This window comes from Saccostrea echinata, unplaced genomic scaffold (genome assembly GCF_033153115.1).
Source record: "Saccostrea echinata isolate AGI-Se365-2 ecotype Australia unplaced genomic scaffold, CSIRO_AGI_Sech_v1 ptg000027l, whole genome shotgun sequence".
In the NCBI taxonomy this organism is placed as follows: Eukaryota; Metazoa; Mollusca; class Bivalvia; order Ostreida; family Ostreidae; genus Saccostrea; species Saccostrea echinata.
This window is the reverse complement of record NW_026889776.1, coordinates 13,348,413-13,492,591: the sequence shown is the minus strand read 5'-3', so window position 1 is coordinate 13,492,591 and position 144,179 is coordinate 13,348,413. Positions and strand designations below refer to the sequence as shown.

The 144,179-nt window shown below is 33.5% G+C and overlaps 3 protein-coding genes and 1 long non-coding RNA gene across 4 annotated transcripts; 1 reads left to right on the top strand and 3 right to left on the bottom strand.

Annotated features, from left to right (window-relative positions):
• Positions 1 to 4,885: 4,885 nt before the first annotated feature.
• Positions 4,886 to 7,675, top strand: LOC133193076 (uncharacterized). The gene is made up of 3 exons (XR_009721881.1): positions 4,886 to 4,972; positions 6,714 to 6,796; positions 7,439 to 7,675. It is a non-coding gene; the product is annotated as an uncharacterized LOC133193076 (long non-coding RNA).
• A 22,065-nt stretch (positions 7,676 to 29,740) lies between these two features.
• On the bottom strand, positions 29,741 to 119,935 carry LOC133193273 (uncharacterized). Its single transcript, XM_061329231.1, has 15 exons — positions 119,711 to 119,935; positions 119,339 to 119,425; positions 118,720 to 119,115; positions 36,312 to 36,397; positions 35,565 to 35,628; positions 35,156 to 35,341; positions 34,459 to 34,682; positions 34,116 to 34,362; positions 33,736 to 33,891; positions 32,827 to 32,995; positions 32,383 to 32,597; positions 31,720 to 31,959; positions 30,954 to 31,068; positions 30,256 to 30,820; positions 29,741 to 29,957 (listed from the first exon to the last, which is right to left on the bottom strand). Exons 1-15 carry the CDS (start codon positions 119,933 to 119,935, stop codon positions 29,741 to 29,743), a joined length of 3,192 nt encoding a protein of 1,063 aa, XP_061185215.1.
• LOC133193084 (von Willebrand factor D and EGF domain-containing protein-like) lies at positions 110,953 to 117,286 on the bottom strand. Its single transcript, XM_061329060.1, has 10 exons — positions 117,191 to 117,286; positions 116,764 to 116,949; positions 113,886 to 114,109; positions 113,493 to 113,739; positions 113,123 to 113,278; positions 112,804 to 112,972; positions 112,357 to 112,547; positions 111,669 to 111,908; positions 111,260 to 111,378; positions 110,953 to 111,073 (listed from the first exon to the last, which is right to left on the bottom strand). The coding sequence occupies exons 1-10, from the start codon at positions 117,284 to 117,286 to the stop codon at positions 110,953 to 110,955; spliced, it is 1,749 nt and encodes a 582-aa protein (XP_061185044.1).
• A 10,785-nt stretch (positions 119,936 to 130,720) lies between the features above and the next one.
• Positions 130,721 to 131,621, bottom strand: LOC133193390 (uncharacterized). The gene is made up of 2 exons (XM_061329323.1): positions 131,534 to 131,621; positions 130,721 to 131,418 (listed from the first exon to the last, which is right to left on the bottom strand). The coding sequence occupies exons 1-2, from the start codon at positions 131,555 to 131,557 to the stop codon at positions 130,732 to 130,734; spliced, it is 711 nt and encodes a 236-aa protein (XP_061185307.1). The 5' UTR covers positions 131,558 to 131,621; the 3' UTR covers positions 130,721 to 130,731.
• Between the last annotated feature and the right edge of the window lie 12,558 nt (positions 131,622 to 144,179).

The following is a 144,179-nucleotide window of genomic DNA, read 5'->3' as shown; positions in this document are numbered from 1 at the left end:
GAGACTAAATTGATTTAAAAGTACGTGAATTAATCCTTTCAGCAGACTGCATCTTTCCCTGTTCTTGCATCACAGTTGCAACAATGCATTTACAGAATGTGTAATTTTACTACGAATACAAAGCGCAGTGGAGATCTTGATCGGTATTGAGTGGATTCGTCGCGACTATTTGGATTCACTCCGGGCGTTTCGTTTCATTCTAGATAAAGTATTCAATTGTTCTATAACGACTATATTTTTCTACTTTAAATGAATGTTGAATTATTTTTAATCATGGTAGCGTTTTCACTCGGAGAGCGTTATCAAATAAAAATACTCAGCCAAGTGAATTTGCATGAAATAAAAGGAGAAAACTTGTAGTCCACTCAGGTTTCACAGATGAATTTAGGGGTCAAATAAATTCATATGTTATATGCATGCAGGTATCTGACTTTAAAAACTTAATTTCTATTTTTGAATAGTAATTATGACTGTATTTATAAGGCAGATAAAGCTCTCCCTTTTTAAATAATTTATTTAAATTTTAAAACCTGGTCTTGAGTAGAAAAAAAGTCTCCCATTGGTCATTTTCTTAATGTTTCAAAAAATATACACAAATTCATTTATTAGGTTTGATTTACTAAGTGAATGCTATGACAAAAAATCTATTCCAAACTGGCTAAATTTCATTGAAAAGTACAAAAAGTTATGGTAATTTAATTAAGTGAACACACCAATTCCTATCGATGGAGTATACCATGATGATGGATTCTCCCTATGAAAATTTCAGTCCTCTTACAATTTATCAATTGACATTTAGAAAGTACATGCTATTGCAAGCAAAATAATATCAAATTGGCAAAATTTCATTCAGAGATAAAAAAGTTATGGCCATTCAAGAGAACACACCAGTACGATTGACAGAGTATAATATGATGATGGATTCTCCCTATGAAAATTTCGGTCCTCTTACAATTTATCATTTGACATTTAGAAAGTACATGCTATTGCAAGCAAAATAATATCAAACTGGCAAATTTTCATTCAGAAATAAAAAAGTTATGGCCATTCAAGAGAACACACCAGTACGATTGACAGAGTATAATATGATGATGGATTCTCCCTATGAAAATTTCAGTCCTTTTACAATTTATCATTTTACATTTAGAAAGTACATGCTATTGCAAGCAAAATAATATCAAATTGGCAAAATTTCATTGAGAAATAAAAAAAGTTATATATAGCCATTTAAGAGAACACACCAGTATGATTAGGTGAGTTTAATTAACATGGCAAAAGTTCCCTATGAAAATTGAAGTCTTAATTTTTACAATATCAGAATTTCTACTCTTTTCTATATCAGTATAACTTTAAATTTTGGGTCATTTTTAAATTTAAAGGATTGTAATTATATTGATAATTTTTTCAAGGAATGAATCAAAGAGCTGAGATGTATACCTATATAGTTTTTCTTCATACAAAAACTTACGATGAAATATGGCACAGTTAGATATTCTTCATTTAATTTATACACTTATTATTATCATTAAATTTCCCAAACAATTAGTTATGAAATGAAAAATACAATTTCTGGTAAATTGAGTCTACATTCTGTAAGTGATTGTAATCTGCACCATAAAAGACAGTACTGAATGCATTGTAATAGGAAAGGTCATATTATATGTATGCATATATATAAATTGGTAAAATTAAATTGAAATGTTAGAAAAGTATATTTTATGAATATATATTTTTAATCTGTTAAATAAGAAAAAAATAAAATGTTGAATAAATGATGGTTTTTTAATTATGAAAATGAGTTGCAACAGATCTTTGAATGAGCAAACCATGAAGCCTCATGTGTACATTCAAATACATGTATTTTGATTTTTTTTTTTTTTTGAAACAGATACCAATAACTGTTTTCATGTGATAATAGCACTAACAACATAATTAGTCCAACATGTTGTTACCTAAACTTAATTAACAAGGTTAACTATATTTACTAATTATTAGCCATTGTCATCTTCATTGTTTTGCAGTAAAAAAAACTATAACTATACATATTTTTGTATGTCCATTAATCAACACTTTAAAATGTTGTTGTTTTTTCTTGGAAAATGTTTTAAAATAATTTTTAGAGTAGGTACTCCAAAACAAAGTATATACACAAATTGATAATAAACAGGAAATGGCTCGAGTCATCATCAGTCGGTGTGGAGATGAATTGTTGAATATATGTGTATATCACTGTTTACATTGAAGTTCTGGGGGGAAAAAAGTGTGAGAATATTCCCTTCAGACTAAATTTTACAATATATTTTCAAAGGTGTGAAATTGGAATCCATTCAATGATTTCAATCTGATCACTCTTTTACAACATTATTATAAGATTTTCCAGAATCAATAAATTACTCTAGATCTCTTGAAAATTCTTCAGCAAATCAAAGATACTGAAATACAATCAAGCCTTTGGAAGCAATTTCAGTACTCTTTTGAGATGGGGTGGGGTACATGTAAGGAGGTGGGCTCAACTGATGAAGAATTTATAGAAGCAACTTTTATAATTTTGTTGCATAATATTCGTAGCGTAAAAGAGACGTCTGCATATGGGGGCAACATTTCTTCTGCTCGATTTTTTAAAATTGTTTTAATTTTATTTTTTGTTTTACTGGATAAAATGTGTGAATCGTTAGCTTTCCACTCTTACTCTGTATTTGGTGTTGATGTGCAGTGCTAAGTTTGTACAATCTCGTAAGATTTCAATACATGTATATAAAAAAAACCCCTGAAATAGACTTGAAATTAAACAACAGTGGCCTTATCGGCAGACATATGGCTGCAATTAGCCCTTTGTTTTATTTCACAAGTCCTGCATCTAGTATCTGAAATGTACTGTTTGTACACTTTGAATACAAGATTATTGATAGGAAAGTTAAGTATATGTGTATACTTTTCACACGGAATTTACATTTGGTACATCATTAACTTTCAAATATCAAATTATATATTTTTATTCATTTTTACTATTTACAATTTAATCAGTTTGGTCTTCCACGAAAGATATTTTTAAATGCGAATGTGATCTACAGGATAACATTAAAACAAGGTGATTGAAGTTATATAGTAGAATAACATATTATCTTCTTTATATACCAACAGTCCTAAGGGGACCGCTTTGATTATTTACTATAATTTAAATCAAGGATCTATAAATTGTCATTTTTTTTCTACTAAACTTTAAAAAAAATTCCTTTTCGTCCAAAGTTTCTTAAAATAAAAGTTACATTGGCTATTATTGTTTAGATGAAAAAAATAAATCACGTAAACGTAAAGACCATAAGTATTTAAAATCTATAACTTACATTCTAGAAAGGGACATAACTCTGTAAAGAGTATCGTATTATGCTATAGTGTCCTAGATCGGACATAGATATTCTTTAAGCTAGAGTTAAAGCTATAATTTTATAAATGATTTATTTTTATTTTATCGATAAAAAACAATAATAGGACATATTCATAAATGCGTCACAAGACCCACTTCGAGATATTGACTCTGCTGACTTCTAAACGCTTTAGCTTTGGACGGGACTATATTTTTGGACGGGGGTGTCGATCCCAAGTTAAGCTCAATCTGATTTTTTTTTTTTTTTTTTTTTTTTTTTTTTTTTTTTTTTTTTGATATTTGTCATCTGAGTTTGATTTCACAGAAAAATAATCAACTTCTGTTGTATTACCTGTTTTTCTTAATCTTGCAGTAAATGTTTGAATACTAATAAAGCAACTTAAGTCTGCTGTTAAACCTACCCCCCCCCCCTTGCTAACTTCCAAGAAACCAATATCTTCACCCCAGATCTCCATAGGGTATGATACATGTATGTATATACCTAGAGGCATTTAAGAGTCTTTTGTTTTCCCCAGGTAGCAAAACTGTCACAATTTGCTTGGAACTAACAAAACATACACAAGGGATATTAACACACAGCAAGTCGATTTAACAAATGAATCTACAATAGAAATTCATGAAAAACAAACTCCATGCTTTTACTAAACCTTTGGATTAAGTCATAATTTTTTTTTTTCATTTTCAATTTAAAAATTAAATCCAAACAATTTTACATCGTTCATAATTGATAGCAAACAATTAATATAAAATTGCATCCCCCCCCCCCCCCTTAAGGACAGATGATACAAACAAACGTTTGTCAAAAAATTCGAAAATATAAACTTGAATCATGTTTTTGAAAGTAAAATGAATGCTCGTATAGCTTTTGATTTTTCATTCTACGTTTCACAAAAATGGGATTTGAAGTGACAAAAATTTATAGGTTACTATTGATTATCACATGAAGGATGGTTGGTGAATGATACAATTTTGAACATCATAGAAAGTTAACAATATATCAAAATGTCGTGAATTAAAAGAAGAAGAAGGGGCTTTATTGAGGCTATGTACTGACTGGACTTTTAAACTTGTACTGAATATCCCACTGACCATGCAAATAAAATTTTCTTGACTTTTCAAGGGAAACATTAATTTTTATTTTAGAGATACAGAGAGACTACCCACCCGTCCACTACCCCTCCTCCTTCTTATCATGTTCTCAATGATCATGATGATGTCCCATTTATATAAAATGTTAATATTTTTGGCATCGGGCATTTTAATTACCATTATTACCCATAGCAGTATTTACAACAACAACAAAAAAAATCTGAAAAAAATAGGCCTGATAATTTATTTCATTTCTTTGTTTTCTCGTGAACTATGCATTGTTTAAATTAAGAAAATATAAACCAATAAATAAAAAGAAGCAGTAATATTCTATCTATGGATTCACTTCTTAAAAATTCTGTGCAGACGGATGCATTATATTCCTAGAATTACCCAATACCAACCAAAGAAAAAAAAACGGCGACAAGATTATCAGGATATTGGAATTTCCACATGATGTTTGTAAACAAAATTATGACGAAGACCTGCTCTATTTTTGTAAGTAGATCTAGATTTATTGAATTTGTTATTTATTTCATTTAAAGCATGTTAATACATGGCTCATAGATTCTTTTTTTTTTTTTTTTGAAGTCTAAAGATCTATAGATCATCCTGATTCCTCGTTAACTGATGAAACAATCTTATGAATTTCTGTAACTGTAAAGTGTTTGCAGAGCTAGCAGTCGATGGGGTTATTCAGTAGTACATTATACAAGTTAACAAAGTAAATAATCGTCAGAAAATTATACACATCGGAATATTATTCTTTCGTTCGAATTTCCTCAATGACAACGTTGTAGGCTAGTATTCGTTCGTTCGAATATTCTCAATGTGTACACTAGCTGATGATTGTACTTAAAAAATTATACTGTCATGTCTAAATTTGTCTGTAATTTGCAAGTTACAATTTATAAGTATCTTGATCACAGTCATCAGCATTACTGATTAGAAAATTAATTATCTTCCCTCAGACATGGTTAAAAGTATCCTACTACTGTAGTGTACTAGGGATTAACAAACATTGCATGTGTTGCAAGTACTATTTTTTTTTTTTTTTTTTGGTGTCAAGATAAATTTTGAGATATGGGGGGTCAGTGCTTATAGTACATGTCATGATGGACATAATTAATAACCCCCAAAACTCCTACTTATATTGTTTGGAAGTATCCAAATATCAAATTACTAATTCTCTGTTAGAAAATTGGTTGATCCTCTGAAGTTTACATAGGACATGTACCCACATGATTATTGATATAATCAATGTTTTTTTTTTTTAATCTCTGAAAAACAGTCTTAAAACTTTGAGTGAAAAATCAATCTTTATACTGCTAAACTCATTTTTTATACCATGAATACATACTTAGGAATATCATTATTAAGTTATGTTCATGTTCTTTTGAGGGGAAAAAATATACATCATGTAGATGCTTATGTGTAAGTAAATTATAAAAGACAAAAATGCTAGGACTTTTTTTATTTTACATATTTATTTGTAAAAATATTTTTTCTATTAATTGGAAATGAAATAAAAAAAAAAGTTCTAGCTTTATTACTAATAATATGATTTTTTATTAGAATTGATAGGATATTGGATGTTTAAGAAATAAAGACCGCATTCTCGTGAATGTTGCAGGATAACCTGCAATGCTAATGTAGACATAGATTTAAATTACACAAGGACTCCCATGCCAATTTCAATAGTCCTCACCCACTGAAGTCAAACACAAAGGTAGTCGCACGAGATTTACATGCATATTTAGCCTCCTTAGCGTCAGACACAGAGACAGGTGCGCACGAGATTTTCATGCATATTAGGCCTTCTTAGCTCCTGACCTATCGACCTGCCTAATTTACATTCCGATAGAATTATCAAGAAATCAATTCCGCTAACTTTCAAAGAGTTACCACAGAGAAAAAAAAACAGACATGGAAATATTATGGCATGACATCATGAAAAATTCTCAAGGGCATAAAACTACTATATACAGATACCGGTAAATGAATGCAGAACATGCACAAAGTTTCATTTATGGTATATTGATAGATAAAAATAATTTATACTTTTATACTTCGACCTCAGTAGGGGTAAATTTTAGCGTCAGTCATTTTGGCTGGATCGAGAAATTTGAGTGATCGATATTCAATTCATTTTCTAATTTTAGTGAAAAATTTAATCCATGCTTTGTTATTATACATGTAATTGGTATTGTATGATTTATTCTATTTTTTTCTTTAACAGAAAATGAAGGTATAGTAGCTGACATATAGTGTACATGTACCACTTGAAGATTTGTCCCCCTTGTAGATACAAGAAATGCAAAGGTAATTCTTTGTGAAAATAGAGAGAATGAATAATAAAATTTTTCAAACCATACAACAAAAACTACTTTGAATAATTAGTACGCAACCAACCATTTACAATTTAATTTTGCAGTTTTATTTCTTTAACATTGAAAAAAAATCAAATTTGATATTTTTTTTAGCTCTACTGGTCAGAGACCAGAAGAGCTTATGGGATAGGAAGGTGTCCCTCGTCCATCCGTCTAGCTGTCCGTCTGTCTGTCTGTCCATGGCGTCTAGTTGTCTGTCTGTCTAGCTGTCCATCTGTTTGTAATTTTTCAAAACACTACTCCTCCTACAGTTTTATTCTGATTTCAATATAACTTAGACTGCACTAAGGTACATTTCAATGAATGGTGCTGCCATGGTTACTAAAAATAGAAATTTCTGTAAAATTCCTTTAAAACGCTACTCCACCTACAATTTTGGTATGATTTCAATATAATGTGGCACACAAGTAGACTACTTTTAGATACATAATTCTATTTATTGCTGTCTGTTGCAAAGTTTCAAATCCAAGTGTTACTTTTTCTTTGTTATACATATAGACCAGGAGAGCTACAGTCTCATCAGAGACTTCTGGTTTATCCTTTTCATCACACAGCGACTTTCCCTTTTTTTCAGTGTACACAGATACATACACATAAAAGGAGACATCACCTCATGATCTGTGGATCCATTGAAAACTTTAAGGACAAAACTTTTGATAATTCATTCATGTATAGAGTGTTGACTCGAATATTGAATATCTAATGAATGGAACCAAGAGAATTAATTTAAGAAGTATTATATTGTATATTACTCTTCTTATTCATCTGTCAAATTTCTTAATTAAAAATTAAACTTAAAGGCTTAAATAAGGATTTTTTTTTCATTATTTTAATTAGAACAAGTTCTTTAATTTATTTTTCTCTTATATAAACGGGCATTTAAGGTCATACGCAACGTAGTTTGCACTTTATTGGGTTCTTCCCTGGAGTTGAAGAGTTCCACTAAATGAAGGACCTGTGTGCAATATTTTTATTGTCTATATATGGATTTGTAAATCTCTTCTAAAACAATTTTGATAAAAAAAATCTGGAATTTATGTTTTGTAATTTTTGTACATTTTTCTTTGAATAATGCAAAATTTTTCAAACTTTAATATCTTTTCAAAATCCCTGGAAATGCATGCTGATTTTTTGTTTAAAAATATGTTATATGGTACATGTATTATAAGTTTAAATTTAGAATATCTTGAAAAATTATCAGTAGGTAAGGTATCTTGCGTATGTCCTTAAATGTAAAATGAAGGTATGTGTACCTTTATTCAATGAACTAGGGAACTCATGAAGTGTGCATATTTATATAATAGTGTTGTATTTTGCATGCACTATTCTTAAAAAGTAGTCAGGGTTTGACACATGGTGCACAAGCCGGAGGCTTTAGGTATAATGTACATATAGTTTTAGAGAATAGTAGTTGAGTGATGGGGTCAATTGCAAGAAACTATTTTAGAAGAATTATTTTGTTTATTTTTCATCTTAAGTGTTAGCTGCAGAACTGTAGCTCTCTGAAAAAATATATATTGACAGACGGGAGAGCTACAGTGCCACCCATAGAAAAAACTGTATATTTATTGTGCACTTTTTGTGCGCTGTTTCTCGATTTATTTCTCAGTGTTTTTAAAACTGTCATCTCAAAATATTACTAAACGTGTGTTTCTAACATATTCTTTCACTGTTTCCACAATAAAACATTCCTTATAATTGTTTTTAACAGCCCTCCTGGCCCTGAAATTGAAATCATTGAAAATTTTGCCTATTTATACTGCCATTTTGGTCTTCACGAGAATTCGGTCCAACGCACTTAGTACAAGTGTAAACTACGAAAGTTATAGAGGAGTAAGGACTTTTTTGAAATGTAGCTTTTTTTTCAATTGAGGTAAGAATTTCGAAGAATTAATTCAGAACCGAGCGCACTTTTTTGTGCGCAATAAATATACAGTTTTTTCAATGGGTGGCACTGTAGCTCTCTGGTCTGTCAACATATATTTTTTCTGAGAGCTACAGTTCTGCAGCTACTTAAGTGTAAAATATTTGAAACTAAGTTTATATATATTATAGTACATTGATATTTATAACGGCGTCTGTGTTGTAATCGGTAGCGCGTCGGAATGACAATCTCGGGGTTGTGAGTTCGCTCCCAGGCGTGGGCGCAGTCAGTTTTTCTTCAGAAAATGAAGTCGTGCACTATTTCGGCATAGTATGCTTATGCTATTTAAATCCTTAGAACACTATGCAAGAATAGTAGGGTATGGGTTATGTAGAGACAAACTGACAGGAAGCATAATAATTGACAATATGCATTTATGACAAGAAAATTGAAAATCTTCCTGAAAGAAGTTGAATAAATTTAAGCCACTTAAGTACCAATCTAGTTAAAATTAGATGTTAGATCCGCTCACATAGTCACTACAGTCAGTTTAGCGAGTATGCGTGCGGATCTAACATCTTATTTAAATTACACGTAGATTGCTGAGGTAAAGTTTAATACATGTACCCAATATCATTCTGCTATATTTGCATCCGCGTGGGTATTAACAGTGAGCATTAACTAACTGTGGCCTGGACCTCTTATTTTATGTGTTATGGGGTGTCCAAAACAAGGTGCATGCTGACGTTTAACAAAGAAGAAACTTGCAATGGCCTAAGGTGACTTGGCTATTATCAGTTGAATACATGTCAATGGTGCATGGTTATTATATGTACCAAAAAATAACAAGTAAAAGATCAGCAGAGTGCTTTTATTAAAGAAGTAACAGAACTAAGGAAAACTTGTTTTCTATTGGATGATATGAAACAATGAGTAGAGTACCACCGCAAATATTTCTGGATCCATGCCCTTTCATCATGTTTATTTTTGAACGGGTTCAATGAACTGTCAAAAATTCTTGATATGTTTAGTAGGTGTAGGTAGAAAGTTTTGAAATTAGTGAAAAGGTTGTTAAATATTTTTAATGTAAACTACCAGTAAATGTGCATAATGAAGATGGTTGAATTTTTTTCAACATTATTTTCTGTTCATTTGTCAGATCGGGTTCGTTATGTGTAAAATAATTTCCAGCTGTCATTGGAACAAAACAAGGCATGATCAGGATCATACAAAGAAAATTAAAAGTAAAAATTTGGTAAATTATTACAGTTTGTGCATCTAAATAAGTTTTAAAACTCTCTTAAGAATCTCAGAGTGACTGATACGACCCAATTTCATGTGATTTTTTAATTGGAAACCTATCAGTTTAGTGCAGCAAACAGGCAAAGATCTAACAACGTGCATGGATCTGATCATGTTGTAAAGCTTGACAAACATAGGGCTTTCCATAAGTTAATACTAAGTATTATAAATTTTGCGACTATTTTGTTTTGACAATACAGTGTACCAGTTTGTTTCAATACCAGTTTACTTCAATTTCTATATTCAAAATAATACTTAGTATTAAGGTGGCTCTATACACCTATAATTTCTCAATTCAACAGGAAATTACTTGATTTTGAAAAATAGCACGATAAAAGTGAAAAATGTGCAATTTTAGGATTTAAAAAATGTTTTGTTTTTTTTTTAAATTCTATTTAATAGTATTAATATGCAAACAAAGGCTTCAGTGGGATTCAAACTAAGCCTTGCTAGTATGCAACCTCCATAGGGCTTTCACAGCTGATGTTCATTCTTGTAAAGAGTTTACCATGCAAGGAGTGTTCTGGCGGTGTCACTGGGCTTCCACAGGTGAATTCAAAATCTGACAACAGGAGAGCAAACTGTACTTTTTGTCTGTCTGTCAATTTACTTTTGCCATAAATCAATCTTGGTTTTTCACACTCTGTACATGTTGTTGTATATCTGGCATTCTGCGCTGTAATCACACTAGCTTCACCCTGTAACGCTGGATCATCTGGTATAAGGTTAGTAATTGGATCAGTTCTGGTCTCTTTCTTCTGTTCCTTTTTTTGTTGTTAGTTGACTCACCTTCAACAGGTTTTTTCATCAATGTAGGTCTGTCTTCTTCTGTTGTCTCTATTCCATAGACCCTGTCAAAGCCTTTATAGTGATTTTTATCTATATCGAGAACTGGATCAGGAAGCCAATTCCGATTTGACAGAGATGGAGAACAACACTCGATGTCATTGCCCTTTCTGACCTGAAAACTGTACTGCCTCAGTCTACAGTGAATCTTTACCCACTTCATGTATTCTTCTACTTTACTTGTATGACTCTTCACTAGTCTGGTCTTGTCCATATTTGGAAACATAATATGAATGTGTCTAGACAAATAATCAATTTCATTGTCTTGCATTGGACTCAATATCTGAAAGGGTTCATCCTTCAAAGCGAGTTTTCTAAATCTATTTTCCATTGTCCTACGCACCGGCTCCAAAGAAGTTTCCCATTCTTCTCTATTTTCTTCCCCTTTGGATCTAATGTTATCCAATGATGTGCATTTGGACAGTGTTTGTTCAAATTTTTCTGACCCCTTCTCTCTTGATAAAGCACAGTTTTGAAGCCCTATATTCAATATAGTCATGATTCTTTCAGCTGGATTTATCCAGGACTGACCTGGAGCACATCTGGCTGCAACATATAAATCTAAATCCAGTTCTTTGAAAAGACAGAAAGCTGCTAGCTTCACATGCTCAAGATTGGTTCTATGGTCTGTCCCACCATCACTAAATTTCAAAACAATCTTTCTCTTGCAAATTCTGGATTTGTTTCAGAAGAGCTGTTGCATGCCTCATTGGATTTGATGACTGAAATACTGAGTCATTCAGAACCAGTGTAACTTTTCCTCTGTTGAAAGGTTTGTCAATGCTGTCTGGTACATCACATTGCATATACACTGATGGTGTTAAGCTGCCCATGTGGTGCAAATCATGGTCAGTTGCAGCAAGAGTTGTGCTTGTTAATGCTAGCACTTTCTTTCCCCTAACCCCAGTAGACAAAGGAACATTGGGTTCTCCTATCTGTACTTTGGCTTTGTCATCACAAAAAAAAATGCACAATCTGACATATGTGCAATATTGTTTCTCCTATCATCAGCTGCTGTGTACTCCTCAATCAATTCTCCCAGTTTTTCAAAGAACATGTCATACTGCCCTGATGGTCTTCCTGGGTTGAGTTGCCTGAGATCAGGTAATATTCCAGTTTCTCCCATGAAGATCATGCGAATTCTCTGTTGGGTAACTGAGTGTACTTCTTTGGATGCATCCAGTGTGAGTTCTTTGTATATAGTATCTAACAAACCAGACTGGACACGAGCAACATTGCTGACCTTTGACTTAAAACTTCTTTTCATTTCTCTTGTGTGGTATTCAGGAAATTTTGGCTTAATTTTCAGAAGATTAGATGCAATTTGCAAACATTTGTCACTATCAGTTCTGTTATCTTGAACTTTTATTAAACAATATACTGTCACAATGCTTCCACCAGGACTGTACTTGTACATGTCTACATTCACAGACAACTGCAAGTTTTCAAAAAATCTGTGTCTCTGCATTGAATTTTGAAAAGGATTCAATAAATGTTCTTTTTTATAAAAAAAAAAAAAAAATGGCTCATTAAAGTCTGCTAAAGCAATAAATTTGTCAATATGCTTATATTCTTCACGGATTCCAATCCAGTTTCTTTGAATACACCTGACACTAACATCTTCCGACAAATGGCGAACTGGATGGTCTAGATTTTGATTAAACTGTATTTTCTCATTGACTTTTCAAATATGTACTATAAGATGAAAGACATTCAGCTAAATGTTTTGTGTCTTGATAAGCCTGTTCCCATGCAGGTGTGCTTCTCATATAAGGCTTACTACACAAACTTAATAAAATGTCTGAGTGTGTCTTCATCTGTGTAGTGTCCAGGGTTCCACACTTCTGTTTTTTTTTCTTATGATCGTTATAGCTTTTAAACTTGTCAAACTCTGGTGGGATTCCCAATACTTCTTTCTCTATCCTGCTTCTCTCATTTATTGTGTTACGGTGGTTTGTTACATACCATAGAGCATTTGTCAAGACAAAAAATTATGTCAGAATTTACTTTCTTGTGTCTGCTGAAACATGTAACACTTTAAAAGGAAAAAAATATAAACACACTGGTTTACAAAATATTAATAAAAAAACTTATGTTTAAAGCACCATATTTAATCATATGCCAAACATATTTTACAGACAGTTTAAGGTATTATTAAAATAATGAAACTCAAACATGATATTTTAATAGAGACTAGTCTTCTTTTCTACACTTTAATATAATACATAAGACCACACATGCACATGACTACTAAGTCAGTAAGTGATACTACAATGAGTAAAATATAGAATGCTATACATAGTGTCAGATTCTAAATAAAAGTGTAAGCAGACCATTCATACATAGATGAGGGTTATATATTAAAGTGAAAGGAAAGAGTGTGTTCTAGTAGTAAAGCAGCAGATGAGAGTTTTATAAAGCTTATTTTGATTCATTCTTGCACCATTTACTTTAAAATTTCACTGTTCCTGACTTGTCTGAAATGTCACTGAAAAATTCAACAATAACAAATTCATATTGTCTTCCATATTTGTTTAATATTACAAAACTAGTTTAATACTCCATACACAAATAAATACCTGTGCAAAGTATTTTCCTTCATTGTCTGCAAAAAAAACAAAAAACAAAAAAAAAAACAAAACAAAAACAACTGGGTATTGTTTTTTTTTTTATACAAAAAACACATTTCTCCCCTTCTTTACCAACATTAACGAGTGCAAATATATGATCAGGGTCAAAAATAATAATGCAGTGCATCTCAACTCAAATTCTGTGTACAAAATTTCAAGTCTTCATGTCAAACGGATCTCAAGTAATGGTCTGGTCGTGTTTTTCTTAATTTGACCTTGAAGAAAGTGGTCAAGGTCAAATATTTTGATGCAGTGCATTTAGTCTCAATGTTGTCTTTCCTTGTTCGAAGTTGAAATCCTAATGTCAAAAGTTCTCAAGTTATGACCTAGACTATATTTTCAGGTAAACGATTGACCTTGACTTTATTAATAGGTCAAGGTGAAAAAAATGTTGCCATTCACCATTCCTCTATACCACCTCTTCATGTTCCAAGTTTGAAGTCTTAATGTCAGTGTTCTCAAGTTATGGTATAGTCATGTTTTCTCTATTTGACCTTGAAGAAAAGGGATCAAGGTCAAAATTTTGAAGCGTTGCATCTTGTAACAATGTCTTCTTTCTATGTTACAAGTCTGAAGTCCTAATATCAAAAGGTACTCAAGCTAAGGCCTGGACTCTATTTTGATGCAAAAGATTGACCTTGACATTATAATAATTGAATCAAGGTCAAAAATTTTGGTGGCATGTATCCCTCCTTCATACCACTTCTGCATGTTCCATGTCTGAAGTCTATATAACAAAGGATTCTTAAGTAATGGTCTAACCATTTTTTGTCCATATTTGACCTTGGGGAAGAAAAGAGGTCAAGGTCAAAAATTTTGGTGTGTTGCATCTTGTGTCAATGTCTTCTTTCTCTGTTACAAGTTTGAAGTCCTAATATCAAAGGGTACTCAAGCTATGGCTTGAACTCTATTTTGATGTAAAAGATTGACCTTGACCTTATAATAACTGTATCAAGGTCAAAAATTTTGGTGGCATGCATCCCTCCTTTATACCACCTCTGCATGTTCCAAGTTTGAAGTCTTAATGTCAAAAGGTTCTCAAGTTATGGTCAGATTGTGTTTTTTCCTTATTTGACCTTGAAAGCAGAAAGGGGTAAAGGTCAAAATTCTAATGCAGTGCATTTTGTCTCAAGGTCTTCTTCCTATGTCACAAGTTTGAAGTCTTAATATCAAAGGGATCTCTAGTTATGGGCTGAACTCTATTTTGATGTAAAAGATTGACCTTGACTTTATAAATAGGTCAAGGTCAAAAATGTTGGTGGCGTGCACTCCTTCTCAATGTCATCTATTTATGTTCTAAGTTTGAAGTCTTAATGTCAAAGGGTATTAAAGTTACACCCTGGACAAAATTTGGATGAAGAAGAAGAAGAATAAGAAAATCGACAAAAACAATATGTCTCCCCTGGAAGGGGAGACATAAAAAAAAACACCACGTTTCTCTCCTCCATCCACATGATGATATCATTATATAGCCCATCTTTGTTGGACGAACCATCTTGAACGCCAGCACTAAAAATTTTGGAAAATAAATTTCCTTCAACTTTATCAATCAAAAATGTTTCAATATCATGCAAATTACAATGGTTACACATAACTGTCAAACATATTATAATAAAATGTTCTAATTTTCTTACAATATCTAATATTATATACATGTAAGACTAATTGTATCAGCTTATTTTATGTACATACCTGGAACGTTTTTTGCTAGGTACGCGAGGTTTGTTGGACATTCCCGCACTTGACATCAATATTTGAAATGCATTTGGGGGGGGGGGGGGGGAGCAGCAACTGGCTGTGATTCTTCAACTTGATCCTCAATACACTGAAGCTTCATATATTTTGTGTTAGCAAATGTCCTGAATACGACACCCATAGGGGCCTGATATAAATCGGATAAAATGTCGTCGTCGAGGGCTGCCCATGGTCCATTTTCTGAAGTGCTTAGATATATAAGGAAAGAATTCGGGCACTTGAATCTCGCCTCGAACATATCAAATGTTTTTTTATGTTTTACAACACTTATAATTCGTTTTTCCTCTCTGTGATGACATGTTCACAACGGAGCACATGCTGTCGGATTGAGATTCTTCGTGAAAACGCTTGCATGTTGTTTTAAATATCATGTAAACTTAAGCGTTTTAAAGACGTTTGTTTTACGGACATCGAAAAAAAGATTAGGATTGACGCATTTTTGTAGGTTAGGTCGGGTTACCGGAAACGCACATTTTTTTTAAGCCTTACCTTAACAAAATATTAGGTAAGCCCGCATCCCGCCGTTACATTACCCATAATCATAAATGAGGTCATGCATCATATTTAATACATCACTATGCTCCTTTGTCCTTCAAGTTATGGGTTCTTTTAACTTAAGTGGGGATTATATATACATACTATTCATAACAGTTCATTAAAATCTATATGATAAAATATTAAATTAAAATTCCAGACCAGCTTTCTAACTAATGAAAAATATTGATATGCTAACATTATTTTAATTCAAATGTTTTAACCTTGGTTCCAGATGGGTTTTAATTTTACAGATCTCGACTGAATTTGCATAATGTTGAAATGCATACCAATTTCTCAAAAATACTTCGTTGATTAATAAGTTTTTGAAAAACTAAAATTTGAAATCAAATTGATTTTTTGCAGGATACTTACATTAAGTAGATAATGATTTGTGTTTTATTGCAGTGAAACCTGTCAAATGCGAGATGCACTTGGAGACAGGATGTCAGTTTTCAAAAACGATTTTAATTTTAGTATGATTTTTAAAAATTCTTATAAATAACTTGTATACTAATTGTTTTGGAACAAATCAAGGTCTTTCTCCCTTCTACAAATTTCAAATTTATATGTATTTTCTTGTATTTATCTTTAAAGGACAAATTTTGAGAAAAAGGAAACCAAAAAATGACAAAAAAAAAATTAAGGTCAAGGTCAAGGATCACATTGTAGTTGGTCCCATATTTCTCTAACGTTCCCTTAATAAGTTCTAGGGTTTAACGATAAACGAAATACATAAAAAGGACAATCACTCTCATAAGGGCTTGCAAGATCCTTTCACGCTACACGCATTGAAGTTTTGACATGAGAAACTGAAGACATCAGTGAGTATACGGTCTTGGATGAATAGAGATAGCCAGGTTTATTTTGAAAGGTTGAATAACTTTGAAACGGGTTATATACTTGGGGGTCAAGGGAATAAAGTTTAAATTGTTGTGAGAAGGACTTATTTACGATGCATTGATACATATATGTAAAAAGACAAGAGATATTAAGAGCTGAATTTCTTGTTCCTTGAATGACATGACCTTTGACCTTTCCCTAACTTTTAAGGTCAAGGGTTGATGACACCAATACAATTAGTCCCATGGTCGTAAATTTCAATCCAATACCCGCATATAAAGATCGTGAGTTTTGGCTCTATTAAAAAAAATCTTTGTTCTCCCAGATAAGATCAGGGTTCATTGAATAAAATAAGGTAAGTGTTTTATTAGATCCTTTATCATTATTTTTCAATATTTGCAATTTTTAATCATTTTTTCCTAGTCTACATCAACTTGTCTTTCTGTATTTCATAAAATTACATGACTATTTCGTCGGTCTTCTGATGATTCAGTCAAACACATCATTGAACACCATTGCTACTTTATAGGCTAATACAGTGGGAAAATAAGATCAAGATTATGACAACCCCTATAGATATAAATACCGCCTCTGTTGAAGATCTTGCGAGGATAAATAATATAGGAAAAGCAAGAGCACAGGCAATTGTAGATGCAAAACCAAATTAGGCAACCCTTGCATTAGGTAATCTCTAGTATTCCTAGTTCAATCTGGGACCCCCTTGTCCATCAGGGTAAAATAATTATTTTTTCACTTTGAAGGGAAACTTTGTCCACACAGATCGTTTGACAGCGGGAACCATCTCAAAACAGAATACAATTTCAAAGAGAATAAAAAAAAAACATTTACAAACACTACAGCCCGCGTGGCGCAGTGATTAGTGCGTCTGCTCTAGAGACGAGGAGTAAGGAGCTGATTCTTACGTCTCGGGTTCGAATCCAGTGCGGGACGTGGAGAGCGGTCCTTCGGATTAGACCGTATAAAGCTCCCGTACCGCAGCAGGTGTTGGCACGAAAGAGACCCCTAACTGCTCAATGGCCTTGAATGCCGAGAATAAGTTTAAATTTGCAGCTCTCTACCGGCAAGTGGTGGCGTCTCCATATGAGTGATAAATTCTCCATAGGGATGTCAAACAACAAACACTACAGTCACAAGAAAGTTTATATCAACGAATAGACATTTAAAAGAGAGTAAAGAGAAAAGAACATAAGATCAACAATCATAAGACTTTATGACATATATAGTTTTGCATGCAGATTTATTCCTATACATTTTATCTAAAATAATGAATAGGAACACTTATTCAAAGAATATATATGAATAAAATTATCCCTTGTTTACTCCTTTATACAGCGGATATAGCTCATAGGATATCGTTTTCAGATCCACAGTTGTGATGTCACAATGGTTTTTGCGTTAATTTGATCAACTCAGATGTTGTGGATTTACATAAGGCATGAAATAGCCGTCTAAAACATGTGATAAAAAGAAGGTTCGGGGATAAAAAATCTTACTTCCTATGTAGCTTGTAACACGAGCTTTGATTGGTTACAAAGTCGGGTGTAAATTTCCGTACACCCGACTTGAGCTTGGGGTAAATAATATGACCTCACAATGCACAGTTTCTCTATAATAAAAAGCAACAAGAAAACATTGATGTAACCATCAATTGTCGCCCGGGAAATAAATAAAGTAAACAATGGAAATGAGTCTTGATCATCAAATTGCTTCGATATATGTGAAAAAGGCATGCGTCCAAATGATGGATACGATAGTCGAGAATATTTTGAAAACCTATAGTCGGACGAAAATCGAACAAAAACGATACCCTTTTAAACTTTATCAATTCCTCAAGTAAATGTTGGCTGCATAAAATATAAATTGAAACCAGACACATGCATTACCTATTTTCAAAAATGTCTATCACTTTAAGAATATAAAAAACGAACTGTGTAAAGTACGTTTTTACGTTTTTATGCGATAAGTAAAATTCGATGTTCTAAAAAAAGGGACCTGTCGTTTTTTCGATAGTAAATGATAAGCAACTTTATATATTAAATATGAAAAACATATATATTATTACAGATTCACTTTATGGAAGAAAATATATTGTGTATCTCGTAATTTATAAAGGGAAAGAACATTCTGATTAACAATCTTTTTAATGTTTAGAAAACCTTTAATTCTGAATAACTTCTCCCACCTCAATCCCCATATACCAACACTTAAACTATGTATAGAGCAGCCCGGTCCTCCGGGCTGCAATAACATGACGTCACGATGCATTTTAGCTACGTAGTACATCTTTATCGATAGCTTTCAAGAAACACAGTTGATTGGACTTGTGTTTACAAAGAATTCATTTGGATACATAGGAAATAAATTCATTGTCCAGGTCCAATCGCAATAAACTAATTTTACAACAATTATATAACGAAAAATCAAAGTATTAGTTAAAATTTCAATTTAGTTAAAATTTTTAAATTAGTTTTTCCGCATTGATGATGATGATAAATAGTTGAATAGTCTGATTGTTTTCAATTTTCATTGTGTGTAATAAATAAGCAAATATTTTTACTTCGACATTACGTTTTTTAAAGTCGCCCGCGTGGCGCAGTGGTTAAAGCGTCTGCTCTAGAGTCGCGGAGTAAGGGGTTAATCCTTACGTCGCGGGTTGGGATCCCACTGCGGAACGTGGAAACCGGTCCTTCAGATGAGACCGTATAAACCGAGGTCCCGTGTCGCAGTAGGTGCTGGCACGAAAAAGATCCCTCGCTGCTCAATGGCCGTTAGTGCCGAGTATAGGACAAAATTTGCAGCTCTCCACCGGCAAATGGTGGCGTCTCCATATGAGTGAAAAATTCTCGAGAGGGACGTTAAACAACATACAAACAAACAAACAAACGTTTTTTAAAGACTATGTGAGTTCTATTTGTTAAGTTATTACGTTTCCTATCGTTGCTTTATACGTTTATTTATATGTAGTTTATATATTGACAAAACCATATATGGGGAAAAAAACCCGCATACAACATGCAAGACAAAACAAGAGTTGTCAGGAATAACTTCGTTGATGCATGTATTGCCTATTTTATGTTTTCCTGATATAATTGTTGTAAAATAAGTTTATGGCGAAACATTTCCACAATCCTCTTTCAACAATACGTTGTTAGATAAAGGAAACTGAAGCGTGTAATAGAATCTCTGTTATCTCAATATGTTCCATCCAAACAAATCATTTGAAAATATGAGGTTGAGGGGCGGGACCTTAATTTCATTATAAATTAATACTTCTATCTTGTAAATAAACTTATTTTATATTCCATACAGCTAAGCAACTAGTGTGAAATGCATGGGTACATTATCTGTGTGGTAAGTACAATATTTGCATTGTTTTTCGAAGTGTTATTTTAATATGAAGTATACATCTATTCTTCAATTTGACACCGATATTTAAGTTCATAGTTATACTTAAGTACGATTATGTTCACAAACTTGATATAACTATATTTATATACCCCCGCTCCGAAGGTGAGGGGGATATACTGTTATACCCTTGTGTGTCTGTCTGTCTGTCTGTTTGTCCGTAACAAATTTTGGTCGCAGTTTTCTCAGCAACTACTCATCGCTAATGCTTTAAATCTTAGCACACCCTTTGTTTAGGCATGCCATTTGGTGGGATTCATTTTTGTGAGAATCCGATTTCAACTTCCTGTTTATCCGTGCATCTGTCCGTACCATACATAACAAATTTTGGTCGCAGTTTTTTCAGCAATTACTCATCGCTGAATCTTGAAATTTTAACACACTCTTTGTGTTAAGCCATGCCATATGGTGGTATTCATTTTTGTGAGAATCCGATGTCAACTTCCTGTTTATCCCTGCATCTGTCCGTACAATACATAACAAATTTTGGTCGCAGTTTTCTCAACAAATATTCATCGTAGATGTTTGAAATTTTAGCACACTCTTTGTTTAAGCATGCCATATGGTGGGATTCATTTTTGTGAGAGTCCGATGTCAACTTCCTTTTTCTTTGCGTCTGTCCGTACCATACATAACAAATTTTGGTTGCAGTTTTCTCAGGAATTACTCATTTCAGATTCTTGAAATTTTAACAACCTCTTTGTTTAGGCATGTCATATGGTGGGATTCATTTTTGTACGAATCTGATGTCAACTTCCTGTTTATCCATGCGTCTGTCCGTACCATACATTACAAATTTCTGGTTGTAGATTTCTCAGCAACTACTTATTGCAGATGCTTTAAAGTTTAGCACTCTCATTGTTTAGGCATGTCATATGGTGGGATTCATTTTTGTGTGAATCTGATGTCAACTTCTTGTTTATTCCTTTGACTGTCCAAAAATGAACCTGTGTATTCACATGAGAGCGGGGGTATTATTAGTAAGCAATTGGCTCACAGACTTATTGTTTATCTAACTTTTAATACCTTTGTAATGCATGTCTAGCTCCTGTGTTCCCAGGCTCTTTTGTGCGTGGCAACAGATGTGATTCCATGTTTCGGTTTGCGAGGTTAGTTTCTATATAGGCTCAAATGATAAACGTCAATAAATGCAGAGAAAAATTTGTAAATATTAAACAGTTATCTAAATCTTTTAGAAATAGAGAGAAGAAGGGTGAAAACATCAAGAAAAAGAATGGATGGACTGACAGAAAGGTTGCGAGGTAAGTTGAATGATTTGATAAAAAATGAAACCTTAAGGGATAGGGAATTATTGGAGTGACCTGTCAGATTTTCATAGAGTAAATGAAGTTGATCATTGAGACAGTTGATTAGTCTTCAAAGAACACTTACGATTGTATTTTGAGAATTTCTCATTTGTATTATTTCTGTTCCAAATCAATCAAAAATACTTGTACATGTATGTATTAATCCATGCATTAAATATTTTGTTTCTGTCTGTTTTATATCCTTAATATCTTCAAAGTATCATTCAAATGATGAAATTTTTGGGAATAACATGTAAATATACAAGAAATGTTGTCTTTTGATATAAAGAACTGCCAAGGTGTTACTATCCTGCAGAATTTTTCTAAAATATGCTTCTAATCAAATGCAACTTCACAGAGCTTAGAAATTCCACATAGTACATGTATTAGAAATAGCTTAAAATATATTCCGAATCGAATTAAACTTCTCAGGGCAAAGAAATGAAGTGTCCAACTCCGTTTTTCGTCTATTTTAAAAGACGATAGCACAAGTTTGACATTTTAGGTTGTTCACTCTATCAAAGACGTATTTTGGGCGGGGTGGGGTGGGGGGTATTCCACATAGTACATGTATAAGAAATAGCTATTGAATAAACTCGTCAATAACATGACCATTATATCATGCCTAGGATAATTTAAATTCCCTTCGGATCAGGGATGGGGTAATCGTAATCGAGTAATCGTAATCGATTGTAATGATTACTTTTTTCCAAGTAATCGACAGTAATCTGTAATCGAAGAGATTTTTGATTACTTGTAATCGTAATTTAATCGATTACAGCTAAAATTTTCAATGTAATTATAATTACTTTTCGATTACTTTCGATTATTTTATACATAAATGGATGTTATTTTGGAGAATTATTTCCAGTCAGTCACACATAAATATCAAATATAAACCACCTAGTGTAATGTTTGGATTTCCTAACTTTTATTATCATAAGTTTAATAATGTTCTCGATAAATTTTGCATTATAGACCTACTGGTCTAGTATTAAATAATTCAGAAGTGTATTTAACCATTTATTAATAAAATATACAGATTTTTCGTGTGCATTTCACATTTGACCCACTGTCCTCTTGCTGCATGTCCTTTTTCATATTTCAGATGCTGAAAAACTTTGTCTTGTAATAGAAAATTATGAATAGCAAAAACAGATTCAAGTGCTGTATTAAATATAAATCATTTGGTAAATAAACTACATTATACTCGAAAAAAAAGACGATGGAAATACTTACTCCCATCTGAAAATGTTTAAACAACTTCAAACTTGTGTTTTAGTAACTTTAAAATTTGCAAAATCATTCTCATGTTTTCATTGAAAATTGTAAGGTTGCTTTTATATTAGTGAGAGGTTATAAGTGTCTGTAAGAGAGGGAGTGTGTCACTGTGTTTGCTTATCTTAATTGGCTAATTAATTGACTGAGACATCCCTGATTTACAGATAATGAGGTGTAAACCGTGAACTACCTAGTGTTTAACTTTTATTTCATTGAAGACAAACAATATTATTAAAATAATTAATAGCTCTCAAAACACTTATTTCAATACAGAATGAAATTGTGCTATTTGTTTCATTACTTAAGAACACATTTAATTAACATGTTTATTACTAAGATTTCTTATTTACTTATTTTTTTTTAAAAAAACACGCACAGGAATGTTTAATGTGCACTGTCAACATACGGGCAGTCCAGATACTTCTAATGAAGTAATTCACAATAAAATATTAAATAATTTTTGCAACAAGTCAATAAATATGGAGGTTCAGATCCAAGGTTGAAAGGAATAATTAATTCCTTCGCATATTTTATTGTAGGAATCATGTCTCCACTTTTCATGGTGAGAATCCCTCATTTGGGCATTTAGTGAGAATGTTAGCCAGCCCAGAATAAAACCTTAAAAAGGAACACATTCAAACTTCAGTGGATAACATTTACTATTTAAATACTGCTTTGATATTTGAAGGGATAAAAACTTGGAAGTAATCGATTATTAATCGATTACATCTTCCAATGTAATCGATTACAGTTTTTTTTTTACACCGAGTGTAATCGATTAATAATCGATTACACAAAATTCCGATTATTAATCGATTACATTTTTCAGTAATCGTGCCCATCCCTGCTTCGGATGCTTGGCACCTGATCCCACCTGTGAAAATTCTTTGGGTCTGTGTTTGATTGACTGATTGTATGTTGTTTAACGTCCAGTTCGAGAATTTTCCACTCGTATAGAGATGTCACTGTATGCCTGTGAAGGGCTTCAAATTTAGACCTATACTTGGCACTCAGAGCCAATGAGAATCGAATACCGTGACACGGAACCTCGGTTTTTAAGGTTTGATCCGAAAGACCCGTGACGTTCACTTCTAGTAGCGAAGGAACAGTTACTACCTATGTTTACGTTTTAGGTTTGACGCGGCGCGGGCCTCCTGATCACGTAGCGAGTGCACTACCACTAGGCTACGGTGACTGTGTTTGATGTACTGTTCAGAGATTTGTATGTTTTTTAATTATTTTTTTTGAGATCGAAGATCGTATTTTATCTTTGCTTTTTTATACTGGAAATGTTTGGAAAAAATTGATAGTGTCATAGATACTAAATGATTTTATGAATTCTGCAAAATGTCTTACAAACACACGGAAACAGAGGAGTGATAATGAATGAATAAAGAAGTAAACGAAACCGGCGTAATAACGAAGTAAAAAAAAATTCCCCTTCCATTGCCATCTCTTTAAGTTATCTCGGTAAAAATTTGATCAATATTTTAAACAAAAGCTATATTTTATAGAGTACCAGGTTAATGTTATACTAACATGCATTCTACATCGTTTATCTTAAACAGAGAGATTTTGTTGGTAAATTCTTAAGTTACGTACTGAATGATATTTTTTCGACTCAAATAAGTGTTTTGCTATTAAAAAAGTTTTTGACCCCCCCCCCCTTCGCGCCCTTCATATGCTAGCAACAAAGAGTATTTGTCTATTGTATAAATCATCTTCACCCATTTGTTTTACTCGGGTATTTAAGAATTTTATCTTTATGTAAAATGTAATATTTGATCGATTTTTTTTTCAATATAAAAAGAGCGTGTTCTTTAGTAGAATTTATTCTCTGAATTTAAAAAAAAAATATTTATCTATTTTTTTTTTGGTTCTGTAGGGCTTGGTCTTAATGCTCCTCTCCTTTTGTGGGATTTGCCACACTTGATTAGAGATAATTAATGGATTTTGTCTCCTCGTCTTCTATTTGAAAAAAAAAAAATATCGTGAACCAAGGTATCAATTTATTTTCAGCTTTACTAGTCAGAAACCAGAAGAGCTTAATTAAGTAAGGTGTCCGTTGGCCGTCAGTCTGTCTGTCTGCCTGTAAACAACTTTTCATATCGATATTTCTCCTACACGTTTTGTTCAGTTTCAATAAGACTCCTCCTACAGATATGGTTTAATTTCAAGAAGAAAGTGTAGAGTACATGACTAGGTGTTCACTATACTAAGATACGTAATTCTGTTTATCGGTTTATGAATTTCACAGGTTTTGTTATGGTTTATAAATTCAAATTTATGTGAATTTTTTTTTTCGAAACGCTACTCCTCCTTCAGTTTTTATATGATTTCTAAAAAGCTTATAAAACTATTAAAAATATAAAATGCAAAATTCTAAGTACCTGTTTTTAATTTTGACAAAGGGTGTTCATGGTTTCTAACAATTGTAAATTCTGTGCAATTCTGTCAAAATGCTACTCCTCCTACAGTTAAGGTCAGATTTCAATAAGACTTTTTAAACAGGAATAGTATACTAAGATATACCAAGTACATTCCGGTAAAGCTACAGTCTTGGCAGAGATTTCGAGTTTTCTTAAAAATAATACTGGGGTAAAAACAACAACAACAACAACAACAACAAAACAAAAACAAAAAAAAAAAAAAAAAACAACAACAAACAAACAAAAAACTCCAAAATTTTCATTATAATAAATAAATGTATCATAAATTTACTACTGTAACAGTTAATGAGGTATCGAAGTTCTTACTGCACTTAGTAAATTATAAAATATTTTACTCTTAGAAAACTGCAGTTCCACTGTACTCGTTGTAAGTATTTACTTGTTTACTCTGGTAAACTGAACAATGAACTAAAGCTAACCATGTTTCCTATATGAAATGTTACACAGAACAAAAAGAATTCTTTTTTTCAGGAGCTTTCGAGGAAAGAAAGTAATTTTTTGTTTTTTGATATATTTTTTTCCTTATCTTTTTTCATTATCTTTTTGTCGCCCGCGTGGCGCAGTGGTTAAAGCGTCTGCTCTAGAGTCGCGGCGTAAGGAGTTGATCCTTACGTCGCGGGTTCGAATCCCACTGTGGGACGTGGAGACCGGTCCTTCGGATGAGACCGTATAAACCGAGGTACCGTGTCGCAGTAGGTACTGGCACGAAAAAGATCCCTCACTGCTCAATGGCAGTAAGTGCCGAGTATAGGACAAAATTTGCAGCTCTCCACCGGCAAATGGTGGCGTCTCCATATGAGTGAAAAATTCTCGAGAGGGACGTTAAACAACATACAAACAAACAAACATTATCTTTTTTGGGGTGGGTGGGTGGTTTAAGTAAATAAAGAATATTTTGTTTTCTAAATTATACATGAGTACAATAAACAAATGCTTCTTATAAAGTCTTGGATTTCTAACATGAGGTATGTAAACTGTAACTACATGTAATTGAGATATGAATTTTATGGTTCACCTTGTTTTGTTTGTTGTGGATCAGGTGAAATATTCCGTCGTGTTTATATCAAAACATAATGTTTAATACGTTTTTTTTTTCTTTTTTTGTAGATGATGATGACAAGATACGAGACGATTTAATGGAATTTATAAAGTTGTGTCGCATGTATGTAATGCATAAAAACAAAAAGGATACTTAGTGACGGAAATGAAACCTATTCAACATCTATACTAAGTTCCTCTTAAAACAATAATTTCAGTTATGAAAACGCAATAAAAACAGTAAAACTCCTACCATATTCATGGCTATTTGCAATATTTATTTAATGATAAAGAGGAGTGTGGGGAAAGATAATATTGAATTCTTTTAGCTAACCTTTTTGGTGCGACCTGACAAAAGAATTAATTTTTTTTTAAATTAATGAAAAAAGTACAACCTCCTTACATTTATATAAACAAAATATTACAGATTTACAATGTTTACGACAATTATATTACATAATGTGTCAATAATGTAAAGATAATCATGTTTTAATAATTAAAAAAAATTTGAATTTTTACGATATGCCAACATATAAAACCTTGTATAAATTTTAAACACCGTCAGAGGATATCTGGTTTTGTCTAAGATTTTAAAGTATAAAGTAAAGTATATAAAAATTATCTAAAATTTCAATCACAATCTATTCCTCTTGTTGATAAAAAGTAACTAAACCTAATAAAAATATTACTCTAGTATTTAAGTTTTTATTATAGTAAATCAAAGGTTTTTTGTACTATGAGTTTCAAATCTCTATATTTCATTTTCTCCACATCTTACATTTGAATTTTTTTTATATATATTAAAAGGAAATTATTTGTAATTGTCTTTTTTCATTGATGTGTAACTAAAAAGCTATTTAGGCCCTAAACCTATAAAAAATGTTCTAAAGTAAAGTTCCGTAGTGAATAAAAGTATCAAAGTATTTACTAAAAGTTATCTATAGTAAACTTATAGTTAATATTTGTTAGTCTTTTCCTGTCTTTGAGTTACTTGCTGTAAAGACATTTTAACATTTATTTTATTTCAGTTTCTCAATACGATCAACAAAACTCTATCTTATTTTTCATATAATAACATACTAAAAAAATATAGGTTGAGAGTTTATATTGAAGCAAAAAAGATAAATATTGAAATAATCCTTACGATTATTTCTGGACTTTTTCACTTATAGAAATGCTGTTTTCTCTTGTAGATGAAGTACAGCAACGGCCTGTGAGAACGATGATAAAAGAGAATACTTTTCTAGTTACCTGTAGCCGTCTTCTAATAATTACAATAAACCAATATTTGCTAATTTTTTAATAATGAATTTCATAAGAATAAATATTTATTTGCAGGTCATGAATTCATAAAATGTATGGTAAATTGTAGAACCGTTTACTACATGTATATTTGAATTCAAAATCGTATATTGCCTATGCGATTTGTATAATTTGGGTTTATATTTAATGCCCTTCCCCCTTTTGAATAAAAGGCATATTATCTTGCACCTGTCGATCGATAGAGCAGTTATTGCCCGAACAATATCTTGAGACCCGTTGCCTGACAGATTTCAAACTTCTTATGCTGGTACCCCTAAGGAATACATGAATTTTTTTGATTTGGGGGTCTCAAGATCGAAAGTCAAGGTTTAGACATCCTGAGAAAATATATGCAAGGTAGATATAAAACTTCACCGTTAGGAATAAATGATCCTATTGATTTTGAGGTCACAAGGTCAAGGGTCAAACTTGACACAAGAACATATAGTTTGAGAATCCTTCGTTTGACAGATATCAAACTTGATACACTGATTGTCATTGAGGGGATTTTGAGGTCACAAGGTGAACTGGACATAGAGTTATACTCGAAGTGATTACTTTGAGAATCCTTTGCTTGACAAACATCAAACTTAGCACACTTGTTCTCCTTTATGGAATAGATGACCCCTATTGAACTTGAGGTAACAAAGGTAAAGGGTAAAGCTACTCTGAATCTAGGAAGATCATAAGATGTAAGATCAAAAGTAAAATGGGACATAGGAATATATTAATTGCTCAATATCTTAAAACCCTTTGCTTGAGAGACATCAAACTAGGTACGCTGGCTCCCCTTAAGAAGTAAATGTCTTTTTAGGTCAAGTGTGAAATTGGACATTGAAAGATATTAACCGCTCGATATCTAGAGAGCCTTTAATTGCTTGACAGACATCAAACATGGTACATTTGTACCCCCTGAGGATTACATCTCTTAACACTTCCTTCCCAAAAGTTCTGAAATTCTCAAATTTTAATGAATTAGGATCGGTATTTTTAACATTTTGACAGATGTTAATAAAGCGAATCAGATTTAAGTTGGTCTTTAATTGATTCATGCGCAAGCGATCATATTTCGATCATTTTTGAAGGAAATGAACCATCAGCAAATAATCGTTTACAAAACTGGAAACCGAACAAGGCTTATTTGATTCAATAGGAATATTTATCTCTACAAAATATTTCGGCTGAGCAATACCTCTTAAAAAATTTTCTGAAATCTTATATAAGGTAATGAAAGTATACTTAAAATCTCGACAAATTCTACTTAAAATAAGAACCATGGTTACATAAAAATGCAAAGAAGCTATTAAAGCTGGAAAAAGCAGACAGACTACATTGTAACAGTTACCAATTTCAACAAATTAGCCATTTTTTTTTCCCGCATATTCAGAGCAATGAAAAACACACAATTCTAGCCTGAAGATATTTTACTTGAAAGCTTCAAAAACAAGCACTACACACAAATAATGCACATTTCTTTATTTACATGTATAAAAATTATGTGTTCTATGTTAATTTAGCATTGAGGCCAAATTTATAATGTTTGTTTGTCCTCTTCCGACTCAGGATGTGAAAAATGGGTCGGTAGGTAGGTAGGCAATTTCAATGATGAATTTTCCGCAATGCATAAAAAATAATTGCTTCCTGGAGTTTAAATCAATTTTTAAATCTGGCTATTTTTAGCCAGTCGGGCGGGAGAGGGTAACCAACAATTTTCCAAAGTTCTGTTTTTCATTAAATTTAGAGCCTTGCTAATATACTAATACATGACGTTATCATTTTGTACACTTATATGTACGTAAAGGTCTCTGGTATCATATACAATATTTCTGCTGTTTGTTTGATTATATCCATTTTACAATCATCACTAGTACTATATTTAAATTCTCATCACAATAATGGGTACGTGCATGTAATTAATCAATACACTAAAATCAATGACTATTTGTAAAACAGCAGTGTATGAATTGACAAGAAGTAACATGTAGTAAACAAGGAGACCACTAAGTGGAGCATTCCCTCAAGAAAAAAAAGCACATCCATCCCGATATTAATTATTGCTTGCGTACGTAACGTCAGTGACTCAGGCACTCATTCGCTTACCCACACTTATACAAACGCTTTACTATATCCTCTCCAACTTCGTTACGAAAGGATGTGATACACAGAATATTCCTTTTATTAAATAAACACTATACATCACTGATTATACAAGTTGTGTGGACGAAGCTTACTAATATATGTTTGAAAGGATATATACAGCTATGTCGAAGAAAGAAAGGACAGAAAGAATTGTCAAACTCAATATCTTTGATATCTACTGGCGTTGATATTACGAGATCCTCCACTGGATTTGAAATGATGAAGAGGTGCGTGCGGAACGTAGGCTTTTCCAGTGTAGGGTAATGAAGAATTGGTATTGTACTGAGGGCTTGTGGTTGGTTTTCCCGCCCAGACGAGGTCTCTCCAGTTCCTAATTGGTTCATTGTTTTCTTGTTGATTTCCTTGATGTTTTCTCCTGTTTAATAATGAAAGAAAAACTGTGACTTATTATTCCTACCCGTGTCTGACAAGAATTTGCCGTTTTCACAATGGACACAACAGTCATTACGTAAACCGCCTTTGATTTGAATCGTTATTGTTGTTGTACGCCTCAGTTAAAAAGAACTATCAATGTGTAGCAAGGAATACATTAATCCCTAAGTAGGGAAAAATTGTGCACCAGACCTTTTATACGGTTCATTTCAAATGAGATGTCTAGCTCAATTTTAATCTGATTGTTCAATCTCTTAATTTTAAAAACAAAGAATACTTACGATTTACTACATTTTCGGGCTACCAGTCCAATGATTGTCATTATTAATACAATTCCAACAACAGAAGTAGAGGCTCCAACAATCAAATAGGTATTTTTTAGTTTTGCTGGAGTCGATCCTTCTTTGGCATCTTTTGTGTCAATTGATGTGGTAGTGTCGACACTTTCAAAGGAGATTTCTGTTCCATCCGTGTTGTATGTACTTGCAGTGGATTCAGCTTCGCTGATTGTAGTAGTCGAAGGTGCAGTTGATTTGCCATTGGTACTTGTTTCTTCCGTCAACTCGGAAGACTCAGTTGTTCTGACAGGCTGTATACTTTCCATTGTCATTGTCGACAATAATGTTGTTGAGTCAACAGAAGAAGAATCAGACACCAGAGATGTTTGTTCATTTTCTGCAGTCGTGAATGATGCGGTTGTTTTGAAGTATGTTGTTTCGTCTTGTTCAACAGTCGTGATAGAAGTTGTAATTTCTTCTATTTGTTCTGTGGAGCTCATCAATGCGGATACTGTGTCTGTGTAGATCATAGTTGTTGACATACTCTCTGTTGTTGTTTGTCCACAGGCTATGTAGAAGAAAAATATTTATATTTCTTATCTATACTGCTGTCAATAATCTATTAAAGAAATGCGAATCACATTAATCTCCATAAAGAACAGTAGGAAAATGAGAGTAAAGTATCCAAGTAAGAGACTTGCATTCATTTTCTGTCCAGTTGAATTTATCATTCGTTGCATTACAGTAAAGACACTCATTGATGGAACTATTCTGCATGGGACGAATGCATGTGCTATCTATGTAACAATAGTTGTCCTGTAAATAATACAAAAATTAGATTTTTCCTGTTAAAAGAATTCACAGCTTTAAAATTAATAACAAAAATGACTTTGAAATTACCTAAATTGCTTTTAAAGAAAAATAGGGATCAAATAAAACCGTGTTTTCGAAATTCAAACAACATTATTAACGAGAAGCAGACATGATATTTATGTATTTTCATAAAAAATACTTCGTAAATTTAAGAAATGAATTTAATTTTTGAAGATTCATGAGGACATGAACTTCAACGCTTCACGCCGGCATATTGCATGAAGCGCGTTAGCGCTTCATGATAAATATGCCGGCGTTAAGCGTTGTAGTTCATTTACCTCATGAATTTTCAAAAATTAAAGTCATTTCTTAAATTTACATCATATTTCTGATGAGTTAATTTGTCATTCAACTGTCACAACCACAAATTATGTCATTCAACAGTCAATTTTAAAACAAAACAGTTTGCACTATAGTTTTGACGTCAAGTACGGTATTATGACGTAGCAATGGAGATATTCATGCTCATCCAATGGTAGTTCATGAGAAAATGAAAAGTCTTCTAATTTGTAAAGAATCTTAAGGAAAAATATTTGGAAATGTAAATATATCAAAATGTACTCCAAACACGTTTAAAAAAAGAACAACACTTACCTTTAAGGTAAAATACACATTTCCGGATTCATTGTGGTACTCCTGACAATGAGACTGATATATAATAACTTGATACGTGTCTGTAAAACGTACTCCATCATTAGAAATGTTGAACTTGATTTCAGTCATCCAGATACCAGATGTGTCATACGGAAGCGGACAGAATCCCTCAAATAAGGTTCTCTCTTGTAAATTCATTTGTCTCTTATGCTCAATTTCTTCTGTTTGGTTAATATCATTCTGAAAGGATATTTTAAGAAAACTGAAATATTGCTGGAAAAATTAAGTATGCCATTAGCGTTGTCATAAGAAGCATTATATTAATGTTGATGGATTGATTGTATAACGTCCCATTTGAGAATTTTTTACTTGTAGAGAGACGTCACCATATACCGGTGAAGATCATTAAATTTAGACAATAACTCAGCACTCAGGGCTATTGAACAGTGCGGGATCATTATCTTGCCAACATCTACAGTGAGGCAGGGCCCTTTTCTTTAGGTCTTTCTTTTCAGAGTGTCGAGATCTTGGAGAAGGAACGGTTTCTACTTATCTTCTTAGATCTGACGCGGCCGGGGCTTGAACCCACGACCTTCCCACCAGGACGACAGCCATTTGCTATTGAGCTAACTTTATATTTACATAATCATTATTCAGACTGACCTGTTTCACGGTAAGATAATATATCGAGTCCATGTTTTCAAAGAAATATTTTCCCATGATGGTGGCCTCTTTACAGGTTGTTGTAGATAGATCACACAAACCAGCACCGGGGACACTTGTTATTGTAGGAGGGCCGAGCAAATCAAAAGAGCAGTCGCTCCCTCCATAGTTAGCGTCACATGTACAGTTTCCATAAAAAAAGGGAGAACCAAAAACTGTTCATTTTATCTACACGTATGACGAATCATGATAATAAAGACATATACAGTTTCGCGAAAATTCTTATAATATTTTTTTCGAAATTTTGTGAAATTACAAAGCTATCTGTTTGAGCTTTATCTCATTTTAACCCGTTCGATTTTCCTATGTTCAGCTTCTTTATTTTCAAGTGAAAACATTAGCAAATCAGTTCCTTAAAATTGTATGATCCAATGAATGCATTACCCCCATCACAAGTGCCATGTCCGGTACAGTTGCTTGGACATAGATTTTGTATTGTATAGGTAACTTCCGGTTCTGACTCTTGCAGTGTGGCATTCAAGAGAACAAATGTGGAACATTGCTGTAGAGCGGCTTCGACGTGAATCTGCGTTAGGTTATTATCACCAGTCATCTGAAAACAGACATAACCATTTAATTTGATCGACTTCGATAAATTCAAACTTTTTTATGCAAGGTTTGTTTGTTGTTTAACGTCCCTCTCGAGAATTTTTCCGCTCCGAGATCGGGAGGTAGTGAGTTCGAATCTCGGCCGCGACTGACATCAGTCGATAAAAAATGGGTAGCAACTGTTCCTTCGCCATGCACTCGACACTTTGAAGTGAAAGTTGCGGGTCCTTTGGATGAGACCTTAAAAACCGAGGCCCCGTGTCACGGCAAGCGTTGGCCCGATAAAGATCCCTCTCTGCTCATTGGCCCTGAGTGCCGAGTAAAGGTCAAAGTTTGAAGCCCTTCACTGGTATTTTGTGACGTCTTTATATGAGTGAAAAATTCTCAAACGGGACGTAAAACAACATACAATCAATCAATCGAAAATTTTTCACTCGTATGAAAACGCCATCACTTGCCGGTGGAGGGCTGCAAATTTAGACCTATATTCAGGTGAGGGATTTCTACCTATTGCGTTACGGGACTTCTGTTTATACGGTCTCATCCCAAGGATTGATCTCCACGTCCGGCAGTGGGATTTAAACCCGCGACGTAAAGATCAACTTTTTACACCGTGACTGTAGAGCAAACACTCTAACTGCTGCGTAAAAAGACCATAATTTCATTATTTCAGTTGAAACTAGAGCACGATATACTGCAGTATATGTCTTAAATGACATACATGTATTTTTGTATTTAACTTACTCTTATGTCCTCAATACAGTTGGATAAGGTTACATTACTAAGATCGGTCACATATTGTTGGCAGGTGTTGTATTCACGTGAATTTTCAAATGCTTGCAGGCAAACCGTCTCGGAGTATTCGGTCGACCGTACGTAGGACATAGTACGTTTCTTTCTCTGAAATAGTTAAATGAAAACATCTAATCAGGAGATAGCTATCATCGTGTTTTCAGAAGATATTGTTGCATTTGAATTTTAAAAAGGTACGTTAGCATTAATTTTAATTTCAAGATCAATAGTTTTTCCATCTATACAAAATGAATCTAGAGATTTTCAAGATGTAAAGAAGCTGATGTTCTTTTAAGATATAAATGAAATAGATTATATTAATAATAGCATACAATTAGAGGATCTCTTTGCATGTACATATCGGACACATCCCGTTTACGTCTTCTGTTTTGTACAAGGTCTACGTTACATGTATACTGTTTGCCTCGATTTGAGTTGCAGGGTGTGAACGTGTTGTAGGAGCATTGGGTTTTCCCGCTCTCGGTGCATGTACAGTGAGGAACAAGAATTGTTGACACAGACTGCAAACTGCTGTAAACTAAAGAGTCACCGCTGAAGAGATTTTCGTTGTCCAGAATCCTACGTAACAGAAAGTATCAGATGTTTATGTACAGTTAGAAAATGTGAAGCTAACGAACTGAAATAAATTGTTGTATACCAAATATTAATACTTACTTCCATGACTCAGAGAAGTCATTAGGATATAACAAACCGATGTCGTCTATAATAGTACTGTTTCGCCTTCTGAAGTCGTTTTCCCTAACACCATCAAAATATCCACACAATCCATCGGCATTTCCTACATCCATGGCAGAGGGTAGAATTTCAAGGTCAATGATATAATGTCTGTTCCATTCCATGATGTATATGGCGAGTGATGTACCCGTCGGGAAATATACCTGAAGATGCCGTCAAAATTGAATGATACAAAATAATCTCTTGTTGGTTACTACTTAATCAGTAGGTCTTTTTTCTTAATATTAATGTCAATCCTGTCGTATATAATCGAATGCTTGGATCTTATCAACCTAATTATACTAGATTTATATAATGAAAAAAAAATGTCACGATAGTTGAGCACTTGGAAACACAAACACGTACAAATCAGGATGAAGGTTACTTCATCTCATGAACATTTTGTAATAAAAAACCGAATTAATAAAAATTAGATTTTTAATTAGATTTTTTTTATGTATCCAAATGTATTTAGAAATAAGCTTATTTATAAACACTCCTTAAAAAATGGAATATACAGTAAATCTTCAAGAAATTCATGTGTTGAATAAAAAAAAAATGTAATACTAACCTGATTTTTTTTTTTTAAGTTTTGGATAATTGAAATGAGTATAAATCAACCACCTAAGTAACTGACCTTATAGTATTTGTCGTGAATTTTTGTGACTTTCAAAACATTGTCCTCGCAAAGCTCATAACCGATGATTTTATTTTCTCCACACAAATCTATGACGAAGACATCTCTTCCTGCTCTTGCTGCTACTGCGCAGACGCACCAAGGTCCATCATACGACGGGAAACATAAGTGGTGTTTGGATTGAATCTAAAATTTCAATGTTAAAATTCATATTTATACAATGCCTCCCCCCTTCTCTCTCTCTATATATATGTAAAACAAACTAAACATGTACGATAGGAACTCTTATGTACTTGTCTATTCTTTAAGTTTTATATCGATTTATTTTTTTCTGCATTAGCAATTCAAATTCGTTAAGGCACTTTCTTTAAAAAAATACATATCAGAGCATTAGTTTGATCCGCCTTACCCACTGTAGTTGATGTTGACTTCTGTAATTTATAAATTCTCCAGGTATCTGACACTCGTATGATCTGTAGGGAAAACACATTAATAACATGTACTTGTACAAACACGGTAAGCACATCTCTTGTTAAATGTATACAAGATTTATTGGGTTTTTTCCTTTGTAAACATTAATAATATTCTGAATGGCAAATTTGATTATAAATACATTAGATAAAGATTATCAAAGAATTCGAGATAATGTAAAGAATGTCATCTATAAAGTATGCAAAGTATTGTACCAAGCAACCCTTTAAGATTTCGGACTAACATGCATTAAAGATATCATGTAGCAGACTGCTTAGGGAATATGACATTTCAATCAAGATTAATATTATATCCCATTACTAAAAAAACATACATTTACCAATTAATAAGCTTTGTATGTAGCATCCAATACATGATACTTTCAACGCATCAATTTGATGCATGTAACTTAATTCCTTATGAGCTACATGGTAATTGCTACTTGGAAGCGGTCCATTCTCCAAAACTTATCCAGGATCACTCATAACCGTAATACAGTGAAACTTGTCTAATCCGGAATGCTATCTATTCGGCCAATTAATTTGAAACCAGTGGTGATCGGATTAGAAAGTTTTGCTGTGTATGTCATGTTGCTCTCGATAATTAGCCCATAAATGTTTTGTTTCTAAATATAGTTTTGGAAGATTGATGATTTTTTTTGCACAGGCTATTCCCATATTCTTACTTTCCGTCAAAAGTATACATATGTGGATCCGCTCTAACACTACAAGATCTGCCTTTCCATTGTTCATTTCCTTCTCGAACACTTATCTGTAACAAATTGTTTAACTTATTTGATATATAGTGGTATAAATCATTATAAAACAATTATTAGTATCGAGAAAAAGAAAAGATAGCAAATCAGAATACATGTACAGAAGCTTGATACTTCTTAATAGTAACAGGATTTCCATAGTATAGGTGAGATTAATGCTTATGAGCAACACAAACAAACTATTTTCATTCATGTATTTTAAGTTTTATTTTCCATTGACGTTTAAAAAAATGATATTTAAAACAATGCATAGATACAATTTTTTGTTCATATATGAAAAACATTCTTAACATTTTCTGTTAATATTATATTAATATATGTAACAACATACCGATATATCGGGCAAGGACACATGCTCAAATATTTTACTGCCAACTCCGTTAGTACCCCCCGTCTTCAATCTAAGGGTCATGCGACTATTGATGACGTAACCATCCGTATCCTGGCTATAAACCGGAAATGAAATGTTTTGCCTCCATTCGTCGTTCTCATACTTATGTTTCTCGTTGTAGCTATAGCTTTTTACTTTGACTTCGCACTGATTAGATGATCCCCCACCACTACATTTAGACGGATCGTCTGTTTTAAAGGTCATATGAATGTTCAGATCACTAACTGGTTGTGGAACACCACTAATAAAAAGCGATTCGGAGGCAAATGGTATTGTCATCTCCAATTCGACATTCTTAGATCCTTTTCTCTTCAACTCAATACTTGGATTGAGTATCTTCAAAGAAAATGTATTTAACTAGTAATTGAAAGCTTTTTTTTCAAACGCATAACATTTTGAAGGGTTTTAATAAAATGTAAGAAAAAAGTCAGTAAAATACAATCTAAATAAAGTTACAAAGAGTGTTTAAATTGCAAACTGAGAACTTTTTAAAGGCATTAATCTGAAATATTTACTGTATTACCCTAATTCCAGCAAAGAATGGAATTCCAACTTTGAAAAGACATGGAATGTTTTCTTTTTTACGTTTTGCACCAACTTTGCAGTGTACCTTACGAAAGAAACAAATTTGGTTGAAAACTGAATCACTCTTCTTTCATTACTCATATATCTTTATTTACCCTTTTTTGACATAAATTAATATATATACATACAAAACGGACGTATATACAAAAAAAGGTTTGACATGATTTCTATCAGAATTTTTTTTTAAAGATCAACATCTTGATGTTAAGAGCCTCATTCCCAGATGCTCAAAACATTCGACAATTTTTTTTTAATGCTTACCTCACATCCAATTTTTTTCTCAGCTTTCAAAACATCATGAGCTGTTATCACAGCAGTGTAATTACTGGTTTCATCAACTGTCTGATTTAAAACTTCTTTTCCATCAATAAACCAAGTAACGTCGTAAAAAAGTTCTTCATCGGATTTCAAACTGAAGTTGCAGAGAAGGGTCACAGCGGGATCATATCTGATCAGATGATTTAATATTTCTTTCCTCCATGTCATATTATGGTACAAAACCGAAACAACTGATGGCACCCAATCAACACCTGTTTTGGACGCAAGAGTATAAATGTATTTATGACAAACAAAACACTTGTAAAATCTAAAATAAAGGCTACGCAAGAGCGAATTGGGATTGATTCCTATAAAAGAAAGCTATACTTACAATAATCTGTATCAACTGGGAAAATGAAAAAAAAAAGAAAAGAAAAACAAGTATTTGTATCATAATCAAAATGTGAGAAATATAAGAGATTCATAAAAATAAGGATGTAAGTAACAAACCCATGTCACAAGTATCGTTTGTCCACCCAGTAGCACATCCGCCAATACAAGATCCATTATATCGGTCACACAAGTACGGTGTGATACAGTGACTGCTACATCGCTGTGAACAATCACGTCCATACCAGCCAGTACTGCAGGCTAAAGAAGAAGGTACGGTTTCAATACAATTCTGTCCCCTTGTTAAATTAAATATGAAATTGCTGTGAGAAATTAAAAATCATGCTTTCTTAATTGTACAAAGTCCATGCAGTAAGATCATAAAAATCGTTTTTTTTTTTATATATGACCTCCTAAATGCTAATTGTGTGAAGTCCTGAACGTGTATTTTACCGTATTTTCTTAAAATGTTGTAGAAAACATCAATTTTCAATGGAATTTTCTTTCAGACATTACAGATCACATGCTTCGGCCACAAAGATTTTAGGAAATGTAATTTTAAATTTCAAAAACATATCCGAAAGAAAAGTGGGCTACGGCTGTGAGCACTATTTTCTAAAGAAAAATTACCCCTGAAATGAGTCATTTTGAGTTTCTTTCTGTTTAAAACTTAGGAATGTAACAAATTCAGTCATTTTCAGAAAGGTCCTCCGATATGCCATATTCTTTCCTAGCTTATCATGTATGGTTACTTAGTAGTAAATACACCGATTCCGCACTGTGCGATGCGAGTGACGTCACAATACCTCATATCAAAGACCAGTTCGAAAACCCAAATCACGTATAAGACTGACTTGCAAAACTACATATCAAAACGGATGTAAAGATTTAATAACATTAAAAAAGATAAGTGACTAAATTTTAATGAAATATATATATCCAATGCAATTTAAGAACTAACATTTGTTGACTTGATTAGTTTCCAAATGACCTAAAATAAAGAAAAAAAGTCAAATTGCACGAATCCCCCACAAATGACTTTAAATGGACTCGCATAATATTTAAATTTAGGAATCACTGTCTAGTTTGTTGGGATGCCAGGGCTTTGATCCCTTTTGCCGCCAAATCATACTAAAGGGGTCCACCGAATCTACACTGTGGGTATTGCATATTAATATCACTTCATGACCTTAATGTGCCATATTAATATCTCTTCAAAGGACCATGCCGTTTGTGAAACAAGAGGCCCAAAAGCACAAATCAGTTCAGTATTGAAAAGATTACCAGGGGAAGGGGGGGTGGGGCTTGAATTTTAAACTACCTGATGATGCTTCCATATCAATATAACAAATGGATTTGTTGCACTAGAGAAGATTTAAAAAAAAATCCCATATACTCCTTTGTAAAAATTTGATCTCCCATTGTGGCTCCCCCCTATCCCAAGGTCATCATTTGAACAAACTTGAATCTACACTATCTGAGGATGCTTCCATACCAATAAAACTAAAAATAGCTTTTCTGTTTTTGAGAAGAAATTTTTTTTCTATATGTTCTTACGTAAAACTTTTGATCCCCCATCGTGGCCCCACCCTACCCCCTGGGGTCATCATTTGAACAAAATTGAATCTACACTACCTGAGGATGCTTCCATATCAAAATGACTAAACATGATTTTCTGTTCTTGAGAGGAAGATATTTTCCTTTATGTTCCTATGTTAAATTTTGATCCCCTATTGTGACCCGATCCTATCCCCGGGGGTCATCATTTTAACAGACTTGAATCTACACTACCTGAGGATCCTTCCATATCAAAATGACTAATCATGGCTTTGCAGTTCTTCAGAAGAAGATATTTTCCTATATAGTTCTATGTAAGACTTTGATCCTCAATTGTGGCCCCACCCTACCCCCGGGGGTCATGATTTGAACAAAATAGAAAATACACCCTGAGGATGCTTCCATATAAATATATCCAATCAGGGCTTTGCTGATCTTGAGAAGATGATTTTTAAAGATTTTTCCTATATATTTCATGTAAAACTTTGATCCTCCATTGTCGCCCCGCCCTACCCCATGGAGGTCATGATTTGATCAAATTTGAATCTACACAACCTGAGGATGCTTCCATATAAATATGACTCATCATGGCTTTGCTGTTCTTGAGAAGAAGATTTTTAAAGATTTTTCCTATATATTTCTATGTAAAAATTTGATCCTCCATAGTGGCCCGGCCCTACCCCCGGGGGTCATGATTTTAACAAAACAGAATCTACACTACCTGAGTATACTTCCATATAAATATGACTCATCATGGCTTTGCTGTTCTTGAGAAGAAGATTTTTAAAGGTTTTTCCTATATATTTCTATGTAAAACTTTGATCCTCCATTGTGGCCCCGCCCTACCCCCGGGGGTCATGATTTGAAGAAACTTGAATCTACACTACCTGAGGATGCTTCCACCTGAGTTTCATCTTTCCTGGCTCTGTGGTTCTTCTGAAGAAGATTTTTAAATGATGCTATTAAGTTTTCACTTATTCTTTATTATCTTCCCTTGAAAGAAGGCGTGGCCCTTAATTTGAACAAACTTGAATCCCCTTCACCCAAGGATATTTTGTGGCAAGTTTGGTTGAAATTGGCCCAGTGGTTCTTGAGAAGTCGAAAATGTAAAAAGTTTACAGACAGACAGACGGAAGCCGGACAAAAAGTGATCAGAAAAGCTCACTTGAGCCTTCGGCTCAGGTGAGCTAAAAACTCTTCTAATATGAACATTTGACATCCGAATATCCCATTAATTCACTCATGTGATATGACATAATTTTTCCGTAAAAGTTGCAAATTTTACCTGATTCTGTATATTCTCTGAAATTTTATCGTAAATTTTATAGGGAATGTCCAAACAATAAAGGGGTTAAAAATGACGTCGAAATGGGGTAGGGTGTCATTTTACAACATTCTATAAAGTTTCAGCCCCTGGAAAACCTGACATAGACCTAGAAAATGTTTAAACAGGCTACACAGAAATAAAATACACCCAGAGTACTTTTGTTTAAATACCAAGACAGATTCAGCAAGAAAAGAGACACACGGTTAATGTCGATTTGAAGCCAGGGTGTCCAAAGTCAGACACGTCGAAAAGTGACGTTGATCATTGGTTGACATTGAACTTCGACAAGAAAATTATGCTGGCGAAAATCAAGCGAGGATTTTTTCCTATGTATAGATTTAATATTTACAATATTAATGCATTGAAATCAGGTGTTCATAACATTGTAAAGTCATATAAACAAGACGGGTTTAGGTCTTTACTTTACTCCAGAGAATCTCATCAAGATAAGTGTATTGAGGCACAGGGAGCGGGCATGGAGAAATAATGACGTTGTCGGATGTCATGAAAATAAACGACGACAGCGCCGGGTGATCATATTATGCTCTTTTTATTTAATGATAATTTGGCAAATTATCAACATATCAAGCTGAAATTTTCAAGACTTCTTAAACTTTTGTTGTTTTATGTTCCCTACAAATTTTGTAATCAACAACTACATAGTATTAATTTTATTGCATCAGTCCACGGATATTTTTGATAACCCCTCGTATTTCTATGTAAAACTTTGATCCTCCATTGTGGCCCCGCCCTATCGCCGGGGCCATAATTTGAACAGACTTGAATCTACACTACCTGAGGATGCTTTCGTATAAATATGACTCATCATGGCTTTGCTGTAAGTGTTCTTGAGAAGAAGATTTTTCCTACATGTATATATTTCTATGTAAAACTTTGATCCTCCATTGTGGCCCCACCCTACCCCCGGGGGTCATGATTTGAACAAACTTGAATCTTCACTGCCTGAGGATGCTTTTATATAAATATAACCAATCAGGGCTTTGCTGTTCTTGAGAAGAAGATTTTTAAAGATTTTTCCTATATATTCTATATAAAAATTTGATCCTCCATTGTGGCCCCCGCCCTACCCCCGGGGGCCATGATTTGAACAAACTTGAATCTACACTTCCTGAGGATGTTTCCACATGAGTTTCATCTTTCCTGGCCCTTTGGTTCTTGAGAGGAAGATTTTTGAAAGATACCACCAAATTTTCACTAATTCGTAATTATCTCTCTTTATAAGAAGGTGTGACCCTTCATTTGAACAAACTTGAACCCCCTTTCCTTGGATGGTTTGTGGCAAGGTTGGTTAAAAATGGCTCAATAGTTCTGGAGAAGAAGTCGAAAATGCGAAAAGTTTACAGACGGACTACAGGCAAAATGTGATCGATGAAGCTCATTTGAGCTTTCAGCTCAGGTGAGCTAAAAATGAAGACTTTAAACATTTTCCCTCTCTATTCTAATATTAAACTGTGATCTACTGTTGCCCCACCCTACCCCTGGGGGTCATGATTTGAAGAAAATTGAATCTTTACTACCTGCCTGCATATTACCGATATTAATATCACTAATTAACAATGACCCTACTATTCTTGAGGAAATTTTAAAACATTTTCCCCTAATATAATTTGATGTAAAACTTGGATCCCTTACTGTGGCCCCTATCCTACATTGTACCTTCTTGGGCCATTATTTGAATAAACTTTTATCTACATTAAAAAAAAAAAACTCACAAAGTTTCATCTTCCCTGGCGAATTGATTCTTGAGAAGAATTTATTATAGACCCCATCTCCCTATTTGTGTACTTCTTGGATTATTTCCTCTTTCAAGGGGGCATGTCCCTTTATTTGAAAAAAAAAAATTTCAGCAAAGGAAATTCGGTTGAAATAGGCCCATTAGTTCTTGAGAAGGAATCGTAATTAAAAAAAAATTTCGACGATATTAACGATAACAAAGGACAAATTTTGATCAGAAAAGCTCACTTGAGGCTTTGGCGCATATGAGCTAAATCCCTACATGAATTTATTGCCGACAGTGCTCTGATACGTCTTTAATTTTTCTCGTCTTACACCTTTAATGGGTACAAAAGGATAAAGCGAGTGTAAGAAAATATGTAGCCTAACAGCTTATATATACAGTAAAGGTTTGCAGAAAATAATTTTAATAATTCTTTATACTATTGGCGAACAGAGTTTAAACGTACATTTACCCCAAATAACATCCCAGGTATCTGTTCAGTTAGCTACATACAATGTTGAAGTCAGTATATGCAGTACCGTAAATGTAGAGTGTTTTATATTTAGCGTGTATTTGGCTGAAATTTATTTCCAGCATTTTAGCTTATAAATTTGGCGCAAAATAGAATTCACAGTAAAATGGTATACGTTAACAGTAATCATGTATATACAGGTAACTTTCAAATAGAATCAAGTAAACCTTAACATATTCTCCATTTGCTGTTATGCGTATCAGCTTGCCACCCTGTCTTCCCTTGCTCCCTTTTGAAGGAGATCGGAGGGTTTGCGACGCAAAATGTTCGGAAGTGTTTGATAGCTGCGATACGTCTTTTTTTCCAGTTAAACTATCTGTATTTCAAAAGCTTTGACACTTGTAAGCTTTTAAACACTAACCTTGATTGCACTTGCTTGATGTCCAACCATTATTACAACCAGGTAAACAATTCCCAGTGACGTGATGACAAGTATCATTAAAACAATGTCCACACTTGTAAACACAGTTAGCGCCGTATGTACTATTCGAACACTCTACAATATTTTTATGTCAGACAATAACTTTAAAATCAAAAGAAATTTCTGTTGAAATCTTTACTTTTTTCATGGAAATATCCGAAATATGGCATCTGTTTATTTCACGATTCATCTGTTGAATATAGAATGTATACCCTCTGTGCAGTTTTCACCGGTATATCCAGCTTGGCATATACAAGATCCATCAATAGCGTTACATTGGTCACAACTTTCAGGGCATGGTCTGCAGGGGCTTCCATAGTGATTTCTAGGACATCCTTGTGAAATAAAAGAAGAAAAGAAGCTAAACTAAATCATGTTCTTTTCACTTATAAAAAAACCTTGTATTATTTTTAAGCATAATGATGTCCTGAATATCTTTACCATTGTTCTAAAAAAAAAAGAAATTCATAACTTAAAATTTGAGTATTTTTGAAAACATATAATAACTTTGAAAGCTGTTTTCCTCCTGAAACAAAGCTTTTCATATTTTGATCTGATACATACTAATCATGGCTCAATATTTGCCCGTTAGAGCAGGATACGAAGTTCATCTATATAAAATATGTTCTCTCTCTCTCTCTTGAAAAAAAACATTTACATTTAAGGCAGATTGAAACGCATAATAGGATAAAGCCTACCTTTTACCACTACTTCACATATAGAAAGTGAACCATTAGACATTTCTCCGAAGTCGTCAACAAAAATTCTGAACGTAATCCCTATTTGGGAGCGTTGCTTTGGATACGGAATTATAATTTCATTTGAAAGAGCAGCCAGCTCTTCTATACCCGTGTGGTCGTACGTGGTTGGCCAATACCAATACCAATACCAGAAGGGTGATATGGTATAGTTGAACATAATGTTGGTATATTCTGTCAAGATTGAGAAAAATTGAACCAAACAAAATAAGCACACATTAAACATCCCCCCAAAAGAAACAAACAAAAACAAGAGCGGTTTTAACTTCTAAAACACACAAACAAATACAGTCCAAAAGTTCGGATGACATCGTGTTTGTAATCTTAAATCGTCTCAAATATACATGTAACCACTGTATACCAAAATATATATTACAAATATTCAAGTCAAAATTTTGTTTTTTAATTTTTCAATTTAAATTTTATTTATTTCAAAAATCACTATCTTAAATGGTCACGGAAGGTGCACGCCTAAGGAAAAATATAATAAATTAGGTATTTAATTTGTTGGATTTAAATAGGTATATTTTTCTTGCGACAAGTTAAAAAGTATATAAAATTTAAATGTTTAGCTGTTTACTTCATTACGGAAATTCCGTATTTGTCACGGATTACAGCTTATCCTTTGACAGTTACTTTTCCCAGTTTAATGTACTCCGATTTTTTCCCCTATGTCATATAAATGCGTTAACAACGTCAGGGTTTTACATAAAGGCCTTAATAATACTGATGATCAACCTACTGTGCATAAATTTAATGATAACAAAACAAGAGGTCCAAGGGCATTATTGTTCAACTGAGTATAATACAACCCTCCAAAGGATTTATAGAATAACACATAATAAAGAAGATAAGGTGCTCAAAATAAATGAAATAGGCTGAACAAGAAAAAGATAGTCTGGTAATCTGTAACAACTGTGAAAATAGATTTATTAACTTCCCTGTATGTGCCTGTTCCCACTTCACCCTCAGTTCAAAGAATCACCAATTTTTACAACAACGAAAACAAAGTGCTTCAGCATAATATTATTAAGTAGGACCATAGCACGATCAAATTGCCTAGACATTGTGCACGTTGTTGGTGTCAATTTCGGTAACGTCAAAATGACGTTATTTTACGTGACGTTAGAATATCGAGTTAATGATGCTCCCCACTTGGCCGTTTCGTTATGTTGGAGAACTATTGATTTAGATGTTTCCTGACCATTCAATACTAAAAAAAATAATGTACTTTTTATATAATATATCAAACATTTTTGAATGTTTTATTGTTACTATTCAAAGAACCTATCGATTACTTTATATATTTGCAATGATTTGGATATCAAAGTGAATAATCAATAGGGGATAACTTCTCTGATTTTTTTTTTCAATACACGATCAACAGACCAGCACAAGAACCTCTATCCAGTGAGCATTAATTAAAAAAAACTAAAAAGCCAAAAACTCGAGATCTGTGATCGAATCTCGCAGAAAAATAACTACATGTAACTGGGAACGCAATTGCATGGGTTATGCTGGCATAATCAAGTGTAGATCTTTCCCTATGTATAGATCCATTTACTATATTATGCATTGAAATCAGCTATTCATGACATTTTAAAGTCATATAAACAAGAAGGGTTTCAGTCTTTACTTAGCTCCGGGGAATCGCATCAAAAAAAGTGTATTGAGGCAGAGGGAGCAGACATCGAGAATTATTTACATTTGCTGTGTTTTTCTAGTAAGCCCACTGTGAAATTGATTTTAATACTAACGCGTAGAAATTTACACGGAAAAACTAGCGCTATAATGACGTCACGATGAGGCTACAAATATGACAACATAGTAAAGGGCAGCAAGAAATTCAAACATTAAGTATATTTCTGGTGGTAAAAACATGTAAAATGTAAATATAAGGAATGCTTTTAAGTTTAGTGTGAATTATTGTTGGGTATGCAGACTTTCACGTAGCGAATTTTTCACGAAGCGCTAGTGCGCTTCATAAAATATGCCGCCTACGTAACAAGTCTGTGTGATTTACTCACCAATAACTCACACAAAACTGAAAAACATTCCTCAAAGAATGAAGTTGTCGGAAGGCATGAAAGCTTAAGGCCAGAGCGCCGGTTGATCATGTAAATTAAATGTTTTTTATATTTAATTTATACAATTTGGTAAATTTTCAACGTTTCAAGCTAAAATTTTCAACACTTTTTAAACTTCTGTTTTATGTCCCTTATAATTTTGTAAGCACTAATTATATGGTATTAATTTTATCTTATCAGTCCACCAATTTTTTTTATAACCCCTCGCAATTCATCAACTCAAAGTCCTCTCTGTCAGTATACATATCCCCCGGCGCTAGCATGGGATCCAAAGAAGAAGTCAAATTATACATTTAAACATACAAAAGAAAACTTAAAAACCCCAGCTACCATTACTCAAAACTTTGTCAGAATGAATTTTTAGTTTCTTTAAAATCCTATCTGTCCACATTTGTTGACAACAATCGTATGAAAAATCTTACCCTTGGAAGTTAAATAAATTCGTATGTCTTTAATGTTGTAAACATTCTGCAGGTAAATCATAACGTGATATATTTGTCCATTCCCAGATGACATCAAATCAATGCAGCTGGGCTGCGTAGTTGACCCATCGAACAAAAGATGGGAAGGTAAATACATGTAATAGTTTTGTACGTCCAGGTAATAGAAGTATGTATATGCTTGTAAAGCAACATTATCGGTATCTACAAAAATAAAATATAAAAGTGTTATTTATCACACATTGCACATAAAAATTATATTTTCTTTATGATTCTTCACACGATTGTTCTTCATATGGTTGAAGCCCAAATCGTCTATATTTAACTTCCACCAGCAGAGAAAAGAACAAAAAAGTTTCCATTAGTTGTGTTTAAGTAGTGAAACTTAAAATGTTATAAAGTTCCCATGACAAGAAACCACAACTATTGAAGAAAGAGACTGTTGGCACAATTGGGCTTAAATTTTGCACGGGCAGTGTGTTTCAAATCTTTAAAACGTAATATTTAACAACCTCCCGATTATACATAATATACAAGTACATTGTTATATTTCAATTAAATTTCTTAATCATCTAGTTTAAGACACAATACTTATGCTACAGTTCGGTCCTGTATAATTTTCTTTGCAGACATAGCAAGCTCCATTGTTAACATCACATTCTTCACAATGGTCAGTCTTATTACAAGGACGACAGTCGCTACCATAGTGGTCGACCTCACATCCTGTAGAAAAAAAGGTTTAAAAAATGGGAAAGTAGGACTTTCCTACAAATCACGTAAAATCAATTTTGACTGGCACAGTAGTACTCTGGAAATCCCATCAAGTTTAAGTGCTAAAAGGGCCCTGGACACAGATTTGAACCAAATATTTAAAAAAAAAAATCGGTATAATTTTATGATTTACATGTTTCTAGAGCATTTCAGACCGATGTATTATAGAAGCCCATTTACAGACTTCCTTTATTTAAAAATATTTAAAACTAGGAATTTCTGGACATATTAATAATATTTAAGAAAATTTGTGGTATATATTTTTGAGAAAAAAAAATTAAAACTATAATCCAGAAAACTATGATTAGACATGCAATAAGAAAGGAAAACAAAAACGTCGTCAGGTCGTGCTTATTGGTGTGTGCTGAGTAAACAAATTGAAAACACCCAGTAAAACGTAAACATTAACAATAATAGAGCTCTTGTCCATATTTACAAACACAGATGTTTAACATATTGTGGAGAATGTCGTTGTCATTGAATTTTAAGAATGTGCATGCAAGTCTATTTCATTAAATTGAAGTTTATTTTTTGATAAAAATAGATATTTAAAATAGTAAAACAAAATGACAATGCAAATGTGTTGTTCAGGCCCCTCTAAGGCAGTTAAAGGCTTATGTATAACGTACCATATATTTCTATCTCACATAACTCTAATTTAAAAGTTCCGTCAGAATTACTCCATAAGTGAATGTAAATGTTGGATCCTTTGCGTTGAACATCAAACTCTATTGTATGTGGAATTTCAGTTCTATATGACTCAAGGACGTAATAAGGCCAATCATGAATGTAGTCCCAATACTCGATATTTGTCCCGTTCGTAGAAGAGTTTCCTATAAATCAGAATAAAACTTACATGATGTTTTCACACTGAAGTTCAAATAATGTAAGAGATATAAGACGAAGATGGTCAAATTTGTCAGATTCGGAACTGGGACGAGGTGCGAAACACCGAGTCTTATCCCCGTATCTGACATAATAGACCATCTGAGTTTTGTATCGTACTTAAAACATCTTCTCAATGCGTTCTTGTTATCGGCCGCAAGAGCGGCCGATCTATTTGTGGTTGTGTTAGAATGTGCACATGGGGAAATGAGACGTTATTTTTTCATTGCTTCGATGAAATAATTCCTTATTGATAACATACATAAAAGTAATCAATAAAAGGTATTTTAAAATGCTTAATACTAAGTCTTAATGTTTGCAATAACCTTTAATTTGTTTTTCATTTCTCATCAGTATTTATTAATTTATGATTTTGTTAAAAGTTGTTACATTAACTGCTCCCCAACATGGGCGTGCGTAAAATATAAAAACAAAACGTGTTAAGTTTCGGAATATGCATTACAGTACCTTAAATAATAAATTGTTAAAGTTTTAAGAAGAAGTGAATTTTGTTTTGAATACTACAGTTGCAAATTACACAATTATTTTTTTTTTCTGAATTCACATTTATTATGGGACATATAATCGGCATTACTACTTGACAAAGATCCAGGGTATCAGCATGAACAGCACGTGAAGTTTGTACGTCTTTTTTGGCCAGCATTCAGACATTCGTTATCGTTAATTTTGGATTGCTGCATTTGTCTTTGAATCAAATAATTTGATGATAATACTTTTTTTATCCTAAGTCTGAGTTTATTTGTTTTGATTAATATTTAACGATTGATTACTGAAATTTAGATTTTGCTTTCTTTCTTGCGGTAATTGGCCTTCTTTCAAATGCAAGATAAATTTTTGCGTCCGATTTGATGCTTTGCATCAGTTTAACTTGTATAAATTTGCTGTTGTCATTATCGATAATACGATATTGGTGACGGTGACCAAACCAGATGGATCGGGCCCTTAGGTGTTTAAGTCATTTCTTTCAGGGTGATGAATAATTTTTTAATTAAAAACCCATACTGAACCCCAATCATATTTTATTTATCAATGTGGCACTCTACGGATGCGTTAAAAAGAGCTGAGCAACTTCATGCCATTAAGCGATCCTGAAAGTATTGTGGAGGATCTATTTCTTTAACAGATGAAGATTATAAGTGATCAGTAGGCCAATACGGGCTGTTCGAAAATTATTGAGACAATATGTATATTTTTTTTTTCTTGTAATGAACGTCTTTCGGTGAAAATTTGCATTTTCGTTTGACAAATACTAAGAATTAATAAAGCAACAAATATTTTATTTCTTCTTTTCAGTGGTATATTAATGTATCAATGGTTGGGGAACCAGGCGAAGTCACGAAATCAGATATTGAAAATATGTTACACCAACGTTAAAACTCCCGTTGGACCCATTGTAAGAGCGAAAATTATTCAACTGATGTATATAATTTTTCAGTTTGATTTTCATTTCGTGCAAGTTTGTTAAAATTTCAACCAAAATGGCTGACGTGACATTAAAATGACGTAGTCATGATGCTCCAGGTCGATTGACATATGCATGGTTATAATTTCACCAGAACTTGTTTAATTATCCTAAAAATTAGAAATTTTGCACCTTTGTTTTATTTGTTCTTTATAAATTGTTAACGAATTTTCATGAATTTATCCCTGGCCTTAATGGAGTAAAATTAAATGTCTCAATAATTTCCGAACAGCCCTCGTATTCCAGGAAAGCGTCGTTTCACAATCAGTGACCTGAGTGTAAATGTTGAGTTCCCTATAGCTTGCATTGGATTACAGAATGTTGATTTCTGTATAAAATGCATAATTTTTTTTTCTATCTGTTGCCTTATTCGTTATGTGACGCAATCCTTTGTTTCACATAGTCCAGTATTATTTTGGAGAGCAATATTAGATATAATATTATTAATACTGTACTACTGAAAATAATATTGGACTAAAGATAGTTTACTCTTTGAAATATGAGACTGTAGAAACAAAAGAATGACGTCACAAAAATGTTTTAACTAAGGAAACGTGAACCTGACGATATCAAATCCACCGTGCATCTCGGACTGCTGAAGGTTGGTCGATGTTGTGCTCATACTAGGAACACGATTTTGCTAGAAAACTTTTTTGTAGGATCCTATACACCGATTTTTTTTAGTAAATTAAATTTAGAAAAATACTATTTCACGAAGTAAATAACCCCTAACATTTACGACATACCCTCGCCGTTTGGCGACACTATGTTAGTAGAGAGGTACTCCACGATACATTTGCAAGGAAAAAACCAGAAGTCTCTGACGAGACTGTAGCTCTACTGGTTGTATTTTTAAAGGAAGATAAAAATAGCACTTGGACTTGAAACTTTGCAGCAGCAATAAATAGAGTAATGATCCTTGGTTTAGTCTCTTTTGTGGCAAGATTTATTATTATATCAGACTAAAACTGTAGGAGGAGTAGCCTTTTAAAACAATTTTACAGAAATTTTGATTTAAATACGTACAACACACCCACCACGAAAAATTTCCTGTCGTTTAATTTTCGCTATTTTTGTATATGTTACACATGACTATATATACAATGCGTATGCACATTTTGGACAAAATCGTTCGAGTCGTATTTGGACAGAAAGTTCCAAAAGTTACCCCCCCTTTGGTTGTACACGCGGCGAAGAAATTTTCATTCGGCTGGCTATAAAATCCTTGATTATCAAAAAAGTTGAGCTAGTCTGGCCGTCAAATTTCATCGACTCATTCATATAACCATTATCCACTCAAATAAAGTATTTTTGTAGAGGTACTCATTGACAAAATATTTTTTGAAAAACTTAAACTGAAAAACTATGGTTCATTTAAGCCTTAAAAAATGCGTATTTTTTAATTTAAATATTTTTTTTTTATGAAAAAACCTATCGTTTAATTTTGGAAAAAATACTTTTTTCATGTAACTGGTTGCAAAAGTAATCTTGATAATTTTTTGTAATTTTTTTTTAAACGAGCCGTTTTGAATTTATAGCGAAAAATCACCCCCCCCCCCCCTTCTCCTTCAGTCACGTTTCTCAAGCGTCTTTCAGACGTGGGACGAAAACATTGTTAGATCTACAAATACACATGAAAAATTCCAAGCTAGAAAATATTTTTTGCTTTAAAAAAATTATTTACATTATATATCGGAGTTCTTAAAACTTTTCAGTTCATTGAAATGCAGATGTATAGGCAATTTTTGACGAAGCCCCCCCCCTTTTTTTTTGGACGCAGTCATTAGAACTTGATGAAACATAGGTTACCTCGAGATATATATTTAATCTTTTAAATCCCTGAAGTACCAATTCATTCATTCATTCATTCATGCAGATTAAAATTCTGACAACTAGAATAAGACTTAAACTATCAACTACTAGAATAAAAGTAAAACTTTTTCTCTAAGGATTTTAATTCCACGTATCAAATATGTAGTCCGTACACATGGCTGAAATGCATTTAATTTTATACCTGCGTATGAATTCAACTTACATTGAATTTTAATATCATTTTTCATTAAAAGTGAACGCACAATGGTGAAAATTAAACTCTTCTACGATGTAAACAGACTGGTAAATGGAATATATTGTTTCTTATCTATTTCAAACAAGAGAGGGGTCTAAAAGTAACCCCCCCCCCCCAAACACACACACTTGTATGCATCCTTCTTTTGCTTCCGTAGATAAAATGGAAATATATCGTATTCGTCTACATTAACTTCAATTTATCAAACTGTAAATTCAATTCTCCATCTATGTTTTATTAAATTAAATTATTCATGTGTCAAAATATTCATGTACAGTAATACATGTATCAAATTAACGTTTTGTTTTGATTCGAGGAAATGCGCACTGAAATTGTTTACAGAGGTACATCGTAGATCTAGTTGGTCGGATATGGCCAGTTTGCCGCATATAAGATATTCATTAATTCGGACCATTTCAGTAAACAATTCTATTGCATTTTCGGTACTTACTTAGTATATATTATAGTTTTCAGTTCCTGAGTTCATCAGAATTCATTGTAAATGTGTCTTCATAACTGATCGGCAAACAGGAGTAAATAACTCAAGATGGGAAGGGGAAAATCTCCCAAATTTTTAGAGTTGTTCCTCTTTGACCAGTGAACTTTTGGAAACGGGTCGTAAAACTTTTTTTTTCTTAAAAGGAGAACAAAAGAGTATTTATATGGCTAATTCTTAATTTTAAGATAGGCCCGTGATCTGGTAATGCGAATGTTACATAGCCAACTGTAACAAAAGAAAGCAATGTATCATAAAAAAAATAAAGAATATTGTTCTGCTAATATTGATCACGGATACGAGTTTCTTATAAAATTAAAGAAATTTTAAGACATAATCTTTCTTTTCTTCCCTTTTTATGGAAGGAGGGGTGGGTTTTACATCAAAAGCGCAAACAATCAAAGATACGATTTGGTATTTCTAAAGAAACCACATCAAGTCCCTAATTCCATTTTCTTTTAATTACGTCGGGATCAATTCGGTCGTCATTTTGACGCTTTATTATAAACGTCAAATTTGACGTCAAGTTAAACGTTTAATTGAAATTGCAAGAGTTATCTCCCCCAGTGTGTTGTACGTCTTTAAGCAACCACGGCAACATCATTCAACAAAATCAAAAAACAATAACACCAATTATGTATCTCTGTAGTCTACTTGTATGCCACATTATACTGAAATCAGACAAAAAGTGTAGGAGGAGTAGCGTTTTGAAAGTATTTCAAGAAAATTTCTATTTTTAGTAACCATGGCAACACCATTCATCGAAATCCGAAACTGGTAGAGAGAATTATGTATCTTAGTGTAGTTTACTTGTGTGCTAAGTAATCCTTAAATCAGACCAAAACTGTAGGGGTAGCATTTTAAAAGTATTTCACCAAAATTTCTATTTTTAGTAACCATGGCAACACCGTTCATTGAAATCAAAAACCGATACACAGAATTATGTATCTTAATATAGTCTTCTTGTGTGCCCAGTTATAATGAAATCAGATCAAAACTGTAGGAGGGGTAGCATTTTGAAAGTATTTCACAGAAATTTCTATCTTTAGTAACCATGGCAACACCGTTCATCGAAATCAAAAACGATAAACAGAATTATGTATCTTAGTATAGTCTACTTGTGTGCCAAGTTATATTGAAATCAGATCAAAACTGTAGGAGGAGTAGCATTTTGAAAGTATTTCACAGAAATTTCTATCCTTAGTAACCATGGCAACACCGTTCATCGAAATCAAAAACCGATACACAGAATTATGCATCTTAGTATAGTCTACTTGTGTGCCAAGTTAAATTAAAATCAGATCAAAACTGTAGGAGAAGTAGCATTTTGAATGTTTTTCACAGAAATTTCTATTTTTAGTAACCATGACAACACCGTTCATCGAAATCAAAAACCGATACACAGAATTATGTATCTTAGTGTAGTTTACTGGTGTGCCAAGTTATATTGAAATCAGACCAAAACTGTAGGAGGAGTAGCATTTTGAGAAATTGTTTACAGACGGACAGATAGACAGACAGACGGACGGACGACGGACACCTTACTATCGCATAAGCTCTTCTGGTCTCTGACCAGTAGAGCTAAAAATATACCCTGTTTTAATTATGTACGAAGTGTATGAATTGATGCCGTTAGGTATCCTGCAACAAATTCCAAAGCGGTGTCACCCGTAGATACAATATTACGATGTACGAGGGTTGTTCAATAAATTGTCCTGAACTCTAAATTATACAAAATAAGGGTCATATGACATTAACCTATGGTTTCTCTCATGAATACCGTCTTCTTTGGAAGACGGTATGCAGAGTTGAAGTATTTTACAGTCTTCGGACTATGCACTTCCTCTCTTTTGTAATTGGCAGAACTTGCACGATGAGAAAATTTTCAAATATTTCATTGGTTGAAATGCCGTTCAAGGCAAGGGAGATAATTTTCTGATGATCTAATTTTCATACGACTTAACAACTTTTTATAAATTTAAAGATTTTCAATCGTAAAAAAAAAAATGACAAAAAGAGCAGTGAAAATTGACAGTAATTAATTCGATATAACATGCTTGGTTTTTTTAATAGCAATTACCCCAAAAGCGTTTCCATATTTTCATTGTTAACAGAATTTATCTTTATTGCATGCAAGATTTACAGCTTGTATGTATTCTTGCACTGTCTTTCTAATTTCTGCAGCACTCGCCACACCTCGGCCGATTCGCACCTCAGCTACATATCACAAAGGTGACGGAATCAGCCGAGGTTTGCCGAATGATCTCGGCAGCAGAGTCGAAGTTTACGAACTGTTAACTTTTCACTTGGTAGGGCTTATGTCAGAAAACAAAACTAATGAAGAAATACAAAGCCAGGAAATTTACAAGAATTATACGGCCTGATAAGTTTACGCGTCAGTTTACTGTTTAAGGTTGTTGCTGAAGACGGTAAGCTTTTTGAAAAAAGCTCTACTTGTAGAATCTCTATAGTCAATTGATCAATCAAGTTTAATCATGAAGTTTGATTTTGAGAGACTGGAAAACACAACATTAAAAATGAATGTCAAAGAATCAGTAAACAGAGTTGAAATTAGAACTACATTAACTTTGCTATATAGTCTGGTAAGAATTCCAAAGAAACATTCAGTAAAATATTTACGGTATCTGCAGATCCGTAGCTCGCTGGTCTGAAAAAAAAATTGGGATGTACGACCAGAAAGCTACAGTGCTACCCATAGAAAAAAGTGTGTATTTATTGCGTTTCTCTTTCTATAGAAGATGGGCGATCAAGGCGAGCGCAATGCCTATTGTCCAACAAACATGAAGGTGAAAAATTTAATCTCATTTTTATAACAAAATTTTCTTTGAAATTTCATCTAATATTAAAGTACACTTTATGTAAAATCTCCACAATTTGCAAAAAATTTCGCTAAGATTGAAATTATTTGCCTATGAAATAGCATACACACAGTAGAGAAGGCAAAAAGGATCATTTTTTCCCTATTAAAACAATTTTTCGATATGAGTGGGTATCGCTCCATATTTTTCAAAGTTTATCCTCAAAGTTTGCCAAAAATATACATTTTTGGTCAAAAAAAGTTTAGCAAAGACCCACTATACCTTAAAAAGACACTTTTATGACACACAATTCGCATCTTTCCGAGAAATACTTGTCCATTTAGTAAAGGGTCATATCACAAACATGATTTAAATGCCACAAGTTATCAAGATCTGTGTAGCATAGTGGTTAGCGTGTTGGTCTCAATAAAAGATTTTAAAAAAGCGCGTTGGTCTCAAAGGAAATGATACTCAGGATTTTTATTGCTAGGGTTCGACCCCCACGAATACCACATCATTTTTTTAATAACAGAATAATTTTTGCCGATAAAAATTTCCTTAAAAAGTTTTGTTTATCATAATTTCATAAATTTCAATAATGATTGATGATTGTATGTTGTTTCACGTCCCATTCGAGAATTTTTCACTCATATAGAGACGTCACCATATACCGGTGAAGGGCTTCAAATTTTGACCTTTACTCGGCACTCAGGGCCATTGAGCAGTGAAGAATCGCCTGCTGTGACACGGGGCCTCGGTTTTTAAGATCTCATCCGAAGGACCCACAACTTTCACTTCAAGTGCCGACCGCATGGCGAAGGAACAGTTGCTACCCATTTTTAGCTCTACTGGTCAGAGACCAGAAGAGCTTATGCGATAGTAAGGTGAAATGCCTATCATCGTCTATGTACAAAACTTTTTCACTAGACTCTAAATTACGCACTGAAAAAAAAAAAATTATATTTGTACTTCATAATCTTTACAGCATTCAGTGTTTTTACAATTATAGTTTGATATTAACAAATCGTTTTATTACTGACAAATAAACAAAGTTATTGATTTGAAAAAAAAAAAATTAAATTGTGTATGATTTCTGTAAACGGATTGATTTTCTTTCCTTTTTTTAATTATTGATTGACTTATTCATTTTTTGATTAGGTAAATAAATACTTTCATTTGAATTAGGTTCTGTTTATAATTTGCAAAGGTAATATGTACACTAAATCAAATAAAAACATTGTGCAGGATGGGGGAGAGAGAGAGAGAGAGAGAGAGATTACCGAGATCTTACTTCTGTTCATGGCTAAATGTAACTGGCACTTGTTTCAGTAAGTATACCATTGGGAAAAAATTACTATAGAAACAAATGCCCGTTCTAAGAAAAAAAAAAAGATACCCATATCTCCATGCAGCGGGACCAGATACATGTAATTCATTAACTGCACTTTAATTAGAATGGTAAATATATCGTTTCATTACAGAATCAAACTTTGACTTATCATTAAAATTTAATATGGTAGAGAAGCCGGAAGAATAGGTATTGTAATGCTTTAGTTCTCCATTTTGAGGCATTGTGTTTATCAAATAAAAACAATATACCCACCACCTTGTAAAATTCTTGATTTCAAATTCCGTCTAGACCAAAAAAAAATGTAATCAATAGTCGCGGCTCTTAACAATACATTCAATGTACATGAATACATGTCCAGTGTCTTAAAAAATAAGAAAAATGCTCTAGAACTGCGTGATTAGTAAAACAACTAATATATAATTACTCCGGATTTTTTTCTTTAATTTTATTATTCACGAATACACTGGCAAATTAATTCACTGTTTACAGAGAATCGGATAAATTTAAGAAATAAAATCCACGGGTATTTATTTTTACCCATTAAATACTAATACAACTATTAAATTTCACGAATTAAAAATCAATCGTTATTGTCGGGTGTCATCTTAGCCATGATTGACAAAAGATAATACATGTTCATAGCAGAAAAAGTTTTCAGTTCCCGGCACGCGGAGCCCGTGATCGCTGTTGTAAATGACCTTTATCACAGTCGTAAGAAGAGTGTCGGAAGTGTAAAGAAGATTCTTATACATGTTTAAAGGGTGCATCAGGCGCACCCCGAAAAAAAAAACAATATTTCTTTAAAAAGAAACATGTTAATAACAAAAGCTCAAAGTTTGTGTTTACATTTGAACCCCCCCCCCCCTTCCCCGGAAATATTTAACCTTCTACTTGCCGATGCATGTGAATTATGATTCATTTATAAGACAATTATTAATCAACCAATTTTATGCATAAAAACACTATAAATGACTCATCGTTTAAAAATTATTTGTATCACAATCTTGTTATATAAGAAAATTATGTTCGTTTTTTAAGGAAAAAAAAACTATTTGTGCTCCCCGGCTAGAATTCCTATACTTCACATTTATAGCAACGCAATAAACTTGGTATTTTATATTTCACGCCTGCCTTATCTATCTATTATTTTGCATTAATCACCCATATGTTTTTGTAATATCATATACCACAACTGTAAAATGGTGAAGAGATTCAAATAAATGAATGAAAAGGACAAGACCGGATTATTGATGATTTTTTTATAACAATGTTCAGTATTGCTCCCTTTAAAAATATGTATTGAATCAAATACCTTAAAATTAGTGTGCGTATAATTAATTATTTTGAACATATTTTCTTTCCTTCTTTGTCTAAATAAAAAAAAGAAAGAAAATCAAACAAATATGTAATACATTACCGAGTAATTTTATTTTGTTGTTTCCGTAGTTTGTTCTTAAAATACCACCGGTATAATATATTCGAATAATATTAGTTACAAACAACACAGAATGACATGTTGATCCATCAATAGCCATATTTAAAATAAAATGAGTTCCGAATGAATCCTACACGTTTCTCACACGATTCTTGCACGAAAGTCGCACGTTTCTCACACGGTTTTTACACGAAAGTCGCACGTTTCTCACACGCTTCTCGCACGCTCGCTACACGGTTTGCACGAAACGCTTTGGAGCTTACACGAAACGCTGCACGGTTTACACGAAACGCTACACGGTTTGCACGAAACGCTGCACGGTTTACACGAAACGCTACACGGTTTGCACGAAACGCTGCACGGTTTACACGAAACGCTACACGGTTTGCACGAAACGAAAAGCGCACGAAAGTCACACGCTTTTTTGGGGTAGTAGCACGTTTCAGGGTCTGTAGCACACAAGTAGACTACACTAAGATACATAATTCTGTATATCGGTTTTTGATTTCAATGAACGGTGTTGCCTACACTAAGATACATAATTCTGTGTATCGATTTAAGATGATTTTTGTTGATTTCGATGAACGATGTTGCTATGGTTACTAAAAATAAAAATTTCTGTGAAAAACTTTCAAAACGCAACTCCTCCTACAGTTTTGGTCTGATTTCATTATTACTTAGCACACAAGCAGATGACATTAAGATACATAATTTTGTATATTGGTTTTTGATTTCGATGAATGATGTTGCCATGGTTACTAAAAATAGAAATTTCTGTGAAATACTTTCAAAATATTACTATTCCTACAGTCTTGATCTGATTTCGGTATAACTTGGCACACAGTTAAACTACACTATGATACATAATTGTCTTTATTTTTTTTTTGATTTTGTTGAATGATGTTGCCATGGTTACTAAAATCGAAATTTCTGTAAGATTCTTTTAAAAGGCTACTCCTTTTTACAGCTTGGAGGATAGCAATAAATCTTGCCACAAAAAGAGACGAAACCAAGGATCATTATTCTATTTATTGCTGTTGCAAAGTTTCAAGTTCAAGTGCTGCTTTTATCTTCCTTTGTTATAAGTACAAACCAGTAGAGCTACAGTCTCATCAGAGACTTCTGGTTTATCGACTTAGGTCAGTCGCGGCCGAGATTTGAACTCACGACCTCCCAATCACGGAGCGAGCGCTCTACCGACTGAGCTACCGTGAACGGTAATGATAATGAAAACTTAACTCTTAATACTTAATTCACAAATTGATTATGATTTTTATATATCTGAAGCTATTGGCATTCTGCGCGCCTTGTTCACCCATCTCCTTTTAAGGAGGAGAAGGGCCCTGAGCTGAAAAAATACTTGTCATTCAATTTTTTTCATATTTTGTATATTTCTAATTAAGTATGTCCCACATATCTTAAAGCAGTTATATCATTAGGTTTCTTACCTTATTTTGGAGGTATTGATTGACAAATACTATGCCCTACAGTATCTAATTGGAGTTTTACTTCTGCATGTTTCCGGGCTCATTACTCTGTCCATAATGGGATTTTTTAAGCATACACAAAAAATATCAAAGTGGACATGTTTCAGAGTATAACTAGGATTTTACATTCGAAAAAGGAGGTTTTGTCTATCACACTGCATCTGGATAGGGAAAATTACACACTTTTTAAGACAAGTTAAACAATAAAAAACGTAATTTACAAAAAATTCTATCATTCAATATTTTTTAATTTACGTTGAAATGCAAATCCTTCAAATTATTGATTAACTGTAAAAATTTCGAATGGTGAAGCTGACCTCAATATTGCACAGGACATCATTAAAGAGGACATAAGCATGACAAAAACGTGTCATGTTACATTTCTCGAGTACGGGAAAAAACCATCTATGACGTCACATGTAAGCTAAATAAGCGAAAAAAGATATACCTACATAAGATTTCCGTCATCAGCCATGCAAAAATAATTTTTGTGTTCCCCGTCTCTCAAAATATTTCATCATATACTGATTATGACCTGTTTTTATATAAAAATACCGCCCCTGTGTTCACCGAGTATGATCTTGCTGTACTAACAGATCGTGTATGACGTCACCGACTTGTTGGACGCGCAGTTTAGGGAAACAGAGGAGTGGATCAATCTTTTTCATAATTTGTTGATGTTTACAAGAATGTTAAAACTTTTTAATTTTTTTTTATATAAGATGGTATTTAAAGTTAAAAAATTGTCAAACAATTATACAAGAACTGATGCTTTACACGTTTTACACTTATATAAACGGAGACTATGACGTAGTTAAACAGAGTCATGTGACCTTCATCCCCTTAAATGTGAGGGTCTACTAGCAAATGACTTCATGCACAATACTGCACGTTTAAAAAAAATATTTTCATGCATAGATCCTCTCCCATTCACTTACGTTGTGTTATATGCACACATTTGAATTTCAGGTATTGAAAAAATGTGCAAAACGGGAATTTGTTAAGGTAATATAATTACTTATATTTTTGAATTTAAGCATTTTAGCATTTAATAATAATCATTTTTAACTACTTGACATTTTTTGTGGTACATTCGAACACTTACCTGCATGTCCAGCTCTTGTCTATATACATATACGATTTGGAAAATTGCCACGTATTCAACAGTACCCTACATATCCCCCCTTTTTTTTAATGAATGCCATAAAACCATGCGTCATAGTAGTACACTGTGTAAGCCAGCTTGTATAGCAATATGTCTTAATATGCAAAATTTTTATTTTAAACTAAGTACTTGAATCCATTGATACCCTTGTAAAAAAAAAAAAAAAAGATCAGCTCTACTCGATTAAACACGTAAGATTTTATTATCAACAGGAAGTCCCCCCCCCCCCCCAATATGTTTTTTTTTATTAAGTTGTGTCAGATTAGTATGGAAAAAAAACCTATGATGAATAAATCTTAGCTTCTTTGAATCAATTGTGATTATGCCAACTGTAGATCAATGGAAATCTGGGACTAACAGGACTTTTTATTTTGGAACAACATACTTTATGTGTCTGTTGGTAACTTTTGAATGTAATAAACAAGTACTTTTATCTTTAGTATAGCTCCTTGTTGATTGATTGATTGTATGTTGTTTTACGTCCCATTCCAGAATTTTTCACTCATATAGAGACGTCACCATAAATCGGTGAAGGGCTTCAAATTTTTTAACCTTTACTCGGCACTCGGGGCCATTGATCAGTGAAGGATCTTTATTGTGCCAACGCCTGCCGTGACATTGGGCCTCTGTTTTTAAGGTCTCATCCGACGGACCCGCAACTTTCACTTCAAAGTGCCGAGCGCATGGCGAAGGAACAGTTGCTACCCATTTTTTATCCACTTAGGTCAGTCGCGCCCGAGATTCGAACTCACGACCTCCCGATCACGGAGTGAGTGCTCTACCGACTGAGCCACCGTGAACGGTTAGCTCCTTGTTGAAGGACATAAGGGTACTTGATAGAAATGGAGTGCGATGAACAATCTACCGTGATGTCCGAGAATGATGGTGCACACAAAATTCCTTCTGGATTTTTGTTATGAAGAGGAATGTTCTTGATATGTTCTTGATATCTAGAGGGCAAGGATAGTAGAATGCAGGGATGGGGTCAATTACATATGAAAGTAATTAATTAAATTACAACTACTTGCCCGAAACCTTCAATTAAATTACCATTACCATTACAAGGATTTTGAAATGTAATAAATTAAATTACAATTACTTTGCAAATGTAATTAATTAAATTACAAATTACATAATTTAGAAACATAAAAAAGTCATGACCGTTCCTTCATATTCATATCAGATTCTGTAACTTTTTTTTTCTTTTTAACATCAACATTGTTTAAATGTTAATGAAATTCTTACATATTGTGTCCCCTCACCTACATCCATTTAGGTTTAAAGATTTTCCTGCCACAATGAAGATATTTTCCACTGGGACATTTGTGACAGGAATACATAGATACTGACTACTAGCAAGTTAACTCATGTTTTACCTTAAATCATGTATTACTTTTTTAAGCTCTCTGATATATTTATGCAAAACAATTGATGTATTTTGCCTTGATGTTTCTTTTTTTCATCATCCTAAACATTATATTAAAATGGTGGTATTTGACATATTGTGTGTCAAACTACCATAATTTTAAGTCAACGTGTGTATAAAACTATTAACTAGGTTAATTCAAAATGGTGTAAAATATCTATTTAGGTTCGGTGTCAATATGTACATGACCTTAGGACACTAATTAGCACCTGTTAATCACTTCTAACACAAGCTGTAGATATGGCAAACAAAAGACTAGAAGCCATTTGCCTAGGTATTTTAAGTGTCAATAAAAAAACCCTAATCAAAATTATTAATTTTATTTGTACATTATATAAAGGGAGATAAATTTGATTCAAAAGTTAAAGTTTTAAAGAAAATGCATAAGAGGAAACAGTAATTCACTAAAAATGGGAAATATGTGAATTCCTTTTTAAAAATTTATTATATAAAAACATATTTTGTCTAAAAGATAAGTTAACCTTTCTGGAATAATGTATATAAGATTGGGAAAGAGGGAGGTTATTTTTTTTTTCATTTATTAAATATCAGTGTAATTGAATGTAATTGAAAAGTAATTGTGAAGTACATATCTTTTCTTGGAAGCAATTAATTAAATTACAATTACATGTAATTGAAAATTTAGCCAATTACACATTACTTTCAGTTACATCAAAATTTGTAAGTAATTACTGTCAATTACCATTACACAATACCATTACCCCATCCCAGGTAGAATGTAATAATGAAAACTTACAAAACCCAATTTTTGAGGAAAGAGAACTTGCTGACAGAAACTTCTCTTGTGGTAAAAAAAAACTCCCCACTTTTTCATGCACTCACTTTTCCATATATTTGACTTTGCGGGCATAAATTTATAAAACGAGAAGTGAAATAGCATCTCACAAGGCAGTGAATATGGGACTTGAATTGTAAAGCCATAAACCATTAATCTGATTATACCATGATTACACCATTTCATGAATTTCAGAAAGATTATGAGATATTTTAAGATTTTGTTTCTATTAATTAAAATTGTGATTGGACGCCCGCGTGGCACAGTGGTTAGAGCATCTGCTCTAGAGTTGCGAAGTAAGGACATGGCCCTTGGCTGAGTCATTTACATGTACATGCACACATGTGCAGTTGATCCTTACGTCGCGGGTTCGAATCCCACTGTGGGACGTGGAGACCGGTTCTTCGGATGAGACCGTATAAACCGAGGCCCCGTGTCGCAGTAGGTGCTGGCACGAAAAAGATCCCTCACTGCTCAATGGCCGTAAGTGCCGAGTAAAGGACAAAATTTGCAGCTCTCCACCGGCAAGTGATGGCGTCTCCTTATGAGTGAAACATTCTCGAGAGGGATGTAAAACAACATACAAACAAAACAAAAAAATGTAATTGGGATAATGTGACACAGACTTTAAAATAATTACAATTTTTTAGCCACTGAGAAATGTTTCCTTGCTTCCATGAACGTATAATTTACATGTATCATGTATGTTTTCTAAAATAAACATAAAATAACCTTTATTTTGTCCCCTACTTCAAATATATTATGTGCTGCACAGCATATTTTGCTTCTAAGAATGAGTAAAAGAAAAAAACCAGATGACTCTGACGAGACTGTAGCTCTACTGGTTTGTACTAATAACAAAGGGAGATAAAAGTAGCACTTGGACTTGAAATTTTGCAACAGCAATAAATAGAATAATGATCCTTGGTTTACTCTCTTTTTGTAGCAACATTTATTGCAATCAGACTAAAACTGTAGGAGTAGAAGCCTTTTGAAAGAATTTCACAGAAATTTCGATTTTTAATTACCATGGCAAGATTCAACAAAATTAAAAAACATCGAAATCAAAAACTGATATATATATGTATCTTAGTGTAGTCTACTTGTGTGTCAAGTTATACTGAAATCAGACCAAAACTGTAGGGGGAGTAGGGTTTTGAAAGAAATTCACAGAAATTTCTATTTTTAGTAACCATGGCAACACAGTTCACTGAAATCAAAAACCTATATATAGAATTATGTATCATAGTGTAGTCTACTTGTGTGCCAAGTTATATTAAAATCAGACCAAAACTTTAGTAGTAGGGTTTTGAAAAATTGTTTACGGACGGACAGACAGAAGGACACCTTACTATCGCATAAGCTCTTCTGGTCTCTGACCAGTAGAACTAAAAATGGAAAAGATGACATATGTTATATTTTCACAAAATATGATAGAAAATATTACTGTAAAATACATATAAGCTTTTATATTTAAAAGATCTGTTTTGTACTGAAGAGGAACAGTTTCAATGTAATATCATCAATGTGAAAAAATATTTGGCTATCTTTAAACTATTACCCTATGATACACTTTAAAACAAGTAAATACTTTTAACCGTTGGGCTTAAACAATGATGAAGATGCATATACGGAATATATGTACCATAATATTTATACAGTAAAATACGTTATAGCGAACAGACTTGTAATGAATTCATGCATGCTTATATAAAGTAGTGATTTTCATTCCCCTTGTTTTAAAACCTATTGAAAAGTAAACGGATACAACGAATGAAATTTATAACGAATCAAAATGACTTGTCCCTGGCACTTCTCATGTTTTACTGTATTTGTATTTGGACGATTTACTTCCCTCTAAAATACCCTACATGATATTGTGTTATCCCCCCCCCCCCTTTTTAAGCCCTTCTAATGCAGATCATGGAATTTTCCAGGTATAATGGAAAATGAAATCCAAACAAAAAAGAAATACCATTCCTTCAAGTCAGAATATCCATATGTCAAAGACTGGGGACATATTACTGTTTTTGTCTATCCAGATCATTAACCTTGGCTATACTCAGTATTTAACCAGCATATTTTATTCTTCTGTTACATATATTGTTAATGGTTAGAGTAAGGATGAAGTGTTGGGTTGAGTTTATAATTAGGGAGAAGGTTGGTAAAGAAAATGTCTTTAACAATCATGATTTGATATCAATGCGATATCGTCGTTATCGACAGTAGGACAAACTTAGTAATAGGAAAGTTCATACACAGAAGTTGCGCATAAATAAATACATGAGCGATGGGAAACTTGATTCGATATCGAAACAGTATTGTCCATATCGACGATATCGATGGCAAATACAATGTTTGTCAATGTAAAGTATTCAAACAGACACATATATACAACTATAAGGACGGTATAAAACAAAGGTACATAATTATATCAAAAAAGTTGTTGTTTTTTAACAAGGAACTCGTCTTCTTTCTGTTGGTACTTTTTTTTTTAAATTTCCCAGTTATCTTCATGTCAGGTTCACATACCTTTTAACGTCTTGATTTTTTTTTCAATCTTTTAATCATCAATATTTTTTATGATACAAAACTAGTTTGATTATTCAAACAATGAAAAAAAAATTAATAGAATACATGTTCAATACTGAATACATTTACAATTATCAACTTTTAAGGTATAAACATTCTAATCTTATATAAAACTGCACAAGTATTAATTTGAGATAATGATATTAAAAGAGATACCTTTAAATATGAGCTTTGTCGACTCAATGCTGTATGTCTTTTGAAGGTTGATGTTAAACCACCTATAATTCGAACTATAATCCATACGTTCACAGGTGTTAACTCTATCTCCGTCGGTTAAGTTTAGGCTAATGCCGGATCTATAATCAGTCACATTTCTGCCAAGTGCTAAATTGTCTATTAAGAAAGAATATAGGTAGAGATCTAAATACTGTGGAATCATTATTGTTCATGGAGGAGTAGTTTTCATGGGTCGCCTTTACCCAAGAATTAACATCCCCAAGAACGTTTTTTTTTAATCAAATATTGATTATTTGAATATAACCGAATAAACAAGTAGTTATCAACGAAAATACGTCAACATGAACCAGAAACATTTGGCTTGTCCCGTGAACATTGAGGTTCGCGAATAAAAATGATTCCACACTATTACAATTTAAGGTTAAGTGGTTTTTTTTAATTTCACTTAAAGGTTATAAATAAATTCCACGAAAAATTCTTTCCTACGAAAAATCATGACAAATACTCATTCTGTACATAATAGAGAGGATAATATGATCAAGATTTTTATGAGAAATAATTTGTCCTAAGTCATTCCGAAAATTTAATCGTCAAGTCAGCCAAGTCATAAGGAATCCGGGTACATTTGTTGCCCCTAATTGAACCCTCGACAGAGTGGACTAAAATATTTCAACAAATAATACAGATTCTATATCGTGTCATATTTTAGCTGAAAAGGGAATATTTTTTTCAAAGAAATTTGTGAGAAGACCCATTCATGAACAAAAAATATATTGTTAAGGTGGTCAATTTGCCTGAGTTGATGTCAGTTTTCGATTTAATGTAATACATTTGTATTATATTGAATTTACAGTAAATACATCGAATGTATAATGGCAAAGAATTGATGATAACAAGCAGTGATTACAAACAATATTGATCATTAACTGGAGGAAATCTAGTACCTCTCGAAACATTAAAGGTGGGATAAGTTGCCTAGGAGAAATATATATCTGTTGAAAAGTCACATCTGCTGTGAGCCCTCTGTAATGATCGAATAAATGGAGTAATTCTATTAGATTCAACAATAATAGGGAACCACCATTGGTCTCAGACTTGGTATTGACATACAAGTCAAAATTTGACTCAACCATAGATTAAAATTTATTCAAAAACATCTACTTTAAGAAATTGTTGATGTACATGTAGAACATGTTTTTTGCGTATCATATCACCAGGGAGACATAAACTACATATGAAGGTGATAATGGTGATGCATAATAAGGCAAGTTGACAGAAAAAAAGAACTTGAAGTCTTCACGTTTATCACAAAGTTTAGTCGTTAGATTGCCATCAATGTCAATCTCTTGTATAATATTGAAGTATTACAAAAACTTTGTAGTGTCTTTCGATTTTACTCATATTATAGAATGAATATGGGATACAGTGGTGAAAATGAGTATTGTTCATTGATACAACGTCATTGGTCTTAAAAACTTCCGCCGAAATATTGCATGAATATTGCGACTCGGCGTTAAGCAATGATCAACCTATCAATCTTCTGCTTCATATGAATGCACAAAACGGGTCTGTCGATAACTGGGCACAATAAGTTCCCATGTAAATGGTTGGATGACCTGGTTTCTGAAAACTATATAGACAATGTCAATGAAAACCCAAGCATCTTTTATAGATCAACCTCAGAGTATTTGTCTGCAGAACTAGAAGAAAATGACAGGATATGTACATTTACGAGTTCCATTTTTATTGAAGAATCAGTTCCTTGGAGTCTTTAATTCTGACAAGGGTACCCCCTACAAACACATTCTAAAAACTTTTGTAGCCTCAAAATTGGATGGATTTGCAATATTTCAAAATACATGTATACAGAGAAAAACTGTTGAAAACTTGTTTGTTTTTTAAATGGATTTTCTTGAAAACCTAACCGTCAGGGAACGTAAAACAAAGAATTAATTTTTTTGGCCTTATGCATATTCCTTTAATGATTTACAGAAATAGTTCTTTCAAAAGATGATTTGAAAATGGCACACATAGCAAAAGATCGCCGAAATCTGATATCAAATTTAACCTTGCATGTTACTTAATTATCATATATTGAAAAAAGTAGAATATTTCTACCATTCACTCATAAATAAAAAATACGCTCAAAGGGAGGGATAAGGACGGTAAATGAAGCAATGGAAAAATGTGAGACTTTATCTATAGCAAGTGAAATACGAGTAAAGATTGCAGCCGATTGAGCTGTTTTGACCTACGTTGTTTTTCAAAACGTATTAGTCGTAAAATTATATCTATTCCAGAAAACATGTTTTGTCCTTCCCCTTTCTACCATTCACTCACACATAAAATCGCTGAAAGGGAGGATAGTGAACGTAATTGGGGCAAAGGATATATTTTAGACTCGATCTATAGCAAGTGGAATGTGAGCAATTTCGAACTGATTGAACTACGTTTATATTCAAAACGTACTAAACCTCAAAATATATATTCCAGAAAACATGTATCCCCCTCTTTCTCAATTGGCTAAAAAGGGTGGGGGGTCCAACCCCCCGAACCTCCCCTCTCCCCTCTGGATTCCCCAATGTGCTGTTGAACAGAACTTCCAGTTTCCCCTTCACTGTAGTAAATATTTTGGAGAGGAGTAAAGAAAGAGGCTTAGGTTGAACATTTACTAAAATCCACTACGTATCTTTGTTTGATAGGATTTTTATGAAGTTCAGGAATCTAATATAGGTATGGAGATAAGAGCCCCGCAAGAAAATGTGAGAGCCCTGTAGCATTGTCACTCCGGGAAAGAGGTAAATCTAGTACTATCACGGATTGGATTGTCCCGGATTTCGGTCTTTCACTGACAACTTTATTATCGATGCACAGAATATCTCAAAATTTTTCAGGCACATTTTCTAGATCGATATAAATTCCCAAATGCACAAAAGTTTCAAAAATATTATGTATATAATATGTTGAATAAGCATTGTCATCTGCCCAAAAGCGGAAAATCTAATACTGTCTTATAAATGCAGAAACCGAAAATGGACAATACCGGAAATTAAGGTTTTCGTCATGTTTTATAAGAATTGTGATAAAGTACAACGAATACAAATTAAAATATAATGAAATAAGAGGGGAACTTCATATCTATGCCAATAAATTTACATGCACAAAAAGTGCATTATTTTCTTTGTTCTACGAAGGTCTCTTAGCCACATTTTACACAAGTGCGTGTTACATGGCGTGGTTCTACTCAAGAGCCCTCTTTTATCATTAAATGTGAATTAATTTTTGGTAGTTGATCTACGGTTTACTTTTTTAAAGGACAAGGTATAGTAACGGCTGAATTTGGTCCCTTATTTGATGTAAAAATCAGAACACAGTTAAAATTGTGATAGTTAATAGTTGAGAATTTAAAATGATGCTTGTTTTAAAACTAGCACTAATTTTGATTCAAAGCTTATACGGAAGCTACAAAAGGGTGCAGAAGTAGGACATTTTCAAATTTCCTCAATTCTGGTGAAACGTCGTCAAATTTGAGATACTTTTCACTTCTGGAAACACAGAGCAAAAGCTTGCCAATCTGATATTTTTATACACAAGATGCATCTGATATGAAATATATAGATTTGGTATATAGGCAGGCTTTTTATTGATAAACTGTTGCATCATTCCAAAAGACATCCCAAACCAGGGGCCAAAAGGGGTCTTAGCCTATCTTGTCCTTTGTAAATATTACTTAATTTTGTATCATTGTTTTAATATATAGTATCTAGAAAAATATAACTTTGCATCGGAGGACAAATTAATTCACGTGTTATCAAGAGCATTATAGATTAATATGTACTGTCATTTAATCATAATATCACATAGAAAAAAGAGGGCGTATTTGATTTTAGTCACTTTGATTCGGAATTACGTTCCGTCAGCTCTTTTATATACTTTCGAAGAAATTTTGATGCACAAGATTTAATACATGTTGCCTAACACAGCCGCCTAGCGTACAGGGAATAAAGTGACATTTGCTGCATCTATATATATAAAAAAAAGAATAGAATCTAACATTATATAAATAGTGCACGTTTTTGAGGGTAACAGTTGAAATTGACACCCCAAGGAAAACCATTGTCAACCGACGCGTCAGCGGAGGTTGACAATGGTTTTCCGAGGGGTGTCAATTTCAACTGTTACCCTCAAAAACGTGCACTATTTATTTTATTATACTGAATGTCTTATTGATTTCGGATATCATACAAAAAATTCGGAGATCGTCGTTAAGTTCACGCTTAGAAAGCTTTCACACTCCCCACTTCTATTTTTTCAATAAGAAAGCTTCGGAAAAGATTTACCAACCTCTTTTTTGTTTGTTTGCTACTCAAAAAGTCCTTTATCATCTAAAGTTTGCACTCGCAAGGAAGTTTCGTCTGTCGTTTGTTGTTTTCAAGTAAGCTACATCGGACGCAAGCTTTTATTGACGTCGTTTATTCGACTTCTTTCAAACGCACAACCGACGTTTTGAGAATTCTACGGTGAACCGTACGCGCATCATTTGAACGCATGTGATATTTTCGTAATGTTACCCGTTGTCAAGTGTGTTGCTAATGCTGAGGGTAACATTACGGATTGTTAAATGCCTCTAAACCAATCAGATTTTAGTATTTAACATGAAAGTATAATAAAACCTAATAGCTTCTATTTAAAAGTACTATATCTATGGACCTAAAATTGCAATCTGTATTTCATATACCTAGCAGTATTCCCTTACACAACCGTCATGCGGAGGAGGAATAAAGCGAGGTTTCTTGAAACACTAGCGGATTCCCTAACTGCTAAAGCTACTATTTGAAATTACTACTCTTATTTACTTCGGGCTTCCATCACTTTGAAGATAGGAATTAACATTCTGTTTTGATTTACGACGTCATAAATAAAATTATGTTCGCACATTCCCGAAAGAGGAGATGACAACATAAACAATATTCATTTTTAGGTCACCTAAGTCACTCAGGTGACCTATTGCTATCTGTTTTCGTCCGTCGTCGTGCGTCCTCCGTCGTGTGTTAACATTTGAACATTTTCAGCTTCTTCTCTGAAACCGCTGAATCAATTTCAGCCAATTTTAGCATATGGCATCTATGTGTGAAGGGGAACAAATTTTGTGAATATCATGGTCTCTGCCCCCCTGGGGCCTGAGGGGTGGGGCTAAAACCACCAAAATTAATGCAATCTTTAAAAATCTTCTTCTTTACTCCTGGACACCAAGCAGTCAAACTGTTGGCATGATTGTAATAAGCATTGAGCCCTCTACCAAAATTGTGAAATCCATGGCCCCAGGGTCAGGGGTTCTGGTGCTAGGGTGGGGCTATATAGATCATATAGTGAAAGTGCATTATTTCTTTGAAAATCTTCTTCTCTACTCCTGGGTATTATTGAAACAAATTAAATACATAGTTATGATAAGCAAGAGTGACTCTACCAAAATTGTGAAATTCATAGCCCCAGTGTCAGGTTTCTGGTGTTAGGAGGAGGGGGGGGGGGCTATATAAATCATATAGTGAAAGTGCATTATTACTTTGAAAATCTTCTTCTCTACTCCCGGATATTATTGAAACAAATTGAATACATAGTTATAATAAGCAAGAGTGATTCTACCAAAATTGTGAAATTCATAGCCCCAGGGTCAGGGGTTCTGGTGCTAGGAAGGGGCTATACAGATCATATAGTGAAAGTGCATTATTTCTTTGAAAATCTTCTTCTCTACTCCTGGGTATTATTGAAACAAATTAAATACATAGTTATGATAAGCAAGGGTGACTCTACCAAAATTGTGAAATTCATAGCCCCAGGGTCAGGGGTTCTGGTGCTGGGGGGGGGGGGGGGGGGTCTATATAGATCATATAGTGAAAGTGCAATATTTCTTCGAAAATCTTCTTCTCTACTCCTGGGTATTATTGAAACAAATTAAATACATAGTTATGATAAGCAAGGGTGACTCTACCAAAATTGTGAAATTCATAGCCCCAGGGTCAGGGGTTCTGGTGCTGGGGGGGGGGGGGGGCTTTATAGATCATATAGTGAAAGTGCAATATTTCTTCGAAAATCTTCTTCTCTACTCCTGGGTATTATTGAAACAAATTAAATACATAGTTATGATAAGCATGGGTGACTCTTCCAAAATAGGGATTTTCATGACCCCTGGATCAGGGGTTCTGATGTTAGGGCCGGGCTCTATTTATTATGTAGTGAAAATGCATTAATGCTTTAAAGATGTTCTTCTCTGCTCCTGGATATTTTTGAAACAAACAAAATACATTGTTATGATAAGCAATGATGCCTCTTCCAAAATTTTGAAATTCATGGCCCCATGGACAGGGGTTCTGGTTATAGGGTGGGGCTATATAGATCCTATAGTAAAGGTGAATTTTTTCTTTGAAAATCTTCTTCTCTGCCCCAGGCAACAATGTTCTTGAAAGGTTAATAGAATAAGAGAATTATGCAAGAATTTTTATTGTATAATACAATAGGTATTTTCATAGTTTTAATGATCAGGTAGACTTGTATGTAATAGATAAATAAAAATGGAACAAAAATAACTTGTCTTATTAAATGTTCATCAAAGACCAAGAGAGGCCAATGTAAGAGATTTCAACAAGAAATTTAAATAGTACAGAAGCACTGATGGGTTTTTAATATACTGTATAGTGAAAGTGATAAATGGGGAACAGATTAGAACCTAATTTATAAACTGTCAATGAATACTAGATTAATTATTTTGTTGATCCTGATCACCCTATTTTTCTTGCTTTTGGGCAACAAAGCTTCACCTTTCAGTTCATTTTATACTCTATGGATCCTCTAAATTGTTGTATTATACTCAGGTGACCATTAAGGCCCTTGGGCCTCTTGTTAACTGTTAAATACATTTATTTTAATTATCATAAATAAATTAAATGTATTTACATTAATCCATTTTATTGAGAAGAAAAAAACTTTTCCTCGATATTTTTCTTTTCCCCCTTTTAAATCCCTACAATAGAAAATTTACGGCAACCTCAATTATAAGTAAAAGTATCGATGTCCGTTTTCGGTTTTTGCTTTTATAGCACAGTACTAGATTTACCGCCTTTGGGCAGGTGGCAATGCTAAATCAAAATTTTATACGTAATTTTGTTGAAACTTTTATGCATTTGGGAATTCATTTCAACATGGAACATGTACCTGATAAACTTAAAGATATTCTGTGCATATGTGATAAGGATATTAATAGAAAAAAAAAAAAACACGAAATTCGGGAAAGTCGGGGGTAATAGATTTACTGCTTGCTGTCTATCACTATCTTTGTCCATTAAACTTTTGTTTTGTCAAGTTATCTCAGAAAATTTTCATCGAAATGTTTGTAAACGTTTGCATATACGTAATATACCATGAGAGAAATACACCTATAGATTTTGGGGTCTTATCACTCTACCTGTCTGTTTTTGTTAATGTTTGAATGTACAACTATGATCATAACATTTTTGTTGTGACGCGATCAGGATTCTCTGAATCTAAAATTGTAACAATGGAGGAAGCTGCACAAAGCGAAATGCGGTCAAAAGCATGAATGCGTGTTCGACCTATTAGGCTTCACTAAAGCAATAGTTGATTTCTGAAAAAAAAATTATTTACCATGGCAACACCAAAGGTTGGAATTAAAATAATTATTATAATAAAAAAAATACACAGAATTATGTATCTTAGTGTAGACTACAGATGTAATGAAATTCAGATTAAAAAAAACTCAATAACTGTGGCAACGATGTTCGTCCAGACACGTATTATCGAAGGGGGGGGGGCTGTCCTAACCATTTTTTTCCCGAACATAACCTTTTACTGTTGAAAATATTCATTGAAAGGCTGGTTGCCCCCCCCCCCTTCCCCTTTTTGTTGCAGTATGCTCAAATCACTATAATGTCTAAATGATTGTCAAAGAAGTACGACCCCCCCCTCCCCCCGGAGTTTAGACAATTTTCAACGCCTCATTAACATTGTCTCAGTTGTTTTTTTTTTTTTTCTGCATGATCCTTGAAATCTCACTGAACATGTTGATGGTTTAAAAATCATTTAATAACAAGAGATATAAATATAGTATAACTGTAACGTTGCACTCTTCCGTTTTTTCCCCTATACAAATGTACGATTTTTTTTTCTACACTGTATTTCTCATGGAATTTCCTTCATTGATTGTGTTCTTCTCCAAAATTACATGAAGTACAGAAAACTTAACTCTTGTAAAGAGATTACTCATATTGATCATCAGCTGATTGATTCTCAATTGTCTCGCTTCACAGCGATTCGCCGATCGTGTTTACATAGCACAACCTTTCTCTCTCTCATGAAGGAAGTGCAAGGTATGTAGTTTAAACACAATGAATGATAACTTTACTATTGTTTTATTTCTTAAGGACAGGTAATACAAATCAATTTTTCCCCAAAAATCATAAATAACAACTAAAGCCATGTCTACAAAAGTAAAATGAAAAAGTTTAACCTCATAGTTTTTAGTTTTTTATTCAATACTTCAAAATAATGACCTTTTTAATGATAAAAAGTTGTATAGACTTATAAGGTGACTGCAGAAAGGTGGGATTTTGAACATGATAGAAAGTTTACAATTTCTTAGTGTTTGAGTCCAAAAATATATATCAATCCAGACATCCAATTTCTTATTTGTATCATCTCTCCTTAAGTCTCAAAATAGAGCTTGAAATTTAAATCTGTTCATGCAACAATTTTCATTTCATGTATCAAAATAAGTCAAAACATATATTTCAATCCAGGCATCCATTTTTTGTTTGTATCATCTCTCCTTAAGCCTCAAAATAGAGCAAAATATAAGTCAAGATTCTTTGATTGATTGATTGATTGTATGTTGTTTTACGTCCCATTCGAGGATTTTTCAATCATATAGAGACGTTACCATATACCGGTGAAGGGCTTCAAATTTTGACCTTTACTCGGCACACAGGGCCATTCAGCAGTGAGGGATCTTTATCGTGCCAACGCCTGCCGTGACACGGGGCCTCGGTTTTTAAGGTCTCATCCGAAAGACCCGCAACTTTCACTTCAAAGTGCTGAGCGCATGGCGAAGGAACAGTTGCTACCCATTTTTTATCGACTTGGGTCTATCGCGGCCGAGATTCGAACTCACGACCTCCCGATCACTGAGCGAGCGCTCTACCGACTGAGCTACCGTGAACGGTCAAGATTCTTTGAAGTTCTAGAAACTGCATTGTAAACAGTTGACATTTGCACCTTAAAAAAGGTGACCGTGTACAAATATTAAATCATTTTTAGAGATATCAAATTTCTTTTTATCTAGCCTTAGATAGCAATGCTAATTAGCATGATATGAAATTAAAAGTGATCTGCTATGTCTTCCAATGATAGCACAAGCCTTTTAGCTCACCTGAGACGAAGGTTCAAGTGAGTGTCCGGCGTCCGTCTGTAAACTTTTCGCATCTTCGACTTCCTCTCAAGTTTGTTCACAGGAAGGGCCATGCCCTCTTTTAAGGGGAGATATTGAATAATTCGTGAAAATTTGGCTTTTAAAAATCATCTCAAGAACGACTGTGCAAGAAAAGATGAAACTTCGTATTTCATACTCTAGCTTCAAGTTTGTTCATAACCCCGGGGGTAAGGCGGTGCCACAAGAGGGGGTCGAAATTTTACATATTAGGAATATACGAATAGGAATGTCGTTAAAAATCTTCTCGGGAACAGCAAATCCATGATTAGTCATATTATAAAAGAAGTATTCCCAGGTAAGGTATATTCAAGTTTGTTCCAATCATGACCCCTGGGGGAAGGGCAAGGCCACAACAAAGGGCAAAGTTTACCATAGGAATATATAGGAAATATCTTTAATAATCTTCTTCTCAAGGACAGCTAAGCTCTTTTTATTCATAATAATACAGAAGTATCCTCAGGTACATGAAGTGTAGATTCAAGTTTGTTCAAATCATGACTCCAGGGGTAGGGCGGGGCCAAAACAGTGGGTCAAAGTTTTACTTAGGAATATATAGGTGTAATGGTTAAGGGGCATTTGAGAAAAACGCATTGAAAACTTCGAATAGTAGAATGGCCTGACAACCCTTGGAATGGACTAGCCAAATGAAAGGTATGTAAGGCAAAGCTTTCGGAAAGTCAGGCATTCAGGACTAGCTGTAGAAGTAGGACGTTGAATCAGCAATAAAGAAATTATGGGTAATAGCAAAATAAAAGTTATGAACACCAGTGGAAAGTATCCTACGGAATTGATGATAAGTTCTGGCTGTAGTAAATCTGGAGAAGCTTGAGACACCTACTTCTTGCTAGCGCTCTCGAGCGCTAGCAACTACGTTAGTCTATATTTCTAAAATACGCATGCTCGACTTCACGGTCGGGGATTCTGGGAAAACTACTGTAGATGGACTGAACGATAACAATTTCGTTTTGTCATACAAAATTAGAAATTATCCAAATTTACACTGGCCTTTCCTGTCTGATATGCACGATATACATTTCGTTGGTTAGAGACAGTCAATACCAGTCTAGATCCGGATTCTGATTTTTTTTTTTTAATTTATTGTCTAACCTACACATAAAAGTACAAGAAAAAAATTGGCCATATAATGCCAAGATTCTAGACATCTAGCTTTCCGTACAGTCTTACCACCTTAGTGGATAATTCCGGCAAAAATCTTTTTCAGAGTATGTCGGAAAGACATGTCAATTTAGTGTTTATCATCTGAAAACATATTTGATCTGAAGTTTCGTGTTTTGTTGTCTAACCTGCACGTAAATGAACAAAAAGTAACAGTAACTCGGGTCTTATAAAACCAAGACTGTTATTTCTAAAGTTGTAATGAATACAAGCTTTTCTAATCTACCTCCATGGATCTTTCCGGCAAGCTCGGAAAACCGCGGCAACCTCGGATATGTTTTCCGAGCTTGCCGGAAAGGCCCGAAGGTGCTCATTGGTTCTACTCACCTCGAAATTGAAAATACAGTAAAATACAGAATGCTTAAAGCACAGTTTGGAGTTATGCCATTGCCGACGTGAAGCAAACTCTTAGATTCACCACTCTGAATTGTGACCCAACCCCCAAACTCAACCCCCAGTGCACCAATCTGCCTTCCTATTCATAATTAATCGATTCAGCAAATTTAACAAATGGTTCAAATATCTTCTTCTGTATTTTATTATGCTACAGCGCTAGCTCACCAATCTTTTTAAAAGACAAGAGGCCCAAGGGCCTTAACGGTCACCTGAGTATAATACAACAATTTAGAGATCCATAGAGTAGAAAATGAACTGAAAGGTGAAGCTTTCTTGCCCAAAAGCAAGAAAACTAGGGTGATCATGATCAACAAAATAATTAGTATTCATTAACAGTTCATAAATTAGATTTTAATCTGTTCCCCATTTATCATTATCACCATACAGTATATTAGCAATCTATCAGTGTTTCTGTATTATTTTAATTCCTTGTTGAAATCTCTTAAATTGGCTTCTCTTGGTCTTTGATGAACATTTAAAAAGACAAGTTATTTTTGTCTCATTTTTATTTATCTATTACTTACAAGTATACCTGATCATTAAATCTATGAAAGTACTTTTTGTATTATACAATAAAAATTCTTGCGTAATTCTCTTGTTCTATTAACCTTTCAAGTACATTATTTACAGTGATTAATTATCAAAAGTAAATGGCAAAGGGGAATAACTCCTCTCAGTAGAATACAAATTAATAGAGCCCTGGCCAGGACCAGAACACTTGACCAAATGGTCCAGATGTTCAAAAATCTGGTAAAAATACTCTTCCTTATTAAAACTTTTACTCGTTTTGCCTCTGATATGCCCAGGTGCAGAGAAGATTTTTAAAGAAATAATGCATTTTTTTATTACAGATTCACTATATCAACAATACAGCCCCCCCCCCCCCCCCCAGCGAGAAACACCGGATCCTCTCACCCTGGGACCAGAAGTTTGCTCATCATAAGTAATCACTTTGTTAATCTGCTTAACACTGCAGTGATTTTTTTTAGGGCCGATTTGGGGCCGAAATTCGGCCTGTATTTCCAAAAATGTAGTGGAAGTTTTCCCAAAGAAAAACTTACAAAATATTTGATCAAATTCAGTTTGTTTATTGCATGTTTTTCAGTGAAGTTAAAGCAGGTTTTGTTGTTCAGCCATGTTGGATTTCTTCATAATTAGATAATTCATACCACTATTGTTCTTGATGCAAGTAATTAGATAATTCATACCAAGAATAGTCTTGGTTTGTTATAACAATTGTTTGTTAAATTAATGCAAAGACAAAAGCAAAGCTTTTTGACAAGCTTTTTAAGTGACTGGGTTTTCTGGGAGATTCCCAATTTAGCCGAAATTCCCAATTCTGAGGGCCTCAGCCCCCAGTCCCAAAGTACTGAAAAAAAAAAACACTGTAACACTAAGAGTAGACAGGATTATTTAATAGAATTAATGCATTTTCACTATATTATCAAGAGCCCCACCCTTACACCAGCACATCTGACCAAGGGGTCATGCAATTCACTACTCTGGAAGAAGCACTCTTGCTCATCATAACTATACACTAAGCTTCTTTGTTTTTTAACCAGGAGCAGAAAAGAATATTTTCAAAGAAATTTTGCTTTTTCACTATATAATCAATAGAGCCCCCCCCCTTTTCACCAGAACCCCTGACCTTGGGGCTATGAATTTCACAATTTTGGTAGAGTCACCCTTGCTTATCATAACTATGTATTTAATTTGTTTCAATACTACCCAGGACTAGAGTAGAAGATTTTCAAAGAAATAATTCACCTTCACTATAGGATCTATATGCCCCACCCTAACACCAGAACCCCTGATCCTTGGGCCATGAATTTCACAATTTTGGAAGAGGCATCCTTGCTTATCATAACTATCTATTTAATTTGTTTAAATAATACCCAGGTGTAGAGAAGAAAATTTTCAAAGAAATAATGCACTTTCACTATATGATCTATATAGCCCCATCCTAGCACTAGAACCCCTGACCCTGGGGCTATGAATTTCACAATTTTGGTAGAGTCACTCTTGCTTATCATAACTATGTATTTAATTTGTTTAAATAATACCAAGGAGTAGAGAAGAAGATTTTCAAAGAAATAATGCACTTTCACTATATGATCTATATAGCCCCACCCTAGAACCAGACCCCTGACCCTGGGGCTATGAATTTCACAATTTTGGTAGAGTCACCCTTGCTTATCATAACTATGTATTTAATTTGTTTCAATAATACCCAGGAGTAGAGAAGAAGATTTTCAAAGAAATAATTCACCTTCACTATAGGATCTATATGCCCCACCCTAACACCAGAACCCCTGATCCTTGGGCCATGAATTTCACAATTTTGGAAGAGGCATCCTTGCTTATCATAACTATCTATTTAATTTGTTTAAATAATACCCAGGTGTAGAGAAGAAAATTTTCAAAGAAATGATGCACTTTCACTATATGATCTATATAGCCCCACCCTAGCACCAGAACCCCTGACCCTGGGGCTATGAATTTCACAATTTTGGTAGAGTCACTCTTGCTTATCATAACTATGTATTTAATTTGTTTAAATAATACCCAGGAGTAGAGAAGAAGATTTTCAAAGAAATAATGCACTTTCACTATATGATCTGTATAGCCCCACCCTAGCACCAGAACCCCTGACCCTGGGGCTATGAATTTCACAATTTTGGTAGAGTCACCCTTGCTTATCATAACTATGTATTTAATTTGTTTCAATAATACCCAGGAGTAGAGAAGAAGATTTTCAAAGAAATAATGCACTTTCACTATATGATCTATATAGCCCCGCCCTAGCACCAGAACCCCTGACCCTGGGGCCATGAATTTCACAATTTTGGTAGAGGGCTCAATGCTTATTACAATAATGCCAACAGTTTGACTGCTTGATGTCCAGGAGTAAAGAAGAAGATTTTTAAAGATAGCACTAATTTTGATGGTTTTAGCCCCAACCCTCAGGCCCCAGGGGGGCAGGGACCATGAAATTCACAATTTTTGTACCCCTTCACCCATTGCTGCTAATTGCCAAAATTGGTTGAAATTGGTTCAGTGGTTCAAGAGGAGAAGCTGAAAATGTTCAAAAGTTTACGACCGACGGACGACTGACGACGCACGACGAACGACGTAATAGGTCACCTGAGTGACTCAGGTGACCTAATAAGCTTGTTATCTATCAATGGGAACCTAGGGGAGAAACGGATGTTGCTAAAACGCGAAACGGAACGGAAAATATGATTCGAGGTTAAATCACTTTAAATATAAAAATCATACCAGAAACGGTATACAGCATATAAATTTTTCATATTTAATCCTTAACTATTAAAATACGAGTTGATTTAGTCATGTTTATTCTCTTATTCATGAAGATCTCTGAACATAGACAAAGCACAGGGTACGAAAAAAAAAACGAACAAAAAAAATATCGAATGCCGTGCACATATACATGAAACATGTTGCGCTAAAATATGGATAAGTGGGAAAACTTCATTGAAGATCACTCTGATCAATATGAACGACAGGTATTCGATATCCTTATGAGCCGTATGAGCGAAAAATCCCATAATTTTCAATACATATGTACCCATGCACTTTAAGCGTAGATAACGTACATCTCTGCACCTCCCACCCCCATACTGAAATATAACAAAGTTATTTCCCCATCCATCACCGTTCACGGTAGCTCAGTCGGTAGAGCGCTCGCTTCGTGATCGGGAGGTCGTGAGTTCGAATCTCGGCCGCGACAGACCTAAGTCGATAAAAAATAGGTAGCAACTGTTCCTTCGCCATGCGCTCGGCACTTTGAAGTGAAAGTTGCGGGTCTTTCGGATGAGACCTTAAAAACCGAGGCCCCGTGTCACGGCAGGCGTTGGCACGATAAAGATCCCTCACTGCTCAATGGCCCTGAGTGCTGAGTAAAGGTCAAAATTTGAAGCCCTTCACCGGTATATGGTGACGTCTTTATATGAGTGAAAAATTCTCGAATGGGACGTAAAACAATATACAATCAATCAATCAATCCCCATCCATCTTTACGTTATTCTATGCAATCAGTTTGTGATATTTTGCACAATATGACCATATGCGGGTATGTTATCTTTCTAAAATCCCCCTTTCAGATCCCTATGGATTGCATCAACACCCCTGTAGTGCACTTTTTTTTAATTGTATCCTTTATTCTTCCACCATTCTATTGGAATTCCCATGGGTACCATTTGCGCCCCGTTATTAGCAGACCTATTTTTGAATTCATATGAAGCAGAATTTATTCAAAATCTTTTACATGAAAAATAGAAAACACTTGCTGTGGCCTTCAACTCGACATTTAGATATATCGACGACGTATTGTCAATTAACAATGGTTATTTCCATTCTTATGTCGACACGATACATCCCGCTGAGCTTGAGATTAAAGATACCACAGAGTCTGACACATCTGTTTCATGTTTAGATATTTTATTAGAAAAAGACGTTAATGATAATCTTACAACAAAGCTTTATGATAAACGCGATGACTTTAACTTTTCAATCGCCAACTTCCCTTACTTATGCAGCAATATACCCTTATCATCTGCATACGGGGTTTATATCTCTCAGTTGATTTGATACGTTAGAGCATGCTCTACGTATGAAGAATTTCTAAAACGAGGTAAGTTATTAACAAACAAGTTGATGAAACAAGAATATCAGCAGTCTCGTTTAAAGTCATCATTTCGTAAGTTCTATGGTCAATGACCTTGTCAGCAAATACAATTTATCATTGAGTCAAATGCTGACTGATGTTTTTCATACTAACTGTTAGGCCATTATTTACACACTGAATTGTCGACGTATTTTTCCGTTATTTCCCGATCACGACAAGGAGCACACGGCGGGTGTGACCGGTCGGCAGGGGATGCTCACTCCTCCATGGCACCTGATCCCACCTCTGATGTTTGGAGGTCTGTGTTTGCTCTGCTCCTATTTTGTAATGTTTAATGGCCTTTTGAGCTTGAATACTGTTCGGTATCTCCATATATTTCATTTTATTCCTCGATTGGTACATTCCAGAAAGGCTTAGGTCCTTTCTCGATAGTAGTATAATTCATGTTTATTTTATCAAAGTATTTTTTCCTCTCCCCTTTAATTGTTTTAGAAATTTTGATTACCTATTTCTTGCCTAACTTTAAATTGATAGATTTCAAAGACTCGTAATTGTAAAAACGTGATTAAAGTCAATGCATTGGTCAGTCGATAACAAGGAAAAATTATATTTCGATTAGTGTTTTACTAAGTAATAACTACCAGTAGCTGCATTCGAATTACACATTGAATGACTGACCAATCTAACAACTCAAAAAAGAATCTTCATAGTTTGTTTTTAGAATGACAGAAAAATTATATATATATATCACTTACATATTGCAGTTACTCCACATACAAAACCAAAAACCAGGTAAAAATACAACAGAAAACTCCTCATTTTAGAACCGTCTAATTGGAGTGCCGAAGAAAATATAAATAAATAAAAGAGTGTTACAAAAAACTTCAATAGAGAGCAACCAGGAAGATGCATATCAAATGTCCATCCAGCGTATTAAATTGCTGACACTAGGTAAGTAATTTCGTTTTGATAAATAACTTCACCATAACTGTAAACTAATATGCAATTTTATGGCCGAATTAAAACCAACTCATATTTAGAGATATATCCATGTAAAGGTTAGGCCAAGTAAATGATGATAATGTTAGACTGATAAATATTTGTGTTTGTTTTGTTTGTTTTAGTTTTTGTTACGAGAAAGTGGCACAATAAAAACAATATGTATAACATGTATAAATGTAGTTTTCAACAGATGAGAAGGGTGTAGGATTTTAATATATATTTGTATGCTACATACACGTAGTTACGTAAATAACCCACTAATGGGATATCTTTCTTTTCACCATCTGTTTTTGTTTCAATATTTTTGTTCAGTTGATTGGATACGAAAAGCATGCTCTACGTATGAATCGAACGATTTCTAAAACGAGATAAGCTATTGACAAATAAGGTGATGAAATAAGAATATCAAAATTCTCCTTTAAAGTTAACAGTTCGCATAATCTATAGTTCATATGGTGGCCCTGTCAGCAAATAGAATGTATCATTAAGACTAATGTTGACTGGCGTTTTTCATTCATATTGTTAAGCGATTATTTTCACACTGGATTATCTACGGATTTTCCCGTTCGCCCGATCATGGCAAGGAGCACACGGCGCGTGTGACCGGTCGACTAGGGATGCTTACTCCTCCATGGCACCTGATCCCACCTCTGATGTTTCTGGAGGTCAGTCTTTGCTCTGCTGCCGATTTGTATTGTTTCAATAGACTTTTGTGCTTGATTACTGTTCGTTATCTCCATATTTCATGACAGTATATTTTATATTAAAAATCAAACAATCTATGAAAATGATGGAAATCGATTCCCTATATATAGTGAAGTGTAGTAAAATATGTATTATCACTGATCTAATTTCAATACGAGGGCGCTTAAACAAAATTTAAAAAATGCAGTAAGGTTCATATAATGTCTAACCAGTTTTGTCGGAAGTGAGAGATCTCTTAAGGACAAATCCAGGTGTCGGCGGTGAGGCCTTTGTTATCGCCAATGGAATTGAAATGGTAAACGAGATTTAGTAAATAATGGAAAAAACAATGCTTAAATAAGTTGATAATTCTTCTTGTATCATGAAATTAATCTGTCAGATGTTGTTTTAGGTACTGACAATGGTGCACTGAAGAAAAAATGCAACATTAGAGAGGGTTCTGAAATACCCATTATTTATGGACTGAGAAATATGTATCGTTAGGAAAGTGTCTATCTAAATCAACTTTGACTCTGAAGTATCACTTGGTATTAAAATACTCACCCGAGAAGGCCAATACGGGTACCTCACTTTAGATTTAACTATACATTGTAGATAAGGACCAACTAACAACTAAACTATGAAGAACCGAGATGACATAAGATTTTCCAACGTCAGTTTTTGTCTTTTATGTAGTAATGTCCTATCAACTACAAATGGTGTTTACTTCGACACTAAAAAAACGAGTACGCTCAGTTTTTAAACCGAGGCAGACTATTGACAAATACGTTGATGTTAAGAGATTTCAACAATTTTGTGTAAAGTCAACATTTAGTTAATTCTATGGTCGTTATAATAACCTTGTAATTTTGACTGACAAATTTTAAACCGATTGTTAGATTTTGGTTTAAATACTAAGTTTGACCACGAATTATTCCATCTACCTGATCAATACATTGAGGTCACAGTGGTTTTGACCGGTCAACAGGAGATATTTACTCCTTATAGACATCTGATCCCTATTCTGGAATTTCCAGGGATTTGTGTATTATGCCCTATTCACAGATTGTTTGTAGTTTTTTGGAGATCGGTAGTTATCTTGACCTTTTCGTACTCCTGATGTGAACTTCTATATATACATGCATATACCAAATATAAAAGACCTCTCGTACAGTTATAAAATTGTTGAGGACATTGAAGAACTTATATCCCATAAAAATGTAAATATTGGGTTTATCTTAAGATTACATCCATTTATCCCAAAGAAAGAAAATACCATACGAGAACAACGATTGTGAATAGAAATTATGTTCCCTCTAAATGTATTCCAACCCCTAAAAAGGACCTCATTTTAATTTTTTTATGATCCATCTGGTAAAAAATAATCTAATATCAATTTAATCCATTTTAGAGGAGAAAAAAAATCACATGTACCAATAAAAAATCAAAACAAGATGTGTTTGTGAAACACTATGCCCCCGTATGGTAGCTTATGTCGAAGGTTAAAGTTTCTCAAATGCAAGTCAAAATCCAGGCCAAAAGATAAAAAATGTTGATCCCCAAAGAAAGATCTTGTCTCGAGGAAAACACCTGTGAAATTTGAAAGACCTAGATACAACTGTTCAAAAGTTATGGTGAAGGTTAAAGTTTTTTAAATAAAAGTCAAACGTCAAGGTCAAGGTCAAAGTGGTTGGTATCCAAAGGAAGATCTCGTCACAAGGATTACATATGTGAAGTATGAAAGCCCTAACACCAACCATTCAAAAGTTATGGCCAAGGTTAAAGTTTTTCAAAAGTAGGTCAAACTCCTAGGTCAAGGTCAAAGGGTCAAAGTGGTTGGTATCCAAAGGAAGGTCTTGTCACAAGGATTACATATGTGAAGTATGAAATCTTTAGCATCAACCATTCAAAAGTTATGGCTAAGGTTAAAGTTTTTCAAAAGTAGGTCAAACTCCTAGGTCAAGGTCAAAAGGTCAAAGTCGTTGGTATTCAAAGGAAGGTCTTGTCACAAGGATTACATATGTGAAGTATGAAAGCCCTAGCTCCAACCATTCAAAAGTTATGGCCAAGGTTAAAGTTTTTCAAAAGTAGGTCAAACTCCTAGGTCAAGGTCAAAAGGGTCAAAGTGGTTGATATCCAGAGGAAGGTCTTGTCACAAGGAATACACATGTGAAGATTGAAACCCTAAGCACCAACTGTTCAAAAGTTATGGCCAAGGTTAAAATTTTTCAAAAGTAGGTCAAAGTCCAAGGTCAAGGTCAAAAGGTCAAAGTGGTTGGTTTCCAAAAAAAGGCCTTGTCACAAAGAATACACATGTGAAGTTTGAAACCCCAAGCTCCAACTGTTCAGAAGTTATGGCCAAGGTTTAAGTCTCATAAAATTTTGCAAAAGTGGGTCAAACTCCAAGGTCAAGGTCAAAAGGTCAAATATGATGGTACCCAAAGAAAGGTCTTGTCACAAGGAATACACATGTGAAATATGAAAGTCATAGCTCCAACCAATCAAAAGTTATGGGCAAGGTTAAAGTTGACAACAGACAGACAGACAAACAAACAGACAGACAGGACAAAAACAATATACCCCCGGGATCTTTCGATCCGGGGGCATAAATATTCCCTGAGCAGTAATTAATCAATGAACATTGGTGAAATTTTGACGTTTTTACGTCGCACGTTAAATCGTTAATACTCCTCAGCTAGGCGGGATCCAATTATGTCTCGTTTGCATTCGTTGGCATTCGAAATTACGGAGCATACGGAATTAAATCGTTTTGCAGGTAAATGAAATTTTCATTAAAGTTGTTTCAAATATGGCAACCAGACCAACATTTCTATTTGCAGCAGTATTAAAGTTATAGCAATATACCTTTATTGATTGAGTTCTCTTACAGAGTGCACTTTACAAGACCCTCGAACCAAAGTTTTGCCCTCGGCCTAACGGTAAAAAGAAAAAAAATGTTTGTTTATTAGGTCCAATATAACACATGCTGCCCTTGAACCCAATCAATTACATAAAATGTCGATCCAATTGAACTTGTAAACAAACTTTAATTAACAAAAATATATAAAATCAATATTGTTTGAGGATGTCAATTCGTTGAATAGTCTGTATTCTCATGAAAAAAGAAATTTAAAAAAAAGCAAAATAAAAGAATTTCAGCAAACAGACATCTCGTTTTGCAACGCTTGAAAAGCACTAAACACAAAATATCAATGTTCAGGATATTGATATGGGACCTTCGGCAATTGAAAAGACTGCCAAAAAATCGTATTACTCTATTTTACGATTATGCATACAGACCAAGAATAATATTATTCTTGGTCTGTATGCATAATCGTAAAAATATGACTTGGTACATATATTTATAAGGGTCAATGGAAAAAGAAAATATACCGCATCTTTATAAAACACTGTCCAAGCTCTGCGAGTAGATCTCGTTGTTCCTTTCATCAGGTAAGATTTTATTTTGCATTTAGTAGAATGAAAATGGGCTACATGTACAAGGGATCCTTGGCCTTGCGGAAAGGAACTTACTTAATCCATTATCTTCACACTGTGGTGTCTACTGATTCTTCCAGCTCATGACAATGAGTACACGGCGGGTGTGACTGGTCGACAGGGATGCTTACTCCTCTATGGCACTGATCCCATCTCTGATGTTTTTGGAAGTCCAAATTTGTATTCTTTCAATGGACTTTTGAGCTTGATAACTCTTTGTTATCTTCATATTTTCATTCGATGAAACTGAATCGGTTCTGTTAATTTGAATCTACAGAATATACTTAGATTCAAATTTGTGGTGAAGCGTTTAAGAAATAAAATATGTATGACCTACAAATCGCTGTTACATGATAACACACAAAACTGAGATTATTCACCAATAATTCATCGTTTAAAATTACTTTCTATAGGTTTTTTTTTTTGGGGGGGGGGGGGGGGGTATCACTCCGGGTCTTTCCTTGGACATGTTGAACGCCTGTTTCTTGGGCATTTCCTTGTATATATATTCTTAGATACAAATTTGTAGTGAAGCGTTTAAGAAATAAAATACGTCTGACCTACAAATGGCTGTTAAATGATAACACACAAGCCCGAGAAGTCGTAAAAATGGTGTACAAATTCTTCAGTTTAGAATTAACTAAAGCGCAGAGGAGAATATTAAAATAAAAACAAAATAGTTTTCTAATTATAGAGCGGAACAACCAGGAAGATTTGTATCAAATATCCGTGCATGACATTTAAATTGTAAATAAAATAAAGAAGGACATTCTTTTGCTTAAAAACCCAACTAACAAACAAACTTTATGCTGAAATGTAAACCAATATGCAGTAAGTAGCAAATATGGATGAGTGCTTGAGAACACATGTATCTTCAGTAAAAATCTTCACGAAGATCAGGCCAAGTTTATAATGATTATTGTAAAAAAAAAACTACAGGTATGAGGCTTTCTAAGATTTCAATAAACAATGTTGGATGTTCCCTCAAATGCAATTTTTATGTAATTCATCAAAATCATTTGGAACATTATATTTTGATATAAACACTTTTTGACCAACTAGAATAATGACCTGCTTTAATTGATCTTAAAGGGCCAAATGCCCCATTACCTGACGGACTGATGAAAAGTGTAGACCCTATGGAAATAAAAGTATGAATTTTTTTTTCAAAAAAAAAAGGGTTAATATAAGTTGTAACAACTTCCAGTCCTGTGTGTATACTATTTAATTACTATGAAGTAAGATTTTAAACTTAAACATTTTTTTTTTCTTAATAGATGTTTTAATTTATCTTAGAGATTAGATTGCTCGATAATATTGCTGCACTGAAGAAAAAAGATCCCATGGAAATAAAAGTGTTACAAAAGATTTTTCTTAATAGATGTGTAATTTTTTTGGTCCCCCGCTTTCGCGAAATGGAGGGGACATTAGATATCATACATGTACATCTGTCATTCTGTCCGTCAGTCTGTCACAAAAAATTTAACCTTTGTTATACTTTTTAAATGAGAAAAGATAGTGCTTCTGTAAATCACATGTACATTACCTGTAGCAAGACTGTTCCAAATATACTAAGACTATTAACCCCGTGACCTTGACGTTTGACCTACTTTTCAAAAATTGCATTTTTTACTACATAACTCCTTGTTATTTATAAAGATTATGGCGGCAAATGCTGTAATTTACTTGAAGAAATGTAAACCAAAAATATGAACATCATTTTAATATAACACGGAATTTACATACTATTCATATATCCAAATGAACTTGGCCAAAATTACTTCTACAGTAGCACTTTTATTATGCATGAATGTGGCAAGATGAAATGTATACATCCATTTGTGAATTATGATGATCAAAACGTATCTTGAACAACATGCCAAATGTCTGTGGTTTTAGTCATATGTATTTTTATGTATGACATACTAAATTAAAGTCCAAGCAAGCTATGTATAATGTATTGTCTTTTTACTTTAAAAGATACTACTATCATAAAATATATTATGTATAAGACAGCAAGAAGTCAGCCGGATATCTAACAGAAAGTAAACTATGCTATTTAGACCCTAATTAAAAATTTCCTAGATACTCATCTAAATTATATGAAAAATTGTGGCAAATTGATGTTTCACTGTACAGATAATAATGTTGCTCTCATCAATAGATGCAGCTTTATCTAAATGCCCATCAGCGTCATTGTAGAGTTCAATTTAAAGTATACATCCCTTACCATGCACCCTCATCAATTTTTCACAATGGCCCTTCCTTAAATCTAAAAAAAAACCCGTAAATCCTCAGCCATCAAAATCAAACTGACATTCCTGATATTGAAAAAGAAAGTTGAAGATTGATCCCGATCAGAAACAAAATGTAGAAATGTTGAATTTCAAGATAAAACAGTAAATTAAAAACAATCGATGGGGAAAAGAATCAGACTGGGAGGGTATGAGAATCTTGTAATTTTTATTACTTATGACCACACATGACGCAATCTATATTAATACCTAACTGAAAAAGGTCACCGAGTACCTTATATTTGGATAGTCCGAAATATCTGACTTTTTCCAGGCTTTTTTCACGATTTTGATATTTTACGTGCCAGGAAAACGTCAGAACCGGCGCCATTGCGAAAACTGGAAATTTCCACGTCTCCAATCGGAGCTGATTTTCGATACTTGCGAACTGAATTAAATGTCGAACTTACTATTTATCAGTACCACAATGCTTCTAGTACTCACCAATATCGAGGAAAAGAAAATATCACTCCACATTTCGATTTGGTCTTGCAAGATTTTAAAATGCACGAAATGAAAAGAAAACTCGACCGTCTGATAAACTGTTTTCACCAGATTGTACATTTCATAAACAAACCCATATAAACGATTTTGGTGAGTACTAAAGGCATTGTACTATTGATAAGTTGTGAATACAGCATTTAATTCGGTTCGCAAGTATCAAAAACCAACCCGAGAATGCCGCCTCCGGTTGGAGGCGGCGAATTTCTAGTTTCTGTAATGGCGCCGGTTCTGACGTTTTCCTGGCACATAAAATATAAAAATCGTGAAAAAAGCCTGGAAAACGTTAGATATTTCGGACTTATATTTGGAAAGCATAATAGATTATTTACCATTAATTCATCTTTCCAAATTACTTTCTATAAGTACTTTGTTTCTTTTTTTTACGGGGTGGGGTGGATTCTAATACTCCGGGTCCTTATTTGAACATGTTGAACACCTGTTTCTTGGGCATTTCCTTGAACTCTAGTCCTTTGAGTCTTTTTGGCAATTCAGTTCCTTGGTTAAATAAGATGTATGATATGCTAACATATCTTGCCACACAAATGTTGAGTACCGAGATATGTGAACTGAGTAAACATCTAACTTTAATTAGACTGACATCAGAGAAAAATAAATACCTTATTCTTGATTGATTTTGCATAAAAATCTTTTTTATAATAATTATAAACATAAAAAAATAACTACAGCGAAATCAATTTAAGAGCTATACAGTTTACTTACTCAAGGTATTTTAGGTTCTCTCAGACCAGATACATTGTATTGTATTCAATCTAGGGCAGACAAGTTCTGGCAGCATAGAGTTTTTGTAAAAACTATACAATTTGGGAACCATAACATTCTTCCAAAGGACTTCATCCCTACAGATCCCCTCAATGTATATTTCATATGGATTGGTTCTTCTGACCACAAAATCTACCCAATGAACATTACAGATATTCAACATATTCTGGCACTGAAAAAAGATTTTTCACTCTTTTTGAGTCTGAGGTCTCCTTCAAATACCTGCAGGCAAAAACATCCTCTCTTTGCATCCTCTTGAAACGAGAACTGTTATTTTGTAGATTTTTTTACCTCAATTAACCCATACTACCTTTCTTCTTTTACAAAACCATCGTCTATGATGTGACCTGAAGGATGAACTGTAACAGTCAAGCCCGATTCTTCCTTCTTGCAGATGTACTCCTTAGTAGAAGACTTTTCCACCCAAAGTTGGATAGATAACTCTTTTCACCAATGGGGAATCTGGTCCAGTAGTGTTTCTGCCCAAGAAAAAAAGAAAAAAAAAGGGGGGTCATCAGACCTTTTTATTGAGGGACACAAGCATATAGTATCTATGTTGACTATAGTAATCTATATATAGATATCCTACGGCCATACTTTCTTTTCTGGTTCCTTTTGGATTCTCTCTTTGACTGTTTCAGCGCATTATTTTTTAGGCAGAAACCAAGCTGCAAAACGGTCTCTTTCTTGTTGATTATACGTTTTACTAGAAACCAAAAAAAAAAAAAAAAAAAAGAAAAAAGAAAAAAAAAGAGAAAAAAAACTGTATCTCAACACCTCTTCGTCTTAGCCTGAGCTGTTTTTTCATGATTTCTTTAAAATTAGTATATAAATTTGCAGTTTGTATTCTTTTTTCTTATTCAAGTTGATTTTTGTGTCATATTCAGACTTAAGACAATTGTATTATATTTTGTTTTATTAAAAAAAAATATTTTATTGATACATTTTTCAAAAATTTATTGAACCTTTTAAGGTAAAGCAAGGTTGTTCTGATGCCTCGAACAGTTTTTATCAAGTAATTTCAGTAATTCTTTGATAACTTTTCCTTCTCTCTAGCCCATAATATAATGTCCTGTCTAGACTCAAGTATGGGATAGGATGTAAAAGGTTCTTCTTCAACTCAGAAAACACTGTGTACATGTATACACATCTCAAATTATTTTATTACATATTATTATTTTCACCATCGGTAGTAATGAAGGTAATGCTTTAAACGGAAGTGGCTTACTGATTTAAAGATACTTGGTTTGTATGAAAGAATTTAAAAGAAAATTTGACATTGAAAATCATTTAGTTTTCACTTTTGAGATATATTTAATAGGAAACAAATGGAATTGTTTGACTTTTGCCATCGTTGCAATCTACGTGTTTTGTGTGTCCAATCTGTTTCCATGGCAGTACACTACAAAATTCGCTCGTTCTCGCGAATGAATATAAAGTGACGCAAGGTTTTTGCTGACTAGTGCAACCACCATGTGGAAAATTTTACACTATATGTACGTTTACATGGACGCGCACATAATGAAATTATGCTTGCTATGTCTGGGAGATGCATTGATTAAAAGCACTTTAAAATAAAATTTTCAGTTTTACTGTTAATCCTTGATGAAAATGAGCAATAAACAATATAGTTCATAGCTTGTATAAATAGATTTTATGTGCTTTATGGTAAATTCTTTATAATGAGAGAAGGTAGAACTCTAATGTTTCACTGATATACATGTATTGTAACCATGCCTTTCAAAGATAATTACCATTTTTTACCTCATCCTCGATCTTCAAATTTGACTCACTCATCAAATCTTTTCTCTTTTACCCTTTGCTGCAGCTTTATCATTTCCTCTGACTCGACCTTTCTCAATATATGAGGATTTTTAGTTTCATGTCTGAGCTTGAAGTATGACCTACTTTTCAAATTTTCCAACCTTTGCAGAAACTTTTGCTCTGTACGAGACAGGGGCTTTCATACTTCTTACATGAGCATTACTTTTGACAAGACATTTCGGAATGTGCAATTAGTATTAACTTTATAATCTAAACCTGTTGGGACTTCAAAACCTTTAATATAGGGCGAAACTTTTGTACCATATTATTTTTCTTCCGATGTAATGTCTAATGTCATTTTATATGGAAATACGTTGTAAAGAGAGAATTAAAGGACACGAGTTAAAAATGAAATTACAAACGTTGAACAAATACGCAACCTAACTTAGGTACTGGAAGATGCATTATGCGTTGTCACCCCATCAGACAAAAAAAAAAGAGATGCATTAAATAATACATGTATGCTGTTCCTTTTTTCACAAATACTGAAGTCTACTACTGGTTACAGTAAGTCGACCGCGTGGCGCAGTGGTAGAGCGTCTGCTCTAGAGTCGGGGAGTAAGGAGTTGATAATTACGTCACGGGTTCGAATCCCACTGTGGGACGTGAAGACCTGTCCTTCGGATGAGACCGTAGAAACCGAGGTTCCGTATCACTGCATGCTCAATGGCCCTAAGTGCCGAGCATAGTCAAAATTTGCAGCTCTCCACCGGCAAGTGGTGACGTCTCCATATGAGTGAAAAAATCTCAAGAAGGACGTTAAACAACAAACACTATACACCCAAAACTTTGTTTGCAGAGCAAACAAACTGGTCACAGTGAGATAGCGATAAATGATAATATTTTCCTTAAAAGAAATAATATTGATTTATCTAATTCGTATGATACGAAAATGCAATACAACTTTATATTTGTTATTTTTTTAAAAAAAGAAGTCATAATCGTCTAATGAAAACGACGATCCAAAATAGACATTGGGCTTGAAAATTGACGAAACAATTGTAAAAATTTCGAAAATTATTTGGGAATCGTAACAGAACCTTTTCAATGAATAGGTAATTAATTCCTGAAAAGAATAATGCCATGGCAGACATTTTGCATATCTCCTTGCATGTTACATTGTAGATTGAATTTTTAATTTATTCTTAAGGAAATAACGCGTTTTTTTTCTTGTAAGAATGATTGAAAATCTATTAAAGACATTTTAATCACGTGCATACCTTGATTGGAATCTTTTTATCATTCATGGTGCTTAAAATAACACAAAAAGTGTATGTTTGACCTATTGTTGCAGTGTAATGCAACAATAATTCATACATGACTAGCAGTACATAAGACATACCGAAGGTGATCGATTTTAGAAAGCACTGCACATTTACAATTCGTTTTGAATCTTATATACTACTATTCAATATTTTCCATACTTACAAAGTGAACTGGAAATAAAAGCACCATGGAGTCTCCCACATCTGTTTCATACTTGGATAATTTACTGACGATAGACATTGTCAGCTAAAAGCTAAACTATACGACAAGCCGGGTGACTAGCTTTTTTATCGTCAAATTTCCGTTTTTTACATCTGCGAAGTAATCACCAGCATCTGGTTTTTATGCCTCCCATGTAATTCGGTACTCAAGAGCTTGTCCTGATCTAAGTAGGATCAATTTTAGTTCGGGTCAATCTACTGATAAATTAACTATGTATTACTGAGTTTTCAACTTCCTCCATTAAAGTCCACTGCAAATTCTATAACCTTTTTTGCAAATAAGTTACTGTTGAGTCGTATCTTGTCTGAAATGTTTGCCACCAATTGATAGGAAATTGTCTTTATTCGATTTTGACTAAAATTTCTCCATTTACCTGATCAATAGTCGTCCGCTTGGTGCAGTGGTTAGAGCGTTCGCTCTAGAGTCGCGGAGTAAGGAGTTGATCCTTACGTCGCGGGTTCGAATCCCACTGTGGGAGGTGGAGACCGGTCCTTCGATAAGACCGTATAAACCGCCCCTCACTGCTCAATGGCCCTGAGTGCCGAGTATAGGTCAAAATTTGCAGCCCTCCACCGGCAAGTGGTGGTGTCTCCATACGAGTGAAAAATTCTCGAGAGGGACGTTAAACAACAAACAAAACAAACCTGAACAATTCGGAGGGCTCAGGGCGGGTGTGACCAATCGACAGGGGATCCATACCGGTCCCTCCTGTAGTGTTTCTAGGGAGTCCGTGCTTTTGCCCTGTTCACGATTCATATTCTTTACCTTTTATGAGATTGGTCACTTCTCTTTCTCTTCACCTTTAACATGTAGAAACTTTAAACCTCGCATAATTAGACTTCGTTATGTGAAATATTGACGTCTAAATCATTGTTCTCCATTTACTTTCCAGGTATCGAAATATAAACGTACTCTTAACCTCTGACTTCAGGTAAAAAAACTAAGTATCCATAATTTGATGCATAGATCGGTATGCATGATTGTATATATTTAGTCCCCTACCGGTGAAACCGGAGGGGACTATAGGTTTCCTCTGAGTCTGTCCGTCCGTCTGTCCCTCTGTCTGTCTGTCTGTCCCTCTGTCTGTCTGTCAGTCTGTCCCACTTGGTTTTCCGCACTTTTCTTCTAAACGCTTGCAGATATTGATCTGATTTTTGGTATATGAGTGTATCTTGATGAGTTACAGATCAAGTTTGCATTTCATTCTGCTTCATTGATTTTTGACGGAATTTATGGCATTTTCAATTTTTAATGGGAACCAGATTACACTTGCCGGTAGGGGACTAGTATTGCTAATGCAATACTCTCAGAATGCTTGTTTTTATTGCAAACAATGAAAAAAATTAAATTTCTTAAATATGAAGACAATAAACATATTTTATTAGGTTAATTTTTCTTTTTTTTAATGTTCCCACTTTAATCTTATTTTTAGTCCCCTACCCGTGAAACTGGAGGGGACTATAGGTTTCCTCTGAGTCTGTCCGTCCGTCTGTCTGTCTGTCCCTCTGTCTTTCTGTCAGTCTGTCCCACTTGGTTTTCCGCACTTTTTTCCTAAACGCTTGCGGATATTGAGCTGATTTTTGGTATGTGAGTTTATTTTGATGAGTTACAGATCAAGTTTGCATTTCGTTCCGCTTCATTGATTTTTGACGGAATTATGGCATTTTCAATTCTTAACGGGAACCAGATTACACTTGCCGGTAGGGGACTAGTATTGCTAATGCAATACTCTCAGAATGCTTGTTAAAATTATTTTTTAAGACAATACTTAGATATCATTAATAACAAATAAACTTAATGTTGTTAAAATTATTTATTTTACTTTTGCAAACACCTACTATTCGTTTTCATGATTTTTGAAAAAAAAGAAAGAGTTGTGCATGTAGCAAGTGATTGAGTGTTCTTTCGCTTTCTGTTTTGTTTTTACCTTATGGCGTAAAACACGAAGTGTCATCGTTATACAAGTACATTTTGTTTTCTATTTAAGACCTCACCTTTGACAAGATTGGGAGGTTTAGTATCATTGTATTTTTTTTAACATTGTACTTTTGGTGTATGATTTGCAGTTTATTGCAGTGGAGGTCTTCATTACGACGGATTTCCAAGTTATCAATCTCCACGAGGAAGCTATATGTTGGCAGGTGACATTATTTTCATATCAATCAATCTCTAATTATGGAACGGATTAATACAAAACTGTCGGAAAAGTTTGGAGTGCATCAGCCATGCACATTTTTTTTCAGGATTTTATTTACCAAAAAATTCTTTCACATATAAAATCAGATCTTCAGCATAATGTCAGATTTTTTGAAGGTTTTATAACTAAATCAGATAATGTTCGTAGCTAGTGTATTTAGAATTAGTGAAACAATAGTTACTTTAAGTTGAAAAATCAATTTTCTTTAAGATATTCATGAATATAATAAAATGATATTTGGCTGGGAAAGAAATATGTTTGCAGTACTGCTCATTTAAATGTGTGAATGACATATTACCAATTATATTGTCAATAATGAAACAGTGAAACAATATATTACGGCAATTAGCTAGATAGTCAATACATCAATTAAATGAAAATTGTATATAAGACATAATTCCTCTTCAGTATAAACTCTTGTAAAATTTTAAGATTAAATTGATATTTTGAAAAAGAGGGAGAGGGATTCACGATTATGTTTTGATATCGTGAAAAAAAGGGGGGGGGGTCACGAACTATTTTTTCTTGTAATAATATGCCACAAACTGCCAGTTACAAAAGTGAATCTGGCACTTCTGGCTATTTATGAATCCTTTTAATGCCTGCCAAAATCTACTGAGATGTGAGACCCATATGAGTCTAATTCCCAAAGTAATGGCGAGCTCCTTATTCCGCAAAATGTCACGTATTTGATCTTGGGATACTCATATACATGCAATCATGGTGGTACACTGTATATAGAAATTTAAACCTCTTTACATATCTTATTATATCATTTGTTTTACAATGGAAACATTGATTGGACCTTAAAATTGATTCTGCGCCTGAATTGATTGCGATTAAACCAGTTCCCAACTATGAAGTACGAAGGAATAAATATTTTTGCATGTTTAAATGTATTTTTTATTACTAGCAACTGAAAAGAATTTTTTTTTGTAAAAAGGTTCTGGAAGTTACACTACTTATTGATTGGATGAAATGTAATGTTTGAAATGCTCGATTTAATTCAGAACTCTACTCTTAAGAAATAATTAGTCCTTGTATGGCAATATAGAAATCAAATTAAATCCAAAAAAATCTTCATGTTATTTTTTTTTAATAACTAATACCATTAATACTCAAATTTTTGTACTTTACATTTCAAATTCTTGGCATTACAGACTTATTGTAAATCAATATTTGACTGTATATTAAACAGGATTTTAGGAATTTCTTGCATTGGGATTGGATTTCAAATATGATGAATTGACGGAAAAATCAATCACAGATTTTTAGCAATTCTTTTTATTCCAATTAACTTTGATATTTTTCTCAAACAATTAATAAATTTCACAAAATGAAGGGGAAAAAAAGATAAATTTAAAAAAATAATTTTAGTGGACATGCTACACGAGGCAAACTTACAGACATAGTATATGGTAAAGGTAAATTTAAAGTGATATTATTAATGATATATTTGGAGATGTAAGTACTGGATTTTGCAGACATTAACATATTTTGTTACATGTAATATATCTTTAAAATTATTTCCTATCTGAATCTATACTAAACAAAAGGCCCATGGGCAACAGCGCTCACCTGAGTCAATATGGCCCTGCTGTTCTTCATCAGCAGATTTCTTCTCCTATATATTCATATGTAAAGCTTTGCTCGCCTGATCATTCCACGCTCTACCCCAGGTGTTATGTTTTGAACAAAAGTGAATATATACTTTCTGAGGATGCTTACATATTTATATGACTAATCATGGCTTGCTGTTCTTGAAAACAGTTTTTTAAAAGATGTCTGCCACCCTACCCTGGGATGGGGAGGGGGTGTCATGATTTTGACTAATTGTTGTTCTTGAAAAGATTTTTAAAGATGTTCCCTATATATTCCAATGAAATACTTTGATCTCCAATTGTGGCCAAACCCTACCACGAGGGGTCATGATTTAAACAAAATTGAATCTACTGTACCTGAGGATGCTTCCATATGAATATGACTAAGTGTGGCTTTGTTGTTCTTGAAATTTTTTTAAAGCTGTTTCCAATATATATTCCTTTGTAAAATTTCGATACCCCATTGTTGCTCCATCCTATCCCCATGGGAGTCATTATCTGAACAAACTGGAATTTACACTACCTGAAGATGATTCCATATCAATATAACTAATCGCGGCCTTGTTCTTCTTGAAGAGAAGAATTTTAAAGATTTTTTCCATATATTCCAATTTATAGCATTGATCCCCAATTGTGCCCCCCCGGGAGGGGTGGGTGGGGGTAGACTTGTAAATGGTCAGGTAGACTTGTAAATGTTCAGGTGACAGTTAAGGCCCTTGGGCTTCTTGTTTATTTGATTTTTGTTCATGTGCATTAAGAAATATGTATTGTAATATAACAATGTACTGATAAATGGATATCAAGGTCTCAATTAACTTAACAGATTAAAAAAATGCCTTTAGACAAAATTTTGAGTAATGTTAATGTATCTTCCCAAATTTTCTATGGTTTAGATATAAAAATTACTTTCATTTCCATCGAAATACAAATTGATAAGTTTAAGAAAGACTTAATTTTTTCAAAATATTAAAATAGTAGTTACACAATTAAGATAAGCTTTGGTTGACACAAGCCATTGCTTTGGATAGCAATGCATTTATTTTTCTTTTGATTATCTTTTTCAAACAATACCCATGTTGTATGGATACAATATAAAGGTATATTTGTAAAAGTACTTGGAATTTGAACAGAAGAATAATTCTTTAAAGAGTAAGCTTTATACTGTCTAAAAAATGAGATAGATTGAGATAAAAAATATTCTATTCACTTTTTTAGGAAAAAATAATGTTGTCAGAAGGAAGCAAACCAAATGCGTAAGTAGTTAAGGCGATAGTGCATTAATTTCAAACAAACGTTTGTGTAATAATTTATAAATCACAGTTGAATATTTAACCGGCTATTGAAATATAGAACATAAATAAAATCTGACCGATATGAAAATGTTTATAGGTCTTTCACACTATTATTTGATTTTTGTTAACATTTATTCTTTTATAACCTACTGATTCAATCTTCGACATTTCACAGTCGTGCATGTTTGTGTAATTTATTTTGTTGATCATAGAAGATGGCCTGGTTTCTACTGTGACATTTTCTACACTTCCACATAATATAGATATGAAGTGTTTATAGCACCTCCTTATCCTCTTTACATATGCATAATTAGAGTTATTTTAATACAAATTCAAAGAAATGGTTGGAATTCGTCCAAGATAAAATCATCATTGATGATGAGTTTTGCATTTTCCGTCCTTCTGTACGTCTGTCTCTATTTTACACTTTCGTTTTTAAATGAATTTCCATATCACAACTTCCTAAAGAAAAAAAAGACCCCTATTGATTTTGGGGTCAAAAGGTCAAGGTTATCATTCATATATTACGTCTGTGTGTAACACTTTCCTCTCTTTAAGATTTTGCAATAAAATTTTAAATCACAGCTACATATGGCTTAAGAAGACCTCTATTAATTTTAAAGTCATACGGTTAAAGATAAATATCGGAAAACCATATATTGCAAAAAAAAAAAAAAAAAAAAAAAAAAAAGAAGATTTCTACATGATAGGTTTACTTCACAACTCCTTGCGACTAAAAAAGAGACTTCTATTAGAGACTCTCTGCATGGTTAAAGGAATCTTGCACCAACAAGAACTGCTAGGCCTAACGTTTTCTATGAGAACTATGGGTAGGGGGTGTTAATGTCGTCTTCGCAGTAGCCAGTAAGATACATCGATAAATTTTGACATTTCATTGAGTTTTAACGAGATTTTCTTTCTCTTGTTTTTGGTCATAAGCATTCATTTTATAACGCAAGAACTTTCACAAATGGGGGGGGGGGGGGGTGGGGGTGTTAATTCTTTGAATTAGTTTGTTTCAAATACACCGATGAAGAAAAGCAAAGATCTCGTATAAATGTATATTAACGAGACAGATCAAAGACAATCATGTTTCAGAAATATTTGCAATCGTTAAAGTGACAAAGAAAGGCGAAATTCTCTCTCTTTCGATCGACGCTAAATATCTTTAAATTAAAGAAAAACGAAACCTTTCTCACTCACACACATGCATTTTAACGCTATGTTTAAATTTTTGACATGTGAAAGTATTAGGCTTTTGTAGTTGTAGAAAATAGATTTAATTGCTTTTTATTTTTATTATTTTACATTTATAAACGTAATCGATCATGATCTGAAGACAATATAGAAAGCAATAGTCTCTTTCGATAATTTTAAAGATCGTTTATTGGATAATTTCTGGAATAAAATCCTTTTAGGTTTATTTTGAACACTTCCATATAAGTTATTGGTTTAACTTATCTTAAAATATGCATACCAGATCAAATGAATACAGTGCAAAACACATTTGTTAAAGTTCAATAATAATCGATCAAAATTGAAGTCTCCGAGGTGTTTCATTGGTGTTTAAGGTTTTAATAGAATTGACAGACACTTTAATTTTGACTTACATTTCAGTATAAATATGACCATTTGTCTCGGACAAATTATTTGTAAATCAGTTAAAGGTAAGGATGATCTATTTTACTACAATTACTTATTATAGTTTATAGTTGTAAGCTTGCCTGGTGTATGTTCACTTTTCTATGTGGAAGGATCATTGTAAATGAAAAAAAAGTTATTCACCAGAAAAATATCAATACTGACCGAGTCGAAGCCGAGCTTAATATTGATATTTTTCTGATGATGTATTCACTTAAAGATTTAAAAAAAAATGCCACTGAATCATAAATGGAAATAAGAATGGATTCTAAGATTTTATGATCTTGTTATAAAAACATTTTCTTAAAAACATTAGCATCCAAGTTCAAACTGTTGAAAGGATTGATGAAAAAAATATTTAGTGAACAACTTACTAGATCAAGGTAGATACGAAAAACTTATCCTATAAATGCCTTATTTGTTATTGCTAGACATTGGTCTATATCGATATTTTCTGAACATTGGTCTATATTAATATCACCTAAACATGCTTGAAGTTTTTGAAAATCTGAAACTTCAAAATGTCGAAACTGTTGCCATTCGTTGTTATATCGAATATTGCCAACATTGTGGCAAAACTAACACACATTTTATATTTTACAGACGACCTCCAAACACAGAAATGTCAAAGGTTTTGCTATGTATCGCAGTCCTTGTGACACATTTCAATTAGTCATTCACACAGACAGAATTTAGACGTGTCTGTCGACCTAATCAGCTTGACGTTGGAATCAGACGGGAGCAACAAGACAGCCAAACCACCCACACATGTGTACCGGGTCCCCTTAATGGTAGATGTTTTATACAAGGTAAAAAGACAATTTCAATATATTTAGTCATTTTTTCAAAAAACAAATTATTCTTAATTGTGGAGAGAATGCGTCTGTTCTTGCTGTAGGACTACTTCGTTTTTCTTTAAATTTATTTACGTAAGAGTCCTTTTTTTGTCTACTGATATGATTTGTGGAAATTTAAAAAGAAAATAGCAAAAGATATAAAACTGTTCTTTAAAAGGGAGATACATTTAAAACTGAATGAATGCATAATATTGCTCAAGATAGATTATATAAAAAAAAATCGCGAGTATTTTGTTTTTAACGATAATTTTCGATTTGTTGTTTCCGAGTACGAGTGTAAATTTCTTTAAGAAACAAAACCAAAAGCAAAAAAAAACAAACAAACAAACAAACAAACAAACAAAAAAAAAAAAACAAAAACAAGAAAACCACCACAAAAAACCCACAAATAAATAAATAAATAAATAAAAAAAAACAAAAAAAAACAAAAAAACCACCACAAAAAAACCCACAAAAAATTAAATAAATAAATAAATTAAAACAAAACAAAACAAAACAAAAGCAACAAAATATTCAAATTAAAATATAACATACATTAGCGTTCACGCACATGTACCAGTCTCAACAATATGATGAACGTTCTTGTTGAACAACCTTAGTAAAACTTGTTCAATTGAATAATGATTTCTACCGTGACGGTTGTATATTAAGTAAATCAGCTGTGCATTATACCGATCTTATGAAAAGACACACCTGGAATGCCTATGAAAATTATAAGTGCACGAAAATTTATCAAAATTTTATGATTTACCTTCAGTAATTAGAAAGACAGGTGTAACAAAATGTTACCTTAACTTTCAAGTAAATGTCAACTACAAAAGAATTTCCTGTTAACAAGAGGGAAATCTTGTTTGAAAAATCTCTTCTGTCAGTCATATTTTTTTAGTCTCTATATAAATATCTTGGTAATATATTTTTTAAAGATATTCTTTTTATTTGTCTTCTGCGTAGTAATCTTTGTGAGTTGTAAAGAATTTAAGCTAATGATTAATGAAGACTTTTTGCACAATGTCATAATAAAAGCTGAAATCATAATATAAATAGTCTCGAATTTGAAAGATATGTTTAACTTTAAATGACAAATAGATTAATATATTAAATGAACGTGTTAAATGAATTACGAATGGGTAAACGAGTTTTATCTATTAAGTTTGATTTAATTGAAAAAATATGGTTGTAAGTTTAGAAGAGATTACAAGCATGCTTTGCCTGCTGACCAAAAAGAACAATGCACTTCACGACTACAAATGACTTAATTAGAATAAACTTATGTCTGGAAAATGTTAGAGTTTCAAATTAAGATATTTCATTTTATTTTCAATAAAATATGGATTAAATATAGTTTAGCAAACATAAATTGGTTTGATAGATGCGGATGGTGGATTTAATTGTACAGCTGATTTCCAGCTTCAAGGTGGCCTACCCAATCGCCAGTCCCTATGCTGTGAGAAATTAAGTACAAAATATTTTATCTGACAAAAATGTTTGTAAAAAAAAACTTTAAACAGAAAGATTCAAAGTTGATATCAAAATGGTATTGTTGGCAAAAAATATGTTTTATAATTATTTTTTTTTAGATTAATCATGTCATTTTTTTACTTTAGGAATCACATTACCTAAAGTTATAAAGTTACCCAAATCATCAGTCTTTGTGTAAATTTTAACAAAGTATTTTACTTCAACATCTTGTGAAAATTATTAAAAAGTTTTAACGTTCCTGTAAACATTAACAAATCAATATGAAATAGATTGGACAATCCCTTTATTTCTCTTAAGTGAGGAGTTAACTCAAAAAATATTTTTGCGTAGCGGTTATGAGAAATTTTATGTGGTTATATTTAGCATAGGTATGCCGTTATAGAACTTTAGTTTTCGCGTAATCGAAAATTTAAGCACGAAGCGTGTTATCATGTTACATGTCCTGTGCAATTTTGAGGTACGCATGACATTTTAATATTTTTTAACGTCAACACAATAAAGTGAAGTAAATGACTACTTGATTTTTTTCTTTATCTGGGCTTTAAAATTGCCATTATTGACAGAATAATGGATACATTGAACATGAAGAGTAAACTCCCTCTATAGACACTATAGCTAGAGGGCGGGTATCGATACCTAAGAAACTTGATGACAGGACTGCTTTAAGATATGTGGGACATACAAAATGAAAGACGGAGGATGACAAGAAACACAAGCATGGGCCCAAATCACAGCTCAGTGTCGGGCAAAGAAGGAAATTCTGTGAAAAAATTGCATAATTTGATTATTGATGAAAAATGTGGTTGTGTTTGTTGGAACAGGTGTAACTACACCTATGAAGGTTAATTATAAGGCTGAAGTTTACTGTTAATATCACTGAAATTTAGGAGGTTTTGAAGGCTTCGCCCATCAGAAACCCCTGCCACTAAAAAAAATTTCCCCCTTTCAAATCAAATTCTTGCAAAAAATGTCATACATTTAACAGAAATTGAAAATTATGAGAAGTTTATATTTCTTGATATTTTTTTATCCGTTGTTGTGAAGGCATATGCATTGGGTAACCCCCCTTCGACGATTCTTAGTATATAATTTTTTTTGTCTTATTGATTTATTTTTGTGCTTGCATACTTGGAAATATGAACGCAGTTCTGAAAGAAATTAAACACCTTTTTTTTTGGAAACTTTATTTGCAAACTGTATTACTTCAATTTCTTCATCATTGTGAATTATCGATTATTTTTAATATGGATTTAAAGTAAACCGTTCCGGACAATACAATGTTTACGTGAGATAACAGGGTTTTATGTGTAACTAAATAATGTGAGAGACGTGTTTACTTTATATGATTTATGTTACTTGGTATATTTTTAATTTTCAGGATGTTTTGTTAAATTCATCATTTATAGAGCTGCAGTTTCTTTCGAATATAAAATTCTGTAAATGTACAACTTATATTCCTTTGATCTATTATAATAAAATACTGGAGAAAAAGACGAAGTACGAAAACTTCGTTGACTTCTTTTACTAGCTAAGTGCCATATTTTTCCACACTAGAGAGAAATAAAACTGGCACTACCCTAAAAATACTTAAGCTACATGTAACTATAGTTTACTGAAGTATCAAAGTTTTTACTACATTGAATCAAACTATTTTTACTGAGTTTCAGATTTTTTTTTATTTTTGTTCTCCAATCCATACATGCATATTTTTGTACAGCTGGCTTTTCGGCAGTACATTGGTGTTGAGTACCAGTTTTTTTTTTTGGATTTTAAGCTTTAAGTGAGGATTGTGGGACCTATTTAGCAAGCACCGACATGACAGCTTCTAATTGTCATGTTTTATTTTTACATTTACTAGGTGGGGTAAATACAAAGTTTAGAATGACATGAAGTGTCCTTATAGGAAACATGACATAAAGACAATGAAAATCTTGATCAAAAAACTTCCTATTTAACCTTTTACGAGACGTCATCATACACAGTACATTCAAAATTGTTTCAAATTTATTTTAAAGGAATGGAAAAAAATGGAATTTGATCAAGTCAGCGCTAAATAAAAACGCTTATCGGGCGCCTAAACAGTTATTGTTCAATAGAACTACATGTGTTAAAATGTGCAGTCAAAGTATTTAGCACCTCAATTGGAGATATTTTGTTACAAAATTAAATACATTGATTACAATTTTTAAAAAATCACATACAAGTATATCTCATTTTTTTTTTTTTATATATATAATTTCACTTTTCTTTCACTGACGATTTTCATTAAATCCATCAATCACTCGTCCTGAATTTCTAAGGCAATATTTGTTTGCCAGTTTGTAATTGAGAAATGATTTTTTTTTGTATATTACAATTTTTATATTGTTGAACAGGTGCGATATTCGTATAAAGACATCAAAGAAAAACCTTCGATAAAATATGGCATGTAAAATGTTGCAATATTCACTCGTTTTCATTTGTATTGTATAATGTTCTATTTATGTTGTATAATATATGTATTTAATGACTTCCCATGTGTATTAATAAAATAACTATCCATTTATATTATATAATTTTACAACTGTAATATGTAATGTATATTTTCATTTGAATATATTTTTGGTGTCTGGATAGAATAATTCTAAATTTGTTCTGCTATCCTCCATATGTATTGTATATTTTCTTGTATTTCATTTTAATGAGACTCTCATATAATCCCTACAATAATTATTATAATTATTATTAATTATAATCCTTGTACCACCTATTTTACGTTTCGATCGTATAATTATTTGAGGTACAACTTGGCACAACATACCCGATAAAGAGGTTACTTATCTTGTCAGGCAACTGCTCCTAAACTCCTGAAAGAAAATCAATTGTACCATCACAGAACCTCATTTACATACAGCCAAGAAATGGACTTTGCCATTTACGCACTTTGGATGGGGTTCCATTTTTTTGCTTCCAATGCTCAAAATACCTAACCTTTATTGTCGTATCCCCTGTTGTCGCTTCTTATAACATATAAAGGTTTTGATAACTCGGTAGCAGCGGTCATAATGTAATAGACTTATCGAATACGAATTTTATATGTAAATGCTTACAGATAAGAAATCTTATATGTATTTGTTTGTTGATAACAAGTCTGATAGAGTGTATTGTTAATAAATCGGTCGCATGGCGTGTTTGTTAAAGCTCACTCGGTAGAGCGCAACGTGATTGAGAAGTTATAGGTTCAAGCCCCGGCCACGACAGACCTAAAATCGATAAAAAATAGATAGCATCTGTTCCTTTTCCAAGCACTCGGCACTTTGAAGAGAAAGTCTTTCGCATCAGACCTTAAAAACTGGTCCCTTGTAACAAAAGGCATTGGCACATTAAATATTCTTCACTGCTCATTGGCCCTGAGTGTCGAGTAAAGGTTAATGGAAACCCTTCACCGATAATGGTGACGTTTCTATGTAAGTGAAAAATTCTCGAATGGAATGTAAAACAACATATAATCATGAAATATGAAGAAAACGAACAGTATTCATTCTCGAAAAGTCCAGTGAAACGATTCAAATTTGGAGCAGAGCAAACACGGACCTCACAATTTAGAGGTGGGATCAGGTGCTATGGAGGAGTGAGCATCCCCTGCCGACCGGTCACACCCACCATATGCTCATTGTCATGATCGGGGAAAAACGGAAAAAAATCCGTAGACAGTTCAATGTATAAATAATGGCATAACAATTAGTATGACAAACGTCAGCATTTGACTCAAGGATAAGTTTTATGTACTGACAATGTCATTGTATGGACCGTAAAACTTGCGAAAAGGTGACTTCAAAAGAGACTGTTGATATCCTTGTTTTATCAACTTGTTTGTCAATAGCTTGCCCTCGTTTTAGAAATTGTTCATACGTAGAGCATGCTCTTGCGTATCGAATCAACTGAGAGACATACATGTAAACCCCACATGCAACTGATAAGGGTATAGTGCTACATAAATAAGGGAAGTTGACGATTTAAAAGATAAAGTCATCACGTTTATCATAAATTAAAGCTTTGTTGTTAGGTTACCATTATCGTCTTTTTCTAGTATAATATCTGAATATGAAACAGATGTGTCAGAATCTGTAGTATCTTTTATTTCAAGCTCACTGGAATATATCGAGTCGACATATGAATGAAAGTAACTATTGTTAATTGATAATACGTCGTCGATATAACGAAATGTTGAGTTGAAAGCCACAAAAAGTGTTTTCTTCTTCTCATGAAAGACATCCCTAACCCTAACCTTGTGAAAGACACAAAATTTTTTATCCAATTTCAGTGCATCTATCAACTAAACTTAGGGCCAAGAAACATTGTCCCCTAATTATTGCACAGATCACTGTCCAATTAACATATACTTGAATGACAATTGAATTGAATTAGTGTTTCCATATATTGAATATAAAGCGTATCCAAAAACTTAAGTCCGTAGCATCAGTTATCTTAATTAACAGTATATAGAATAAGACTTTAAATCAAGTTTACCAGTTGAAGACTAAGATAAGGGCACTTTTAATGCTATTTTATTTTCTGTGTAATATTTCTAGCATTGTTTTAGCCTCAACTGACCCAGTGGGATATGGGTTGCAGATTTCAATTCACAAACATGTAGCTGATTGCAGACTTACACCAAACAATTTAAGATATGTAGTTCAGAAACCAAATACCATAACACACGTCTTTATGTTACACTGTAAATACATATAACTGAAATTTGAAGCTTTATTGCAAATTTAGTTAAAATTTGTCCAGTATCTCTAAAGATGAAGATACATGTATAACATGTCGTGTAAGATAGCAGAAAGACGAACAACACGTAACTCTGTTTAGAAAAATGCTCACTGGTCTTTGACTCAGATAAGCTTGATAAAAAACAATACTGCTGAAATATCTATACTACTATATTAAAATAATAGACTCGAATTTTTGGCCCTTAATACCGATAAATTGAAAGAGTACCGTCTTTTGTTTTATATATTTTAAACATCATTGGTACTTGAAGATTGCCAATTTGTTTTTATTTTTTCTCAATTAAGCTTCGCTAATTAATAATCAACGAAAATTCCTCAAAAAATTCCGGAAATCATCTGGATTTTTTGGATTTTACAATCTTATGCGTGCGCATTACATTCACGCTAAATCACGGTGTTCAAATCAATCTCGCTTGCAGAGTTGTCGTTCGTTTCTCTCTCATACACGAATGTATGAGCCGATGGTCGAGAGTGTGTTCAAATCAGAGAAGACAAAAGTAAATACTAAGTAGGTATATTTGTTTTATTGTATAATTTCTCTAATAAGAAATCATTAATATATATGAACAGAATATATAGCAAATTTCAAATGAAAATTTACAAGTATTTGTCATAGGCGTCGGAACGGGGGGGGGTCTAGGGGGGCTTAGCCCCCCACTTTTTTTTTGCAAAGATAGACATAATATAGGCATTGAAAATTGGGGCTTACCTTTTTTTCGTTTATTTAGCACCCCCTCCCCCCACTTTCAAATAGCCACCCCACTTTCAATTTGCTTCCGACGCCTATGTTTGTATTATCGTTTCTGAGTTTATATCATACAAATGTGATATTGTGGCCACGTGGGTAATCATTCGCCATCTCGGAGACACATTTATTATATGTTATTTATATCTCTGGCCATCTCAACGGAGGCAAAAAGCTCATGATCGTAGGAGCAATATTAATGTAACTACCCGATTTTATTTTATCCCTCCTTTCTTTTATGCTTTTTTGGGGGGAACTGAAGGGTGGGGGGTGTTACAACTCCAGTTAGAATCACATCTTAGTGAAGTAGGCATTCTTTTTCCGCCAAAAATTACAATAACTACTATATTAAAATTATAGACTCGAATTTTTGGCCTTTAATACCGATAAATCGGAAGAATACTGTCTTTTGTTTTATATATTTTATACATCATTGGTACTTGAAGATTACCAATTTGTTTTTATTTCTTCTCAATTAAGCTTCTATTTTTATTACTTTTTCTATGTATTAATTCAAGGATATTACATTAATTTTTATCAAAACAGACAGTCTTTTACAGATTATATACCTGTCTATTACCTGTGTATATATAAAGTATATGTATTAGCAGTGCTTAACTGTTTTATTGTTGAGGTCATATTTTGAACAAGTTGAGACCTGCAGTGTTAAAATTGTTACAAAAATTTTTACACCTTTACTTTAATATCTGATTGTGTAAAAAATACCAGCTTAGCACATTTCTTCATTTTCATTACTTTGCTTGATATGTATCAGCAGTGTGCTCAACTCTTTGCTGTTGTCATATTTTCAATAAATATCCATTATTTTTTTCATTAAATTTGTTTGGAAAGGTGAAATTTATGTAAGCTCCGGTGTGAATCAAACTCATGATTTGATTTATAGCTAGCGGGGGGTCAAATCCATTCTGCGCTACGCCGTTACGCAACAATTTTGAAAAAAAAGAACAAAAACAAAAAACAAAAAACAAAACAAACACAAAAAACCCAGAATTATATTCACATTCATTGTTTATTTCAAAAGTATCTTACAATAGGAATGTGTCGATGTATCTATTTTGTAAATGTCCGATATGCACATGGATGCATTCATAACAATGTCAACCCGTGCACGCACGGGTCAAAGTCTAGTATCAATTAAGTTTCTATCATGAATATCACGTTTAACTAAAGAAACTATGAAGGGATGCGTTTGTATACAAATCCGACTTCCAAAAACTTCTGCACGTTTGAAATGAAACAACCAACTTCATATTAATATTAAAGCTTGAATTTCGTTCCTCTGCCTCCCCCCCCCCCCCCCGTAAAAAATCAGTATTTTTTTTAGAAAGTATCCATGGTTATGAATATACATGCTTGTTATAAAATAAATTCAAGAAATTTACTTTTTTGTTATAAAATAAAAACTCACAATTCAAAGGTAAAATATATCATATGTGAAAGGTTAGAAGAATAACAGTCTCCTACAAATAAAATACATTACTCATATCTAAATATGTTCTGTGCTCCACATTAAGTAATTTGATGTCAATAATCATTCCTGTTTTTTCGTTTGTTTTTATTTTGCATCAATTAAAACAGCACAACAACATTCAATGCCTTTCAGATTATCATTCCCTATTACAATAAACGTTACAGATTTATGAAATATAATATTTGATAAATCATATCCATGTAGTTTATATTCACATCATGCTTTCATCCCATTACAACAATATACATGCACGTAATTTAAAAAAAAATTCTTTTCATTACACTCTACATCACAAGCCTATTTATCTGAATGAGACATTGTTCTCTACTCTCCTACATAAATCTTTTATTTTTCTTTTTATATGTAAAGAAAAAACAGAAAAAAAACATACACATAAAATCTATCTATTGTACAAAATGTGTTTTGTTATTAATAATCAGTATCAATTTGCCTCTTAAAGCAGGTCGAAAAATTAGTATAAATATGTACAAATAAACAACGCATACTACAAGCAAAACTGAAAGGATAAAGATACTAGCTGTATACACAGAAAGAATTGTCAAACTCAATATCTTTGATATCTACTGGCGTTGATATTACGAGATCCTCCACTGGATTTGAAATGATGAAGAGGTGCGTGCGGAACGTAGGATTTTCCACTGTGGGACAGGGAAGAATTGGTATTATACTGAGGCTCTGTGGTTGGTTTTCCCGCCTCAACGAGGTCTCTCCAGTTCCTGTTCGGTTCATTGTTTTCTTGTTGATTTCCTTGATGTTTTCTCCTGTTTAATAATGAAAGAAAAACTGTGACTTATTATTCATACCCGTGTCTGACAAGACTTTGCCGTTTAAAAAATGGTCACAACAGTCAATGCGTAAAACGCCTTTTATTTGAATCGTTATTGTTGACTGTTGTTCTACGCCTCGGTTAAGAAAGAAATACCAATGTGTAGCAAAGAAGACATTGAGCCCTAAGTTAGGGAAAATTATCCAGCAGATCCTAGACCTTTTGAACGGTTCATTTCAAATGAGATGTTTGCCCTAATTTTTTTTTCTGATTGTTCAATCTCTTAATTTTAAAACCCAGGAATACTTACGATTTACTACATTTTCTGGCTACCAGTCCAGTGATTATCATTATTAATACAATTCCAACAATAGAACTAGAGACTCCAACTATCAAATAGGTATTTTTAAGTTTTGCTGGAGTCGATTGTTCTTTGGCATCTTTTGTTTTTTCTTGTTCAACAGTCGTAATAGAAGTTGTAGTCTCTTCTATTTGTTCTGTGGAGCTCATCGATGTGGATTCTGTGTCTCTGTGGATCATTGTTGTTGTCATACTTTCTGTTGCTGTTTGTCCACAGGCTACGTAGATAAAAATATTTATATTCGGCCAACTTTAAAACTATGTTTGCCCTCTCCCGACTTACGATAAAAAATTGGATCCTTCCGTTTATTGCTTCTTTCAATGATTTTTGAAAGGAACTTAAAACACAATCACATCGAAACCGTACAAAACGAAAATGAGAACGAAGTATCCTAATTAGACACTTACATTCATTTTCTGTCCAGTTGAATTTATCATTTGTTGCATTACAGTAAAGACAGTCATTGATTGAACTATTCTGCATGGGGCTAATGCATGTGCTATCGATGTAACAAAAATTTTCCTGTAAATAACATAAAAATGAGATTTTTCCTGTTAAAAGAATTCAGAGCTTTTCAGATATTAATATTTGTATGCAAGATCAAAACGACTTTTTAAAATACCTACATTGTTTTTTTTAAGACAAATAGGGATAAAAATAAAGGTCTGCTTCCGAAATTCAAACAACGATATTACCAAATAAGTACTCAGGATGTTCAGGTATTTTCATATCCATAAAGGTCGATTAGAACAAAGTACTTCGTATATATTAAAATGTACTCCAAAAAGGTTTAAAAAGAAAGCAACACTTACCTTTAGGGTAAGATACACATTTCCGGATTCATTGTGGTACTCTTGACAATGAGACTGGTATATAATAACCTTATACGTGTCTGTAAAACGTACTCCGTCATTGGAGATGTTAAACCTGATTTCAGTCATCCACATACCAGATGTGTCATACGGAAGCGGACAGAATCCCTCAAATAAGGTTCTCTCTTGTAAATTCATCTGTCTCTTTTGCTCAATTTCTTCTGTTTGGTTAATATCAGTCTGAAAAAAATATTTTAAGAAAACTTAATTATTGCTGAAAAAGGAAATATGCTATAACCTTGTCATAAGAACCATTATATAAATATTCAAGGTTTGATTGTATGTTGTTTTACGTTTCATTCAAGAATTTTTCACTCATATTGAGACATCACCATATATCGGTGAAGAGCTTCAAAACTAGACTTTTACTCGGGGCTATTGAGCAGTAAGGGATCTTTATCGTGCCAACCCCTACCCTGATACGGGGGATTTTTAAGGGTTTTTAAGTTCTCATCCGAAAGAAAGCAACTTTCACTTAAAAGTGCCGAGCTCTTAGCAAAGGAACAGTTGCTACTTTTTACCGTCTTAGGTCTGTCGCGGCCGTGAACCCACCCACCTTTCCATCACAAATCGAGCCATTTTATGATTGAGCTAACATTACATTTACAAAATAATTTTTCAGATATACCTGTTTCACGGTAAGGTAACATATCGAGTCCATGTTTTCAAAGAAATATTTTCCCATGATGGTGGCCTCTTTGCAGGTTGTAGTAGAGAGATCACAAAGACCAGCACTGGGAACACTTGTAATTGTGGGAGGTCCGAGAAAATCAAAGGAGCAGTCGCTCCCCCCAAAGCCAGCGTCACATGTACAGTTTCCTGAAAAAAGATTATACATTTTATCTATGTGTAGGAGCAAAGCCATTTCCCTGTACTCAAAATATACACATCAAAAGTCTTGAAAATATTTTTTTTGATTCAGATTTGATATTTTGAAAAATTATTAAGCTATTTGTTTAAATGACTTTATCTTAATTATACCCGTTCAATTTTTGTATGTTCTGCTTCTTTATTTTCAAATGAAAACATAAGCAAATAAGTTCCGTTATATTGTATGATCTAATGAATGCACTACCTCCATCACAAGTGCCATGTCCGGTACAGTTGCTTGGACAGAGGTTTTGTATTGTATAGGTAACTTCCGGTTCTGATTCTTGCAGTGTGGCATTCAAGAGAACAAACGTGGAACACTGCTGTAGAGCGGCTTCGACGTGAATCTGCGTTAGGTTATCATCGCCTGTCATCTGAAAACAGATTTAAGCATTGAATTTGTTCAATTCAAACTTCTTTTATGCAAAAGAGGCCACGATTTCAGTACAATTAATTGATACTAGAGCATGTCATTCTGCAGTATATGTCACAAATGAAATACATTGTACTTTTATTTAACTTACTCTTATGTCTTCAATACAGTTGGATAATGTTACATTACTAAGGTCGGTTACATATTGTTGACAGGTGTTGTATTCACGTGAATTTTCAAAAGCCTGGAGGCAAACTGTTTCGGAGTATTCGGTCGACCGTACGTAGGAAATAGTACGTTTCTTTCTCTGAAATAGTTAAATGCAAGACGTCTAATCAAGATATAACTTTCATCGTGTTTTCCAAAGAAATTGCTCCTTATATTTTTCAAAGTAAGTATGATGTTTCAAGATGGATATTGTTTTTCCATCTATAAAAAATGGATCTAGAAATTTTCATTAGGTACCGGTAAATACGCTTAAGTAATTTTAACATAATTGAAATAGATAAATAATTGCATACAATTAAAGGATCCATTTGCCTGTACATATCGGACACATCCCGTTTACGTCTTCTGTTTTGTACAAGGTCTACGTTACATTTATACTGTTTGCCTCGGTTTGAGTTGCAGGGTGTGAACGTGTTGTAGGAGCATTGGGTTTTCCCGCTTTCTGTGCATGTACAGTGAGGAACAAGAATGGTGGACACAGATTGCAAACTGCTGTATACTACAGAGTCACCGCGAAAGAGATTTTCGTTGTCCATAATCCTACGTAATAGAAAGGCATATAGTGTTATTTTATATCAGATTATATGAACAGTTAAACTATAAATTGTAAGGTAATAAACTGTAATAAATTACAGTTAAATTGGAAAAATTAATAAATTGTTTTAAACCCAAATATTGATACATACTTCCATGACTCGGAGAAACCATTAGGAGATGTCAATCCGATGTTATCTGTAATAGTACTGTTTCGTCTTCTGAAGTCGTTTTCCCTAACACCATCAAAATATCCACACAAACCATCAGCATTTCCTACATCCATAGCAGAGGGGAGAATTTCTAGGTCGATGTTATAATGCCCATTCCAATCCATAATATAAATAGCCAGTGACGTACCAGTGGGAAAATATATCTGAATATGCCAGAATAAAGATTGATAACATAAAACCATCAAAAACATAAAGAAAACTTTGTGTCTGTGTGAATTCTAAAACTGTACAGATCTTTATAGAAATCAGACCAAAATAATAGAAATAGCTGCGTTTTAAAAAGTACAAATTTTTTTTTCGTAACCAGTGACAGCAGTTCTCAAAATCAGAAACCGTAAACTATTACTTATTAGGTTTGTTAAGGACTGACTACATAATATATCGGGTTGATCATAATATATCGGGTTGATCAATCGCATAGACGGCGATGCGGAGCCGAGCCGTCTATGAGATTGATCAACCCGATATGTTTCAGTGGACGAACGAAAATAAATTTACGAATTTACTTATTTCTCGAGGATGATGAGGGACATTAACGCAAGACAGATCCATAGAAACCTTTATAAAGGCGGGGGGGGGGGGGTGAGGGGCACTAAAATGACAAGGAAAAAAAAAATAACTGCCGAAACTCGAGACAACGTAGAATCTCCATCTATTTCTTTGTTCCCATTCTCACTCAAATTGGGGATATTAATTTGCCTGTCCGTCCGTCTGTTTTTCTGTCTATATGTAAATCTTTCGTTTGGGGACGATATCTCAAGAAGCCTTTGATCGATTGATTGTCTCTTGTTTAACGTCCCATTCGAGAATTTATCACTGATATAGAGACGTCACCATATACCGGTGAAGGGCTTCAAATTTTGACCTTTATTCGGCACTCAGGGCCATTGTGCAGTGAGGGATCTTTGTCGTGCCAACTCCCGAGGTGACACGCGGGGCCTCGGTTTTTAAGGTCTCATCCGAAAGACCTTGAACTTTCACTTCAAAGTGCTTAGCGCCTTGCGAAGGAACAGTTGCTACCAATTTTTTATCGACTTAGGTCAGTCGCGGCCGAGATTCGAACTCACGACCTCCCGATCACGGAGCGAGCGCTCTACCGACTGAGCTACCGTGAACGGTAAGAGGCCCTTTGAGCTTTTGCAATGAACTTTTATACCACGACTTCCTATGGCCTAAAAAATACCCCCGTTTATTCTGAGGTCTAAAGGTAAAAGGTCAAGTTTCAAGATAATAACTTTAATTATCTTAGAGCTTTCTTCAATAAAATTTAATATCAACTCCCTTTGGCCTAAAGAAGAATCCTTTCCATCTTGAGGTCAAAAGTCATCAATTCATGCATTTTCTATAAAACTGTTTTCCTCCAAACTATGTCTTACAAAGACTAAGATTTTGCAATGAAATTTTTTAGAAAAAAACTTCCCATGGCTTAATAAAACCATATTCATGTTGAGGTCAAAAAGTCAAAGGTCAATATTAGAAATATATATAGGATACATATTTTTTAGATGATACTTTAAGTTTTTTTTCTGTAAGCTTTTGCAATGGTCATGAATTCTTAAAAAAACTTTAAAAGACTCGTATTGACTATAAGGTCAAAGCTGAAAGGTCAAGGTTTTACTTTTTTCGTTCTCCATCCGCAAAATGTTTCTTCTTATTTCCTTAAGCGGAGGACACAAATCGCTGAATAAGCTTGTTAGTCTTACTTTAATACGATGACGACACTCTATACTCCCTATTGAAACAAAATGTGGAGGAGCACATCCTTTGAGCGATATAGAATCTGGGGGATCTACTGCGTTTGAATGATAAAGAATCTATGGTGAAAATTTGTTTGACATCATTTCTTAAAAAGAGCCACTAATTTAATTCAAGAAGAAAACATTATGGAAGGTATTTTCCCTAATAAATGATTTTTAATATCGATAGGTACGAACAGACACTCGGACGGACGTCGGCACTTCAAACGTTTTTTACCTAAGCTTTATACTATAAGTGTTTGTATTGATATTAAATTTTATTTTATACTTGTATTTTTGCTAGTTCTTTGCCTTTTTTATGATCATGATCTGATTTTTCCTTTTTTTCATGAAATATATGGAGATAACGAACAGTATTCAAGTATTCATTATTTACTTCTCCATATGCTCCAGGGATTAAAATAGCGCCACTCTATAACACTCTGACTTTGCGTTTGTGATAACTTGTTTTTTTTTTAATTTTAATGATAAAATAAAAAAGGAAGGGTAAAAAATTGCGATTGTTTTGGCGGACGGAAATTGAAATCTTTTACAGTATATAATATTTAGTAATAATAGTTAAACTTCTGAAGGCAAAACCTTTGTTTAGGATGAGTGTTAACTGTAATTTTACTTTTTGCAAATTCTATATTATCGTGAACCCGTGTTACAGTTTTTAAAAACTGCAAGAAGTACAGAATATATCACCCCTGTATATATTCCTATCCTGCTGCTCATTAATTCTCTCATCAACAATCGTTGTTATGTAAATTCGTACGCCATGTTGTATTAATTACTGCTTATAGATTTATTATCAGTACTCTTTTTTAAAAATAAAATTACGTGTCTTAAATGCAATTAAAAAATACAGATTATGGACCATGGAGCAGCTCGTATCAAGGTTTACTGTCATTGCAAAACCACCTGTGGAGAACTCTTACAACAAACAACATGTTCATAAAATAAAGCATCCATAATCATAATTCGTAAGAAATCATATATAATTATTAACCTGCACATCAAGTGTACTCTAGTTAGGTTATTGAAACTTTTTTCCCGACCTTATAGTATTTGTCGTAGATTTTCGTGACTTTTAAAACATTGTCCTCGCACAGCTCATAGCTGATGACTTTATTTTCTCCACACAAATCTATGACGAAGACATCTCTTCCGGCTCTTGCTGCGACTGCGCAGACACACCAAGGACCATCGTATGATGGGATACATAGGTGATGTTTAGACTGAATCTAAAATGCAGTTCATAAAGTGTTAGAGAAAAGGTCAAAGTAAGCTCACTTTTATGTACACTGGCCTCAGTTTCTAACTTGTACATAATTTACGTGACCCTGTCCTTTATTTTATACCAGATGAAACATGTATTGTTTAAATTCACATTGAAGTCTCAAAAATATTTAATTGAGTTATTCAAATTAATTTAATCATTGCTTTAAAAAGTAAAATAGAGCATTTAAATTCGATCAGACTTACCCATTGTAGTTGGTGTTGATTTCGATAATTTATAAATTCTCCAGGTATATGACATTGGTATGATCTGTGGGGGGAAAATGATATTATCTTTAACATAGATTGCCTATCAATTAAACTTATCAAGTTCTTAAGCATTGTTTAATGTTTATATCCGTGATAATTTGAATTATTTTTTAATTATCATAGTCGCCCGCGTGGTGCAGTAGTTAGAGCGTCTGATCTAGATTCGCGGAGTAAGGAGTTGATCCTTACGTCGCGGGTTCGAATCCCACTGCGGGACGTGGAGACCGGTCCTTCGGATGAGACCGTATAAACCGAGGTCCCGTGTAGCAGTAGGTGCTGGCACGAAAAAGATCCCTCATTGCTCAATGGCCCTAAGTGCCGAGCATAGGTCAAATTTGTAGCCCACCACCGGCAAATGGTGGCGTCTCCGTATGAGTGAAAAATTCTCGAGAGGGACGTTAAACAACAAACAATAAATCAATCAATTATCATATCGTGCATCAGCAAATGTGATTATATAATCATTTAGTAAAAAAAATTACATACTTCAATGTTTGTTATCTTTTAATAAGATATCTGTCTTATTTATTATTGAATGACCTTTTCTAATATGAAAGAAATTTGCATTCCACGTTCCTTTATATAGATGCATACATACATGTAATACAATAATGCTTTAACCCAATATAAAGACAAAAACACTTAACATTTTATGCACTTTGGAAAGGACATTACCTAAAACATTTAACAGTTAATACCTAACTATGAAGTGGTCAGATTTAGCAGCCTCTGCATGATTGATTGTAATGTTTGCATTCATATATATATGCACCATACATCCATCTACAACTAACAGTTTTAAGGAATCGACCCTTCTTCAGAACTTCCTACGAATGATTTATGCAATATTCCGAAACATTTGTAAAAAAAAAAAAAAAAAAAAAAAAAAAAATCCTGGGACGTGAAAATCTCTCTATCTTGTATTTTATGGTTACATAACTTACTTCTACTTTTTAATGTTACCAATTAATTGCAAAAATCGTTTTTTTTTTTAAATGGGTTGTGAAGATTGCTTAAATACATGCTTTTCGTTCTTACTTTCCATCAAATGTATATATATGTGGATCTCCTCTAACACCACATGATCTGCCTTTCCATTGTTCATTTCTTTCTCGAACTCTTATCTGTAACATATTCTCAAACCTTTATTGAAATGCTTGTATAAATGTAACTGTTAAACGGTAATGAGGATTGTGAAAAAAAAAACACAAAATAAAGTCAGATATTTTTTTTTTCCGAGAAAAAGGCATTTCCAGAGAATAGGTGTATTATTTGATTACAAAAGTATATAAACATAAACATACTATAATAACTATTATCATTAACTTCATTTTGCACTATAATTGTATTGTTACGTTTCAAAAATATTTTGGGTATTTCTTTTAGAAACGTCATTGTTTACAGCATTGCATAAAAATATCAGTAACTATTCAGTCTACTTTTATCAAGTTAAACTAAAAGCATACCGAAATGTCGGGCAAAGACACATGCTCGAATATTTTACTTCCAACACCATTAGTGCCTCCAGTCTTTAATCGTAGAGTCATCTGACTGTTGATGACGTAAGCATCAGTGTCCTGACTATAAACCGGAAATGAAATATTTTGCCGCCATTCGCCGTTTTCATACTTGTGTCTCTCGTTGTAATTATAGCTTTTTACTTTGACTTCGCACTGATTAGATGATCCTCCTCCACTACATTTAGACGGATCGTCTGTTTTAAAGGTCATATGAATATTCAGGTCGCTAACTGGTTGAAGATCACCATTAATATAAAGCGATTCAGAGGCGAATGGTATTGTCATCTCCAATTCGACATTCTTAGATCCTTTTCTCTCCAACTCAATACTTGGATTGAGTATCTTTAAAAAAATGTATTTAAGTGTACATAATAATGTTATTCAATCTTTTGTTTCAAATGTATAACTTTTAAGAAAATGTTTAATAAAATCCTTGGAAAAAAAGTCAGCGAGATGCATTATAAATAAAATTACAAAGAGTCTTTAAATTTCAAACTGAGAACTAAGTACTATTCTTTAACCTTTCTTAACAGGCATTAATCTGAGATGTTTATTATTGTATTACCTTAATTCCAGCAAAGAATGGATTTCCAACTTTGAAAAGACATGGACTGTTTTCTTTTTTACGTTTTGCACCAACTTTGCAGTGTACCTTACGAAGGAAACAAATTCTGTTGAAAATGAAATCACATTTGATTTTGTACTTATATATGTTTTTTTTAACTCTTTTTTGAAATAAATCAATGCAAGCATTTGTTCTCTTCCATTGACAAATTTACGCAAACGGAATTATCATTAAAAGAACACGTTTTGAACAAAAAAATTCTAAAAGAAAAAGATAGCTTTGAATAAGATTAACATTACATTTAGATGTTTCAAGCGATATTCCCCAGTGTTCCAATCATTAAAGTAGATATAGTGATAGAAATTTCCTTACGTCAGACCCTATCTTTTTCTTCGCTCTCAACATATCATGAGCTTTTATTACAGCAGTGTAATTATTGGTGAAATCAACCGTCTGACTAAAAGCTTCCTGTCCATCAATAAACCAAGTGACGTCATAAAATAGCTCTTCATCTGATTTCAAACTGAAGTTGCACAGAAGGGTAACAGCGGGGTCATATCTGATGAGGTTGTTTATTACTTCTTTTCTCCATGTCATATTATGATACAAAACGGAAACAACTGAAGGTTCCCAATCAACACCTGTTTCCGGCGCAAAAGTATAAAAACAATTATGAGTGAAACAAAAGTTTTTAAAAATCTAAATGCAAGGCTACAAGAGCGAATTGGGATAACTTCCTATAAAAGAACGTTATACTTACAATATTCCGTGTCAACTGGAAAAGAGAATAGACAAGTATTTGTATAGTAATAAAAGTTTAAGAAATGTGGAGATAAATAAAAAAAATAAGAATCTAAGCAACACACCTTTGTCACAGGTATCATTGATCCACCCAGTAGAACATCCTCCTATACAAGATCCATTATATCGGTCACACAGGTACGGCGTTAAACAGTGACTGCTACATCGCTGTGAACAATTACGTCCATACCAACCAAGACTACAGGCTGCATTAAAGGACGAAAGTACTACCTTAATTCATTGCAAAGAGAGTTCTGTCTCTGTCTGTATCTTCTTGTCGTACATAATGAATTACATGTAATGCATACATGACATATGAAGACTTGAAAATTTCAAGTAGCATATCAGTTTATATATATATATATATATAGATAGATAGATAGATAGATAGATAGATAGATAGATAGATATAGATATTGTATACAGGATATATTTTAAAATATTTGGACGATTATACATATTTCCTCAGTAAAACCTCTTTATGTGAAGTATTTTTTTCTACATGCATGTAAACCTCTACATATTAAAATTTGGATTTTTTTGGTACAAACAAACGTATGGATATAACGACCAGTAAAAGTAAAATATTCTCAATTTGCTGTTAGCAAACGAGCTTGCAATTCAGTCTGTTTCTTAATCACTTTCAAAGGAGATGGACGTGTTTGCGAAGAAAAATATTCGCAAGTGCGAGTCTGTGCCACAAGCCCCCCCCCCCCCCCCCCCGCCATTTGTTCATGCAAAGGTGAAATAGTTCGTTTTCAATAGCTTATATTTAAACACTTACCTTGATTACACCTGCTAGATGTCCATCCATTATTACAACCGAGTAAACAATTCCCGGTGACGTGATGACAAGTATTATTTAAACAATGTCCACAGTTGTAAACACAATTAGCACCGTATGTGCTATTTGAACATTCTACAAAAGTTTATGTCAAAATTTTAAATGCAAACAAAGATGACAACACTTGTACTGTCTATAATACTATTTATTACATTTCTTTAAAATCATAGACAGATATAAGTTAAAGAATGCATGAATTTTTACCATCTGTGCAGTTTTCACCGGTATACCCAGCTTGGCATAGACAAGATCCCTCAACAGCATTACATTCGTCACAGGTCGGGGAGCATGGTCTGCATGGGCTACCGTAGTGATTTCTTGGGCATCCTAATAGAAGAAAGAATGTCATAAAAACAATAAAGTCGCAAAAAAGTGAAGTCAAAGACCAATCTTCAATATCATGAATCTTCTTTGCAGTGCACATCGAGACCTAGTGGTCATTGGGGGTAAAATCCCTTGCTGGCAGTTCAAAAAAGCTATGGGGGTAAAATCCCTTTCTGGCAGTTCAAAAAAGCTAATTCAGAGAATTTGTGTCCTTTGCGTTAAGAAAAAAAAGAGCATCCGCGGGAAGGAAGACGGGTTGGGGGGGGGGGGGGGTTGGGGGTTTGGACCCCCTGGATTTGCAGAATTATTATATATATATACTGAAGCAAATAAAAAGGCTAAAATGGATATATTGATCTTATTGCTTATTCTCTAAAATGTACACAGAAGATTCTTTTGATATAAAATATTTATCATGTATGTAATAATGATTTTATGAGAAAGTTTGTACACGCCAGACGTCATAACTTCTTCATTTCATATGTTGAATACTATCATATATATATATATGTACATGTATATTAGTAAATCGGAAAAAAAACAAAACAAAACAAAACAAAAACCAAGATGTGCTTATGAAACACTGATGCCCCCGTATGTCATTTTATAGCAAAGGTTAAACTTTCCAAAATGCAATTCAAATATGTTTGTACCCAAAATAAGGTCTCGTCTCGAGGAATATACCTGTGAAATATGAAAGCCCTAGCAGTAACCATTGAATAGATATTGAAAAGGTTAAAATTTTCCAAAAGTAGGTCAAACTCCAAGGTCAATGGTCTACGAATGTTTGTATCCAAATGAAGGTCTTGTCACAAGGACTACACATCTATAGTATGAAAGCCCTAGCACCAACCATTCAACAGTTATGGCCAAGGCTAAATTCCAGTAAAATTTTGCAAAACTTGGTCAAATTCCAAAGTCAAGGTCAAATATGATGATGCCCAAAGAAAGTTCTTGTCACAAGTAATACACATGTGAAATGTGAAACCCATAGCTCCAACCAATCAAAAGTTATTAGCAATGTCAAAGTTTATGCGGACAAACAGACAGATGGACGGACAGGGTAAAACTATATATCCCGAATCTTTGATACGGGGACATGAGAATACGGGATCGTCCGTAATTTGAACCCGGGACCTCTCAAATGCTAAGCGAGAATCATACCTCCTAGAGCAACGAGGCGCTTGCATTGAAGCAAATTAAATGCAATCAGCAGGTCACACATTCACCTTCGATATTATCAAAATTTTGCAGAACACATGGTGTCTAATTTAGCCTTTACTAAACAAATCTAATAGATGTAATTAGAATATCAAGTCCGCCGACAACCTGTATTATACGTAATAACTGTGCATGCTAAAAATCCAACTGAACAAAAAAAAAAAAAAAAAAAAAAAAAAAAAAAAAGAAAGAAAGAAAAGAAAACGCACACCCTGTAAAACACCAGCGGTAGGATCAGAGATTCATTGAAAAATAAGCATAACCTTCTCGACCGGCACAGCGACCTTGAGTCCTTTGTCTTGACATGTAAACGAAACTTATGCACAGCCAAATCAGTTTGAAAAAAACAGTCTCAAGTCAGTCAGCAATCGACCTACTGAGAGATTGAATTTGCAAGAAAGTCATTGTATCTATCAAGTAATTTGCAAAATGTTGCCGATATACCTGTAGCCTCAACAGATTTTCATATATATATATATATATATATATATATATATATATATATATATATATATATATATATATATATATATATATATATATATATTTAAAACATTGCTATGACGTCATGCCTTTGTTCCCACAGTCTAAAAATTTACCTGTAGCCCACCGATAATAATAATTAACAGCCCAGTAATATATTATCGGACGGCAGTTATAACAAAATCGGACAGTAGTTAAAAAAAAACAACTAGAGTGAAATCAAGGATTAATTTGTCCAGAAACCAAAAAAAAGTTTGGGAGAAAAAATTAAGGGTAAGCAAAAGCGAGGAAATTAAGTTGTTTAAAATAGCAAAGCCAAGAAGAAACTGGAGTTTTAACCTTCCTCAAAAGTAACACTTTCCATTCGTTTTTTTTTTTTTTTGCAGAGCGTTTTCGATACAGCACTGTGAATAAGCCAATTTAATCCATTTCTGATAAAGAACCAGTCTGCGAATCTCTTCATTTAACGAGGTTTGTTCGCCAATGACCGCTCTTTTAAAACCCAAGATTTTCATTATATCATCCAATAGAAATTTTACATAAAAATCCGCATTTCAACTTTAAATGCATTTTGAAGATATCATACCTGACTGTATCTGTATCAATGTCAAACGCACTTACTAAAGAAAAAATATTCCGAATCATAAAAAAAAATCCTTCATCACCTGACCACTGCCGATAGTTCCTGCTAAGACCAAACGACTGCCATTGAATGAATGAATGAATGAATGAAACAAAAGAGTTCACTCGCTGATTTTACTGTCTAAAGAAAGAAAAAACTTTCTCTTTTCTTTTGTCTACTTATTAGATGGTTTCAGGTAGAAAACTGTTGATGCCTGAACTCCTATTGTGTAATTATCGGACTCCTCCAGGTAACCTTTGGACATTTAAATAGCAATGTTTTAAGTAAGATATATGCCTCATACAATTCTATATGTAATGGATATATGCCGAATACTGTTCTATATGTAAAATTATCAGACTGTTTGAGGCCCGTTACAGGTAAATTTTTAGACTGCAAGAACAAAGGCATGACGTCACAGCAATGTTTTAAGTAAAATTATCAGACTGTTTTCGGCCCTAACGGGCCTCAAACAGTCTGATAATTTTACATATAGAACAGTATTCGGCATATATCCGTTACTTAAAACATTGCTGTGACGTCATGCCTTTGTTCTTGCAGTCTAAAAATTTACCTGTAGCCGTCCGATAATAATAATTAGCAGTCCAATAATATATTATCGGACGGCAGTGATAACAAAATCGGACAGTATTTAAAAAACAACAACTAGAATGAAATCAAGATTTATTTTGTCCAGAAACCAAAAAAAAAAGTTAGGGAGAAAAAATTCTGGGAAAGCGAACGCGAGGAAATTAAGTTGTTAGAAATAGCAAATCCAAGAAGAAACAAGAATTTTGACCTTCCTCAAAAGTAACACTTTCCATTCGGTTTTTTGCAAAGCATTTTCGATACAGCACTGTGAATAAGCCAATATAAATCCATTTCTGATAAAGAACCAGTCTGCGAATCTCTTCATTTAACGAGGTTTGTTCGCCAATGACCGTACTTTTAAAACCCAAGATTTTCATTATAGCATCCAATCAAAATTTTAAAATAAAAATCCGAATTTTTACTTTAAATGCATTTCGAAGATATCATCCAACACTGTATCTGTATCAATGTCAAACGCACTTAATAAAAAAAAATATATTCCGAATCATAAAAAAACCCTTATCACCTGACCTCTGTCCATAGTTCCTGCTAACACTACTAAGTCAGAAACGTACTGACATTCCCATTTTTTACTGATAAACTTAGATAATTACTGACAATGTGCTGCCTTTACTGCAAAACTTAGACAATTACTGACCTTTTTCTGCCGGTGCTGATAAACTTAGAAAAGTGCTGACAATCTTAGTCGGTGCTGATAAACTTAGACAATTACTGACCCGTATTACTGTCCCTGCTGAAAAACTTAGACAAGTGCTGACTTTTACTGATAATTACTGTCCCTATTGTTCTCGCTCTCGGGAAGGCTGCAGTGGTGTGAAAATATTTGGTTGTTAATAACTTTTACTTTAGAAACAGCCTTATCTTAATTTTTGAAATAAAGTTTCAATTCCCAGACAGTTATTTTTTTTTAACTAATAGTTTTATAATTGGTATCCGTAAAATAATTCATAACGAATACGATGTACAATTAACTTTGTGTGAATCAAGTTTAAATAAATGTGTTGAATAACTACACCTTATCCCTATCCCTGTTCAATCTAAAAAAAAAAAAAATAAATTTCATCAATTTATTCCTTCGCAGACGGGTGCTAAATATACCCGTCTTTACGTTATAGTTTGCATTATTTCCTGTTTTCTTCGATCGGAAATACATGTTTCAATTGTATTTTTTATCAACAGGACAGACGCCTCTTGTTAGTTTAAGAAGTATTTTATTCATGATATACATAAATGTATATACAATGAATATGGATTGAACAGCAGGCAAAATGGCCTATATAAGTTCTCTCCACGCCTCTTGTTGAAAGAAATCTTAATCTACTAAGACTTGAATAATTTACTGATCGGTAATTTCATTTTCTAAATGTTCTTGGACATCTGTACAAGTCCTATTCTACTAGCGCTGTTTGGGATATCCGGTTTCAATTGAACATAAGTAAGTTCCTTACTGAACGAGAGTAAATATCTAGAACTTCAAAATATAAACTGTACCTTGTTAATTTTGTCACTAAAAACATTATATCTAAGAAAACGGATTATCATTTAAAATATTAGTGAACATGTATCCCAAGTTACACGCAAAACATGACCACTTGGTACAATGTAAGATCGTAATCATTATTATTAGTATTTATATATTTGTTCATTTGTTTTAGTTTTGATTAATATTTTTTCACTTTCTTCTTTATAAGACTAAGATTTTGCACTGTAGGTCCGCACTATCTCGAGCTGATGTTTGTCTCTCTCTCTCTCCAAAAAAAAAAAAAAGAATCAATATTGATCCAGGCAAAGTGAAAACAATGTAGATAGTTTTAAAAATAGTATAACTCTGAAAATTAGTTTTTATTGTTATGATCTTGTCTGTAAATTGTTCTCGAATAATTATTCTATAATTGTTTACTAAATGTTTAGAAAATGTGCCTTGAATTATTCTTAGTTTTTTTTTTTAATTTGATAAACATACTTTACATGGATGCAATCGACAACACATTATTGTTCTCTCACTTTACCTTCCCTTAGAATGTACATAGCACACTATCCCGACTTAACAGAACATATTAGGAAGAAAAACTTGATATCCATATTTTTGCAATATTTTAGAATTTCCGCTTTTAATTCACTTAATTTTTTTTTGTTTTAAACTGCAGCTAAATCTGAATAGTTTGAGTCTTTCCCGAATTGGATTTTCACATTTTATTTTTAATTAATCGTTCATTTAATTTATATAATATGAATCTAGTATGTATATTTTTTTTAGAATATTTTATTTTATTCTAAATAGAGGGTGAGAGATTGTAGATTGTGTATGTATTTGTTGAATTGCTCAAAATTGTGTAGAAGAACAGAGAAGTCTACCTGTTTCCGTAATGTTGCGTAACTAACTTCCTGTGATATCCGGCGAGTGCCCCTCTGTATAATTCAGCAGTGACACCTATTGTCTTTTTTTCGCTACTGTACACACTCGGATCGCCTCAGGAGATTTCTTCTACACACGGGGCTTCACAGAGTTTCCGATTGTGTGTTCAATAATTCTGTAATTCTGTCGGTTATCAGCTAACACATTTTGGACGAATAATTGGCACAGTATTACTGTAATATCAAATTGGTTTATATACTGAACAAACTTCCCGACCACGCTATGAAACGATTTATTTATTTATTTATTTATTTATTTATTTATTTATTTATTTATTTATTTGTGAATTTGTGTTGAGCTTGTTAAAACCTTTGCTGGTAATTCATTAAATAAATCTACGGAAAATAAAATTTTAAATAACTACAATAGATAAAAGAAATTAATTTCTAATACATAAACTTAAAAAAAAAAAAATCATACAGATAGAGGGTATGAAGATCATCAGTTACACATGTAAATATGATTTGATTTGAACATTTTGTCATTTAATATACAATATCTAATTAGAGACATAAATATTTATTTGCGTGATCTAATGCACCATGCATCTTTGTGTAATCTAACAAAATGTGCAGACCTCAGTGCGACATCAAAACCTTACCATTCAATCAAGCGAGAACGTATCAAAATAATGCTATCGATTTTATTGACATATCAATCGTTCGCACAAAATAAAAATTACATACTACGATTGTTTCTGGCTCCAAATTTTCACAGATCTCGAAAATTTATGTACTAATTAAACCCAACAGTATTATTTTAACATTCAAGCTTGTTTGCTATATCTTAGGAAATCGGCTTCTGTTATATTATAATAGTCGTTATTAAAGATCGCACGTGTCGTCCCCCCCTCCCCCCCATTTAAATTTGATAGGAAAATGGGTATGAAGTTCTAGCAACATTCTATTTGATAAGAGGATGGATATGGATTTCTAGCAACATTCTATTTCAAGATGCTGCATCAACAAATAAACTTTTGAAAATATAAAATTAGCAATTCAAGGAGTATTTTACTTAACTTGAAAAGCAAGAATTGTCAATAAATATGTATCATTTTGAATCCAAATTAAGTTAAAATATACGAACTAACGACATTTTGTCTCAAACCGCTGAATTTATTTATTTTTTAGATCATAGCTCATTTATTTATTTTTTTATTACTTAATATCAAATGAATTGCCGTGCATTACAAATCATTACAGTAATAATTAAACCTAAAAAAAAAACCCCACTCTCATGTAGGGATTCAGAAATCCCAGATATGGAAATCAACTAAAAGATGTACATGTATTTTATTCAAAAGAATAGAATGGACAGTAACTAACTAATCAATGAATATCAAGGATCGAAGAATATCAATACAACCCCGTAGCCCCCCAAAAAGTAAACTGTCCAAACTTTAAAAAAAATATCTTATTTCGGGGGGAGGAGTACCTAATCTTTTAGAATGTTTTCTTTATTTCTTTCCTTCAAATGCTGGAATTTGGGTATGTTTGACTGTACAGCACACAAATGGGGGGGGGGGGGGGCATTCTCAGAAAAGCCCACTCCCTCCCGGCCCTACCGCATACTCTGGGTATGAAATATTATAATTATTCAAAATTAATTGCGTATAAAGCATCTACCCAGACAGTTCTATTTTTTTAAATACGGAATTATAAACAACAAAAAAGGGGAGTTTACATGTACATTATAGGGAATATACAAGTATAATAATAATAATTTTTTTATAATCAGGAGGAAAAGATCCCTTTAAAACGCCATATTTTCCTATTAAACACCTCTAAAAATAATTTATAAATTGCTTATCTGCTGAAACGTTTTGAAGTTTTAAATATGTTTTCCTTATGAAATATTTTCAAATAATTCTTCTATAAATTGATCGTAGGAGCTTTTAAAAATATCATTGGGGCATAGTTATAAAAATTATTTATAAAAAAAATCAAATAAACCCTCTTTAAGATTAAAAAAAATCAATTGCACACCTCCGCAGTCTCCCTGAGAGCGAGAACAATAGGGACAGTACTTATCAGTAAATGTCAGCACTTGTCTAAGTTTCTCAGCACCGGCAGTAAAAAGGTCAGTAATTGTCTAAGTTTATCAGCACCGACTAAGATTGTCAGCACTTTTCTAAGTTTATCAGCACCGGCAGTAAAAAGGTCAGTAATTGTCTAAGTTTTGCAGTAAAGGCAGCACATTGTCAGTAATTATCTAAGTTTGTCAGTAACAAATGGGAATGTCAGTACGTTTCTGACTTAGTAGTGTAAGCCAAACGACTGCCATTGAATGAATGAAACAAAAGAGTTCACTCACTGATTTTACTGTCTTAAAAAAAACTTTCTCTTTTCTTTTGTCTACTTATTAGATAGTTTCAGGTAGAAAACTATTGATGCCTGAACTCCTATTGTGTAATTATCGGACTCCTCCTGGTAACTTTTGGACATTTAAATAGCAATATTTTAAGTAAGATATATGCCTCATACAATTCTATATGTAAAATTATCAGACTGTTTTCGGCCCTAACGGGCCTCAAACAGTCTGATAATTTTACATATAGAACAGTATTCGGCATATATCCATTACTTAAGAGGCAGTCTACGAGAAAACCATGCAGAGAGCTATTCATGTTAGGTTCTCAATTTCACTACCCATTATCATATTTATTCATTTCAATGTATTGTAAGACTTTTCTGCAAATTTGGTCAAAATCTGGTAATTAGCACAGTGTACATGAGCGCCATCTATGTTTGTCATTGGCAAATTGCTATAATGTTATAAAACACATGAAAAAAATACCAGTTTCCTTTATAGCTTTACTTCATAATAAACAAATTTCAGGGAAAATATATGGGATATTTGTACATATATGAACAGTGTTAATCATTTCCATTATAAAAATTCTAAATTTATTAAACTTTTAATGAGAGACAACTCTAACAATCTCATGATGTTCTAAAAATAGATTTTTCTTGCCTTAATTCTAAGAGCCATAATACCTGATACACAGTTGAGAGAGAGATTTCTTTTTGTTCCTTAAAAGGTCATTACATAGTGTTTTTATCAGAAATTTGAATTTGTCGGATAATAAAATATAACGAAGTTATGATGAAAACAAACTTACACCATTTTTTAAAATCAACAAGGCCAATTTTAGCCCATATTGGACCTAGTTCTTTTATGTTACAAATCTAAATATATGCTACATATTTTGTAAAATGAACATAATAATCTACACTTAGTATATAAATATCAATTTTGCCTCAATTACGACATTCTGCAAAGATTATACCATTCATACATTATTTTCAAACCTCATAGGGGTGGGAAGGAGTTTTTTCCCATTATAACATAATGTAGACATCTGTATTTACATGTACCTCACACAATATCTTCAGGAAGTAGAGTTCAAGGAGAGAAGGAGAGTATGATAAAATAATGAGCTCCATAGGCATGTATGTTACAGGGAAATTTGGGTTGAAGTCTACTTATGAGACCAATAATCCTTTGAGGTGCATAGCAACATGGTGGCTAAAGCATAGCAACAATTTACTTGCTAAAAATTTAAAACAAGAATTAGTACAAGTTCCTTACCATAAAACTACTAGTATTGTTTGCATCCTCAAAGACAACATGACTTTGTATGTGAATGGATTGACTTAACCACCATGTTATAAATTCAAGTAATACTATATGTAATACGACTGTACATCTATGAAATCTGTAAAGAGAGCTTTATAAAGAGAAAAAAAAATACATTCAAAATTCTACACTAAAATTCTGAAAAGTTATTTTACCCCAGTACATGTACCATGTTTCTGAAAAAATAAAATATCCAGAAAAATGTACTTTCATTCTTTTGAAAAAAAAACACAGTATATCAATGAAAAAACATCTCAACAAAATGATATATTTTGTGGAAACCCTAGAAGTTCATCCCAACAAAAATGAATGTAATGAAGTACATGTAATTACATATGGGGAATACACATCTGAGTATTATTATAAAAGCATTATTCAAGTAAATCTAAAAAAAACATTGAACTCAAACAATGAGTTCCTGTGACAGCCATTTATTCCGCTAGTTCATTGGCTATTGCTTGGACACTATCAAATTGTTCCGCTGCCTGAAGACTATTTATGATATTTTCGAGTATTTCGACATCCTGCTCATCGTTGACCTCCTCCAACTTCAAGCGCTTTGTTTGGGAAGTACAGCTTAGCATTCTTTGTTTTTTTAAAACAAAACCTGCAAAAACACCTCTGATTTGTTGGTGTGTCAACCATTCACTTGGGCTAAAAAGTCTCTCCCCATCAAAGTCTTTTTCAGATTGCATCTGTCTGCTTACAGTGTATGGATTGGCTTTTCGGCCGGTTTTCTCTCCTTCATCATAAATCTCAAGCAAATACTTTTTCACCTTACTTGAAAACCTTGTATTTTTCTTCCGCTGCTTCAGTGCGTATGCCGGTGTCTCATACGAGACTTCATCAGCAGGGTTAATATCACATGTTTCCACACTGACACTGGGCTGAGTAGATCTGATTTTGGTGCATACTTCTGCCCACATTCTCTTTGAAGTGTCCAGTATGTTGTCGGTCTTTTCATTGTCATAAACATGATTACCAACTGCTAGGTGGTTAAGCAGTTGATTCTCCTTTCTGAACTCTTTTACACAGTCAGGATCACAACATGACAGTAAACGACTTGTAGATTTTCTTTGTCTTGTCTTCTCAGAGGGTGGCTTTGGGTTTGCAACAATCTGTGTGCATAAAAAAAATGAACTGAAGTAAGAAAAAAAAAACATATGTGTTAAATTCATTAATAGAATAATACCAAGATTGTGCTATATGAAGCAAATGAAAATTACAACATACCACAGCTTCTGGGATGTCCACCATATTTTTTGTAACTGCTTCAAGCTTTTCAGATGAAATAAATTGCTCTCCAAAACCATAAGACTTGAATGCCAAAACACCATTGTCTTTAAAGATGAAGTTGTTGTACTGACTTATGGCAATCTTCAGTTGACCAGATAGTATAGGCTGGGCGTTCATGTCCACATCAATTATGGAAGTTAATGTATTCCGGACTCCCCCATGACTCTCAAGTGCATCTTTCATCTCGTATACATTTGTAACATCATTGCCTTCATTGATGTAATTCAAGATGTGTATTCTACAACTTCCTGTGCGAGAGTCGCACAAATCTTTTCCTGACTGGGCTTCACTGAAATTATATTCTCTGATCGTTACATGCATGTTGTTTCTTAATTTCCAGAGGCATGTCAGAAGGGGAAGACAGTGATAGCATCCTGCATTATCAGAGCGCAAATAAACTTCTTTCAAATGTGGGTGACTCCCATGAAGCATCTGCAAAATGTGGATCAGGATTTTTGAAACTGTGAACCACCCCTGTGTGCCATGTTGAAGAAGGTGCACATAAGAAAGGATGTCCACTGATTCATCATCTTCTGCATCATTTCTTCGTAAGAGTACACATGAAACATGCCAACTGATCCCTTGCTTTCCATACCATTCACTCTGAGTTTCTCTAAATGTCTGTGGCAAATATTTCATAGCCCAGTCAATAATTATGAGTCCTTGATCATCTTTAAGATTGTTCAGAATATCACTTTTACAGGCATCCTGATTAACAGTTCGTATGCAGTGATCTCGCCAGTTCACAATTTTCTCACACGATAACTCTACATCATGTTGAATTTCCTCTTTAACACTTGCATCACAGTGAACATCTTCAAGGCATTGAGCAATGTCAGTGGTGACATTTTTTATTTGTCGGCAAGATATGCAGGTCTCTGAATGTTGATGGTCACATGGCAAATCAGATAGAGCATATTGCATGCAATGTTCAATGCATGTGCTTTTTGTGCTGAGGTGTGTTTTGAATTCGTTCTTCAGATGCAGTTTTACAGCTTGTAATTGATTCTTGAAGTCTTTCACTTTTCCGTCATGAAGTCCCACTTCAGATAACTTTTCTAATGCTTTTTCAAGGTGGAAATTCCCAATTCCCCTTCACTCGCAAGGTTGTCAATACCATGTAATGACTTCAACTGTGAAGCTGCACAAACTTTCACTATCTTGTATAGAGTTGCCCTTGATGGTGGTGCAATTTCATTGTCTTGACAATATGCCATGTATGCATTGATGAGTCTTGATGCAATCATTGTGCGAATTACTTTAGGTACTTTGACCTCCAATCCTGATGAGAGTTTCAAGTGTTTGGAACCAAAACTCACTGTGTGGAGGTACATAGGAGCTGATATGAATTCTACGAAGTGCTGGATTCTCCCTTTTGAAATTCTTATCCGTACAATTTTAGGTGGTGCAACATAATGTCCAGGCCAGAAGGTAGCTGCATGTTTTCTTGCCACATCTATATGGTGGATTGTCAAACCCTTAATCATCCTCAACAGTATGGATTTGCTATATTTACTTGCAATTAGGGATAGAATCTGAGTGCGAGTTGTATGATCTGTAGCCTTCTTGTATGCCTCAATTACTGTGTCCGTCATTGAATCTTGATGGAATATGGCTGAGCCTTTGTAGCTGTTGATCACTTCATCAAGGAGTTGTTGACTCTGGCCAGGAGCAATGATGTCACAAATATATTCAAAAGCAGCTTTTGCATGACGCACATAATATGCTCTTGTTGAGTACTGCAAGTCCTGCAGAGGTTGGCTTACTTGGGAGCGTAGGCATTCCAAGTGGCCGTTTGTCAACATTTGCATTGCATCATTGTACTTCTCCCTTAAAGACTTTTGCATATCTGACCAATTTGATGCTGCAGTGGACTGAGACAAATGCAGAGATTCACTATCTGATATCATGATATCTGTAAAGAATAAAAATATAATTATTTACATACAACTGATGAAGGGCGATGAGTATAAGAGAAAAAGATATACTAGTAGCACTTATTTGGGGATCAAGTTTGTAAAACTTTGCAGTAAGTGTTTTGCATAAATTTCTTTGACATATATGAAATGATGTTAACAATTCTTACTAGGAATGTCTAAATTTTTTTTCATTCTTGCACCATTGTACAGATATGAAAACAGACATAATCAGTCAGTAAATTATAAATATATTGATATCCAAACATTCTAATATTGTGTGGATTTATTTTTTTTTTCTCTCAAATTTTTACGGTTTCTTTGGTTGGACCAGGGCTAAATTGGGTATCAAATTTTGCATATTAAGGCATGTATAAAGGAGTAAAATATTCTTTAAAACTTTTTTTTTCCAGAACATCAAGGCCTTTTTAGTCATATTCATTTTGAAGCATCCCATTATGTATGGATTCTTATTTAATCACAAACTCTTTGAGACTAAGGTGTGGTCACAATCTGGGGGTCAAAATTGGTAAATGGGGATAAAGAAGGAAATACATGTACAAGTATTTAAACACCTTCAGAACATGGCCAAAGGTAAATCAGGTGTCTTGTGGACTATGGGCTTTATTCTTAGTAGTAGCTCAGAAAAATTCGCTTGAGCTTTAGAGCTTTTCATCATAAGGATTTCAAATAAATTTATTTTAATAAGGTCACTTAAAATGGTTTCAGTATAGGAGAAATTTCATTACAATGTTCACTGTAAAATAAACCCGGTTATTTGTATATGCTGACCTTGGTCAAGTTCATTTTTTTGAGAGACACGTGATACTACATCAGTTTCTTCAGCAGGGTTAACATTGTTGTTAACATCTGAAAATGTAGAGCATTCATCTTATGAAGTATTTAAATTTTATATATAATTAATAATGATTACAAAAACAAGTAGCCCACAGGCCTTAACGGTCACCTGAATATAATACAAAATTGCAAATGATCCAAGTATAGAGTAAAAGAAAATAAACATAAAGATGAAACTATCTTGTCAAAATGGAAGACAATTAGGATGACCAGGAATCAACAAAATAATTAATCTGGTGCTCAGTAACAAATCTAAAGTAGATCTATTTTCTTGCCTGTACTTGCTCCCACGTTACAATCACCATTCTGACTAAACAAAACAGTAGTGCTTAAGCACTTTCAGAAAACTAATCACTCTTTCTCATCATAACCATGTACTAAATACGTTTCCTAAATACTCATGGGCAAAAAAATATGAGCTATGAATTTCATAATTTTGGAAGAGGTATACTTGCTCATCATAACCATGCAAGGTTTACCATTTGATAAATTTCAATATATGACAAATTTAGCCCCTCTCTGGGCCTTGTACTTCGACCTGGGATACATGAATTTCATAATTTTTGTAGTGTGCTAACTATTCATTATTATCATACAAACAATATGCCTGCTAAAAAAAGATTTTTGTTCCCACTTTTGTGAAAGCAAGGAGAAATTAAATCTCAATCGTTTGTCTGTCTGTCACAAAAGAAGCTGAAAATACTTGAAAACTAGAAATATATCCATAGGACATGAATGCCCTGCCGAGGGTATATTAATAATGCAACATTTTAACACAAATTGAGAAAAGTAAGGTCAAAGTCAAAGGAAAGGTCAAGGTGAAAAAATATTGATGCAGTTAAATAGCTTACATCAGTATGTATCAGCATATGAAGTTTGACACTAATTTAAGAAAAGTGAGGTCAAAGGAAAGGTCAAGGTCAAAAATGTTGATGCAGTTGAATAGCTCTCATCAGTATGTATCAGCATATGAAGTTTGATAACACTATCTTGAATGGCATCTTTAAAACTGAGCTAAAAACTTATTTAGGAAAAGTGAGGTCAAGGTCAAAGGAAAGGTCAAGGTAAAAAAAATACTGATGCAGTTGAATAGCTCTCATCAGTATGTATCAGCATATGAAGTTTGTTAAAAATATCTTGAATGGTTTCATTAAAACTGAGCTAAACACTAATTTAAGAAAAGTGAGGTCAAGGTCTAAAGAAAGGTCAAGGTCATAAAATGTTGATGCAGTTGAATAGCTTACATCAGTATGTATCAACATATGAAGTTTGATTACACCATCTTGAATGGTATTTTTAAAACTGAGCTAAACACTAATTTAAGAAAAGTGAGGTTAAGGTCAAAGGAAAGGTCAAGGTCAAAAAATGTTGATGCAGTTGCATAGCTCTCTTCAATATCTATCAGCATATGAAGGTTGATAAAAATATCTTGGATAGTTTCTTTGAAAGTGTGACGGAAGGACAGAAGGATGGAAGACGGACATGACAAACACTATATGCCCCGGCCATATTCCTGGCGGGGCATAAAAATTGCCAATGCAATACAAAGGAAGGACAACAGACAAAAATTGATAGCAAAATGTCACCTGAAAAACTCAGGTGACCTAAAGATATAAATGTTTTAAATTAAAAATTTTGCATAAATAGTCTGAAAGTTTAAGGAAACCATTCACAAACAACATACCATTGACTTCAGTGCAGTCTCTCAGATTAGGTGAAGGTAATGAGGCACTAGTTGACATGGTCAGCTGCTCAACTCTGTCTAAGTGAAAAGGAAATATATGGAGATAACAAACAGTATTCAAGCTCAAAAGTCCATTCAAACAATACAAATCAGGAGCGGTGCAAACATGGACCTGTATATAATGAGGGACACATCCCATATTACTTGTCTTATTTGGAATGCATAATTTGGTCAATCCATAACCCCCCAACTCCAACCACCAAAAACAGAAAAAAAAACATAGATCCATCCCTAATGCCAATAAACTGGAAATACTTATGATATACTAATAAAAGTAATTACCTTTTATTTCTTCCACAACTTGTTCACCAAGACCGAGATCTGCTTTGTGTTTAGAAACACATGTTCTGCATACAGCTTAAAATAAGACATTTAAAAAGAATTATTAATATGTGTCCTCATGAATAAGGTTTTCTGTTTTCTTTATGAATACTTGGTCAGTTTTGCTATGGTTTCTAGCTAATTAAGACCTAGCTTCATGACTGATTTACATACATGGGTGCTATTACAAAAGAAATCATGATCAGTAAATGTAAGTGTTTCTAACATCTTGCTTATACTTTTGAAAAGTTTAATGTACACAATAATTTGCAAAAAAACATATCTGGGTCTTAGTCGTTAAACATATTTTGGTCTCAGTTTTAAATTCTTTTGTAAAATGGGGTCTTGGCTCAGTATGTGCTTTTGGTACAAAATATCTTATCAACCTGACCTCATACATGTATTCACAACACCTTACATGTACATGTACTTCAACATCATGACTTACTAGACTTGGCTGACCTCAGTAACATTTCACATATAATTAATATGAATCAAATAAATACATACATGGTAAGGCCATCTTTAAAAAATTGTTTGGTTGCCCTCTCCCAACCGACTGACTAAAAATAGCCCGACTTAAATTAAGTTTTCAACCTGAGCCAAAATATTGTTTATCTATCGATCAAGACAGTAACCATATATTTTGTTTATCCTGCAATGTATTTTTACATCTGACCTCCAAAACGAGCTTCATTAAACCGATTTAGGCACGTTTTTGCAGTTGAAACTAAAACGGCCACATGGCATAAACATTGCAATATTTTTGACGTATCATTGCTTTAAAAATTTGGGAATACATGCAAAAGGCTTTATCAGGGCATTGACTGAATATTGTTTTACTTTACTAGATTACCTTGATTAGGTCAATGCAAGCGGTGATTGCAGGGTAAACATTTGTACCAGGGCTCTCATACCCACTTTTCTGTCCTGAGGTCTGGGTCATTAAAACTTGGAAAATTAGTGACAATTCGGGGAATACTAATCTATGTATTCATTCTACATGTTCTACAGTAAAACACATCATATTTTGTGTTTCTGGCGTTGAGTTGTTTTGTTGCCATAAATTTTCAACTAAATAAGTAGCAAGTTTAGGTATATATATATATTCAATATTTGTACTTGGGAAAATTTAAAACATAAATGTAATAATAATAATAATAATTCAAGGACATTCAGTACATGTGACATTTGAAAAAAATGTAGATTTGGACAAATTTCTTACTTACCTTCGCCTATCGGGACTGACAGCTGTAGACGCAACCAAAGTTCCCGACTCAAAACTGGTGTGATGCCTCTGTCTGGTTTTGTTTTAGATTTTCCATGAAAGGGATGTACACAAGATCGCTTGCTCCGTTTCCAGTACAGGCCAAGCGCGTCTCTGTGTTTTTCGCAAATTTTCTTGTCTAGTTGTGCTAACGTGATCACATTAACACCTGCTCTGCATAGTATTAGATAACTTTCGGGCAGATCTATACCCTTAGAGTTCGAATTTAGGTATCTGAGATGGTGAAAGGTTTGTTTTACACAGTCTTTCAAATAATATATCGCCTTTTCTTCACAACCTTCACCAAAATCACACACCCCAGACGACATCGCTGCCATTTTCCCTCCATGTAAACAATGGCTTTTTTCCCTTCATGCACTGAAGAGTTCGAAAAGATCGATAATTCCGAAAAAAAATTAAAGAGTTTCAAAGGTGTATTTCTTCAGACTTATCGTAAATCCAAGAAATTCCTTGAAAGATAATGTGTAAAAATTCACGTTAAATCAGATAAATGAATGTAAACAAAAGTTCACCCGTTGTATCAAACACAGCACTGTGTCTCCCATAGACAAATAAATAGTCGAGAAGATTTTCTTTAATAAAACCTTTTAAATTTCCCAAATGAATAAGATCTGGTAAATAAAATTTAACTTCATACAAAAACTAATACTTATTAATTCTACATAGAAAACAAAAATATCCAAAATCATTGTTTTATTTGACATTTTAAAGGGCTTATAAAAGTGCTTAATTTTCCTTGAAATCCCAGCCCACCAGAGAGCTATAAATAGATTCAGGGCTATCTCAAATAGGAGGACGCATTTGTTGAAAATTTTTTCACAACAGATAATAAGGTCCATTTTCTTTAAAATGATGTAGTTAAAATAATGTTTTTTTAATGTGACTTGTGCAACATATTTTTATTTTTGCATGATTTTCTCGTAGACTCGCTCTTAAAACATTGCTGTGACGTCATGCCTTTGTTCTTGCAGTCTAAAAATTTACCTGTAGCCGTCCGATAATAATAATTCACAGTCCAATAATATATTATCGGACGGCAGTGATAACAAAATCAGACAGTAGTTAAAAAACAACAACTAGAGTGAAATCAAGGTTTAATATGTCCAGAAACCAAAAAAAAAAGTTAGGGAGAAAAATTCAGGGAAAGCGAACGCGAGGAAAATAAGTTGTTAAAAATAGCAAATCCAAGAAGAAGAAACTGGAGTTTTAACCTTTCTCAAAAGTAACACTTTCCATTCGGTTTTTTGCAAAGCGTTTTCGATACAGCACTGTGAATAAGCCAATTCAAATCCGTTTCTGATAAAGATCCAGTCTGCGAATCTCTTCATTTAACGAGGTTTGTTCGCTAATGACCGCACTTTTAAAACCCAAGATTTTCATTATATCATCCAATCAAAATTTTAGATAAAAATCCGCACTTTTACTTTGAATGCATTTTGAAGATATCATCCAAACACTGTATCTGTATCAAAGTCAAACGCACTTAATAAAAAAATAATATATTCCGAATCATTAAAAAATATTCTTCATCACCTGACCACTGTCCATAGTTCCAGCTACGACTGCCATTGAATGAATGAATGAAACAAGAGTTCACTAACTGGTTTTACAGTCTAAAGAAAAAAAACCTTTCTCTTTTCTTTTGTCTACTTATTAGATGGTTTCAGGTAGAAAACTATTGATGCCTGAACTCCTATTGTGTAATTATCGGACTCCTCCAGGTAACTTTTGGACATTTAAATGGCAATGTTTTAAGTAAGATATATGCCTCATACAATTCTATATGTAAAATTATCAGACTGTTTTCGGCCCTAACGGGCCTCAAACAGTCTGATAATTTTACATATAGAACAGTATTCGGCATATATCCATTACTTAACAGCCCAATAATATATTATCGGACGGCAGTGATAACAAAATCGGACAGTAGTTAAAAAAACAACAACTAGAGTGAAATCAAGCTTTAATTTGTCCAGAAACCAAAAAAAGTTTGGATCCAGAAATTTTTGAACGGAAGAGGGGGAGGGGGGGGGTTCAGAATTTTTTGGACAAGCAAAAAAGAGTCATTTGTATGTAAAGGTGTGTTACTGTATATGTTGAGTAAATTATTTAATTATGAAATTTTACCTGTGGACTTAATTGAGAGTATATACAAGTTAAACAAACAGAATTTAACAAAGCAAAAAAAAAAAAAAAAATAATAATAATCAAACCACCGGAGCGGGGGTGGGGTGGGGGTGGGGGTTCGCCGGTGCTACATTTGTCTGATTTTTGAGATGATTTTTAAAAGATTTTCTATATATATTCCTATGTAAAACTTTGATCACCCATTGTGGCCCCATCCTACCCCTGGGGTCATGATTTGAACAAAATTGATTTTGTTTTTGTTTGTTTGGTTGTTGTTATAATGTCCATCTCGAGAATTTTTCATTCGTATGTAGACGTCACCACTTGCCGGTGGAGGGCTACAAATTTAGACCTATACTTGGCACTCAGGGTCATTGAGCAGTGAAGGATCTTTTTCGTGCCAGCACCTCAAAATTGAACGTACGCTATGTAATGAAGCTTTCACATTAGTATCATCTCTTTTGACCCAGCAGTTCTTGATTTTGAAAGAATTTTTTCTAAACATTAGAAATGAAAAACTTTGATCACCTATTGTAGCCACACCCTTCCCCGAGGAACATGATCTGAAAAAAAAAACTGAATCTACACTTCATAATGAAGCTTTCAGATAAGTTTCAACTTTTCTGACACAGCGGTTCTTGAGGAGATTTTTAAGAGATGTCATTAAATATTCACTAATTCTTAACTACTTCCCTTGAAAGAGGACATGGCCCTTCATTTGAACAAACTTGAATCCCCCTTATCCACAGATGCTTTGTGACAAGTTTTGTTGAAATTGACCCAGTAGTTCGTGAGAAGCTTAAATTGGGAAAATTTACAGACAGAGAGACGGTCAGACAAAATGTGATTAGAAAAGATCACTTGGACTTCCACTTCAGGTGATCTAAAAATGTAAACCCTAACACCAATTATATCGGTACATGATTGTATATAAGAATAACGCAAAAAATCATTACTGCTGAACAAAAAAAAACTAATACATGTATTCAATCTCCAAGTATGTATTACAAGAAAAAAGAATAGGCTGATTTATCAGATATCTTAAGAATTACGTTATCGTTATATATCATAGTGATGTACATCAATTTTGGACACAGTTTTCTGACTTAAAAGGTTTTTTCTGTACAGTATTGCGAATAATGCTGTCTGTCTCCCTCTATGCGTGTGTGTGTGTTTGTCAATCTCTCTTTCCTTTCTCAATTAAATATTCGTCAAAACAATATATCGACAACAATATATGCAGACCTTGACTGTACATATTGTCGCCGACGACAATATGTGCTGGTGCTTGACTGTACATTTTGTCGTCCATTATGCAGGAGAAAAATAAGGCTCATCTCGGTACGTATTGTCGCCAGCGACAATATGTACCGATGGACGACAATATGTGCAGTGAGGGTAGGTACATATTGTCGCCGACGACAATATGTACAAAACGACAATATGTACCGTCACACATTACATTCACAAAACTACAAAAAAAAAAAAAAAAAAAAAAAAAAAAAAAAAAAAAAACGACAAAAGAAATATTTCAGCAACAATATCTGTAGGGCGACACTATGTAGAGTGAGGGTGAGGAACATAACGTCGCCAGCGACAATATGTACATGTGTAACTTTTCAGTCGGCGATAACATGTACCGATGGGCGACAATATGTGCAGTGAGGGTACATGTAGGTACATTTTGTCGCCGACGACAATATGTACCGTCGCTGGGTGTCATGATTTGAACAAATTTAAATCTACTCAACTTGAGGATGAGGATGCTTCTTCATCAATATGACTAATCATAACTTTGCTTTTCTAAACAAGAAGATTTTCAAAAGATTTTTTCCTACATATTTCTATGTAAAACTTTGATCACCCATTATGGCCTCACCCTTACCCAGGGGTCATGTTTTAAACAAACTTGAATCTACATTACATAGGACGTTTTCATATCAATAAGATTTAACATGCCTCTGCTGTCCTGGAGAGGAAGATTTTCATAAATATTCCTATGAAAACTTAAGTTGCCCATTTCTGTCCGACCCAATCCACGGGGATCATGGTTTTTACAAATTTACATATAGAGTATGTAATGAAGCTTTAACGTAAGTTTCTTTTTTTCTGACCAAGTGGTTCTTAAAAAAGATTTTCGAAAGATGACATTGAAATTTCACTAATTGTTCAACTCCCAAGGGTACTTTCTAGCAAATTTAGTTGAAACTGGCCAAGCGGTTCTAGAGAAGATGAAAATGTGAAAAGTTTTTAAAAAGATGGCGACGCCAATTTCGATTAGAAAACTTCACCTCAACCTTTGGGTCAGGCGAGCTAAAAAGCTCTTTAAAACAGATCATGAGACCAAACTACTGTATTTTTGGGGGGTGGGGGTGGAAGGGTTTGGTTGAAAATGATACGAATATTATATAAAATATTAAAAAATTGGAAAATCTACATTTGTGCAATGATCCTTATAAACCTATACAACATTTTATCCGTTTATATTATAAGGTTATTTAACTTATATCGGTGAATATTGGCACGAGTTGGCTGTACAAATGCACAATCTTGCGCGTGCATTTGTGCAGCCAACGAATGCCAGTATTTACCAATATAAGCTCAATAATCATTTATTATATAGCTAAAACAATTCCCATGAATTTAAATTAATTATTTCGCTTAAAAACTCAAAATTTATGTGAAAGTTTCTGTATCGGTACTCAAACTCTCCAATAATAATATCAAGGTCTTACCTATAAAGTGTCCCGTCATTTCAATCAACCTACCAAGCGATATGATCTATACTTTTTGATGTTATTATTAAGGATAATAGGTACTTTATTACATAAGCAGAAGCGCTGATGGTCACTGCGAGCTCTTAAAGCAACGTCTGGGCGAAGAGAATATTCGGACTTTGCACACTGATCCAAATGAATGTTTTCCGCAGTAACCTGTGGTCCCATAGTCCTTTGCGAATTGCATCTCGCCGCAAACTATGTTTCCGCGGTAGCAATATACTGTTAAAAAGTTCAGCCAAAACTAAAATAAACTTGATTCAATGGATATTGCAGAAAAAACAGTAGATTAAACGTTCTTTATTAAAAATTAGCACTGTTCAAACTTCGGTTTGGTAATGCAACTTACATACGACTTCATGTGACGTCAGAGCCCAGACTTACCAAATGTCACTTGCAGTTTGAAGAGATGGATGCAAATTAAAACTGAAAGGGTTTTATGTATCTGCGCTCGCCCTAAAGGTCGCATTATCAACATATTAATATCATTCTTTGTGAAAATAAACACTTCTTACCTAGTTGATAATGCTCTTCATAAATATTGCTGTTGAGCAGTTCACCAGACGACATTTTTTGTTTACAAAGAGGCGTTTGATATTGAACGCTTGTATTGGGAATGTTTCGGGACATTCTCGTTTGCGTAATGCAAACTCAGCGTTCAATTAATTGCCAATATATTGAACGCTAAAATTTCTGTAGACTTTAAGTATTATTTATTAGCTATATAAAAAAGGACATTATTTTTAAACTTATGAAAAAATAAAATCTATCCGATATTTATTTTGCTCATATAAACATGACATACATGTAAAGGACATTTGGCAAGTCAAGGTTTTCCGGAGAAAAAAAAAGGTTTAATACATGGGTTTTTTCGCTTATGAAATAGTGATTGAGAGTAATATCCCGTGTAGAATTTTCTAAGCGGTGCAAACCAATAAAGCTACGAGGGGTGATCAAAAAGTTCGCGAACTATCTCTATATTTACAAAACCACAATTCAGATCAGAATGAAATTTGGCACACATATAGTCATACACATGCTCTATAAATAACATCTGTTAAATAATGTTTTGCTCCGTGTTTGTGACGTCACAATGTGAAAATGACGTCAATATATAGGTCACTTGTGACAAAAAAGGGTTGACTCAGACGTACTCAAGCAACGAACGGCTGTAAAGTTTAACGTATATCTTGGAAATTCCTTGCAGTAGAATATGATAATTTGTACAAGGTTTATGAAGACAAAAGACTTCAATCATTAATTGGATTGATTGTTTAAGTAAAGACAGGGAGACGGTTAAAAATGATACTTGTTCTGTTGCCCAGCGAAAGCAAGCCGGGGGAAAAGATGTGTCCTTAGTTGAGTAATTTGTTATGAAACATCGTCAAGTGACAATTAGGAAAATGGTTGCATATCTTAACAATAATATAATTATTAAATCTCTAAAATACCGTTTACTTTAGACTTTAAACATATGAGATATGATAAAAAGAAGGCGCCCATACTTTAACCACATTGGAAAAACGATTCTCCCGAGACAGAGGACTCGGGT

What these genes read in the sequence shown, in the direction of transcription:
- LOC133193084 (XM_061329060.1), bottom strand. Translation starts at nt 117,286, where the DNA reads ATGTTAAAGATAATATCATTTTCCCCCCACAGATCATACCAATGTCAT. An exon ending in GGCAAATGGATCCTTTAATT is followed by an intron (nt 113,279 to 113,492) that starts GTATGCAATTAT and finishes TAACTATTTCAG; the next exon opens with AGAAAGAAACGTACTATTTC. An exon ending in ATGTGTATCTTACCCTAAAG is followed by an intron (nt 111,379 to 111,668) that starts GTAAGTGTTGCT and finishes TGTTATTTACAG; the next exon opens with GAAAATTTTTGTTACATCGA.
- LOC133193273 (XM_061329231.1), bottom strand. Translation starts at nt 119,935, where the DNA reads ATGACATGGAGAAAAGAAGTAATAAACAACCTCATCAGATATGACCCC. An exon ending in CATTCTTTGCTGGAATTAAG is followed by an intron (nt 119,116 to 119,338) that starts GTAATACAATAA and finishes ATTTTTTTAAAG; the next exon opens with ATACTCAATCCAAGTATTGA. An exon ending in CAACTGGACAGAAAATGAAT is followed by an intron (nt 30,821 to 30,953) that starts GCAAGTCTCTTA and finishes TCTTCTACATAG; the next exon opens with CCTGTGGACAAACAACAACA.
- LOC133193390 (XM_061329323.1), bottom strand. Translation starts at nt 131,557, where the DNA reads ATGGTGGACATCCCAGAAGCTGTG. An exon ending in TGGACATCCCAGAAGCTGTG is followed by an intron (nt 131,419 to 131,533) that starts GTATGTTGTAAT and finishes TTATGCACACAG; the next exon opens with ATTGTTGCAAACCCAAAGCC.